Genomic DNA, 144,179 nt, shown 5'->3' with positions numbered 1-144,179 from the left:
TCATCCACACCCTCATATGTAGGCCCAAATATACGTCAGAAGTGTCCGAGAAAACAGATAAAAATTGTCGTATCTACATTCGAAGCCCCGTTTTGCTCGAAAGGGCGATAGTATGAGGTGTATACATGTGCACACAATAAAGTTGGAAAAATCCAGAATAGGAGTTTCCTACCACTTTGCACACAAGAAGAAATGTAATCTATCACATAACACGATTGTAGTTCTGTCATTTATGACTATTCGTTTGAATAGATAAACACTTTATTGTTATCAAAGTTACAAAATCACAAAATAGTCGAAGTATCGTTAACTTCTGCATTGGGACAAAACATGTAAACTTAAACGTAAAGCACCGTGGTTCATTGGCCTTTAAATTAACAAACGCTAATTTAAAAAGCACTATACATTAACGTTCTGAATGTCGAATAAAAGAAATTTCATGGCAGAATGTTTGTATAATAAAAATTAATTTCTTTCGATAATTTACAAGGTCTTTCCATTACTTTTTTATTACATTTAAATGTGTTCGAGTTGAATCAGTTATATGTGACACATGGAGCATATAATTATGATCACAAGGATATAGTGACCAACTTAAGCATGTGGCAAGAATCGCCTATAATCAGCACATGTTATTTTATTGGCTTTACAGTCTATTGACATAAATCTCGTATATACACGTCAATCACCGGTCAGTATTTCCGACAACAATTTTAAATTAACAACTGGACATAATTTCAATTAAAGTAAACCCATTGATGTAAAATTAATACAAACTGAACTTTATATAAATAATTAAGCTAAGGCACCATAATTCACTCACAAAACAATGCAAAGAATTTCCCAATATTTTATTATCAGTTAAGGTACATGAAGTGTAAAATCTTCTACGAGTGCATATCAATACATTTACAAATCAATAAACATATGGCAGCAAATTCACCGTAATATAACGTTGATTGAACGACTTCCGCCCAACCGATCTTCCATGGACAGCAGTGGGCGTGGATCCCACGCTATTCCGTGGACCCGTCGGTGGGCGTGGACCAAAGATGTCCTCCCAATGCACACACCATACCGTGGATAAGTGGACCCGTGGGCGGGAGTGGACCAAAATGTCCCCTCAATGCCGACGACCACCGTGGGCGCGTGATTAAAAGACAAAGTCCACGTGTGCTGTAGTGTATGTGCTTGCTTCATAAGAAACAAGATACTTTATTAATGTTCCGATTGCTTTCTTTGCCAATTGTATATTCTACCACAATACTGTATTCCGTTTGAATGATTGAAAAAGAAAATAAAAATAAAAAACAAATGAAATAATTTATCACAAATTCATACTTAACATAATTCACGACTAATTAGAGCATTCGGTGTTTCTAGCGCCGATTTCGAAAAGATATTAAATAAGAAAAAATACAGAAATTATATTTTTTATATCTGCAATTAAGTTTTGCGGGGTCATTCATTCAATCTGTTTCGACATTTTGATACGGTCCCTATATTTTGTAGTGAGTGTAAGTATCGGTGTCGGTGTAAGTGTCTGTGTAAACGACTTTTCGAAAATGTATATTAAGAATCTACTTCCATTGGTCTATACAAAAACAAATGCCAACAATAACAACTTGTTAACTTTAAATGTGTTTTATGAATTTATTTCAATCGTTTATCATCAATTTCTTCGTCTGTTGAAACCTGTCAGATTTTTTCTCAACACCGTGTTGATTTTAAGAAGGAACGTGACACTACTACTAACCGTGTATTGAAATAGACCACGCCTATTTATCCCCTTATGAAATATACATGGTCTCAACGTGGTTGCATTTAACCAATCATATTACTAGAAATGTATAGGTGGTGAGATAAATAACCTTATTCGACCCTGGAACAACCACAAAACAGGTACCAACGATATTTTAAGAATGTACTCACAATTTATCGAATACAGTACTATATGTCAAATGTCAAATAACAAAAATACCGAACTCCAAGGAAATGTAACTCGACGATTCGGAAACAAGTGGACTGTATTACGCTCATTGCGAAAACATCAGATGCCAGGGTTCCAAGATGAATAATACTAAAACTTTGAATGAGTTGAGATCAAAATAATTGGCTGCCAATGCCAAGCATTGCTTTATTTTATCTTGATTCTTCATTGTGACTGGAAACGTATCACCGCCACATCAAGAATGTAATCGGACAGTGGATAAATACGATTAAGTCCCCGTTTTGACCCGAAATCAATCGGAAGCGAGCGATTACTAAAACTATTCTGCATGTAGTCCGCAATACTTAAAAGCATTGGTTTTGCAATGAGACATTATTAATGACATTTCTACGAAAGAGTGTAACAACAGTTCATTGTCGCAGCTTTACACTTAAACGGATTGTTAAAACAATGTTTCTCTGAACTAATGTATAATTAATGCATTGATCATAATACGGTATGGGTTTTGCTGATTTTGAGGCTTTACAGTGCCGTATATTTGTTGGTTTATCTTAGTGGTCAAGCAATACTGTTTTTTTTTAGGCGCACTTGGTATTTAAAGTGAAGAGCTTTGCGAGAGTATGGACAATTTTAAAGGAGATATGGTATATGAAATGTCGAAAAGTACTTGCCTTTTCTAAATTAAAACATGAATGTAACTTTTCTTCGGTTTTGATGTGGCCAATCCGCCCACATTGAACAAATGATTTAAAGACTAGTTCATTCGTGTGGCAATATATTTTGATGAAAATAGGACGAATGACTACTTAGGAAAAGTATGACTTCAAACAAATGTTATTTTAAATGTCAAATCCTTCTTCAAATTGTACCATTATATCAATAATGGATTCCTGTATATTTGATTTGAAAACAAAACACAATGTAAACATGAGTGCATGAAAACCCTACATATCACATACATGTAGTTAACGAAAATACGCTAAATATTTTTTATGCAGATGTAAAACAAACGGAGGTATCAGCGTACCTGCGTGCGCTAATGAGCCTTTCCCAAGAGCTCCTCGAGCGACCCGGGTTTACAATCCTTTATCTAGGGGTTCCCGTGCTCCCTATTGAGTTCCACTTCCGGTTGTTGATTATATATTCAAGTACAAATTAATTTAATTAAATTTTCAGGTGAATATAAGAAATATGGACGGAATAAGTTAAGAAACACATGAAGGGGTCCAAAAGAAAATTCTCAATAAAAAATTCACTGTCACTTGGTGGGACAATGTAAATGCTGTTTGTAGTATGTCTAAAAATAAGTAATTTCCCAACCACTTTTGGAGTTATCTGAACCGAATAACATCAATGCTGAGAGTAAAACTAAGTTAGAAATCAACATCGAGACATTTAGAAATAATCATATTTTGCTTCTTATGTTAGCCAAACTAGTATTAAAGTGAGTGATTGGTCTAACGATTTGAATATTAACAATTTGTTATGATGTTTTGGTTAGATACTAGTTTGGTAACTTAAATAGTTTAAATAAGATTTAATATAAATTTTTCCTTTTCGTTTTTCACCATATTCATGATATTAGCAAAATACCTTTTCATACCCGTGAATGATAAGGTTCCACGTAAGAAACCTGTTGAAACCTTTTTTACTGAAGTTTCAAAAGGTATTTATTGTTGCTTTACTGATAAATTAAAAAAATTCGTATAATAATCATTATGATTTAAAAATATCTATTCATATATTTTGTACAGTTCGACAATCTTACAAACGTTAGATGCTTTTTTTATGCCATAGTGAAATTTGAAATTGTTATATTATACATGTATTTCGTTCACACTTGTTTCTTTGTTAATGCCCGTAGATCGTGCTACCAATTAAATGAATTATGAAGAAATACATATCTTAATCATTCTTGGTAAAGCGAAATAATTTCGTAAAATATTAAGCACACTCACTTAAAATCCTAACAAATAAAATAAAATCTCCAAAGTAAAATACGGAAAAGAAAGACTTTCAGTTCACGCATGTTAACATACACACTTGTCTTACCTTGTAAAATTGTTGAAACTGTAACATGTGTAATTGTTACAGTTTTCTTGTCGGTTGATGTTGTTGAATTATCTAGAAAAAATAAAGCCATACATATTGATATAAGAATAAGAAGATGTGGTATGATTGCCAATAAGACAATAGCAAGTAACCACAAGAGTACACATGACGTGCATGTCAGAAATGTTCAGTATGGTGAAAGACTACTTATTCGACAATATGAAAGACTAGTTCGTCAAGATGATTAAAACATCAGAATGTATCGAATGATTCGTTGTTTTGTGATTTATAAATTCTTGAAAGTAAAATATAGTATTTTGTTGCAGTTATTTTTGTTTTTAGTTTAAATGGATGCTATTTTCAAATCATATAATTATATAAATACCGAGAAATTAACCAATAGTTATAACATTTCATTAGCAAAGCTTGATATTTACGACTTCAGTTAGATTAAATGAAAACGATAATATTTTATAATGTATACTATTTCGATACATGAAAAACTCATCAAAAAAGTCAATACAAACACAAACAAATATTATCAGAAAATTGCTCAGTCTGATAGCTGAATTTAAAAAAAAACGATAGCATGTACATGTAGTGATTACTTTGGAAAGGAAGCATGTAGTCAGAGTTTATTCTTTACCGATGTTCAATTAAATACTCACAAGTCGGGGTATAAAATAGACCTTGAAAGGACTTTGCATAAAGAGGATTGAAAAACTCAATATAAAAGGATTTGAGCCCTTGAGTTTGACTCATCGTCAAATGAAAAGAGTTTAAACCAGATCAGATCTTAATGTTCTGTAATTTCACGCTTATAACGAAAAAAAAAAATTTCTATTATCGTGGCAATTTTCAGCAATGAAGAATTCCTAGAAGAACGGTTTCAACAAATGTATGATCTTTTCAGTTGATATAGTGTAATGACATTTGAATAATACAATGTTAAATTTGTTTTTGACCAAGATCGTATGCCTCGCATCTTGTAAAATACCAGACGACGTACAAGGAGACGTATGCTAGAGGCTTACATATCGTCATTAAAGAAGGAATCAATACATGTCATAAGAATGGTCTTTTTTAATATCTTTCCAAGTTGAAATAACGTCTTGTCGATCTTTTTTATTGTATATAATCCACGTCTTCAGTTAAGATTGATATTCTGTTTTGTGTTTTAAAACAAAATATATGCACTTCTTGTATGTACACCTTGGATGATTATGTATGTATGCGTATGGACCTGTTTGCACAGTAAACACATACATGTAGTCTTTAGTTTATACATGTTGTAAATGACAACTGCGTTATTCAAGTTTAAACACTGAAATAAAAATAATGATAAAAATATTTAATCTAACAGCAGTAATTAATTAGAACAATGTTTCAAATTTTATTATCTGCACACAAACATAAAATAGTAATATTTGTGTCAAGCTATAGTTTGTTTATTCATAGAATACATTACCATCATATTCTGGCTGTGTGGATGATTTTGAAAATAATGTTGTATGTTCATCTACAATAAAGTTGCTTAAGATGTGAAAAAGAAAATTAAAAGGGACACAGGTTGTGATAACAAAATATATTAAATTGAGATGTAGTATGAATGTCATGAACGTGAACAATTTAATGCAACCATACGTCCACTCACAATGATCAAAAGTCTTACCGCATAGTAAGTAATAAAGGACCAGCTTCTGTAATAACCTACATCGGGTTCACTCAATAGAGAAAGTCGTGGCAGTCAAATACATTTAAGAAAATAAGACTAGTTTAGATATTTAATGTACCTTGCTTAGATATTATTTATACAATTGACATACTCAGATACTTTATCTATATAATATACCCAGAACTTGTTCATGTCATAGACAAAAGTTCTTCAGTCCAAATGTGCATGAACATTTATTTTCTTTTTTTAATATTCATATTACATTAACATGTTCTCGTCCTGAATATGCATATTAATTTCCGCTGGACGTTAAGCAGGCATCCATCATCATCATCACCATTTTTTTCTACCTCAAAATATTTGTGAGATCGTCACCCATACTATGGTAGCAATGGTATTAAAAAAGAAAATTATCATTGCTGCTATCTTCGAATCAGAAATAAGAGAGAGGGTTAACAAAAACTTGAAAATAAATAGTCTGAAATTTGTAGAAAATCAAAATCTCTGATAAGATACATGCATACAACACAAAAACCAGAGACAAGTACACGTTGTATAGTACTGATGAAAATTTTAAAACCCCCTTTGCAAAAACAATGACTACAGGTCATCCATTTATGTATACCAATGTAGAAGATACTCATCTTATTAGTTTAGCATGCATAACAGGAGTCACTTACCATGTTCTGTCAACGCAACCGGTCTTACTTCTATTTGATTTCATGAGAATCCCTCAGGGATTTTCTTTACATTTATTTGTATCTTTTGTATTTGTATTAAATTTGAACATTTATGAACAACTGTTGACTGTAATTTAACACAAACAATACAAGTATTACAAAATGAATTCAAGTTATTAACCTGTGTTGTACGGTTGTATAGGATGAGTATAAAACAATTAAATGTGGTTGTCTTTGTCGTCTTTCCTTGTATATTTATATAGAATATATGACCTGAGCTCAGCTTCCTCTGATTGAATGAGTATATTTATATTTATACATGTACGCCGTATATGATTTTTCTTTACCAGGTTGGAAACGCGTCCCATATGACCAAAACAGCGGGTTTTGTACATCTACTTATTTTAGACGTGGATGACCTCAGAACATTGTGGTCGTCATTCAGATACAAAGCGATGACAGCGATTATTTTGTTAAACAGTATTATACAAAAGGGACAGGTATTAGTTTTTTGTCTTACACATATCATATTATGGATTTTTTATTTACTATTTGATTAAAACTATACCCCTTCTACAAGGAAATAAGCGCTATAAAAGGCACCAGCATGACAGAATGTGATACAAGTCAAACGAGATAACCAACTGCCTGATATATGTCAAAATATAAACTAAAAAAAATATGACAGACAGTAAACAAGGAAAATCAATGACTCGGGCCGGTCACATAATTATTGTAATGATTTTGCACAAGTTTATAAGCGCTAAATCCTCCTTTTTGTCACCACAAAATTAGAACGAACTGTGAAAATCAATCGAAGATGGCTTCACTCCATGGTCTACTTTGATTGGGGTTGGAACCAAAATTCCAAATATTTTCCTAGTTCATCTACAAACGATTTATAAAACACGTCAGTACTGAGCTGATGGTACCTGAGGGAACTAACTGTCTACTACGGTTGTGTCGAACTAGTTTTAGTAATTTAAAATAACACTTTATAACTTTAGTGCGTCCGCGACTCTCGATTTACCTTCCTCCTTGACCCTGAATTTCAGATATTTATAAGATCAAGATGTATAAATACGTAAAACGTAAGTAGCTTTATGTACAAGACCAAAAACGATATAAAAAGTATAACCAAATAACTGTAAGGTCAATTTTGCCTGATTAGGACCCTCAGTTTCTTTATAATTTCCTAATCTTTTAAATGACAAAAAATCATTTACGGTAATATTTTCCTAGGGAGTTTTGTACAAGGAACTTTCACTTTTGATGGTTGTTAATGTGTATTAAGTAGCTTGACCACCCAATTCTTTGGTAACGATTTTTACCTGCTGAAAGTAAAGAAAAAGGTTCGCATTTGTCTATATTACCATTCAGAAGGTGTGCGATTTTGTGTCCACATAAAGGCCCCATCGGTACTGTCAACATCTAGTAGTCAATGCTTCCGTAGTTGTACAAATGAATTGATAACTTCGATTGTAATCATACTTAAAATTGGAAAAATTAGATTCTCGAATATTAGTTTCTGAAGACAATGTCGACTGTTTTATCTTGTCTGTTTTGGTTTCAAATAAACGTTCTTTTTTTTTACCTCAAAAATGGTTGGTGTCACATGATTTATCAAGTTGACATTATGATCTCAACCTTAGTATCCATGAAAAACGTTTTTAATAACAAAAAATAAATTAGGAAATGGTTCAGCTTTTGTCTGTGTTATCAACAATCGCAATAGAAATAAAAGTGTACCATTCATCTATTTCTATGCACATTTTGCAACCTTAGATTTCAACGTCAAGTGCCAATGATCGAGTTGAATAAGTAGAATGAAGTACACTAGTAGGACTATAACTCCATTATGAAATTAATCGGACCTTGTTTAAACAAATTTCAGTAAAGTGTTTTTTTAAATCTTTCTCCAAGAAATTTCAAACGACCTTATAAAAATGAAAATAAAAATAACAAGGAATCTTAAAATCTAATATCCGGCTGCATCCGGAAATTATAGAACATTTCTTAAAAATGAAAGATGGTCTGAAATGAAAATTTAACAATATGGAAAAACAAAATGACAAAACAAAAAGGAGAATCATATTTGATTATATATTGGTAACATTTTCTGAAATATTTCTTGACGAAACTGTTCCAAAATTTGAAAAAGTAGAAACAGAATTTCTCAAGGTATTTCAAAATATCTATGCACAACTTCAAAGGCTGTTCAATCTTTCTGTGAAGTTTCAGGGATAAGTGTTGAAAACTGTAAGAGGAGTTGATTGTACATACACAAGATATCGTTTTTGTTCATTATATTAAAAAGATTAAGTTCACAAGCAAGAAAATGTGGCAAAATCAACCAATTCAATAAAAGCAGGTAAACTAAACAACTTCTAAATATGTACAACTTTTCTGTGAACTTGCAAGGATCTGAGTTGAAAACCGTCGAGAAAGTTGATAACAAAAAACGTACTGGCATGTATAAAATTTCCTGAAAAAATGTCTGGGCAATTGAAAAAGTTTTAAAAACAATATCATAAAGCAGGTACATCACGTCTATACGTAAAACGTCATTCCGTGAAGTTTCAAAGATCTGTTTTTTAAACTGTAGGAAAAATTACTAACCAAACTTGGTATTCAATTTTACACGCAAACAAAAAAGATTGATTTTCCCATACTATAAACCGCTTTTGCTTTTGTTGTAACCCGATAAGGTAGAAAATTAGTTGGAAATGGATTGTCTTATCAGATTTGTATGAAGCCTAAAACTATAATATCAAGACAAAACGACACAAAGCGCCGACCTAATAGTGCTATGTTTACAATAAATGTAAATGCAGTACTAACCGTTTGCTACATGTTCCAAAAAACATCCCGTGATTCTGTTACATCTGCAAAAAACACTTTATTATCTGAATCTGTTTTAAACACTAATATAACGTTGATTGTAATATTAAAATCAATTTGATAATTCTATATACATATCAATGTACAGAGCTGCCTATTTGTGTAAGTTGGAAATTCAGAAAAGCAATTACTATTTAAGGGCAAATAACAGAAATAAATGATTCCTGATGTTAATTTGTACATTCTTTTTTAACAAAAAAAAAATAATTCAAGACGTAATGTACTGTATTGAAATTCTAATTAATTGCAGGAAACGCTGATATGTAACCTGTCGATGCACTGGTCTTGCTTGTCTCACGTGTTTTCTGATGTTTGCATATTTAAAATGATTTTCAAACAGGATTAACAGATGGTTTATTCATTAACATACTCAATCTTGTTACATCACAATTTGGAACATTATAAAAAGTATGCATACATGAATGAAACGTTTGAAGCATAACTTACGTAATGTACATTTCTCAAACTAGAAACTGGATTTGATATATACTGAAAAAACATGTTTGTAGTTATTTCAGAGTAAGCTAATCGTAGATATCCGGATTTGAATTGGGAACGCCAGACGCGAGATTTGGCTACAAAAGACTCACCAGTGGCGCCTTTTTACTTTGACCAGAAACTTTTATAATGGTCGAACATCTTTTACATACATACATACGGTTTTTCTAGTCACACTCAGATAGAGTATAACATTAGGAACTAATGTCGAGATTCATTTTAAAACTGTCGGGAATGAGGTACAACAATGTCAGGTTATCTTAAGATTATGAATTAATTATCTCTCTTTATTTTATAGGCATATGGTGAGCTATAATAGGTATGTTTTAGAATATCATATATCATGTTTGTATTAATTCAGATACTGAAGTCGAAGATTACATCGACCACCGAAAGCTATATATTAATGTAGTCTAGGTGGTCGAGTGGTCTAGAGCGCTGGACACGGTGCAGGCGGTGTTGCTACGATAACACAGAAGGGAGGGTTCAAATCCCGCTGAGGGAAGAACAAAAAATTGCTAACGCAAATTTGAAGATTTAACATTGTTGGGCTCAATTTGAGACGAATTATATATATATTATGGTGTTACCCTGTATAACCACGTGTTATCCGATGGAGAATGTCTGTCACAAAGTTTTCACATGTTTAGACGTGTATAATAAAATTAAAATTTGATTTTGCGGCATGGAAATTAACATTATCATCCTTTACGACAGAAAAAATAGCTGATCTGAAAGTAACACCATCTACTTGCCACTATACATCATGTACTGTGTTACAACCCTAGATAAATCCGACGAGGAAAGGCACTTCATCAACCACCAAAAGCTATATTTTTATGTAGCCTTTGTGGTCGAGTGGTCTAGGGCCTAGACATGGTACAGGCTGTATTGCCACGATGTCACAGAAGGAAGGGTTTGAATTCCGCTGAGGCAAGAACAAAAATTTCCTAACGCAAAATTGAAGATCGAACATTGTTGGGCTAAATTTGAGACGAAATATATACCATCATAACTCACCAGAAAACGTTTAGTATTTGAACTTGAATATAACACTTTGTTGAGTTTTTATAAAAGGTTTAGAACAGAAAAGTAGAGAGAATTAAATGAAAGGTGAAAAAATAAAATAAAAAAAATAAATCGAGCAAATAGAGAAAAAAAAATTGCTTTGTCTGAAAAAAAAAATCTCCTGTCTGTAATTTGTTTTTACCGCTAATCCATCAAATTATCATGGTAAATTTGCCAAGCTTGGTTTAACTTGTCAATATATGAAATAAAAGAAGATACTAGTTTTAACATATGTTATTGTTCAAAATGACAAACGGATCAGACACAAGTTTTACAACTTATCTAAAAAACTTCTCCAAGGAGATACTAATCTATAATATCCCTTATTATTATATTTGGATGTCTTAGTTAACATAGAAATTATACTATTATATTTCATTATGTCAACATTTATCAGAAAAACCTCCAGAAACTAATACAAATTTGGAAAAATAACCATTCTCCCCAACAATATCATTTATATGTAGAATATCTTTACTATGCCAGTCTTTGAAAAAAAAAACTTTTGTTTCAATTTGAAAAAGATTATTCGTCCAAATTGGACAGAAAAGAAAAAAAAAATTCCCAGTTGTTTTAAATTCATTTCCTATTAATTACCATTTACCATGAACCCAATACATGAACAATTTTCCAAAATTGTGTTTTATACTTTGCTGTAGTTGCTTTGTATAGGTATCACCATAACTAAAAAATCTATCTATAACAACATATGACAGAAATATATTTCGCCATTTACAATTTTTAAAAAAAATTCTTCTGATCCAAGTTCATTTCTATGCATTTATGATAGCCTTTTCCTTTCATAAAAAATTACTATTTTCATGTTATATTTTCTTGAATACATACTGGTTGTCATAATTGCTGCTTATATGAGCCTGTTTTTGAAAGTCTTCTTGTTTCATTGAGTTCTCTTCTTATTGTATATTTGAAGACTGTATAGCTTGTATCTAATTTTTGAGGTCTTTTTTTTCTATAGCTAAACCATCCAATTTTTCCTGCATTTCATATTTACATTCTTCAACCTTTTTCTTCAATTCATTATAATGTTATTGTGTACAGGTGAATAACACCTACTGAACAAAGATTGACAGATTCAAATTGACTACAGTCGAAATGTCTGAAATGTACTGAATTCACCGTAGTGGACAAATCTGACAATTGATTGACGGGCTGAACATGACTGAACACACTTAAGAGCTTCAGTACCCTTTTCAGCTCTAAACAAGCTAACTAGCGGATATAAAGTAATTTATGTAGACAAACATTTGTTATTTGTGCAAGATACAAATCAAGATATTTAACTAAAACTGAGGAATCGAATGATCTCAAAATGAAACAGAACAACATGCGTCGACCGGGTAAGCGTCTATTGTGATCCAAATTCAATTTGACTGTCAGAAACTGAAATAGGGCACAATGGGTAATTTATCAGATCAGACGACTTTTCTGATATCTAAAGATATAAGACCGCGGAAACATATCGCTAGTAAGTTTAGAAATAGACACATGGCATCAGTCAGCAATTTCGTGATGGTAACCGTACAACTTATACAGTATTGATTCTAGCGGTGACTCCTTACAACTTTGTTTGAACAGTTTTTATGTTAGGAAAAATTCCTGCAATGAAGTTCTTAAAGTTGGAATAAGCCCGCACGAGCGGAACGTGCCAATTGAGATATGTAAACGCCATACGATGAAGCAAAGAGTATGGTTCTGCTGAGAAACATGACTAGACATTAAAAACGTTAAAATTATCTCGTTATGTTCCATATTCTAGAATGAAGTCGACCTTCTTTGCCAATATTAAGGAAAGGATCAGTGTATATATTTTGTTTTGCAGGGTGGTACTCTACACAGTAGCTTATTAATTAAAATAGGAATTTGTATCAACCCATTTGTATAGACAAAGCCCTGTTTATTGAGACGATATAGTTGATCTTTCAATCGAGCATGGGGAATAATAGTGTAAAGTATAGCTAATAAAAAGATTTTATATTGCTGAAAAATTGTTAAGATTGTGATTGAAATTGTGCAGTAGATCAACAATTATTTTCAAACCTTTTTCTACTTTCTACATGAATGCTCTTCCAGATATGTTTTTTATTTCGGGGGATTTTTTGGGATGTTTCCTTGTTTAGATTTTTTGCCATTCATGATGATCCTTGAATGCCCCTGTATACCTCCCTTAGTTTTATTTTGATTAATCACACTGGCTTTAAGTATTTGTGACGAGACAACATTTGTTTGCACTATTTTCTATTTTCTAGTGTCAGTATATTATGATATAATACAAACTTCTTAGCATTCATGTATTCCCTTCCATCTCGAATGTTCACTTATCGTTTATCATTAAAGTACTACCTTCTCGTTTCATATCAATATAATTGTAGCCACTAGTGTTGGTTTTCGGTTTACATACCTTTCATTTTTCTCACAGTTGCAAGAATACGCACATTTTGGACCATAAAATTCTTCCTCACAAGGAATGCATTTCTCTAGGTCCCGATCGCCTGGTCTAACAAAACCAATGTTGCATTCTACAATATTTCAGTTGAAATTGTATACATGTATACTGAAAGTTTATAACGTTTTCAAATAAGATGTTTATTCAATATTTTTAAAGAGATGTTGACTGGTGGTATCGCTGTTAGTCCAAACAGCACCTTCAAATCGTTGCTTAATTAAACTATTTATTGACAAAAATTAAGTATACAAATCCATTAGGCATAATTACCATAAGATGATTATGACCATTATGTTGAAGTTTGTATTGCATAGCTCCGCAGGTATAATGAATTATGTTAAACCCCAGATACTTTAAATTATGACGGCATCACTACAGAGTATAAACATTTCTTTATTTAATTGAGAAAAAACAACAAGTATCGGTATTGTAATTCAGAACTTTTTTACTTCACGATGAATTGTTTTATATTGAATGTGAGCAGCCATTACTTTCTGTGGTTTGTAAACATCTGTTGATCTTACTAAAAAGTGCAAATAGATCTTTTTTCAATGAAAATCATGCACCAGTATTTGAAAGCAGTACCTCAAATTGTTGCAAACAACAGGTATCAGCGCTGGAAATTCTGCTGGATTTTATTTAGTGTGCTTATTTGTCTCTTCTATTTAAAGATCACGTACCGTCGTATACATAGGACTATAATATCAGTATCTAGTTACTACTTTTTTGTCGGCATTTATCAGATGTGTCAAAGTTACTCCTTTTGTCGAACATCATGCAATATGTTTATGATATTTTAAGTGCATAAAAAATAATTGAACGTGTTCCAAAAATATGAGCGATAAAAATCTATATTTGCTTTTAGCTTCTATCAGCATAAAGTAAACGTATTCGATCATCAATCGATAAGAAAATCGGTACCCAATTTACCTCGGGAAAGATTGATTTATTGCAATATAAATCTAAAATTGCTAGAATTTTTCTTATTATTTTCACCGAATTTTCGAAATAATGCTACAGCTGGGGGTTTTCCATGTTTATCTACATATGTCAAAAAGCTTTCTATATTCTTTTACGTACAGAATGTACATAAATAAATATATGTATATATTTGCCTTCGGGTTTATATGATCCGTTCATCCTATTTCGACTCTTCAAAATTCAAGAGTCAATCCAAAATTGAGGTAAATTACATGGCCTTCCAAATACCGTTTCGATTCCTAACATCACTGAAGAGACATTAATTGTCGAAATCCGGATATGGTGTACAAAAACCTTTGCACCTTTTGTTTGCGGTATACCATCTTTTCCGCAAGTTTATTGTTTTCTGTTTAGTATTAAATTTATAATTAAGATCCATTTATTACATCGGTGATCCGTTTATTTGGCAATCGCGAAGGCAGTCAGCAGGGTTTAAGAACATCCGTTGTTCGACCTGCTAGTCAAATGCGTTTTGTTAAAATATACTTTTTCACTTTTTTAGTCTTTTGAAAAAATGTTGTTTGTGCTGTATTTAGACCCCTCTACAAAGAAATTTGTTTTGCATGCACACGTATAAAAATTGCTGTTTTTATCCAACGCAATCATATGTTTGAACGTTGTTTTCAATTTAGGCTTGTATATAGAACATTTGTTGGTCGACCTGTTAGTCAAATGCGTTTTGTGAAAATATACTTTTTCACTTTTTTTGGTCTTTTGGAAAATGTTGTTTGTGCTGTATTTAGACCCCTCTACCAAGAAATTTGTTTTGCATGCACACGTATAAAATTGGGCTTTTTATCCAACGCAAGCATAGGTTTAAACGTTGTTTTTAATTTAGCCTTGTATTTTTTTTTTCGTTTGGGCTTGTATTATATATGCCTTCGGGTTTATATGATCCGTTCATCCTATTTTGACTCCTCAAAATTCAAGAGTCTATCCTAAATTCAGGTAAATTGTATGGCTTTCCAAATACCGTTTCGATTCGTAACATCACTGAAGAGACATTAATTGTCGAAATCCGGATATGGTGTAAAAAACCTTTGCACCTTTTGTTTGCGATTTACCATCTTTTCCGCAAGTTTATTGTTTTCTGTTTAGTATTAAATCTATGTTTAAGATCCATTTATTACATCAGTCATCCGTTTATTTGGCAATCGCCAATGGCAGTCAGCAGGGTTAAAGGACATTTGTTGTTCGACCTGTTAGTCAAATGCGTTTTGTTAAAATATTCTTTTTCACTTTTTTAGTCTTTTGGAAAATGTTGTTTGTGCTGTATTTGGACCCCTCTAACAAGAAATTTGTTTTGCATGCACAAGTATAAAAATTGCGGTTTTTATCCAACGCAATCATAGGTTTGAACGTTGTTTTCAATTTAGACTTGTTTATATTTTTTCGTTTGGTCTTGTATTATACTTGCCTTCGGGTTTATATGATCCGTTCATCCTATTTTGACTCCTCAAAATTCAAGAGTCAATCCTAAATTAAGGTAAATTATATAGCTTTCCAAATACCGTTTCGATTCCTAACATCACTGAAGAGACATTAATTGTCGAAATCCGGATATGGTGTACAAAAACCTTTGCACCTTTTGTTTGCGGTATACCATCTTTTTCGCAAGTTTTTTGTTTTCTGTTTAGTATTAAATTTATAATTAAGATCCATTCATTACATCGGTGATCCGTTTATTTAGGCAATCGCCAATGACAGTCAGCAGGGTTTAAGAAGATTTGTTGTTCGACTTGTTAGTCAAATGCGTTTTGTTAAAATATACTTTTTCACTTTTTTTGGTCTTTTGGAAAATGTTGTTTGTACTGTATTTAGGCCCCTCTAACAAGACATTTGTTTTGCATGCACACGTATAAAAATTGCGGTTTTTATCCAACGCAATCATAGGTTTGAACGTTGATTTCAATTAAGACTTGTATATATATTTATAATTTTAAAAGATCCATTTTGTAACATCTTGTGATCCGTTTATTTGGCAATCGCCAATGGCAGTCAGCAGGGTTTAAGAACATCTGTTGTTCGACCTGTTAGTCAAATGCAATTTGTTAAAATATACTTTTTCACTTTTTTGGTCTTTCTTTGCATGCAAAACAAATTTCTTGGTATAGGGGTCTAAATACAGCACAAAAAAAAATAATAAAAAGTATATTTTAACAAAACGCATTTGACTAACAGGTCGAACAACAGATGTTCTTAAACCCTGCCGACTGCCATGGCGATTGCCAAATAAACGGATCACCAGATGTAACAAAATGGATCTTTATTATTTATTTAGTAACAAACAGAAAACAATAAACTTGCGGAAAAAATGGTATACCGCAAACATAAGGTGCAAACATTGGTACACCATATCCTGATTTCGACAATTAATGTCTCTTCAGTGATGTTAGGAATCGAAACGATATTTGGAAGGCCATATAATTTACCTCAATTTAAGACTGACTCTTGAATTATGAAGAGGCGAAATAGGGTGAACGGATTATATAAACCCGAAGGCAAATATAATACAAGACCAAACGAAAAATATAAACAAGTCTAAATTGAAAACTACATTCAAACTTATGATTGCGTTGTATAAAAACCGCAATTTTTATACTTGTGCATTGCAAAACAATTTTCTTGGTAGAGGGGTCTAAATGAAGGACAAACAACATTTTCCAAAAGTGAAAAAGTATATTTTAACAAAACTCATTTGACTAGCGGATCGAACAGCAGATGTTATTAAACCCTGCTGACTACCATAGCGATTGCCAAAAAAACAGATCACCATATCTAACAAAATGGATCTTAATTATTATTTTAATACCAAACAGAAAACAATAAACTTGCGGAAAAGATGGTATACCACAAACATCAGGTGCAAAAATTGGTACACCATATCCGGATTTCTATAATTAATGTCTCCTCAGTGATGTTAGGAATCGAAACAGTATTTGGAAGGCCATATAATTTACCTTATTTTAGGATTGACTCTTGAATTTTGAAGAGTCGATATATGATGAACGGATTATATAATCCCGAAGGCAAATATAATACAAGCCCAATCGATAAAATATAAACAAGTCTAAAGTGAAAACAACGTTCAAACCTATGATTGCGTTGGATAAAAACCGCAATTTTTATACGTGTGCATGCAAACCAAATTTCTTGGTAGAAGGGTCTAAATACAGCACAAACAACAATTTCCAAAAGATAAAAAAAAAGTGAAAAAGTATATTTTAACAAAACGCATTTGACTAGCAGGTCGAACAACAGATCTTATGAAGCGGGGGGTAAGTGTATGAGAATACATTTTTTCAACTAAATCTGTTTGTTCTAATTTGATTCACAGAATAAAACGAAAAGTAATTTTAACAAGTGAGTCCAACGACTTGTTAAAACACACAAATCTTTACACATTCATTTGTTTTCATACCTACACATGTATTGGCTATCAGTTCGTAATTATCACAGCACGCTGTCTCGTTGTAGAACACATCAGCCCCATTGACCTTAAAACTGGAAAATATGTTTAGTTAAAAATAGATTTTCAATTAAAAATTATATTAGATGAAATATTAATATAACATGCGCTTGAAATGAAGTTATGTTTTCTTTTTATATAGAATATACCGAAATGGGTCCCTGAAAGTGAGGTGTGGTCACATGACTTGCAGATGAACGAATACGTGTATGTGTGATTTAGAGTGGTGCGGAAGGCACATGCTTGAAATGGATAATTCATCAGTTTCTTCTGCGCAGAACAGTATTTGGTTCTATCAACCTGCGGCATATTTCAAGTCTACTAGCGATAGATTAACCATTCTTGACTGTTTTAAATTATCAAGTTATCAAATTTATGATTTTTTAAGATCATAACATTGTTTTACACAAAATGCAATTAATATATGTGTACAGTTCCTGGAATTTTGTTGAAATTTGTTAGAGATGTCAACAGTTCTCCTTTTTCTTGACGTTTAGATAATAGTCTACAAATTAATTACAATGGCACTGGATCGTCACGAAGAACGATACAGTACACAATAAAAACATATACATATATGCGCCAAAAAAGTGTACAAAACAACTTCAATATTAAAAAAGGGAACAGTTAATACAAGTATTAATAAATATTTCGGATTACAGATATCCGTTATCAGTATGATGTTAAATGCCTTTTATCAATCTGGTCTGAATTTACTAAATCCATCTTGAACGTTATACAAATTAAAACCGAAACACGATGGTATAATACTAAAATTTCACGAAAATTCAATAACTACAATATAGGCTGCGTATTTATGTATCCCACATGAACCTAACACATCCAGCTGCGGTGGTAAGTACTTTGGTATTTGAACTACACCTCCCCATTTATCCCATTTAATGCCAACATTTTTCAACTTCTTATTCAAAATCTTTCCCGATTGATAGTCGCCTCCCTAAACTAGGCAGTGTTGCGGTCGATGATGGTAGCAGTCAGTCGATTGAGATCTGCCGTAGTGTGGTCAGAGAATCTCGAATGTCGACTGAGATCAAGGTGTGCATACATTCATGGCCACTCTGATGTTCATATATTCGTGAAATAGCAGTTTTGACACATTTACATATTGTTTACCACATTTACAATGTAGAAGATACACGGTATTTGTTGTCTCTTGCAAGTAAACATTGCAAAATATGGTGTATTTCGTACCAGTGGAGTGACTGTTAAACGTATGGGTATTCAGTATTTGCTTACAAGTCAGACATCGTTTGTTCTCAAAAACCCTGCAAGAGCCCGCAAGTCTTAAGTCTTAAGGCCTTTGGACTTACGGAAAGCCAGTATGGGTGGTTCGAAAAAGATCTTGGATAGTTTGGGATGTTTTTCTATTTCTTACCAATAGGGGATAACAATTTCTCAAATAAGATGTCGACTTCTATCTCTTGATATCGTAATAGTTCATCTAAGTCGATTTTGTAGGTGACCACGAAGCTCTTGTATTCGCTTTTTCATAGTATCAAGCGAGAGGTTGATAAAGAGAAGTATTGAAAATTAGTTTTTTCTAATTTGCTCTTTATTATATTGGCATACGACGGGACCATCTTTGTTCCCGTTGCTGTTTTATTAACCTGAAGATAGTGTTCACTATGGAATGTGTAGTTATTGCATTATAATACCAAAGTTAAAAGCTAGACTAAACATTTAATTGGTGGGAATAAGGTGCTGCGAGAGGTCCAGACTTCCCTAAAGGCTTACATAATATCTTTATGAGGAATGTTAGAATATTGAAAATTAAAATCAAGCGAGACAAGGATCGTTTAGATGGGAGAGGTTTCAAGGATTATATCTTCTTAAGATAGTGTGTTGCATCTTGTTTGTATGATGGTATATTTTCTACATGTGGTCTTAAATAAGCGTCAATAAATTCTGATATTTTCTCTGTACAAAATAATTCAATCTATTGACTAATAGACAACAGTTAGTACTACATTCAAAATCACAATAAAAAGCAAATACTCATCGCTAACGTTTTTGTACCTCTTGGCAATCCTCGGCATAGTTGGAAAATATGTTTTTCTATTATAGCTTTATCGATTGTGTACGTTTAGATTACAAAATCATGACTCTATTCGGGTCTTAAAGTAGGATAATATAACGAAGAACATTCACATCAAACAAATCTGTTTTGAATTATTCAAACACCGATGAATAGATATACAATGAGAACAATAAGAAGTAGCTGTACCGGTCCTCTAATCCATAATTAATTTAAAGTCGGTAATAGCTATTTCTTGAAATGGACTTTTGTATTTTTGCATATATCTATTGATTTTATGACAACAAAACAAATCCACCAAACAAAATATACAAATGTAAGATTAAGACACTCAAGTGTCTCGATTTATAACCGAAGGACTGCTCATATGAGGTAGCTATTAAAGCTAAAGACAAGGATGTGGGGTTGTCATCGTATATTCCCGTTCTTACCTTTTCGTCAGTGGACAAACTGAATCTTCTGTAAAGGATAAATTCACAAAAAGAGTGGTGTATATCCAAAACAAAACACAAAGCTGCAAACCAGTTTCCATTTGTTTATTATCTTTTTTTAGAACTGAGCTTTTAAGCAGGAAATATTAATTTAAATGAATGACAAAATGTACATCAATTGTTAGATTTCCTGTTACTTGACATGTATGTTTAAATTTAAATGATATACGCTGTGTATCTTTATCGTTTAGCCTGTAATTCCTACTTTCACATGACCGAATATGTAACTTTTAATTGTATACATTAACACTAAATAAAAAATAATGTGTTATAACAAACAATGACCTGAACAACAATTAGACTATTCTCAATTATGTCACAGTCTCGTCTTTTGCAGAGTTTTAATTCATTATGTTTTTTTTTCAGTCATAAGTGAAAACTATAAAGATATAATATCACGTTAACAAGGTAGAGGATACCAATAGAATACCCTTTTTTAATTACATTAATAGTACATTTAACTGACTAATAGATCAGCTGAAGTTAAAATTGCATTCATATATGAAGGGTTTTTTATTCAAAATAATTGTGCAATAACATTGGATGATTATTTTAACTGTGACAACATGTGATGATTTAACACTTCTGACTATATGATTAGACTAAGTATAATTGTTTTTCTCTCTCATTAAATCAAATTATATATATTGACCAATTGTATTATTGATTATTATTATAATGACAATTCTTATAAAAATCCTACTTCTGATTATCTGGACTGTCGATTAAAATTTTAACAACACTTGATAACTAAGCATGATAATTTTGGTGAGAGTTTTTTTTGCATTTTTTATTCGGCGTCTAGAAAACAAAAATCGGACTAAAGCCAAAATATCACAATTAACGGAACCTGCTAAGAAATGTATTTGAGAAATTAAATGATAATTCTATTTTGTAAATGATTTGTGATAACCAATATACCCTATATTGTAAAGAAAGGACAATTACAAAGTGGTGTAAAAAGTAAAATAACAAAAATACCGAACTCCAAGGAAAATTCAAAACGGAAAGTCCCATATAAAATGGCAAAATTAAAAGCTCCAACACATCAAACGAATGGAAAACAACTGTCATATTCCTGACTTGGTACAGGCATTTCCTTTGTAGAAAATGGTGGATAAAACCTGGTTTTATAGACAGCTAAACCTCTCACTTGTATGAGAGTCGCATAAAATTTCATTATATTGACAACAATGGAATCCATAATTATTTTGAAATTATGGTTCCAATTGATGTGTTGGGGTTCTCTGAACTTAGAACCATGAGATATCACCTTTCGGGGATGTTTATGTTGAATTATGTTTGGATCCCCAGTAATAACATGGCCAGAGGGGCTGTAAATATAAGGCGAGTGGGCGCAGTAAGCTAATTATATACAGGTATAACTGCTGATTGTCGTATGTGCGGTAACAAAAGGAATCATCTACGTTGGCAAGACACAATATATTTGTATTTCTATAGTTAGATGCAATCGATCGTTCTCTCTTATTATAGTACAGAGTAAAACCGTTTGTCTCATTAAATTTTATTACATTACAAAAGGCCAATCATATGAAACAGAAACGAAAAAATAACCTAGGTTAAGCCAATTAGTCGAAGTGATTTAACATGATGTATCCTGATATTAGACGTTTTACCTTTGATCTGATCTCGAGCCTATGAAGGTCAAACATGATTTGTGTCTCCTAGAATATAGACAACAGTATTGTTTTAAAACAAAAAAAAAAATCCTCTTTTCGTTTCATTCCATTTTTTACACACTTAAGAAATTTTCTCTGAAACTGTTTAAACAGAAATTCGCTCAATGCTAAAGTATGAAGGCTGTTGATTTCAAATACTGTTATTTAATTATAGATTAGAAAAAGACCCATTGCAAGCTTAATGCAGAAAAAAAACCAATTGCAATTGCATGATTATAATGGATTGGTGTGTAGTGTCATTTCGCAACTATGCAAGGTATATCAATACAAAAGTCTGTCAATGTGATTTGAATAAGAACTTTGCAATGTACTTAACTGTACCTTAGGCTGGATTTATTTACACAATTTGAGAGCTATATTCATCTACGGTAACTTAAACGTCTACCGACAATAATAATAAGTGCCACTCATTTATCTTTGTTTTGTAATATGCATGTCCTAGCCTAATAATTGAATACTTTTCAGACCTCAGAATGATTGGTTGACATAAAAAGGAACCAATTTGAATTTAATATTCCAAAAATGAGTTATCGGCATCTTTAAAACAAGTATAAGGTGTCAATATTTCGCCTTTTTCTGAAATGTTATGTACTAAAAGTAAAACTTGTTCTCTTGCTACATCTAGATGAATAGTTTTCACAAATTGAGAGCTCTATCAGTCTTAGGTTACTAATACTAAGTCTTGTTTGTGCTGAAAATAATAAAAATTTTCAATATTTCTTCTTTTTAATAATATGCATGTACTGGCCTGATTATTGAGTACTATTTATACTTTATAATGAATTGTTTGACATGAAAGGGACAACATTTAAGTTTAAAATTGCTAAATTTGTTGTCGTTATCTATATAATGTGCCTATAATTTCCATTTTTCTAGAATATCGTGTACGTACTGCAGCATTAATTTCGTTTATTTTTGTGGTACCTGAAGACAAATAGTTTTACACAAATCGAGAGCTACGGTCACTAAAACTTATTGCTACAGCAATAACAAGTGTGAACATTTCTTCCTTTTATAATATACATGTACTAGTCTGGTAATTGAATGATTTTATTATTTTACTGTTTTACAGGTTTTTGTTTTTGTAATGGAATAATTATTTTTATATTGACTGTTTGCAGTGACTGAAATTATGATATGGAAAATCAACGATAAAAACATGGCAAAAATCATGAAAATCGCATAGAAAACACATTCATTGAAGTGTGGTCGCTTTGAAATTTATCAATTTAAACTCGCAGTTTCTAGTTTAAAATACAGTTTACCTACATATGATCCATTTCAAATGCTGTATGTGCATTTATTTAATTATTTCGACTGCAATTCTATTTTTTTTTTCGTTTTTTTTTTATTAAAAAGCAATTGTTATGGTCTGCAAGTATAACAGATGTATTAGTACTGAGCCGAAGATTTTGAAACGAGGGTATTGTCTAAAAGAAAATTCCAAGACTACATTGTTTTATATGTCGTCTGTCTTATTTTCAAGTCTTGAAACATTATCTAGTTAAATCTTCTATTATGAATAGTGTTTACCATAGATAAAGTTTTGGCCGTATTTAATTATCACATAATTTCGGAGAAAAAAAATATTTTGAAGCGATGCTTTGATTATTAAACATTTGCAATATATAAATAATTCATGAAAAATAAAGAAAATCAAACGTTTGAATGTTAGGAAAACTGAATTGCTATAATTAAGATCCACAATTCACAATAATCGAATTGAAATTACTTTTAAAATCTTATAGTTTAATATGCAAACTATAAATTTAATTAAAAGTAATTTTAAAAATAAAATGAGAATTATTTCAAATTTTCACAAAGAGTTGAATCGTTTACCTTTAACTGAGCGTACATGTAATGGTTAAAAATATGTAGCAAAAGCCCGTTAACTACTGGCTAAACGAACACACAGTAAACCCGATTGGTCTCCATCCAACTGTATATACGTCAAAGATATTCTTTTACCTGTTTTTTTTCGTTTTTAAAGAACTCACCAAGTGCTTTGTTCAACATTTTTATCTCTGTGTATCATTTCAATAAAACAGTTGCACGCCTATTTCCTGTATTCAGTATACAACTACGCAACACGGTCATTGATTGAAAGAAAAGTTATTTTAAATACTCTAAATATAGAAAATAGTTTCAGATAATGTCATTTAAAATTCTATACATTGCGAACCTTTACATTGTTCTACATTCTTTCGTGATTGCATACAGTGAACACGGTTAGGAAGATATATTTAGAAATAAGGTAAACCTTAATGTTTTATAATCATTTTAGATTAAACATCGTACAGATCTTTTTACAAGTTAAATGTGTTTTCGAAACATTTATATCTATAGTCTTAATTTCTGTTCTAAAACCGTATGATTGACAATGTTACGTTATAATTCTTATTTAGTTTCCTTCATAAAATTTACATTTTAAAGTCCGCTTTTAATAAGTTATAGCAATACAAAGGAACAATTGTAACTTCTTAAACACAATTATTGTAAACTATTGTGTATACATCAGATATATAACATTGATTCAAAGATTAAGCTGATCTTACAAAGTATTAACAATCCACTAGTGTTGTTAAAATAAAGGTTATGATCTATATATATATATATAAATATGCATTTCTTGCTGAGATGTTCCGGTCTTTCTGACTTTAAACAGGAAAGATTTTTAGAATATATTCAACTAGTTATTGCAATTACATTTATGTTCGATAGACGTAGGCAACATGACAGAAGTAATCATGAAGATGATCTCTCCAGGCAATATAGCTTATCGTACATTTTTTATTTGAGTTTTGTAACTACTGTTGGTTCATTGGGATACCAACTATCGTGGATTTTGTTGGTAAACGTGAACTACAAGTATAATGTTAAACAACGGATCATTTTCTAAAAGCATGGATTTAGACTTTGGCAAAACCCCGCAATCAAATATCCACATACACACAATTGTTTTTTATTTCAATTATTAAAACTGATACCAACGAAATTTAACAATTCCTTATATCCTTAATATAGAACAATCCTTTCTTCATGATAATCATAGACAATTTGGAAGATCAGATTGTGTGTCAGTTTAATGTACACATTTTGTGGAATATTCTGGGTTTTTTGTCTGTACAGTTTACATTGTAAGTGGCACGTACTTCTCTATATTTCATCACCGTCAAATTATGATATTTTTATTTAACTTGAAACTTTGGTTTAGTGAATATGAGAGTTAGTACAAAGAAATAATGGACACTCGATATAGCTGAATTTAATATTTATAATCAATATAACTTCTATGGGAAGAAAACAATGAACAATTTTATGTCTGATGCAATGTATGAATAGAAGAAGAACAATTTATAAACTAGGAAGTATATTTGAATATACAAAATAATTGTATGCAGGGGACATATACAGAAATACCTTTTAAATCTCATATTTGTTTTTCAATTACAACACTGCATGCAGAATTGGAGAGTATACCTACTTGTATTATTTGAATCCTGCATATGGCGGAATGAAATATCTACATAATATTTGTTTAAATACAAATCAAACAAGTCAAATTAACCCACATTAGTAGTAGCGTTTTATAAGCAAATGTAGGCGTACCTATATTATAAATTTCCGTATATTTCCTTTTAATAAAAAAAAATCCAACTTTCACTACAGCCCAGTGGACAATTGTATTCGAAAAAACAAGCTGGAGTTATGCCGGAAGTAATAATTAGATTCATTAACTATATAAGATTGATACCAGTTATTATTTTGGGTTGTTTGTGTTATTTTGTATTTTAATATTCAATAAACATTTCTGTTCCAATGAACTTTTATTTTTCATATATGGTGTGGTTGCATGTGTGTTTATTTATGTGTGTGTATGTGTGTGTATGACAGTGTGCATTTAGGTTTGTGTGAAGAGGCAGTATTCGACTGTATGGCTTAATCATTGCATGTAAGGTTAATGCAAATATATGTGGAATGTGGAGTGTAATGAAAAAGAAATCAAATCAATGGAAAACATTTATGTCAATATACAGTGATCGCAATTAGACAATACAATGGTTCATGTCTGTCATATTTGTTTTTCGTGAATTGTTTTGTTATAAATTAGGCCGTTAGTTTTCGCAATTGAATAGTTTCATATTTTTCATGTCGGAGCCTTTTATGGCCGACTATCCCGTATGGGTTTTTCTCATTGTTTTAGGCCGTACGGTTGCCTATAATTACTTACATCCACTTCATTTAACTTTGGTGGATAGTTGTCTCATTGACAATCATACCACATCCACTTATTTTTATATTAAGTGTATTCACCTTTTTTCTAGCTACTATAATTATGAACGGAGGTCTTCGAAAGTTGTGGAAAATTTCCTGAGGGGACATGAGGTCAGCCATTAACCAAAATATTAAAAGAAAATAAGTTATGACAAGAAATGACGATGTTCCTGACTTAATGACACCTATTTGATTGAGATAGTTTTAACATCGTCTGTGCATTTAACCGTCTCTAAAATAAGATGTAAGGAAAAACATATTACGACCATGACTCACACAACAAATATGTTGATATGAAATCATATTGTCCTTCACTCTTACATCGACAGGTTTATCTCAGGTTTATTTCCTGTTTATCTCATTAACATGCACTTTATGCTAGTATCTTTGTGATAGTTTACATTCGGGCCTTCACTGGTAAGTATAATGTTCATGTTCATGATTGGAAAGGTTTAACTGCAAATTGTAATGGAAGCTTAAGAATGACGAAATCTATAATGTTTAACATAGTGTATGTTTTTGTTATCAATATCACTTCTAAAGCATACAGCATTGTCTTTCATATTTTATTCGTACTAAATTTATATACTGTTCTACATGTTGACAGGAATATTTGTGTTTTTGTAACCTGAAATTTACTGTTTATAAAATATTGAATTATTCGTAACACTAAGTAAACGTTGTTTTACCCCTCCAGGCAATGATTGCCATATTTTTTTTGCCTAACCGGGTCTGTAACTACACATTGTAACATTTTTACTGCTCATCGGCTTCGTATTTGATTTCTCTATCAAAATCGATTTTGGCGCCATTGATGAGTCCTAAAAGAAACGAAACGCACAGCTGACAAACCAAATTATAAAGTATAATATATATCTTTGATGAGATTTTGTTTATAACAAAGGAAATGACTTTACTTCTTTACTTTTAAACTACCAACAAAGCTACGTGTATGAAAATGGCGAAGATCTTATATAATTGTGTTTATTTAACGAGTATAGTATTCGTGCTAATGACTCAAAAAATGCAATGATTTATCAAACTTTAAACTGGGGATGACATGAAAGTGATCTTGGGACAAAGACATTTGTATTCATGCATGTTATATAGAATATAATGAATAAACTATTTTAATTAATTAAATGTAAGTTTTTCCTTTTTTAACACTTCAATATATAGCATGCACTGAAGCGCCTCCTGCTACATGTACAAAAAATAAATGTACTATGCATGCATCGAGATATACCGAGTCAAAATGTCTAAATCGGTCAAAGGACTGGTCACAATCGCTAAAATTACAGATGAGACGATTAAACTGATATCTAAGGATCTAAGACAGTGACAAAATATGGCGTAAACTTCCGTTTAGATTATGATATGATTGGTCTCCACTCAGTTGTATTTTCGTCTAAGAGACTTCTTTCACATGTTTTTGAAAAGATCTCACCAAGCGTTTTGTTAAATATTTGTGTCAGTGTCTATCCTTTTAATCAAATAATTGCACGCCCATTTCCTATACGCATTATACAACTACGTAAATGGGTCAAAGATAAAAAAAAAACGATTATTTACAATACTTTAGTTATAACATATGATTTGAGATAATGCCATATATTATTCTATGCATTGTGAACCTTTATATTAGCTGTCAAATTCATCTTCACCGATTTGACTCAAATTCTCATATTTGATTTTTTATATACTAAAACGTATATCAAAATTATAAAAAGTCTAAATATAAACAATTTACGATGCATGGACCAAATTGGCTGCTCAAAGCGAATTATTATTTTACTATTTTACTTTTATTAATGAATGAACATATATCATGTATATATCTCGTAGCTAATGCCCCTTTTAATTATATAATATGTTTTGTTAATTATATAATATTCTTTCTTGATTGCCTATGGTGGACACCCCGAGGAAGGAATGTTTAAGAAATATTTCGAAATAAGGTAAACAAGATTGTTTTAAAATTATTTTAGATTTAACATCGTAGAGATCTTTTTCATGTTCAATGCGTTTTTGAAACATTTATATCAATGGTGTGAATTTCTGTTCTAAAACCGTACAAATGACATTGTCATGTAATAATTTATTTCAAGTCATTTCATTAAATTTACATTTTAAACTACAGTTTTCAGAGGTGATAGTAATACAAGGAAACAATGGTAACTTCATGAACCCATTTGTAAACTATTGTGTATACATAAGGTATAACATTGATTCAAAAGTAAGGCTGGTCAATTAAAATATTCACAAAAATCAACTGGTTTTCTTAAGACGAAGGTTATGCTCTCTATATGATATAATATATATGTCTAAATTGAAAACAACGTTCAAAGCTATGATTGCGTTGGATAAAAACCGCAATTTTTATACGTGTGCATGCAAAACAAATTTCTTGGTAGAGGGGTCTAAATACAGCACAAACAACATTTTCCAAAAGACCAAAAATAGTGAAAAAGTATATTTAAACAAAACGCATTTGACTAACAGGTTTAAAGTCCAGTTTTCAGAGGTGATAGCTATACAAGGAAACAATGGTAACTTCATGAACCCCATTGTTAACTATTGTGTATACATAAGGTATAACATTGATTAAAAAATAAGGCTGGTCAATTAAAATATTCACAATAATCAACTGGTTTTATTAAAACGAAGGTTATGATCTCTATATGATATAATATATAAGTCTAAATTGAAAACAACGTTCAAACCTATGATTGTGTGGATAAAAGTCGCAATTTTTATACGTGTGCATGCAAAACAAATTTCTTGGTAGAGGGGTCTAAATACAGCACAAACAACATTTTCCAAAAGACCAAAAATAGTGAAAAAGTATATTCAAACAAAACGCATTTGACTAACTAGTCGAACAACGGATGTTCCTAAACCCTGCTGACTGCCATTGGCGATTGCCAAATAAACGAATCACAAGATGTAACAAAATGGATCTTCATTATTAATTTAACACCAAACAGAAAACAATAAACTTGCGGAAAGATGGTCTACCGCAAACATGAGGTGCAAAAATTTGTACACCATATCCGGATTTCGACAATTAATGTCTCTTTAGTGATGTTAGGAATCGAAACAGTATTTGGAAGGTCATATAATTTACCTCAATTAAGAATAGACTCTTGAATTTTGAAGAGTCAAAATATAATGAACGGATGATATAAACCCGAAGACAAATATAATACAAGCCCAAACGAAAAAAATATAAATAAGTCTAAATTGAAAACAACGTTCAAACCTATGATTGCGTTGGATAAAAACCGCAATTTTTATACGTGTGCAAGCAAAACAAATTTCTTGGTAGAGGGGTCTAAATACAGCACAAACAACATTTTCCAAAAGACCAAAAATAGTGAAAAAGTATATTCAAACAAAACGCATTAGACTAACTGGTCGAACAACGTATGTTCTTAAACCCTGCTGACTGCCATTGGCGATTGCCAAATAAACGAATCACAAGATGTAACAAAATGGATCTTTATTATTCATTTAACACCAAACAGAAAACAATAAACTTGCGGAAAAGATGGTATACCGGAAACATGAGGTGCAAAATTTTGTACACCATATCCGGATTTCGACAATTAATGTCTCTTCAGTGATGTTAGGAATCGAAACAGTATTTGGAAGGTCATATAATTTACCTCAATTTAGGATAGATTCTTGAATTTTGAAGAGTCAAAATATAATGAACGGATCATATAAACCCGAAGACAAATATAATACAAGCCCAAACGAAAAAAAAAATAAATAAGTCTAAATTGAAAACAACGTTCAAACCTATGATTGCTTTGGATAAAAACCGCAATTTTTATACGTGTGCATGCAAAATAAATTTCTTGGTAGAGGGCTGTGAATACAGCACAAACAACATTTTAGAAAAGACTAAAAAAAGTGAAAAAGTATATTTAAACAAAATGCATTTGACTAACAGATCGAACAACGGATGTTTTTAAACCCTGCTGACTGCCATTGGTGATTGCCAAATAAACGAATCACAAGATGTAACAAAATGGATCTTTATTATTAATTTAATACCAAACAGAAAACAGTAAACTTGCGGAAAAGATGGTATACCGCAAACATGAGGTGCAAAAATTAGTACACCATATCCGGATTTCGACAATTAATGTCTCTTCAGTGATTTTAGGAATCGAAACGGTATTTGGAAGGCCATATAATTTACCTCAGTTTAGGATAGACTCTTGAATTTTGGAGAGTCGGAATAGGATGAACGGATCATATAAACCCGAAGACAAATATAATACAAGCCCAAACGAAACAATATAAATAAGTCTTAATTGAAAAAAAACGTTCAAACCTATGATTGCTTTGGATAAAAACCGCAATTTTTATACGTGTGCATGCACAAAAATTTCTTTATAGAGGGGTCTTAATATAGCACAAACAACATTTTCCAAAAGACCAAAAAAAAGTGAAAAAGTATATTTAAACAAAACGCATTTGACTAACAGGTCGAACAACGGATGTTCTTAAACCCTGCTGACTGCCATTGGCGATTGCCAAATAAACGGATCACCAGATGTAACAAAATGGATCTTTATTATTAACTTAATACCAAACAGAAAATAATAAACTTGCGGAAAAGATGGTATACCGCAAACATGAGGTGTAACAATTTGTACACTATATCCGGATTTCGACAATTCATGTCTCTTCAGTGATGTTAAAAATCGTAGCGGTATTTGGAAGGCCATATAATTTACCTCAATTGTATATATATATATAAAGTGCCTAGAAAATCGACCTAACAATGTAAGAGTATATCTGATTCTTTACTTCATCCCCGAGTGGGGCTGGAACCTTTACTTTTCACTTCTCACTTCTACGACAACACCGCCTAGCATTGCGCAAATGCCTTATCCTCTCCTCTAACTATAGCTGATAACAATCAGCTTTCGTTTCGGGAGGTGTTACCTTCTCATAGGTATTAAACAAGGACATCTAACACAATACACGAAGTATATTTAATGTACAGGGATGATCATCTACTCATCTGTTCAGTATAATTACAGGATGCTATTCTATTTTTAGAAGCATACAATCACTATGAATCTATATGGAGATATGTCTGCCTATGTGTAGTGTCAACTGTAAATTATACCTTGTTCATCGGATTTCTTATGATTAACAAATACCAGGCCTTTGAATATTTATAAATTGCCTAGAAAATCAACCTAACAATGTTAAATATATAATTTTTTTTTAAATAACGAAAAAGCACAAAGAATAACATGGTAATACCTGTTGACGCTTTCAGCCATCGTATCGGCTCTTCATACAGTTTATGTATGTTACTATATAGTTTTACTGGTCTTACGAATATGTACAACTAGCCAATAAAAATATATTTATGTTCGATAGATGCTGGCTACATGAAGGAAGCAATCAGAGGTACAATGAAAAGATATTCATTGTAGGCAACATGGCTTATAGTACATGTGTTTATTTGATCTTTGTAACTACTGATGATTCATTGAGATATCATCTTTCGTGGATTTGTTTGGTAAATGTCACCGCTAATATAATGTTAAACAAAGACAATTGTCTGAAAGCATGTTATTGTTGACTCTGGTAAAACCACGCAATCAAATATCCACATACACAGAATTTGTTTCTCAATCATCCAAAATTAGCACCACCAAAGTTTTACAAATCTTTTTAATATAGGACAATCCTGTTTGAATTTGTATTATAGACAATTTGGTAGATCAGGTTGTGCGTCTTTTCAATGTATTCATTTTGTAGAACAATTGTTTATTTTTTATATAGCAAAAAAAAGGCACTTTCTTACAAATATTATGCTACTTATATGATATTTATACTTGACTTGAAATATTGGATTACTAGAAATGATTATTAGTGCAAAGAAATAAAGAAAACGCGAAATAGCTGAATTTATTATTTATAATCAATATAATTCCAAATGGAAGAAAATGAAGAACATTTTTATGTTTGATTCAAAGTATGAATATAATAAGTACAATTTATTAACAAAGAAGTCTTTATGATCATACAAAGTATTTGCATGCAGGGGACATATATAGAATTTAAAATCTCAAATTTCTTTTCAATCGCTTCGCTGCGTGCACTATTAGAGATTTATGTATACTTATATTTTATATCGGTATTATCTAAAGTCCTGTATAAGACGGAATATAAAACCTACATATAATAACTGTTTAAATACAAATCAAATACATTGCATTTTATTTGCAAATTTATAGTACTTTAATTACCTGGTAATTTCAAATCATGGGAAATAAAAATTATATAAATTTATAAACAATTGTCTATTCACATTGGCAATTTTAAATGTAAAAACATCTAAATACATCTTTATTTTATCCAAGAGTGTATCATATATACCCGTGAGATTGTTAGACAAATTAAGTTATTTTGATTTGCACATGATATGATGGTACCTGAAAATGATAGAATTATGAGGAGTCTTTTATCACTATATCCTTATTTTATGGCAAAACATAATGAATATTGAATATCCACTTACACTTATTAACAGCATCCAATAAAAACTAATATACGATGGCTATAATCTCAAAAGTAGTCTACAGTTATACTAAATGAAACGAACAGAAGATCATTCATTCATATCTATACACTTAGAATACTTTGTGTATTGTAAAAGTCGTCCTAGTTCAGTGTCAGCGAGAAGGTTAAACCTCCCGAAATTAAATATCATTGTTTGACAGCTAGTGGAAAATATGATAATGTATTATAGTTATAACCAGTACAAGTGCAAGTCCCTCAAGGGTGGATGTTCAAGTATATCTATGATAACATTGTTCGGTTGATTTTTAGACCAATAAATAACGTATGCTGAAATCAGCATCATGCAGGTATTTACCTTATTTTCACAGTAGGCAATTGCAAGCACAAGGATCATGAATTAATGTAGCATTCATGGCCTACATGCATTTATGACAAATAATTAAGGCAACATAGAATAATGAATGGAATTGCCCTATTGTATAGTTTTACTAGTTGCGATGATTAGATAACCATTGGCATTCTGTACATTTCAAATACATGAATCTAGGTAAATATATCTTGTTTAGTACCGACAATCAGGTGTCAAATCCCGAATATTCAGAATAACATTACTGTTCCAATGAACTTTTATTTTACTAGTATGTGTGTGTGTGTGTGTGTTTGTGTATGTTTGCATATTATACATTTATTTCCCGTGCCGGAGGGAGATATGAAGATTTGTTCACCCAAGAATATTCATATTTCACGAGGGCTCATATATCCCGAGGCAAAGGGAAATGAATGTTTTATTCCACTGCCTATGCTTTGTTTACTATCAATACATTTAATATTATTTTGCATACATTTTCTTTCTTATCCGCATGTTTTTGTAAGTCAAACTAAACACGACATACCCATTGATAAACAATAAGGATCAAAATTCAAGTATAAGTCTTTTTGTTTTATCGTCTCTAATAAATTTGAACATGATAATGATTTTTGCTATCGCTATTTTAAGAAGAATAAGAAGTTCAATATAGGATTAAACGCCTTTTTAAAGGAATTTATTGGTGTATAAACTCAACCAATTCACTCACAAACAAATAAAAGTCCGAAGGACTTTTATGATATGTTTGTGAGTGACTTGGTCCAGTTATAATTCTTTAACATTGGAGATAAAGAATTGATTTTTCCACATTCGTAACCTCTATCACGCGTATATTGTATTTTTGTGTTATTGAATTGGCCTGGTGCATGAATATATGTGTTGGTTAACGCAAAAATATGTACTCCGTGAAATTTGCTATCTGATAAAAAAAAACTACAAAAATAACTTGTTATCATTCAAATGAATAATTTTGTGTTTATTATTTAATTTTACGATTAGCGCGAAGTGAACATAAATATTTTCAACGTCGAGCCGGATTGTGTAATTATCGCAGCCATCTTGTTTACATTGGTTACAAAAAGTAGTTCAGTCAACGTCGTCTATCGAAAAAAAAACAACGTCAAGATCCACTACCGAAAGCCCTCTCGACCAATCATATTAAAGTATTCCCTAATATGCAAACCATATAAGAATTATAACGTTATGTACATTAACCGCGCGTAACGTCGCACGAAGTAATCCCGACATTTCAGAGGGAAATATGATCCTCAGAATGGAATATGAAGATTTGTTCAATGACACGTGGGATAGTCTCAACCAATCAAATATTGATTAAACTATCAATATGTTTAAACAGTGGAATAATAGGTTATACAAATATTTGTAGAATGTAATGAAAAAAAAATTCAATGTAAAAACAGGTATGTCAATATACAGTCCTCGAAATAAGACAATACAAATGTATTCACCTTTTGTGAGATACTTATGAACCGAAGTCTTCCAAAGTTGTGGGTAAAATTCCTGACAGGACATGAGAGTAGACATTAACCAACTTATTAAAAGATAATAAGTTACGACTTGAAATGACGATGTTCCTGACTTGATAACACCCCTTTAATTTAAATAGGTTAAACATCGTATGTGCATTTAACTGTCACTCCTAAATTCGTGATCTTCGCAATAATATCAACGGATTAATATGCAGTAAAAATAAATGTGAGGGAAATATATCATTCTGACGACCATGACACACACAACAAATATTTTGATTTGAAATCAAGTTGTCTATCACTATTAAATCGACAGGGTTATCTCCTGTTTATCTTTTTGAACATATATCATATTCATGCACGTTATGATAGTATCTTTGTGATAATTAACATTTGGTCCTTCACTGGTAAGTATAACATGTATAATGTTTTTTCAAAAGTGATGATTTTCTAAATATTGTGTAACATTTCACAGTGGAATCATACTTTAATTTTGTTTAAACCTGTTTATTTACTTTTGACCTTAATTATTTATCCCTTATAATTTTTATTAACTATGTATTTGCATTCAGGTATCACAGATTAAATTTATTCGTTCATTGTGTGTTAATTTACGTTTTTTGATTGAGTTAAGCCTTCCAATTGATATTTTATAGTGTCTTTCTATGTTGTGATGTTCTACTATTGTTTCAGAAAAGGGAGAAGGTTTGGTACCATTAAAACGTTTAAACCCGCTGCATTTGTTTGCACCTGTCCTAAGTCAGGAATCTGATGTTCAGTAGTTGTCGTTTGTTGATGTGGTTCATAAGTGTTTCTCGTTTCTCGTTTTTTATATAGATTAGACCGTTGGTTTTCTCGTTTGAATGGTTTTACACCAGTAATTTTGGGGGCCCTTTATAGCTTACTGTTCGATGTGAGCCAAGGCTCCGTGTTGAAGACCGTACCGTGACCTATAATGGTTTACTTTTATAAATTTTGACTTGGATGGAGAGCTGTCTCATTGGCACTCATACCACATCTTCCAATATCTAATTAAAGATTGGAAAGGTTTTATTTCAAATTGTAATGGAAATGTACGAAATTTAACATAGTCTATGCTTTTGTTATCAATATAACGTCTAAAGCATTAAGCCTAAGCTTTTCATCATTTATTCGTACTAAATACATATATACTGTCTTGTTGGCAGGTTGGCAGGAATATTTGTATTTCTGTATATTTACTGTTTATAAATATTGAATTATTCGTCACACGTAGGTTGTTTTGCCCCTCAAGGCATTGATTGACATAACTTTTTTTTGCAAAACGGTTCTGTACTTACATATTATATATCTAAATGCTCTTCAGCTTCGTATTTGAGTACGGGTTTGATTCGAACGCCATTGATGTGTCTTAAAAGAAACGAAACCCAAATCTAGCATACCAAATTATAACGTCTAAGATCTTTGATGAGATTTTATTTATAACACAAAAAAATGACTTTCCTTCTTTACTTTGAAATCTACCAACAAAGCTACTTGGATAAACAAGATGAAAATGTTGTATAATTATGTTTATTTTACGAGTATCATATGTGTATTCGTGCTATATATAATGACGTAAGAAATGCATTGACTTATCAAACTTGAATCTGAGGATAACATGATAGTGATTTGGATTGCGACAAAGACATTTGTAGTCATGCATGTGATATCACATATAACAAATAAACTATGATATGATTAATTGTTTTGCATTTGTTCACATTTCAATATATCGAAAGGAGAGTAAAATTCCACGTTCACAAATTAAGGAAATTTTAGAAAATAAGGTTTGATCTCTTTCACGCAACGTTGACCATAGATGAATTTGCATATTCTGTTTGTGTACTTTTGGTCATATAACTCCTTACGTTGCAGTGTATTTACCCATCCCTAGCTTTGGAATTTCTTGGTTTGAGTGTTCCTGACAACACACTGTTTAGTTCATTTGTTGTCATTAACGAGAATTTTGTGAGCTCTATGAAAAGAACCAAAATCGGTCTACTGTCGGTTGTCATGTCTTTAAGGATGTTCGCTCCTCTTGTTTTTGAAATTTTGCCAGATTTTCGGAATCCTCTGGTTTTATCCATGTTTTGCCATTAAAAAATTTTGTCCACTAACCCCTACTTTTCTTTTCATAATTTTATTACATATTGTTTTAAAAGCCATATTTGAAAATCTTACAAAATCATTGTTATTTTTTCTTAGTTTTTAAAAGAGAAAAGCGGACAATGTTAAAAGTATGAAAAATCTAGAGAGAATCATTTCCCGCCAAATTTTCAAAGGCTTATATGTCGAAAACAAGCACACGGACCCATCATTTTTTTTCTTATTTTTTAGTTCCTTAATTCATATTGTTTCAATAAATAACAATCTTTTAAAAAGCTTGTTATTTTGAAACAGAGTAGCGAACTTCCTAAAAATGCAACCTCAAATTCATTGAAAATTATACACACTGATGAAAAGATAAGGTTAAAGAAAGACGCATGCTGCAGAAAATAATAATTATAATACCTACCGACATGTGTTGTAGGTGAAAAAAAAAAAAAAAAAAAAACGATGCTGAGGAAAAGGAAATCGACTGAAAATGTCTATGTTGTGATCTTGAAAATCAATTGATCAACTTTTGATCAATTTCTGCTTTTAGTTTTATCGTGTTATATGCTCTTAAAGGCTAGAAATGTTTCATTGCTTTCGTTTCATACATGAATAGGTGGCGATACATTGTAATTTATATTACAGGTTGCACTTTGTAAATACATCTGTTTGTCAAACCACGCCTCTTTTAGGGATATAGAATATTCAGTAATAGTTATACATCGAGGGATAGGTGTGTCTGGATAAGAAACCCCGTCGGCCGGAGGCCGGAGGGGTTTCTTATCCAGACACACCGTATCCCGAGGTGTATAACTAACTTACACCCCATTCTAAACCCTATATTTGTTAACATTGATTATTAAATGAATAAAAAAAAAACGATAGCATATTTATTGACAATACCAAACCATGATTTATATGAATTTTTTTTATTACATGAAACCCCACTAGTAACCTTCTTTGGTTACCTTCGTTCAAACTTTGACAAGTGAGTATATTTTACAAATGTCAAGTTGTTTTGCATATTCCCGTTAAATCCTGTGCTAATAATGATCAGAGGGTCAAGGTTGACCGTTTCGTGTATTCTTATTACAAACAAACAATACATCATGTTCCTTGTATGCAGTTGTCAATATGGACGGGTATAAGACGGACGACATTTTGTGGCAAGCGTTGGATTTGGTAGAAGAGACTTAAGATAAAGGCAATATTATGACCCAAAGTACTGACCGGTATCAGTGTAATAAAGGTAATCATAACTGTATTTCATATCTTATGGTTTTATACCCCCCCCCCCTCTTCTCGAGAATAAACAAACATTCATATTCGGACATACTAAGGGATAGGTGTGACCCGACTACCAGAACCGCTGAACATACAAAGATACAGATTTAGTATTAAGGAACTCCCTTTTTGGGGGGCAAACAGGGGCTGATCCAGCTGGGGGTTCCCAACTCAACAGAAAAAGGGATCCAACCATTCAAATGCATTGATCTTTTTGGGTCCAAACCGCGGAAACCCACCCCAGATCGGCCAATGGGTAACCGGGGGTGGGGGGGGGGGGCGGATGTGTCCCAGGAGTTAGAATCCTCATTTTTTTAAAGACCAATGCTTTAGAATAGAGACATATGACTGGGATAACAAAAATTACTTCAAGCAAAGGAGTATTTAAAGGATAATTTTTGTATTCAAAATAGATGCTTAATTCTTTTTTTCGCTATTGGAATTTCCTGAAATGTGTTTTTTAATATCTTGAAACAATTTGTAGTGAACACTATTTGTAATTTCTTATGTTCATGCTATTTAAAAAATAATCAATTTCTATTGTTTCGAATAACAATGGACTTTGTTTGCGGGATGTAGAAACAGGGGTTTCCAGAAACCCCGCTCGTCACACCCTGTGGTCAAAATCCTTTGTTATTCGTAACAATAGATCTATTCAATTTACACTTGTTTCAGAAATAGAAACTATGAAGTATAACAATAGAACTGGGGTGTAATAGATAATTAATTGTGTTTACGTACTGAATCCCAGTTACGATCTCTATGTTTCATCTCTTAGAGACATAACTTGGGAATGTTACCAGTAAATATACATATGCATATTGTTTATATTGCAATCTGTGGTAATCCTTCAGTCAAGGTAGGTGTAGTTAAGAAATTTAGTGTTAGTTTAAACTCTTAGAAGTTCGGGCATATACACGTTGAAAATATGCCGCACAGCCCTATATTTTTTACCTTTGAAAAAAAAGTAGTGCATATGATCTTTCCATTCTAGGATATAATTTTTTTCAAAACTTCATAGTAAAAGAGGTACATTTTAAGCCGTAAAAGGAGCTCCTATGGGAAACTTCATTGTCGATATTTACAGAAACATGAGAAATGCAACCTATATTGGGTGAAAAAAAGAGAACATACAGAACTTAACCAAATTCGGTTTATCTCACAGATTTTAATGAAATTAACTCAAATATGAGGTTTATAAATGTTTTATGAAGATTGATAAAATCCTGGGCCTTAACTATGATGACTCAGCATATATTCACAGTTAACAGTTTGCATAGTTTACTTATAGCTCTGAATGCAAAATAAATTTATAATATATGCATATTTGAAAGTTAAATTGTTTAGAAGCGCTTATATTTACTCTTCGCAGTCATTGAAACTCATAGATCCTTCCTGAATATTATTGGTGGGGTGTTTTTGTCCTGTCGATAACCTAAAAGTAAGCCGTAACACCTAAATCTGCTTTTTTGTCACCGTGGCATAAAAAATACAAGTTATAAATGCTAAAATATCTCAACAAAACTTACAATATTGTGTTCTATCCTGAATATGTACTAAATATCCCATATTGCTAGAAACAGCAGAATAATTTAGGAAATTTGAGGCCCCAGGGGCAAAATACAGAGAAAATTTCCTACCCCCTGGGTCATAAAACAAAACATTTAACTTGTAAATGCTATGATTTTATGATTTTAAAGGTCTTTATATAGAAAACAATAACTGTGCTTGGAAATTTTGCAAAATCAGATGTTAGCAGTCATTTCTATAAAATTTTAAGTTATAGATAATGCATATTTTAAGGTTTTTCTTGTCGTATAACACACCTCGACAAGAAAAACCTTAAAATATGCATTATCTGACTTATACACCGTCGAAAATGTTATTGTCTGCAAAGATTTGTAGGATTTGCATCCTATTTTACCGACCACACTAAAGTGGGATATTCTTTTCTGTTGCGTTCAGGTTAAAATTCGCCCTATGGCTCATTTAGAATATGAAAATAAAACTCACTAATTAGTCTATATATAAACTCTAGAAGTCAGTATTCAGTTACAATAAAAATATTAGATGTTTTGTTAGTTATTTATTATATCAACTTAATGAAATAGGGATGCTATGTTTTGGGGTTTTTTTTCTTGATAATTTTATTGCGGAAAAACAGATTTTTTTCAACAATGTTTAACGAACTATTCAGAATAATAGTTTTCTCTCTTTTGTCTGGAAAACTTTTTTTTTCAAGCTGAGATTAAAAACTAAATATTATATTCCACCCACCCTTTTATAGAGTACGTGTCTGTTATTCTACAGAAAATAAGAATATTTGGTCATTTGGTCATTTGATAGAATAAATGGTATATATATAGATGTGAAAGGTTAATAACTGACACGAAGAGAACACGCAATTGTGATACATGTACATGTAACACGAAAAACGAATACCCATACGTCGAAGTATGATTTCCAATACAGTGTGAATCAATAAGATCAGAGGCTTATTTGGGGGGGGGGGGGGGGTATGTAGCTTCATTTATGATAAATGCATATACGTTTTATTAATATTAATCCGTACGTAGACTTGCTAAGGGCACCCCCTTTTCAAATTCCTACACACAAATGTGATAAATCTGGCTTATTTTATGATAAGTTTTGTATTATTAAATTCATCTCACATAATGTCCCTTTATTGTAGCAATAAATTATCAAACTTCACATTATTTGTTTCGAAAGTTAAAATGATCGTCAAGAACGATGTTTGGTATTTCAGTCTAATGAACGGAGAAAAGGATTGTTTATGCCTTAAACCTAAGTAAAAAGTAAAAACACAATTGACTAACAACACACGATAACTTTCAAACGAATTAAATGTTTAAGTAATTTATAGTTTGCATTTTAATCAGGCAAAATAATGACCTTACACAAGTCATTATTTTATGCCTTGAAGCAAATTTCATTGAAACTTGGTATCGTCCGGTTTGATTCTTCAAAAGAATGACCTATGGTTCTGAAAGAAAATAACTCCATATAGGTATATAAGTGAATTTATACATCAGACTGGTATCTGCATACATACAACTATTGCAAATATGGCTTTATTTGAACACTTCTAGTTCATATATTAGCTAAATTATGTCAGATATATAGTTAGAGATGATAGTGTTGTGGCAAGAATTCTAAACTGACCATTTGAGGCAGAAATTGTAAACTTCCATTGATAAATATGGACTGGAGACAGAGGCAGGATTGGATAATTTATATAATCTTTAATGTTGGAATGATTGGCTGCTAAACATTACATTTACAGTATTCTGAAATGCTTTCAATTTGTTATCAGAACAATTTTAAACAGGTTCTGGCATTTCATGTCAGAAAACATGCAAATAGGGTAAGCTGGCAATAATTAAAGTCTTGTTTTCAAATTCTTTAAAAAACTGAAACAGGGGAGGGGGTATAAAATGTGCAGTAAAAGAAAACTTAGAGTATATGTAGTGATTTTTTTAAAGCTATAATTCTGATAAATAAGTATTAATGTGAGAAAAAGTACTAGTGTTTTTAGGGAGTTTTCTATTTGAAAAAATGTTTGTATAGATTGCACTTTGTAAATACAGCTGTTTCTCAAACCACGCCTTTTTTGGAGAGATATAGAATATTCATAGATAATTAATTTTGTTTACGTACTGGTTCCCAGTTATGATCTCTATGTTTCATCTCTTAGAGACATAACTTGGGAATGTTACCAGTAAATATACATATGCATATTGTTGATATTGAAATCTGTGGTAATCCTACTGTCAAGGAAGATGTATTTAAGAAATTTATTGTTAGTTTAAACTCTTAGAAGTTCGGGGCATATAAACGTTGACAATATGACGCACAGCCATATATTTTGACCTTTGAAAAAAATAGTAGTGCATATTATCTTTCCATTCTAGGATACAATTTTTTTGAAAACTTCATAGTAAAAGTGGTAGTTTTAGCCGTAAAAGGAAAACTGCATTGTCGATATTTACAGAAATGCGACCTACAATGTTATGATGATTTATAATATAAATTCTTGTTCATTGTTTGTTTGTGTATTTTGTTGCTTTTTCCTTTGTGGCAAGAATTTTGAAGATAATAATTGAACACAGTTTCGAGGAAATGATAGAATGTTTTTCTTACTTAGAATGAAGGTGAAATATTTTTAATTTTATTTGATATCACATTGCGATGTATGTTTCTTAATAAAAGACATTTGATAATAATCATTACTAGTATGTATGATACATTTTTACAAATAAACTCTTAATTTTGAGCTTTTGTCACATGATTGCCAAAAATGTATTTCTATAAGTTCATTCATAATGACCTGCTATTTCATCATACATGAATTGTATTATGCAATCCGATACATGCATAGGTTTTTTTTTCTGACAGGCATACCCTTAATTTGAATTTCAGGTTTCAGTTACTTTATACTTATGTACATAAAAAACTTAATTGTTAGGCATAACTCAAGCTCAACACTATCTTCTTTTTAATGACATTTTGTAAGCAGAGGATTGAGTCATTTACTGAATAATACTGAACAGCTTTTTGAAATATTTGAAACCATAAAGAAAAATATAAGTCTGATCAATATTGACTTAATTGATTGAACAAATCTCACTCATATTATATAAAAAAAATACAATATACATTAATTGTTAATACCGTAAATAGGAATATTTTGGCAATTATTACAACAAATTAATTGAAACGTTTGACCTTTAAACGTTTTTGATTCGAACGTATCTGATGCATATCATGTAAAAGAGACGCGCAGCTTCCATACACACTTATCAGCCTGCAATCTTTGATTAAGCATTGTAAAGTTCTTTCTTTTTTTGGTTTTAACATTGATTTTATTATTAGTAATTTAAGGCATAGCAAAACATTATTGTTCACAGCTTTTACTACACCCTGCCGATACTTTTATTTTGACAATACATGTAAAAATGATCATGCTTTTCTCAAATTTCATTTGAAGATTCTACAATATATCCGTCGGAGGATTGTTCCTTTATACTCAAGTATGTGAGAATATGATTTGTGTAGCTACATCTGTAACTGTGGGAACCATATATACACAACTCTTGTGATCAAATATTAAACTAGAGAGACTTATAACTGTAATGTAAAATAGCTATTTTTTTAACTTTTTGCATAATTTAAAAAATATTTCAGGTAACTGCATGTATAAATTGTCCTGTTAATTGTGTTTGCTTTTGAAATCCGAAAGAACTATTTACTTAAAGGACCTTTGAAATTGAAAATGTACAACAGATGAAAATTCATTGAACTACAGATTCATTGGCGTATTTAAGGACGAAGATAAAGGAATAAATGTTAATCTCAGAAAGCAGTCGAAATAATGAATTATATGAAAACACATTTTTAGCAGTTATAGTATTCTAAATCTGTACCATTAAATATATTGCAAATTATGAATTTCTAAGGAAAAAAAAACCAATCTTTAAGACGTTTGCACAAAATTAAACACTGCTGAAGTACTGAGTTCGCCAGACAAAAACGTCAAAGTGTTTTAAATATTAAAGTATTCAAAACTGATAAACAATTTGATTGTTGCTTAAATATTAGTGATATGTATGTGCAAAGTATAAATTACATCGTCTTGATAAATATTATGGACATTAACCAAAAATTAGCGGTTCATTATTTGTACCGTTAATGTTATAACTATTACCTGGTATTTATTTCTGATGGGGGACTTTTAGTCCCTGAGGGTACAATAGGTCAGAAGCTAAGTATTTAATTACTTTTATATTGGCATGAATATATGGATATTGTGCGATTGGATTTTGCAGTTTTAAACCTAAAAAAAAACATTTTAAATAAAGGAATACACCGCCCTCGTGAGTAGGTTAGATTCCTTTCCTGGGTTAAGCTCCATGATTTGGTCTTTTATCGTTTATATCAGATTCGTTAAATATTAAAACTTAAAAATAGCGTTAACGTTTGACGTAAATTAAACAGTCTCTAAATCATCGACAATTTCGTAAACATACTTATATTTATTTTTATAATAGATCAAAGGTCAATTTTGACAAATAGTTCAGATCCTTCTAAACCGTATCCTTTAAATTAACTATTTTGATGATAACTTAAAATTGAATTGGGATGTATTTGGCTATTCTGTTTTATTATGATATTTTTGGCGTTTTGTCTCCGCAAGTAATAATTAATTTGTACATCCTTTGGGTTTGAGAGTTCCTGATGAAGTTAATTCAGATAATGTGGTAGGAAATGGTTCAATACGCGTATAATTGAGAACATAAATGTCTTCTGAAAGCCTTCGATAATAAGAAAAACCTTTACCGCATGGTCTGCTATAAAATTCCCCTACATGAGAAAATTTGAAACAACGCAATCGATAAAAACAACGGCCTGACTAATGACAAAACAATATATGAAAAACGAATGTAACAGACAGCAAGCAACAACACCTACTAAATTATAGGCTCCTGACTTGGGACAGGCACATAAATAGTGTTACGAGGTTCAACATGTCCGTGTGTGTTTAACCTTTAAAAACATGTAACAGTGAAATCACAGCACATGTTAAGTATAAACGATAAAAAATACCGACCTGAGAGTAATGAAGTTATAGAAATCAAGTCCAAGGCCAATAACAACTAATACATAAAACATGTCTCCCAGGCTAAGGTATCCACCAGTACACATCCAACGAATCAAGTGTTAAAACTTCATTAACAGTTTTTGAAAAGCATGACCTTGCGCTATGATTTAGTGGTTGGTTTTGTTCCTATTAACAACATAACCGTAAAACTTATCATTTGATGTCTCATTTTTTATTAGTACAGCCAAAATTCAAAACTAAATCTTTGCATGTATGAATGTAAAAGTTTTAAAAAATATATGGTAACGAAATATCTAGCTTAATACTTTACCAGTTTTACATAGATTACGTTCACTGATATTCAAACTATTTTAAGTACAGGCATGAGCTTATTTAACAAAATCGGACGTTAATTTACCGTAAGAAGGAACATCATCATACAAAAAAGTAAAAATTAACAATAGGAAACGAAAAATCGTTACTTTTGGCGTAAACTCTTGTTTTGATTTTCCTTTGTGAATTTGATATATTTCAATCTAGAAAAGACAAATACTGCTATTAAAATGTGGTGATAATGCATTGTTTAAAATTGAGATCACTTGGAGAAATTAATGTAGTCTAATTAGATGGTTCTTCATCATTTAAGGCAAATACATCATCAAGGTTACGGTACGTGTAATTAAAAATATCAATTAAATGTAATTACGACGAACGTTTTCTGAGTTAGGCCATACGCTCTGATTCATAACACATGTAACAAGTATGTTATTTCAGGGGTGCAATTGGTACCCATAGGGATACCTTCAATCTGTTGATCCAAATAAGGTATAATATTGGACACACAGAATTTATAACGGAATATTTTTTATCTAAATCCTCAAATGTTGTATCTTAGTTTCATTACGAAAAAAGGATATATATTTGATCGAGGAGTTTCATAGCTTGGTTGACAAATGAGCCTCTATAATTGTGATGGCTCGTTGCCTCTTCCAGGTTCAATTAAAACATTTAAATATTTTTCAACAACAGCCATTGTTTTGTCATTATCTAAAATGTGTTGTTTCTGGACAGTTATTAAATTAAAAGCACCGTCCCTTTGCTTTAATATGATGTATGTTAATATCGGCAGATTTGTCAACATTGCCTTTCCAAGTAAGTCACCATGTCAATTGTTCTCTTGGTAATATTATTATCTACATCTCTCTTCCAAAAACAGCTTTTGATTAAATTTCAACAGTTCATATTCTGTCATTATGATCGTGTATTATAGTAGGACTATTTACATAAATGTATATTAATGTTCGTAATCTATAGTTCATGTACATGTAATATAAATATAAGAAAATGTGGTTTGGCTGTCAAAGTGACTACTTTCCACAAGAGACACAACAGCTTAGTAGTAGGTTACTATAGGTCACCGTACGGTCTTAAACAAAAAGTAAAACCTATACCGTATAGAAGGCTATAAAAGTGAAAAACAGGTGGGACAGACACAAACAGCGTATGACTTGATGAAAAATGCTTATGGGTGCTTAACCATCCCATAACCTTAACAGTGATGGTACAACACAACATAAGAAAAAATTGTTAAAATCAGTTAAAAACGTTTTGACTCATCAGATCGACAAAACTATACACACCTTGAAAAAAGACTAGAGATGGAAAGAAGTTGATGTCCAAAAGGGACAAGTGCGCTAATGACAGGCATTCGTCTGTAGCGGAATCTAAGTTTTCATGGTCGTTGCATTGACTGTTCAAATGTGCATAGACAAATGTTATTTTCGGAACAAATGTTCTTTTGTACCATTTTATTTTTGCATCAACCTCCGTGCCCCCACTTTTCACCTCCGATGTAGAAGTTTGTAGTAGCATTATATGTTACCTTAACCTTTGGCAATTAATTATAGCATCCAAGTTTCTTTTAACGAACCATCGCTTATCCATTGACACTCGTACTTAAACTGTAGTGAAGACTTTTCCAAATGACAGTTCTTTCTTTATTAGACCCTGTTACGTATACTGACCACCAAATTCTTCTGAAGGATGCACTAACACTACTATACATTAGAAGTATACAGTCAGGTTGATGATTTTAATCGTGTACGAATGAATAAAAAATCGTATAATAGTTTAAAAATCGAAGAAAACTATTTGTTTACTCTCATTATTTTTTATGTATAGGTAAATATCTATATGCATTGGACATCTTCGCCTCTTTTTTGCGTGTAAGCTGTAAAGCCAATGTTTCATTTCTGTTTTGAATTTTTTAGTGTGATGCTTAATTTTTCCACCCTACATGAATGGTGCCTGAACCTAAAAGTAAGAAGTATTCGGTCATAAATGTTGTTTTAATTCCAGCTTACTTATGCAATTTCAATTAGCCTGTCATAATTGGATTGATTGATTGATTGATTGTTGGTTGCTTAACGTCCAGTGGCAGATATTGCATGCATATTCAGGACGAGAACAAATTTACAATAAATACAATAGGTAGGTTCTGTAATAGAGGCGTCAAGGATTAAAGTCGGGGAAATTTAGACTGCCACGGGAAATGAGGGTATATTGGATAGGGACAGAAATTTAGCCTTGCAACAGGTCACCTACGGACCCCTCGAAGAGTTGTTGCAAGGGTTAATTCCTAACGTGCAAAGGGCATGGCAGTCTCTTTACACGAGACATCGGATTTAACGTCCCCATTCTGAACGGACGTGGCTGCAAATTTATACATCTCGCACAGCCAAACGGACGCTCCACTTTGGCAAGGGTTTGCTGCCGGTCGGAGGAAAACCAATGGTAACCATACTTCTATTCCCCAGTCACCCTTGGGGTGTCATAATTGGAATAACGTCATATGTTGTTCTGTACAAATATGTACTACAAATGATTTATTTTGTAGCATGGAGTCATATTTATCACCTTAGGACATGCAAACCAGATGAAGAGAGTTCATTGCCTAAATACATACTCGGCACATTAACCTAATCCTATGGCTTATTAGTAATCACTTAGCAACATCAATGGTCGGACGAGGCAAATTTTGCAATCTGTCTTTTTTTCACCAACAATGCCTTATACTGTATGATATGCATGGATCTTGATTTCGGATGATGAGACTGATAACGACATTGATGTTTGTGTTGGTAAGTATATGACTTATCAATTCTAAATATTTATACATGTTAATTATACACTGAAAGAGTTGTTGTAGAACTAAAATGTAAAATATCTATTTATCTGTATATTGATATATTTGTCAAGCTAACACATACTTTTTTCTATTGACTTTGCTTGTTTCACATTTTTACATCAAACTTGTTGCAATACTGAGCACTCTGAGTACATGCACAATTGATTTCCATTTGCGGTCATATCGCATGTACATAAGCTATATGTAGCTTGCATATCGTGTCTCATGTGACTGTATTATTGAATCGCAAGACAAATATGGGGTCACACTGTGTTTTATAGGAGCGAATTAACAAAAACTTAAACACAAAAAAAAATTAAATAATGTTTCAACTGCTACCGTCAAAATCGTTGTACATGTACATTTCTAAATGCCTCTTTAAAGTACATATTAGTGGTAATTAACTTAATTTACCTAAATTGCACTTCGGTCGCATAAAAAAAATATAAACTGAAATACACGAGTCATGTATTCTTCATATCTCAAAGTCCAACGGCTTCCTTACGTGGTACCCAACACTTTGACTAAAATAGATTTGTCTCGTTTATTTTTTATAAAATTTTCACATTATATTTACTTTGACCTATTGACAAAATAAATAGATATGTCAAGACATTTTAACGACACAATTTGCAGAAATAGTTTCATTTGATATATTGAAGTTTGACAAACACCAACATTGATCATTGAGAAGCTTGATTTTTCTTTAAATATAGTATATAAAACTTTTAGCTGATTTGTTAAAGAGTAAACTTTTTTTCTGATCTGTACCGCTTTAAACAGACAGTGTCAAAGAGAATCATATTAATAAGTTTAATGTGTTTGAGCTTTTGACTTTACCATTTGATAAGGGATTTTCCGATTTGAATTTATCCTTTGAGTTTTGTATTTTTGTTATTTTACTTTTCAATACTGTAAATTCAGAAATTATTGCGATGTTTTTATTATTGCGAAAAATGCGACAGGGTTATAATTGCAATAATTTAAACTCGCATTTTGAAATTTTTTATATGAATTAAACAGGATTTTTTTCAATATCGCAAAAATTAAAATCACATTTTAGTCTAAAATGACAAAATCGCAATAATAAATGCACGCAATAATTTCTGAATTTACAGTAAGTACTTAACGTTTGATTATTGCCACTGTTTTATCATTTTAACACTATCGTCAGAATATGAGAGGCGAGACGAAACAAATGCAAACACTTTTTTTTAATGTTGACCAGTCGGAAATAGTTCTTTACTACACAAGTACAATACATGTCCTTTGTCAGTTTGTAGGGTCAATCAAAACAAAGTTTAGCTAGTGCATATCTATTAAATGATACATCATGGTTTACATAACATGTTCATTTACCATAAATCTTTTCTTTACATCGGTATATTTAATTGATATCATTTTTACGGAATCTATTCCCTCCTGTCCAACCATAGCATACACATTTGTGTATTATTTTGCTTGAACTACGTCTAGGCATTTGTTTTGTTTTAATTCACGTGTCAATCCTATAGGTTACAATCAACCATTAGAAATTATGGGGGCAGCCATTTTATGAAGAAACATGTCATTCAGAATTATGAGTATGGCTTATCCTGATTGGTCGATATGTGCACCCGTTATTTTTTTATTATTAGAGACTTCGTGCACTCTGCATTATACCAAAGGCAAAATAATGTATTTTCTTAGCCCTAATGGAACTGAGAAGTCTTTTCTACGCTACAATGGGACACGCGTTTTAAGTGCCAATTTGATAGGTAAGGGAGATAAGTACCAATTACATAAAAAAAAGCCACGGGAACCTATATTTTTTGGACCAAACAATACTGTCCTAATAATTTGTTTTATTAATTCTAGCAAGGTTTGGTTATTAAAATCAACTCTCTAAAGTCTGTATCTCGAAAAAGGCTACCATTGACGCCTATTTGAAAATTAATTGTTTTTTGCAATTGATTGCGTTACACGTTTAGCTGAAAGGTTGCACCGGAGAACATAATCTCGTGCTCAACACATGTAATTTGATAGGCGGGTTTAAAATTACGTTCAGAAGCTACAAAGGGTGTATTTAAAAGTAACATGCTCATCGTCAGATTGATCGACCATTTCTTAATTAAGCTATACGTATATTGGTTTTACAAGAAATCGTTTTAGAAATACTATCGTTTGTTTCTATAAAATTCAATAAACAATAATATGATATTTGCTCCTATATAATGATTTTTCATAAAAATCAGTGAATGTTTTTCAAGTTTTCAACACACTACTCGGTTAGAATTGAGAGAAGTATAGAAAGGGGGAAATATTTTAGTAAAAAAAAGGAGGAAAGAATAAAAAAACTATTTGAGCACTAATCGTTCCTATCTGACACTGCTGTTTGGTAGGGAACCCGTAGAGAGTGGTAAACGGATTGTACTGCCTTTATCGGTATATTTTATGCAAGGAAGGTTTTTTTTTCAGTTTGCATACATAACACTTTCCGAAATATCCTTGCTTATAATATCTGTACTTACTATTATCCAAACTAACCTCTCCCCTTAGCGTAAAATCTCCGACTCTCGGGGTTTTGGGGTATTTTGAATAAAACTCTAATAACATAAACGGTACCAATTTTTCTGCACCAGATGCACATTTCGACAATCAATGTCTCTTCAGTGATGCTCAAGGTCAAAATATTTGAAAATCCAAAGCTTATTAAAAAGATGAAGAGCTATAAGCCAAAAATGCAAAAACGTATAGCCAAAGCCGGGCAGGGTATCAGAGCTTTGTATGAGGGAGATACATTCCTTAATTTTAAATTGTTTCAAACATTTTGTAACAGGAAATTTCAATAACACTAAATCCGTATTTTCATGCCAGTACCGAAGTTCTGGCTACTGGGCTGGTGATACCCGCGGGGACTATCAGTCCACCAGCAGAGACATCGACCCAGTGGTCTATAAGTAGTCATAACATTTGAGTGTGTTCTTATTATTTAATTAGAAGTACAAAAGTACGCATACACATGTTCATTGTTGTCTCGGACAAGTTCGAAATTCTGTGCCAAATATTTGTTTGAAAGGAGTTATGCCACTTTAAATTTAAAATCTAAATTCTATAGAAATTACCCTGTAAGCGCTTTCAAGTATACAAATTGCCAGGCTTTTTATAAAATATCAAAGGTTCATTCAAACAATGTCTTTGAAAATTCGAACAATAGCGCTGATAAAATATATTACCTGGATATGCATCATTTAAAATCGATATTTTATTGAAAAAAAAAAACATTTTAATGCTTTCTATGTGGCATGACTTCACTTATTGTTGAAGGCCGTATTGATACTTGTGTTTGGTTACATCTACATCTTTTGACGATACACGCACATGTAGTTGTCTCATTGTTAATCATGCCGCATCTTCTTTTTTATATTGTTAACGATCTAATGCTTAAAATTCTGGCAACTTATTTCTGAAAAGTATAAAAGAACATCATATGATAGCACACTGATTATATGTTATCTGTTATCACAAGGTTGTTCTAGGACGGTTGTTAAGATCATATCTCCTAGAAAAATGTGGTGTGTATATATGTTTATGACATACAGTCAGATACAGCCTGACGCGTACCACTGAATCAGTATATCTTCAACGTTATAAAAGTAAGGAGACGTGGTAGGATTGCCAATAAGACAACTATCAACCACAGTTAAAACGAATTCGATGTAAGCAATTATAGGGAACCATATCGCCGTCAACAACGAGACAAATCCATACCGTATAGTCGGCTATAAAAGGCATCTACGTTAAATATATGAAACAATTCAATTGAGAAAACTAACGTTCTAATTTATAACAAAACAATTTACGAGAAAAAAATATGATACGCTTTATCCAACGCCAACCACTGAGCTACAGGCTCCTGACTTGGACAGACACACGAAGAAAATGGCAGTATTAAACATGTTTGAAGGCGCCAACCCTTCCCTAACCTAGACGATGATGCAACGGCACAACACACGAACAAACAATACAAACTAATAAACGAAAATCAAATATGAGAAACAGCAATAAACGACAACCACACAATTACAGGCCCTAACTTGGGACAGGAATACATAGAATACATATAATGTGGCGGGGTTAAACATGCTTGAAGGCGCCAACCCTTTCTTGAACTTTGGACATTGGTGCAACGGCCAAGCACATCACACAAACAAACTTTACAAAACCATAAACGAAAAACAAATATGAGAAACAGCAATAAACGCAATCACTCAATTGCTTGCTACTGATTTGGTACATGTACAGTATTCACCTTTTTAAAAAAAACTTCCAAGATTGTATCTACATGATGTCAATAGTCTTTCCAAAACTTATCAATACATAGTTTGTTTAGAAGGATGTTAATCTTTTTTTACATTTTAAGTTTTTGATTTTCGAATTTAGAAAAGAACAAATCATTCATTTAATGCTTTAAGGAATCAAACTTGGCCAATTTTCTCTCATGTTACTGCATAAAGCTTTGGCTAATGTTTCCATTACTGCTTGTTTAAAACGCAAAAGAGACTCCCAATACATTTGTTAGTGTTGTCTTCTATACTCCAGGTCTACCCCTTACTGTACAAGTGCACTGCCGGTTACCGGCAATGCGGGTTAATACAAACCAAGTTTGAGTAACATTACAACTAAGGTGTGTATGATACAAAATGCTTTCCTGATTACTTTCGCGGTTTGTATATACATCCTGTTCACCTTATTCAAACAGCGATATTTATCTTCCATTTTTTAATCTTTTGTGTCTTTTTATTACAGGAAACCGAAATCATCATCTTTTTTTATTGATTTTTAAAAGATGTCCACAGACAACTGATTAGACTGTATTCCAAATTTATATTTTTCAGGTGTTTCACCTTAGGTTCTCAATTATACAAAATAAATTTCTTGGAAAATAATTACCCGTGATATCATAAAGTTGTGTCTATCGGATAATGAGCTCTTGGTGATTTTTGTAACAGCAATAGATTTACTCTACAGTATAGTATAAGAATTAAAACCTAATCACACAAAACAGCTGAAGATATCTGAAAACTACAAATAAGAAAGATCAATTGTTTTTAGTATTTCAAGAAAACAGGAATAAGAAAAACATTATTTACAAGAACCAACTTACTATTTTGAAACAATCTCCGAGTATTATTTGAAATGCATAAAAAATCAGTTTGGTTGATGATGCCTTTCAACGCAAGATTTTAGAAAACAAGGAATTTTAAAATGTAAAATTTGCGATAGTGCTAACGAAAAAGTGTACGTAGCGGCTACATTTTGATACAAATGATGTTTACAAACCTGTTTGAAATTCTTTTGATCATACAGGAAAAGATTATTGTACATTATTGACTAAACAAACTTAGGTACCTTAAAAAAAATGCGTTTATCTAAAAGCTTTTGAAAAATGTATCTTTTTTACTGTAATTATTTCTTTTGTATTATTCATTTCAGGTTATTTACAAAACTGCACCATTTCGCATTATTTGCCCTCAACCTTCTGAAAGGTATTTGAGAAGTAAAGCTAAATGTACAGATTATCGCAATTACACATGCTTATTTGATGAAAATCAACATTGTTTTAGGGAGAGCTGTTCAGTTAAATTTGACTTTCAAAGACCAGGTAAGTAGATGAAGCTGATAATCTAATATTGAAGCACTGTGTCGTATTTATACTTTATTTCCATAATTTTTGGTATTATGCAGTATATTGTTGCATTTCCGTATTTTTTAAATCTTTATGCTGTTATTTGTTCATGGTTAATCAGCGACAAACATGTATTTTTAGTGAGTTTATTTATTTTTTTTTTTTTGATATGCAAGAATTAAAGAAGAACATTTTAGATTTTGCAACATTTATCTTACGTAAGAATAGTTGTCAAAGGAGAAGGTCCGGTAAGAGCTTGTTTTGGCCTAATATTCGAAGTACATCTAATGAAAGATTTTTGACAATTTTTAAACACGTAAGTGTCTACTGCAGTCGATTCAATTAGTGTATGTAAAAGATTTGGACTGGTTTGGTCATTAAAAACGCTCAATTGGAGGCTTAAATATGAAAAATCTATCAAATACGCCATAAAACGTCACTTTTCAGATGGTTTTCGTCTAAAAAGAAAGTGGGCGCATTCGTGTTCCGTCACAATCTTTATATATGTTATGTGTTATCGTCAAATACAACATATATTTAAATATTAAGACTGAACACAAATGCGGCCACTTCCATTTTAGACAAAACACCGCCTTCAAATAAGCACAAAAGCAAACATCAGTTTAATTGAAGTCTGGAGCTGGCATGTCAGTTAACTGCTAGTAGTCTGTTGTTATTTATGTATTATTGTCATTTTGTTTATTTTCTTTGGTTACATCTTCTGACATCAGACTCGGACTTCTCTTGAACTGAATTTTAATGTGCGTATTTGTTATACATGTTATAAAACTAAGATTTAACAAATGGAAAACTTTTACAATATCGTTACATTAAAAATCAATTCCATATATCTGATTCATTTTTTGTACCGGTCATGGTGAACTGTGAAATGCTTTATTTTAATATTTCATTAATTACATTTTCTTCTAAGTACAACCAAAGTACTCGGGGTATAATATAAAAAATAAACAAGTGATGAATTATCAGCTCTGGTTGCATCATGACCAGTTTCGAACATTACAATATGGTAAAATATAAGATACAACTGCTTATTGACTGCATATACCAAGAAAAGCAACCATCTAGTAGTTAATATAATAATTGGATTCAGACAGTGAAAATACCTGTACCAAACCAGGAATATGACAGTTGTTTCCCATTCGTTTGATGTGTTTGAGCTTTTGACTTTTCCTTTGAGTTTTTGTAATTTCATTTTTAATTCATAGTGTTTTTTTCAGTAAAAACTCACGAGCAAGAAATAGACCCTTTTTCTAAATATTTTCAATAACATACCTAACCAATACAATTGTAAATAAGTATTTTCAAGATTTCACCTGTTTCTTGAACATATTTCAAGATAATTATAAAAATGTCAGTTCAATGAAACCGTATCGACTCTCCTTGAATTTTTTTCTTATAAAATTGGGGACTGACCTTACCTAAATCTTATTTACAAGTTCAGCGTCTTCAGTGAACTGCTGATAATTTAAGTTACTTTTGGATTATCTTTAGTAAAAGGAAGCACCATTACAAGCATTCAATGACCAAAATGTTTTGAAAGAAAACTACAGAAATGAATTACGTCAAATACAAAAGCGAGCAATTTTTCACAATGAACTTGTACCATATATAGTACGTTTCAGACTTTGAAAAGGGGAAAATCAATAGAAACATTTACCTTAAAAATGTACTTAAAATGCGTTCAGAGATTTTAAATATTGCCATAAAGATATACGTAATGCTTGCTTGATTAGATTTATAATGAATTATGATTATAACTATTTTGTGCATTTTTCCTTTGATCTTTTTTGGTGATAATTTTTCATGTCATGCTACTCGATTGAGATGGAAAATTATCGTCAGAAACTAAGGGCGCATGTGACGTTATCAATGTAAACATGAACGACCTCATTGGCCAAATAGCGATAAACAGGTTATCAGTGGTCTTTGAAACTCGAGGATGTTTCTTAGCCACATCTCATCTCTGGGCTGTCGCCTTTCGATAAGATTGTAGCTTAGAAAACCATCAATAATCTATAAATATCAAATAAGACAAGTATTCAAGAAATATGTAGGTTCATATTATTAATTAAATCGATGAACAACAAAATCTGGATAAGTTCTTTTTTTGTTGCAAATGCAAATTTGTCATGGTAATTTAATTTTCTTCAAACAAATTACATATTTTGTCAACAATGTACAACATACGCTGAAGAGCATATATCAGTCAATGTATAATAATGAGAAACAAAAGTCAGATTTATCTCCTCAGCATCACAGGTGGCGCACCAGCTACTGCGGTCCTTATCATCAGTTTCCGGCTTATCAGACATATGATCAATTTGCAATGTTTATCTACATTAAACATGTGTGTTTGTCCATGTATATGATATAAATAAATGAATCTAATTATTCTGTCATTACACTCTTGCTAAACAACTATAAGAAAGTGTGTAGATTACATTAAGCTAAGTTTTAATATAAAGTATGGCCAGTAATTATGGATCTTGGAGCTTACCACAGTTAAAAGTAGAATTGAAGAAAAGAAAAGCAAAACTATTAGGGATGAAGAGAGAACTTATTGAAAGGTAATACATATTTTCATATTCTTATAAGTAAACAATATGTTGAAAAATAGTATGTATTAAGTAAATGTTTTATGAAATAAGTCCATGATTTCAACTTTTTTTACTTTTCATTGGCATGAAAATGTTAAAGCTTTATTTACTGTACAGTGTGGTTATATACATTTATATGCTGAAATAATGGATAAATTCTTTTTCAATACTTTTCAGATTGGAAGCTTATGATAGAAACCAAGATTTTGAGGGACAGGAAGACCTTGGCGAGGTTTTTTTAATGATCTTGCCCGAATTGTCTAAGTATAAAGACATGAAACTGAATTTGTGGACTTCAAAATGGGTGCAGTTGAAACATACTTGGAACAAATGGATAAGTCGTTAGATTGTGTTGCAACCAGTTTATACAAGGAAACATTTCTAAAGTATATTCGTCTAGCAACTGAAAACAGTATTTTTTATGTAAAACGTGAATGCCGTGCCCAGTTGAAAAGTCAGTAACATATAATGTAGACGTATCAATTGATTGTGATGGTAGTATTTTTTAAAGTCAATGTGAATGCGCTGCAGGAATGGGTCCAAATGCTCACTGCAAGCATGTATGTTGTGTATAAATAGCTTTATACTACTTCTCTAGTAATGGTGAAATTGTGACAGAAGAAACTTGCACTCAGCGATTACAAACTTTTCATAAAAGCAAGCGTTTTAAAGGATCCTCTATAAAGGCATGTGACTTATCAGTAAGTGCAGTTAGGGCTAGCAATGTAAACTTTGACCCAAGACCAAGAGATTCCCGGAATACCTCAAATTATCAGGACTATTTCCGAAATATCTGTTTAAATCACAAATATGGTTAAACCTTGCCTATTGTTCAACTTTATCCACCAGCAAACATTTATGGAGTTGTTACAGACCATGAATATTTTTAATTTCACCCAGAGGACAAGTGGTTGTCAGAAAATTGTATTAGTACAATAACTGATGAAGAAATTTCTAAGATAAATCTGTTTCATCAGGTTAAGCAAAAAATCCAAAGTGGAAGGAAGAGAGATGCAAACGATTGCAATCCTCATCTTTTGGAAGAATTTGTAAAGCTACAGAAAGAACAGATTTCGAAAAAATGGCTCGATCAATGACAGAAATTGTAGATTTAAAAACTGCACCCATATTACATGGGCAAAAGTATGTAAAGTCTGCTTTGTAAAAGTATGATCAGGATTTTGGACGTTTTCCAGTAAACTGTGGAATATATGTCAGTAAGTCGCATCCATTCATTGCAGCAACCCCCAATGGGATTATCAACGACACAGTGATGGAAGTTAAATGTCCATTTGTACCAAAGACAAGATGATATCACCTAAAACTATGCCATTTCTTTGATACAATGATGGGAAGCTTATGCTTAATGAATCTCATAATTATTATTATCAAGTGCAAGGACAGATGTTTTGTACAAATCTTTAAAAAAAACTGTCACTTTGTAGTTTTTACATTGCAAGAAGTACAATATATACACATCAAACGAGATGACATTTTTATTCAAAACATGGTTGAAAACTGGAAGATTTTTATAAAACATATTTTCGAAAGGCTATTCTTCAAAAATTCCTTTATAAAGATTATGATAAATATTCATTTGAATGAAAAATGTTAATTGATAATATTGTCTTTAAACTATAACCACATGTTGACAACAATACGTTTGTTATGAATTTAAGATGTTAATGTATGTAGCAAGATTATATGGAGATAATCACTGCAGATTATTTTTTGATAAATAATCTTTGATTATTTTGTTATTTCTAGATCTAAATCATATTAGAAAGTATGTATGATAAATTTGATTTATTGATTTGTTTTTTTATTATAATTAGAGGTGGTTTAAAAAAACAAAAACAAATAGACTTTAGAATGCATTAATATCATGAATATGGACAAGATGTTATCACCAATGAAGCAGTTACCCAATAACACATATGAAAATAAGAAGATGTAGTTTGATTTCCAATGAGACAATTCTCAACATGAAACCAATTGACATAGAAATTAACAACCGTAGGTCACCGTACATCCTTCAACAATGATTCAAACATATACCATATAGTCAGTTATACAAGTTCATAAATAATTTCAATGTATGAACATAGTTACTGTTGTAAATTCAATATATGCTTTAACTATTTAAAAATGTAAATAAGAAAACTATTCATTCAATAAATGGAAAAAAAGATTGACATATATACAGTGTTTATTAATCTCTATATTGAAAATACATCGGTTTTAAACCAAATAAAAAAAATATGTTTTCTCATGCATTGGCTGGAACGATACAGTTCTTAAAATTGCACAACATGAAACAAACAAATTTTATTTCTATATCAAGCTTTGTCTCAGCAATGTTAAGTGGCTCCTTCAGAATTTTGAAAGTCTTAGCTAGCCCTATAATGCGTTCTATGTGCACTCCCTTGCTTGAAAATTTCCGATCCTTCATAACAGATTTACATGTCATTCTATTTTTTTACGAATAAAAGTTGGTATGTTGATTGAAACATCGTATGGGGCAAACAAGTCTTGAACATTGAAACCTTTGTCAGCCATGATTGAATCCCTATGATCAAATTTTGTCATTAAACGGCTACGTTCGCAAATCTGCCTACCGCTTGTGGAACCTCCATAAGAAGGGGATACATATGACACAAGTCCTCCTGGTGTTGCTCCCAGTAATATTTTGTTTGTGTTTCGGTTTTTATGTGTAGAAAAGGTTGACTACTGTGCAATAGGTGATCTAGGTTTTCTAATCGGACACTCAGTTCCATCTATTATTATTCTGGTTGTTGGAAATTGACGTCTAAAGTTGTAAGGACTGAAGAATCTGACTAAATCTCTTTCTGGCCATATATAAATTTCTTTCCACTGATTATACATGAAGTTAATCCATGTAATCCATATGTTAATAACAGCAGTTTCTGAAATATTGAACAACCTGCTTAACTCGAAATTTGTTTTGTGTTGGCGTAATTTAACAAGGATAAGAAAAAAACTGATTCTCTACAGAAAGCTGTTCACTTCTAAAATAAAGATAGTTCAGGTTATTTGCAACGTCTCCTCAAGACGCTAATACGAATGTAAAATCATAATGGGACTGTAATCCAGTATAAAACTTCATACCAGCAGGGTCATCTTCAAACTTTTCAACACACAATGCTGACCATGTTCGTGTTTGTGAATCTGAGTCAATAACTGGATTTTGGGAAGTTTCTGTTTGATTATTTTCAAAATTTGATTCACTGTCCTCAATTTTTGTCTGCAGTGTAATAAATTTCACTTCCAACTTCTCAGGAATCCAACTCTTCATTCCATTCAGTGATATTATTTTCTTCAGAGCTAGTGTCACTATCAGTGTCAAAACCACCACTTTTATTTTCTTCTCTTCTTGTTTTGCGTGTAGCTCTTTGAAGACTTGATGGAGATGCAAAAGTATTTGTCAACGGAAAGACACTTGGAACTGCCTCCTTGTTAAGCCTTTTGACCAGTGTTTCTGTACCTATAATATATTTATAAACATTATCAGTATACTGCTATTTAATTTTTTTTTGCTTTTTTTTTTAAATATTAAACTTTTAAGATCTATAAAGTATTTTGATAGCTCTTTTTTTTTATTTTGATAACGAAAATATTAAGATTTAAATTTTTAGAAAGAATAATGTTATCACTTTTCTTAATATAATAAGTTTAATACTTGCAGTGTATTTTTGTTTATCAGTTACAATTCATGTTTAGTTAATATGATTAAATCATGCAAATAAAAATAACTTTCTTTATCTCAAAATGTCATCAATAATGTAAACAAAATATAATACTTTCCACGGCCTGTTTCCAATATGAAATCTGTTGGTTTGAAGTGGGATCTACAAACAACACTTGTTTTTGATGGTTTCCAATATTTATTCTTGTCAGAATTTCTTCTAATTGCTTTTATCCATTTTTTTTTAATTTTTCATCTTTTAGGAAAACATGACCCCCACGATTAGAACATTGAGAAACAGAACAACATGTTGATGGCAATATTTATCTATCTTTCTCTATGTGTATTTCTTATCAGTAGGAATTTGATAGGACCGTCAGCTGAAGCTGTAAATATCGATAACTTCAGCCATCTCAATAACCGATTAAATTCAAGGAAAGTTCTGTCATGTTTTTATGATCTGCCAACAATGTACATGATTGGAATGTCTTAAAAACTGTAACCTGTAAAATAAAAAAAATTAAATAAAAAAAAAAAAATATTTTCAGAGGAGAATGGGAAGATTATCCGGCCAAAATGTCGTGATGATTTATCAACGACTTACAATATGGTACATTCAATCGGCTTTTCATAACCATTTGAATCTAAAAGAAAGAAACTCGTTCTAGCATTTAGCGCGAAATTAAACGGCATTGTATAAATTGTAGACATTGTCTGTATAAGTTTTACCTGTATATAACTTAAGGTAGCACAATACAAATGCTAAAATTTTATAAAAATTTCATTTTCAGCTGTTTTTGTTACTTCTTAATATTATAAAACCACAGAAGAAAAATAAGTTTCCATATCTTGCACTTTTAATGAGTTTTGATGATAATTAGTTTTATAAACAAATGCACGTGTCTGACTGATACAAATAAGAAAATGTGGGCAGTACTTTGTGGTTAATCAATAGAATCATTTGATAGCTTTATGACCACTGACCAGCTATAAAAATAACAGTCATAGAAAAGAGATTGAATTTGGGGTTTATAGAAAAAAGCAGATAATGAAATCCAGATAAAAAGAAATTTCTATATTGGAGCTTCCAGGAGAAAAAAATGGTTTGGAGCTATAGAGGGAATCAAATATAAATGTACAGATATTTAACAAATATAATTGTACAACAATTAATGTTGCTGATGTTAATGCTGGTGATTATATCAGATTTTCTTGAGGGGAATGTGTAAATATGAAATTTTTATAAAAGAAAACAAAAAATCAAATATTTTATTTTCAAACTACAAAAATAAGAACATTTTACTTTGTTTTAAAACACAATATTTTCATTGTATACAATTATAATTCTAGAAATCCCCCATAAGAATCCCCTAGACTGACCAACTGATGATTTTATGTACACATGCATAACTTACTTTTTGGGAAAATGTTAAAAACAAAATATATTGTTTCATGTACTATTTGAATAAAAAATCCATATTGAAAAAAAGCAAATGCAATGTGTAATTAAACTTCTCAGATCAATAATGGTTGATGTTTATCCAGGTGTGCGGAGTTTTGACCATATAAGTAGCAGCTAACTTACAGCAAGGTCAATAATGATATAACTTCTCCCGCCAGATCTGGTTTTTGATGCATAGGGTGTGCATTTACTTTATATATTTAGAATTGCTAAAATAGAATTCTTTCTTACTGGTCAAAACCTAATTGATTTATGATTAAAGGCCAATCCTGATGTATTCCCCTGTGTGAATCAGATTGAAATTAATGAGGTTCAAATAGGAAAATCCTTATTTATTCAATTGTGACACATACATTTTTGTCATGAAAATGTAGTTTTAAATGAAATTAGCTCCTAGACAGGTGCCCCTATATGCCTGATATTACCACATGATGTTCCTTGACCAGTTATCTTAAAAACCGTGTCTCAGATTTCCAAAAACTTCAATAGAACAAATTTTATACCTTATTAAATTGATTGATTTCTTATGAAAGAAGGTTGCAAACTTAATTGAAAGGTTATGAGAGAATGAGATACAATAGGAAAAATATGGGACATTGTTTTTGAGGTCACACTGTATTGCACAAGAATCTATCAAAAATGTTGGGATTCTATGAATAACGAAGAAGCTAATTTCATTCTAATGTGGACATCAGAATTTAGCAAATAACTACATAATAATCAACTACATAATAATTATGTAACAATGAAATTATCACCATTTAAAAGATTAATCTTTCTTCTGTCTTTTGGTTCCTCATTTATGAATTTTAGAACTGGATGAAAGAAATCACGTCCGTTTAAAGTTGTCTGATTGGGGGTGAACGAATCTTTGTATTGTGCTACCTTAATATAGCAATTTCTAACAATTGTTCTTGCTGAGATTAAACAAATAACACAACAAATCAATTTAATAAATAATTGATATAATCATGTGATAATTGCATTATTTTTGTATGCATGTAAAATATGACAATCGATTCGTTGATTCTATCTATATTTTCATTATATTATATTGGCCACTATACATTTAATGACTACATTTATTTCGAAGCAAAAAAGAAATACATTTCAACCATGTTCTGAGGGTGTAACAAAATACATTCACTATACCACACGGTATCTACTTATGGTGTATTTTAAAACGTAATCTATCATTGTATTTATGACCTTTTCAACTACCTTTAGGTTATAGAGTTACTCTGCGAACGAATCTTCATGGCGGGCCTTGCCCAGATGGTCTATATCAACCTTTCACCTTTTTCACCAACATATCCAGTAATTGTGAGTTGAAGCGGTCGTTTTGCAGCGCACAGGGTCAAATAGTATCAAGTAATGGTACAACAAGAACGGATAGGCAATGCCGGTGTAATTATGCCAACGGATATTCGTATGTGATCAAACCAAAAAATATATGCTCTTGCATTCCATCAGAAGAAGATTGTTCCTGCTATCGCAAAATATGTTTAAAAAACCACATTCTTTCTCCTGGTATGTTTAAAATCATAGCTTTATATAAAAGTACATTTTAAGGTGTTGCTAGATTTTACATGTATAATCAAAACGTGCAAATGCTAATTATTAATAGGAAACTTTTTTCCGGAATTATCTATAGCTAAAATTCGATATAGTAAACTGACTTGGAGCTGATTTTTCAAAAGAAAAAAATATAACAGAGGCATTTTGTTATTTACACACGCTTACTTGTTCAACTATAGAACTTATTTGGTTATTTTTCAGATTATCAATGTATCAACCAATTAAGTTGGTCCGGTAAATTTCTTTGTTCCCAAATTTCAGATTTACGGTAAGACATTATAGTCGTCTATTTAGAAATGAAAGTTAGATAGCGTATAACCTGTAGTTTCTACGGTAGTAAACTTTTTTGCTATATTTGGTGGTCAACAGCAGATCGCAAAAATTAAAATCCGCAAAACGTTATGTCCAAAACAGCATGTGATTTAGATCGATCGGTTTTCTGAAGTTTAAAAAGAAATCACTTACACTGACACTTACACCAGAGGTTTTTTGTCAACTATAGTGTGTTTCATGTTTTATGTGTTAAAATAAATTCAGACTTTTTATATATGTATCTAATCTCTCTTCATATTTATAAAGTTTCTAGCTGTCCAAATTTCTTATTTAATTTTTTTGACATGAATTGCAAATCAGAATTATTAAAATTCGCAGAAAAAAGATACACACTCTTGCAGGCCAAATATCACAAAATGTTTCGATCATACGGTATGACATCATAACAAAAACAAAACAAATCCCGAAAAAAACTTAAAAATATTTTCAGTTGTCATTATTCTTTTATTGTATAGGGTATGATTTTTCGCTCTTTATGCTGGCAATTTTCGGCAATCACATCCCACGTTCGTATTTGAATTTAATAAAAGCAACACTAGTATACCGGTGTTCAAAAGTCATAAATCGATTTAGAGAAAACAAATCCGGGTTACAAACTAAAACCAAGGGAAACCAATCAACTATAAGAGGAAAACAAAGGAACAACAGGAACACTGAAGTGCAACAAAAGCAAAAGCTAACACACATAGAAACGAACTATTTGATAACAACTGCCACATTCCTGACTTTTAAGAAAAAATGGTGGGTTGAACCTTGTTTAATGGCTAGCCAAACCTCCCACTTTATGACAATGTTAAAAAAATATCGCTAAAAGGACAACACTACGTGAAAGAAATACAGCACATACCCAGCAAACACACAACATTTTAAAAACATTTTTTAAATGTCATATGGACGTCTCTCACATAATATTTCAATAAGATATCATTTAAACATAAAAAAAAATGTTTATTTTATTGTTTTTGAAATGTTTTATTTCTAACATTTAAGTAAAATGCTTTTACAACATTAACAAAATATTATTTGCTAATATCTTTTATTCATGTTCTCAAACATTGTTCTAAAATATCCCGTAGATATTTTATAATATAAAAAAATAATATTTTCTTCAATTGGTATTTTATATTTTAACAACATTTAAAGTAAATATTTTCCAAATATCCAAAACACATTCTGCAAAAAAATGTTTTACAGAAAATATAGTTTTGCTATTTGCATAAAATGTTTTATAACGTAAAATTAAAATGTTTTACATAAAACATCTGAAAAATATCAGCTAAATGTTTTCTATAAAATATTCTGACATACACATTACTTAATAGTCTTACTGATATTTTATTCAACATTTTACGGATATAAAATAACATTTTATTTAAACTTTATTCAAAACCCCACAAACAACGTTTTGTGGAATTAGCTCGTTTTTTTCAGGATAAGATATAGTACTACATTTCATCAACATCATGACAAGCAAGATACTATGGTTGAAATCCTTTATTGATATATTGAAGATCCTTGAAGTCAGATTTTATTCCTTCTTATATTAAAATTCAAAAGAGTCAACATTAAATTAAGCAATAATGTATTAATAAACAATTACCTTTCTTAAATGTTTATAAATTTCGTTCGTGTATATTTTAGAAATTAAGAAATGAAAACTGTAACTGTACTAAGTTCAATTTTCGTATCGTTTATATGCCTTACGGAAAACCGACCTTTTCCGGAATCGACTTTTGTTTTATCACCGGAAATGATTTTGAAATTTGAATTTCGAAACGAAGACAGGATATCAACAAAGAGAGCCAAGAAAATTGTTTGTTACGCGATATATACTCACTTGGTAAGAATAATTAATCTGTTAAGATGAAACTTGTGCATTCATTGTGTGTGTTCAATCATAATCGGAACCAAATTACATCTGTTTCTGGAGGTGCGGATCAAGGTTTTGAAAAAAGGGGGCCCTGCCCAAGGTAAGCAAACGTTTGGAGTGATACTTGTAAATAGTCTATACATTTATCTTATAAGTAGCTCCATAAGGGGGTCGGGGCCCCTAAATCCGCCACTGTTCAAACATCTACGTACACCAATTATGAATTTGTTCATTGATATAAAAAAATTATAAGAATATGTGGCTTGTGTATGTGTTTGATTGCCAATACACCTTATAGCTATTTGTCCGCCATTACTGGCCATGGACATAAAAAAAGTTCCCGTAAAAAGTTGACGTCATATTAGAAAATATTTGACACCACAATTGAAAGTAATACACCTTATCGCTATTTGTCCGCCATTACTGGACATCACACAACTGTCACAAGTTGCCTTAAAATTTTGACGTCATCATAAAAAATATCTGATACCACAATGGAAAAGTGATTGTTTTTTGACGTCAAAAGTTCAAGCAGGAGAGATTCTCAGGTCAAGCGGGAATAGCGATAAGGTGTATTATTGTATGACGTATGCTGACGTAAAAAGTTCAAGCAGGACAGATTTCCAAATACTGATAAAGAAATTATAGGTCACTGTACGGCTTTCAAAACTGAGAAAACCAATGCCATATAGTCCACTTTGAAGCCTTGACAAACAAATGTTAAATTTTTCTCAACACAGTTGAAACAAAACAACTAACTGCCTACATTAAATACACATTATGAAAAAGAAATTTGACAGACTTAAACCAACAACAACTATTGCAATAAGCATGACTCAATACCTTGTTTCCGAGGCACACAAACAAGCAAGTTACAATAACACTTATATAAGCACCATGTGAATAAGGAGATTTATCTTCTAGTAAAATCAGTGTATGTATGTATTTGCAAAACAGTAAATTAAATTTCCCTTAACAGCTTAATGAACATTACAAAGACTATGTAAGACTTCAGTACAAGCAAGATAATATAAACTGTTGCTTAAAATTATATTAATTGCTTCATACACAATGTACATACAGTGTATCTTTTATTTTTGAACAGGAGCTAAAAGAAAAGCCACAAAGGACAAGTTAAATATGCAGGTTTACAATTTGGAAGTGGCGCAGGTTCTTTGGAATGTCTACAACCTTTCAGGAGAATTTTTTTTTGAAGTAAGATTTTCAATCAGAATTACTGTTATTCCATATTTAATTCAAATATTTAGCATAAACAATGCATTACATTCAAGATTAAGGGCATACAATACAGAAAAGATATCTGGATATTTGAATAAATTATTTTTTTTGTGACAAAATAGAAACAAGTTGTTTATTTAAATCAATCTTTTAGTCCAACAGTGTGCTTTCATAAACATCATATTTGTTTTCCTTTGAAGTATTTCAAATACATATAAACAACTCATTTAATGACATCTGTGTGTTTCTCGGAAGTTAAGTTATATTATTATCATCATTGCGAAAACAATGCGTTACACTTCGATAAGTTATTATATGACTATAGTATACTTCTAGGACTGTATCATATGCCCTTAGATACAAATGACAAGTTATAAACTATGTCACTCTACAGAGTTTAACACTTAAAAAGGACAATAAGATGGATAATGACATTATGTAGCAGGGCTTTTAAAGGCCCCTACATGATACAATGCATTTAATGAAAACTAAAAAAAAACAAGAAAAACAACAGCCTGATTTATACAAAACAATAAAAGAAAAAAATATGATAGACAACAATCAACGAGTATAATGAAATAAGACTCTTGACTGGACACATATCTAGTCTAAAGATTTTTATGTGTTTTTTTTTTAATAACTAAATGCTATTGCTCTCTCTTAACACCGTCAGCCATTTATCGTCCCCTTCCGACAGACTATCATGGTTATTTGTTTCAAAACTTAAAAGGGGAGGGGATGTATATCCTTCAGGCAACGTGACTCGTTCTATAATAAAGGAATGTGCAAGAAGTTTATATATGAATGTAAGATTTTTTTTTTCAGAAGCATGGCACAGTAGGAAAAAGATATAAGACACTACAAGACATTCCAAGTGATTTTGAATAAGACAATTGATTGACTTTTTCAATGTATTCTTAAATAAATCAAATAGTTGATGTAAAATGGTGTTTTGTTCTCATCTCTTCAGCCAATTATCAATGATTATTGACTTAAGATGTAACCCTATTAGAAGTGTAGCGTTTTAGTTTAGAAAGAGAAGTTGTATTGATAAATCTGAATTTGGGACACAAGTTTTAGTCAATGTAACTTGAACTTAAAAATGTGTATAATGTTTGCATAATGTCCAATGGCATATATGTCATGTATGTTCAGGTTGACATATGCATGATGTGTATAAGATAGGTAATAAAAGTTGAGAGGAGTGAAAAACTAAACATTATACCATTGTGGTTGGAATGTGGGCTTTCTTGCACTGTCTGTCGTCTGTCCACCTATATTTGTCGGATTTTGTCCAACAAATATTTTCATCACTGTTTTTCCCAAAACTGCTGATAAAGATGAGTTAATATTTAATGAGCTGCTTGATAGTGATGAACTGGGATGTGTGAACATTTTTGTATCTGGCACCTGTTTCCTGTTTGCTTATACATTGTATTTCAAAATGTTGAATGTTCTCAAATTTTTCATTACTTTAATTAGTAATGCTGATGAACAGAATGACTTCATATTTGGTAAGTGGCTTGACCATGATGAGTTGTGTCACATTTTGGATGTGTCAAAATTTGTAGATACTTTTTGTTTTTTGAGACTTTGAATTGTGAATTTCATATATGCTTAGCAAAACAACTGATTTATTCTTGTTTGTATATAGAATTAATCACTGTGTATAAATTAATTTAACTAATGATTTGTTATTTAAAAAAGCAGGAAACTCAATCAAAAGTACAGACATTTTTATATTGATATGATCTAGATATCAACCAAAAACATCTTCTTAAAACATTTTGAAAACATTTTTTAGGCACAGTCTCACTTGCAAGAAAACATCCAAAATACATTTTTATAACATAATTTGTTGTTCATGATGTTTTTCAAACGTTCAGAAAATATTTCTTGAAAATATTTTTTAAAAGATTATCAAAATGTTTTATACACCATTGTTTTTCAAATTATCATGATATTTCTTTACAACATTTTAATTATATTATGCAAATATTTTAGAAAATATATTAGAAAACGTTTTAGAGATATATATTCTACCATACATTTAATGTTTTTCTCACGTTTTTTTGTGATATTTTCATGACATTAGACACAACATTTTAAAGATGTTTTTGTGTTTGCTGGGTATACACGTAAGAACATTTATCACAGAGAAACGCACAAACAAATAATATAATAGTCGAAACAACATGCAAACCGCAGAACAACAACGAACATATTCCATCAACGACAGACACCACAGGATATCGAAAACAGTGATGCGCTTACGTAACTAACATGCAATCTAGAACTTCATTAACCTTATTCAAGAGAGCAGGTCGAAGAATGTGAAATTCGAGTGCTGCATGTGAAAAAGTATTTTCCTTACCTTCCGGAACACGTGAGATCAAACCCGGACTTCGATTGAATTCATGTGGCAAATTCATTAGTTTTCTTTGTAGAGTTTTGTGGACTTTCGTTGTTTTTTGAAATTCGTAGTTTTTTTTTGTTTTTTTTTGCTATAGAATTGTCTGTTACTTTTCGACTTAGGAATTGTGAGTGTCTCTATGGTACATTTTATCGGCTACCTATTTTCCAATGATTTATGAAACGTATAAAATTACCAAGGATAATCTATATTTTTATTATTAAAAATGAATAATGCATTCTGGAAGTAAGAGATTTAATATATTGATTATCTGTGTATCTTTCACATGTTTCAGTATTACCCCCTGAGATCAAGACCAAAGCCGATATGTTACAAGCAAATTATGCCGAATTGTTTGCGATAGCAAACTTGACCCTTTTCCATTCATATCCGTTCTTATAGTCTGTTTTGCTACGAACAAAAAGAGCTGTTGGTAAACATAAAAAACAATCCCACACTAAACGAAAAAATAATGCAAAAAACAATTCGAGGTTTAATTACACAATTCTGTCAGGTGTGTATTTTATATTTATGCTCAAAATCGTCCTGGTCTAAGATGTCGATTTAATTCCACAGAGACTATCAACAATCATCAATGCAATCAACCTCAAAGTTTCTTTAGCATGGAAGACTTTAAGATGCGATGAAAGATAATCACTGACGAATTTTATGACTTGAGACAAGCACATGAATCTGGGCGAATTACGATTATCTTGTATTTAAGATCCCATCCTCCCTCTTTAAATTCCGATTGCTGGACAAAGTCGTAAAAAGAATATACAATATAATGAGGAACATTGCGTTTTGCAATTTACAGTATAGGAACAAACAAAAAGAACAAACAGAAATATTAATAAGAAACAATTTTATTTTGAGTCTTTCGTCAAAATTTCGGATGTTCATTTAAAAAAGGCATAACGCAATTTGTTGAAAGACGTAAACATTTCCATATATCTACTAGTAGATTTTTTATTTCATTCTTAAATTTTGATCGAGTATGACGTTCATGTTTTTAATATAATTACAGTGTGCCTAAAGTGACTGTATCGAGTAATGAGATACGTAGGACAGAAGAACGAAGAGGCAAGTATATTTTTGAATTTTCGTACTCCAATCAATGCTTTATACAATCATGTTTTTTATATTACTCATTCAAATCCACTAATGCCTAAATAGGTAACATGTTTATAAGGGATATCTGGAAGTAACAACATTAACAATATTAATTTTACTGTAACAGCTGAACATTTTGACAACTACATCTCTTCAGTGATACTTGTGGCCAAATGATGAAAGTTCCTTAACCTAATTAATACGACAAAAAGCCGATAAAACCAAGCATGAACAAACGTATGGCCAAACCCGGATAGCTATACAAGGTAGATACATTCAAAAATACAAAATGATTTCATAAATTTTGATAAAACAGTATCGATATTTACATGCTAGTTCCGAAGTTTTGGTTACTGAGATGGTAATACTCTATGGGACTAACAGTCCACCAGTAGAGATATCGATCCATTGGAAATAATAACATCAACAGTACCATGGTGCGCATTCGTCTATCTCTTCCGTGATGCTCGAGGTTAAAATTATTTGAAATTCCAAGAACTAGTGCAAACTATGAAAATCTAATTTAACCACAAAAAACCCAAAGGTATAGCCAAACAATGAATCAGAGATTGTATGGATGAGGAAAATACATTCTTGATTTAAATCGATTTCCGAAATTTTATAGATTGAACGTACCAATGCTTTGACCACCTTAAAGAAAGTCACATAGCCTACAATAAGATGATTTAATGGTAAAATCATAGAACAATTTTATCTTCCTAGCAGCAGCGTCCTAAATATTAGTTAATTCAAACGCAAAAAACAATATATTCTTGCCGCTTTCGACAAAGATCTCTGTATTGCTGTTGATGAGAGCAACCGCATAAAACTCCGTATTACTAGTTTGCCATATCTGTTTGCTAACGATAATTGAGCCAGAACATGACGTTTACCCACACACGTTTTAATGGCAAACTGCATAGGCCATGTTGACTGTTGTGAACAATACTGCAATGTACTGGTTAGCCAAACCGGTAAGCTACAGAGATGGGAAAGGCCATTACTATAAAAAATCGGGTATAGAACCAAATACCTGCCTAGTTCCAACACTTGGCGTGAACATGCTACCACTGACTAGACCATTGAGGTGATTTCGTGACATTATAGTGTCAAAGCACACAGCATACTTTTAACCAGTAAGTTAAAACGAAATATTTTTAGATATAAACGCACCCATCAACCCCAATCTTTGATTATCCCGCAATGGTGGTAAGTCGTGCACTTAAGGCCATTTTTTATTTTATTTTTCTGTAGACTTAGCTTTGTTTTTTTATTACTGTGTATTGTCAAGCTTGGTTACTCATAATTGTTTCTCAGTCACTGAATGTACGATGTTGTTCCATACTGCAGCAGCTGACCCGATTTGTTTACATTCAAATTCTAATGGCTTCAAAACCACGTGACACATTGAATCGTTATATCCAATCAAATTGCTCTACTGTCAATTAGGTGATTTTTTTGTACAAGGCAATTATATTATTTGTTTGTATGATATTGCTTTGAAATAGTTTGCAATAAATTGGGGGTTTATTCAATAGCAAAACCTCATGCAATTTGATATCAATGGAATTTTATATGAATATTAACTTATGGTCAGAATATCGATCTCTTTATATTGAACCAATTTTTTCTTTAAGAAAAATATATGTATATTGTTTTTTATTAGCCTACAATGTACTCTATATTCCTGAACAAAAATATGGCATGATTATCGTTTGTTTCCCAAGGATTTTCTTTCAATTTGGATGTTTTTTTTCGCGGGAAAATCGCATAAGACGTAATGTGCTTGCCATTATGAAATTCTTAAAAATACAATTTGCTTGGCCTGTTTGGTCTGCCATTAAGATTGATGACGCTTAATGGAATGTAAACAAAGCAAACGAGGCCGGAAGAGGGGATTTCAGAAGTTCTGAAATGTTTATACGCATTCGGAAGTCGGGTTTGAAACGGCCATTAGAAAATTGGCTTTTTTGTACAATACTTTAAAATAACAATGAAAACATATCTTTAGAAATGTTTGTTTATTTAGAAGAGTAGAAAAAATGTATTCTGCACTAATTTTGTACGCTGGTATTAGCGTAGTGACGTCAATGCGGAGTTTTCCCGTGTGATAAGTACAATAACAAAATCCGAACGAACCAACATTATGACCGATTATAGACTACGGTAGGATACAGATAATTGCAAAGAAGAATTTATTTTATCAATGTACCCCTGATCGTTTATGTAAATCTACATATAATGTCAAAAGGTAATCTCGTGTGATTCAGCATATTCTATTTAATTTACAATAATTAGACACAAGGGTTAGATTAGTTAAACTAAGTAGCTATTATAACATTGATTCAAAATTCAAACGACTTTTATTAGTCATAAATTTTAGTCCGTGTTGAAACCTGTTAAACCGATATTGTCACTGTTATGGTGCAGAGACGAAATAGTAAAACAAGATGGACTATCACGGTGTCAGTCTTTTTCAAATCATTTTTAAAAGTTACATGGACATTATATGATGAAGAGTCACAGTGTTAAATATATTTGGTAATAAATTTGCACTGTAAAAAAGAATAAAAACAGTTTAATAGTTTCCATATTATATGGAATAACCGTCAGTTTGCAAGCTTTTATAAACAAATCATACGTTTGCCATCTATGAGAACAACCAATGACAATCAAGGTATTAATCTCATAAATCGACGAAGGAAAGAAATTAAGGTAACAAACAAATCAAAGGGAGTCAAGACCGGGTGCGTTTACAAGGTAAGCGGCTTCTGCTAAGCATGCATCACCCGCCTTTAAAATCCGCACTTAGTCAAAATATCCCAATTAAAAACTTATAAAATCAGCCAAATTATAGATAAAGAGATTATTTTGGTATATAAAGATTTGAGACTGCACAAACTTGTCGCTAGTCAGTTGACCAATTGCAATTCGTGATGTTGACAGTTGAAGTGTAGATTTCGGTCGTCGTTTCTCATAACTCTGTTGAGACAGTTTTTGTGAAAGGAGTACATTCCTGCTTATAAAATGAACACGGACAAGCATGGCGTATCAATTTACATATATGCTTGACGTCGTCCACATGTTCTAAATTGAAAGAGCTAAACAAAATAAATTTGCACATATTAAACGTCATATCATTACCTTTAATGAATAGCTTACATTAAAGAAAACGGTACGGGTTTTGTTCGTTTGCTCTTTTAAATAGTTGGATCGCTCTGATTTTACTCAAAATCTGTTTTGTTCAGCATCACTTTCTATTAGATTTGGCAATAATGAAAAGCGCACATGATTACAAAATGAAATAACCAATTCTGATACAATTAGTCTAAAGAAACCAAACACGGAAAACTATGTACACAGATATAGATGTATAAACGTAATCTTTGATTACGTATTGTCTCTCATTTTTTAAATTCATAACCTTTTTGTCCCCCGCAAACGTTTTCTCTGTCAAAGTTTATCAATATACTTAATAATTTTAAATTCATTATCTTAACATATTCTTGAACACATACTGTTATAATAATTTAGTCTTTCCACTCTTCCGAGGAAAGACCTTTTGATTTGTTTATGCTTATAAGGATTTTCTGTGGAAAGACCTTTTCATATTGTTATGAATATAATTATGAAGTCTTTCTTTTTCCAAAAGTAAAAGACTTTAAGTTCAAGACCATTTGCGAACTCACCCCATGATTCGTAATATATTGTCGGTCCAAAGTAATCTACCAAAGACCAAACAACCTTGCTACGGGATAAAACCCGTAACCGCGTAAGGTAAACAAAAAGCAAATGGTGGAATTTGTTCAGGACCATAACCTAGTTCTTCATTATGTTTGGACCGAAAAGATTTAAAGACTCATTGGTAGGGTCATACCCCTTTGAAAATTAACCAATGTCGGTTTACCACTAAAATATGAAACCTTGTGTCACCAAGGATCTTCACTAATGATCATCATTTAATGTGACCTTGAAAATGTTAATATTGACCTTTGACCTTTATACCTTGTTATGGGATAATATGAGAAACCATTATACGTAACGTCGTACTATGTCTTGAATGGTGGAAAAAGATAAAGAGATAGATTTTTTTTTTTTTTTTTTACGATAACAGATATTTTTATTCAATCATTTCCTGATACATAAATACCTAAGTAGCCCAGGTCGCATACTTAGGGACCACTGTATTTTTAACAGCCTCACTTGACCAGGGAAAAAATCAAATAAGTTTAAACTCCCATAGTTTTACATACATATTTAAATAACCAATACAATTGATTTTACCTGATAAGCATCACTGTAATACATAATTATTATCGTATATCCGGTTCACTGACTACCATGTGTTGATTTAAACTTGAAAACTATATATTTGATTGGGAAAAATGAGAGTTATAATTTGAATTGGAAATAATTGGTGTGATTGAATAAACATTGAAATTATTCTGTAATATACGTATGGATTATAAAAGGATAAAGCACACGTGGTAAGTACTAATGTAGTTATGTAGTTAGAAGCATGATATATGTGGTAATTTACTAATATACATAATATGCACAGACATAGATTCAAATATCGGTTACAGTAAAAATATTAGTTTTCTTTCTGTAAAAATAACATATTGTTCACTAAGTTCTAAGACTTCCTAAGATACTATAACATTATTATATATGTAATCGAACACACCTTTAGTTTAGAACAGTAGAACTAAGTAAATCTTCTTATATTTTTTCGATAAAGAGTTCAACTTTTGCTCTGCATATATACTTTATATCCGAGCGCAGCAAGAGTAGTTTAAATTCGTTTTTATGTGCAATTTCAGCAAAGCCTGTATAGACTGCATATTCAGTTTAATTTTATCAAATTTGCATTTATTACGTATTTTCCAAATAGCCCATTTAAAATAAAGTATTATTGCGTTAACAATTGTATTATTCGAATTATCTGTACAGATCAGATTCCTAATAAAATATCTTGTTCAACAAGTGCCTTGTTATTTATTAAGTTACAAAATTGTAAATTTCTGACAACTGTTTCTATCAATGGTTTATTATTGTTACATTGATAAAATAAATGCTCAAGAGTTTCAATATTATTATTTTCATCACACAAGTGACATTTTCCGTTTGACATATGCATTATTTGCAGTCTGTTTTCAGAGTATATAATCCTGTGTATACATTTCCATTGAAATTCTTTAACTTTTCTATTAATATCCATTTTACTGAGATTAAGTCAAATTTTTTCCCCATTTTGGTTTACACTTAGGGTTCTCAGTATTGTTAATGTTCAACTGAAGATATTTTTATGTCAAATCTTTAATTTTAATGATTTTATTATCTGGATTTAGAAATTCAAACTTTTCAGAAATTTTGATTTTGTGGCTTTTTAAAGTGCGTTGAACTTTGTTTTTTAAAATCTGCATCAATGTTTGTGGTATGGAACTTTTAATTCCCGAGTATTCCGAAACACCATTACGTTTATCTATTAGTTGTTGACATATTTCATTGCACGATTTAAAATCTTTGGTATTTTCGTCCCATATATCACCAATAGTTTTTATTTGACTTTTTGAAAAAGAAGAATAAAATAAAGATTTGCCCTAAAATAAAATACTTGAGTTTCCACATAATCGCTGTTTCTTTACATCCATTTCCTGTGTTACCCCTGTCAACTTTGACCACGATTGTAAAGCGCTTTTGCAATAATGTGGTAGGGTTTTGATATCAAGACATGAAAGGTCAGAACATCTACACAGAAAAAGTTTATCGGCAAATTTCTTATCAAATGTTTTTAACCAAAATTTACCTATTGCATTCCAACTAGATAACGGCTTTAGTAATATCGAATATAACGATTTGATATATTTACTTTCTATCCAACTATCCAAATTTACCATCTCACTGGCCCCTTCTTAACATCTAAACAACAAACCTTACGGTCTGCTTGATTCACTTTACCATCCCAAATAAAATCCCATATTATCTTAATCAAATCTGGTTTGTATTTTTCAGGTATACATCTTATTTCAAACTCATAACCACACACTGAAATATTTATTTTTTTTAAAATAAGGACTAATTCCAGAGTATGTCAATTTTCTACTTTTCCAGACGTGTATACAACTTTGTACATTTTCTAATATTGATTTCCAAATGTTGTCATTATCAATGTTATAACCATGGTGAATACATAGTGTTTTTATGTTATCTGTCATGTCTGTTGTCCAGTTTATCTTTTTAAAAGTAGGCCGTCTGCGTTTTTTTGCGGCAATTTTTATTCCCTTAGTCTTTACGTAATCAATTTTAGAACCCGAGGCCTTTTCATATTTGTCTAATATTTCAAAAGATTTTCTAACAGAAATTTCATTTTTATTAAATAATTGTGTGTCGTCTGCAAATAATGGCAACAGTAGTATATCGGTGTTCAAAAGTCATAAATCGATTGAGAGAAAACAAATCCGGGTTACAAACTAAAACCGAGGGAAACACATCAACTATAAGAGGAAAACAAAGGAACAACAGGACTAATGAAGTGCAACCAAAACAAACGCCAACATACATAGAAACGAACTATTTGATAACAACTGCCATATTCCTGACTTGGAACAGGACGTTTTAAGAAAAAATGGTGGGTTGAACCTGGTTTTATGGCTTGCTAAACCTCCCGCAAACATATTTAATTTGGTTTCTAGTAGCACCCCATTTTCTTCCCCAGGCAATATAATGCCTTGAATGTATTTTTCTGCCCTTATTGCACAGGCCAAGGGCTCCGCCTGTAATATATATAAAAAAGGGGCTATATGAAAAATATTTTGAGACGTAGCCATTTGTTTTAATACAACTTTTGGCACGTTTTAATAGCATTTGAACCCAACTACGAAAATTGCCCCCCAGCATTAAATTACTTCATAACGAAGTCTAGCCATCCCCATTCCATCCTATCAAAGGCTTTTTGTTGGTCTAAAAAGACAATTATACCCTTTTTATCTTCATCATCAATATATTCTATGATATCCTGTATCATTCTATTCGCTTCCGTTATATATCTGCCTTTTACAAACCCTTTTTGGTCGGGGTGATTAAGTTTTGGAAGGACTAGTTTTAATCTTTCTGCTAGTATTTTTGCTATAATTTTGTAATCGCAATTCAGTAGTGAAAGAGGGCGCCAATTTCGTATATTTTATCGTTCCCCGCCCTGTAATAGTAATGTTAAATCTCCCTTATATTGTGAGTCCGACAATATCTTTTTATATTAAATATTTCTTGCAATAACGTACAAAATTCTTCTTGTATGATATTCCAAAACAATAAAAAAAAAATTCAGAAATGATCTCGTCCTCCCCTTGGGATTTATTTGTTTTTATAAGTTTTAAAACTTTTATGATTTCCTCCGCGGTAAAATCACGGTCTAGTAACTTTTTGTCGTCGTCATTTAGTTTGTTATCGATGTGGCTTGTTAAATCTTGAGCACTTTTCAAATGTCATCCCTAAATAAGTTTGAGTAAAATTTAACTTGTTCATTTAGTATTTCGTCTATATTGTATTTATAATGCCCATTTTCTGTTTTTATTCGACTCCATAATTTATTTTTTCCGTTTTGCTTTTCGAGATTGAAAAAGTAGCTTGACGATTGTTCTCCTTCTTCCGCCCAATTAACACGTACCCCTATTTTTGACGCCTCTATATTTGTTCTCATAGTAGTTTTTAATTAGTGATTCTATTTCTGATATCTTATTTTCTACCTCCCCAGGCGTGATACTATTTAATTTGAGTTTTTCTAATTTTTGTTCAAGGTTAATAATATAACTTTTTTTGAGAATTTTTGTTTAAGGTTTTACTTACTTCCATTGTTAACTTTTTAATTTGTGATTTTGTGACATCCCACCACTCTTGAATTTTTTCGAACCTATTTTTTTCATTTTTCAAGGTTTCCCACCAAATTTCAAATGCATTCTTAAATTCTTCACTTTTTATTGTATTTATATTCATTATCCATATACCCGGACCTCTTTGTATTTCATCATTAAGTTGAACGACACAAGATCATGATCGCTAAAAGGACAATATGAGATACAAACATTGTAAACTTTATTTGTAAAACTTTTATCACAAAAGATATAGTCGATTCTAGACTTAGAGTCTCCTCTCTGAAACGTATACCTTTTATCCTTATCTGTTAGATCATATTGTGAAAATAAAAAAAGTAATTCCTTTGTACCAATATCTTCAAGAGAATGAGAAGGATTCCTATCATTTGTTTTGTCAAGTGTACTGTTAAAATCCCCTACCAAGATATTGTAATGATCTACACTATCATCTGTAAAATTACCAAAAAATTTATGAAACGATTCAAAAAGCCGTTTCTTCTCGATGCCACTATTGTTGGCATATATATATTTGATATATGATAAATCGCACTTTCCGTTTTGATTCTGTATTTTATTATTCGACCGTTTTGCGAGTTAGTATTATCCAACATAACTTCGCCGGGACAATTTTTGGTTTGTAAAATAGAGACACAGCGAGAATCACTGATTCCGCAATTCCAAACACTTTTATCGCCGTCATTTATCTTCCATTCAGTTTGCCACTGTATTATATCATTTACTGTGTAATGTGTTTCTTGTAGACAAATTAAATCATATTTTTGTTAGCTAACCAATTAAAAACTAAATTGTGTTTCTTTTTATCACGTAAGCCGTTTACATCCAGAGTTATGATTTTGATCGACATTCTTTAGTAGTTTAAAGTACACGATTTGGTTAACATTTCAACACCGCTATGCCTCGTTGATTTAATTTGAAAGAAACAGTATTAACATTCACGATCAACGCCACCGTTTTATGTTTACTTTCAATTTTACGAGTCATTGACCAATTATAACAATACACTATTAGTGACACATTTCAAATTGTCTATTTAAATATTTAACAATACAAATACATCGATTAAGTTTGAAGTACAATAGATTGAAAAATAATATGTAATAATCATTCAAAAACTCCAATTCAGAAAAATAAAATCATATGTACAAATAACACTTTTGGATTTTTTTGTATAGTTGTACATAAAAAGTAACAAATACGATAGTAATTTTGGTTTGTGAATTATCACTCAGATTCATCTGCAGAACCTTGTTTGCTTTGTTTACTCTCTCATTTTCTCTGCAGACGTTGGTTTCAGCGATATGTCACTAAGTTTGCGCTTGGTGTCACCAGGACGAGGAGTGTGCTGAATTTGTGACAGCTTAGGGTGAAGAAATTCACGTAGTTTGACTCGAATTGTTTTAAACCCTTCAATTGTGATATGAACTCCACTAGTATCAGTTTTTTTCATAAAGCGCCTTAATCACGTTGCATTTTTTGTGAAAATGCATTCTACATCAATATAGGTCAGCACTTCATCTTTGAGACATTATTTTTCAAAAAACTTATTCACATTTGTAGCTGTTTCATTTACTGTGTGAATATGGTTACTGTTCCCTTTTCTCGGAATGATACCACAAAGTCTATTATCCGCATTCGGAAATGCTTGTTTGGCTTTAGCTATAGCTTGTGTTGCAAGAAACATTCACCTGATCACTGTCGTGTTTCTTTTTACTCAAGTCATTAGTACCCAAGCTTATGATGACCTTGCCTACATTTGAACCATTGCTTTTCACACGCTGGTTTTCAACAGTCGTACCCAAACACTGATCTATTTTTTCTAGGGAGGCACCATTGATAGAGGCATTGATTAAATTGTCCTCACATCGACCAACTCTCAAACAATTTAAAGCTCCTAACATTACGTGTGTCTCTTTTGATTTCGTGTAGTATTTACCAGGTGTCTGTAGATGGTTGGTGGCCACTTGTAAGGGATCGATGGACTGGCTTTCATTTTTTGTCGTTTTCCTGTGCTTCGCTACCTTCTAGAATTTCACTGGCATAATTATTTACCATAAGACTTTATCATTGAATGGTGTTTAAAGTCAACGCAGTCATTACGGACATGCCCGTTTTTTTTTTACAGAAGGAACATTTAGCTTCGTTAAGACAGTTTCTTGCAAAATGCCCAATTTCTGAACAGTTATACCAGCGTTACTATGATCTGGTTTATCTTTGCAATCATAGGAAGGGTGACCACTCTGTTTACAATGTATACATTCTGTAAGACCATTGTCGACAAACATTCGGACATCATATCTCACAAATGTTGTTTTGTTTGGTATTGTCGGAATTATTAATTATTTGAATGTATCTTGAACCATTTTCTATATTTTTTCCTCGAATAAATCCCCGCTTTATTGAACCTGGGACGACATTGCCATACTGAAGCATTTGTGTAGCTACATAGCAGTCATTTAGTTTATTTGGAAGGTCTTTGATTGTTTTGTTTGTTATTGTGTTGTCTTCATCAATAAATTTGACGCTTCTACTTTTAATTGTTTTATCACACTGTACTTACCTTTCTTTGGCATCTAGGTCGCTAAACGTAACAACACAACTTTTTTCAGTTAATTGGAGGGATTTAACACTCTCTAATTTTATTTGTTTTTCAAGGTTCTTTATTATTTCATCGTGTGTTATCTCCTTAAAGCCACGAGTATAAAAATGAACCGATAGTGTTCTTTGTATATTGACCATTTTGGAAAACTGGTGAGTTGAATTCAGATGTCGCACACATAAAAATGTCAATAGAATCGCACTATCTCCTGTCTGAAAAAGTCTATAAACAGAGGAAACATATAGCAAAGTCCTCTATACATACGAACATCCAAAAAAATTTAGACTCCAAGACTATATGAAATAGAAAATCGAAAATTTATCGGAGTTAAAAAAAAAAACACTTACTCTGCAAATAAGGGAGACAACATTTAGAAATGTTCTTAAGCGGCATAACTCCCACTGACGGTGTGCGAAAAGACATTATCAGCTTACACTTTGAAACCAAAGGTCCTAGAACCTTAAGGTCTTTCGCAATGACATCGGGTAATTACTTTGATAAATTTCATAAGGTCAAAGGTCAAAGTCAAGTCCTAACTATTAAAATTGTGTTTCTGACCATAATTTATGTCTGTTTTTAAGCTTTTCATTGCAACGTTTGTCTTTTTACGATATGAAATGGAAACCCCTCTCACATGTCTCTATTGTTCACGTACAAATGACATTTAAGTTATTATAAATCTTTGTCCGCCAGACTTTGCCAAACTTTCCATCCGTAACCGTTTACGTAAGACATGTCGTTTTCAGGTTCACACTTTGTATTGTTGTCAGAAATACCTATTTGGAACTCACCCTTTAAGTCGTTAACTTTTTGCGGTTCGTATTTATATGCCCTAAACGTATGAATTGGGTTATGGAATGAACACTGCAACCATCAACGGTAGAAACAAATCGAGGGTAGAATGTGTTCAGGCCCATACCTTGGTTCTTCATTACTTTGGATAGAAAAGATTCAAAGACTCCTTTGTACAGTTATGCACCTATGAAAATTAACCGAAGTCGGTTGGCCACCTAAACTCAGAAGACACCTGAGATCTTCACAACTGATCAGCAATTCATGTGACATTGAACATTTATTGAACTATATAATTGACCTTAACCTTTGATCCTGTACCATATTGGCGGATGATCTCTGAAAACATTATACATACAAAAGTCTTGATTAAGGGAAAATGTTTGGGTCATTAAGGGGAATCTTTATTATATATTGACCACAGAGATTTCAACTTGTTTAAGGGGCATTACTCCTATTGACGGTTTACAAAATGTTATTATTAGATTTAACTATGTCCCCAATAATCCTAGACCCATGGGATTTTTAGCAATGACACCGGGCTCCAATGATCTTGACAAAGGAAATAAGGTCAAAGGTCAAGGTCAAGTCATGATGTGCAAATTTACGATTTTGACCATATTTAAAGGATTTCATGTGTTTTAACACTTTTCACAAATCAACATCGTTTTAAACTCACATTTTACAATATGAAAAGGAAAGACCTCTCAATGGTTCATGGCTCATTAACATTTTAATTTGTATAAGTATCATTAGGTCTTTCAACTTCTGTAGGAAGACCCTTTGGTATTGTTCTGATTATTATCATTATTATAAGGTCATTCCACTTTTACTGTGACCTTTTGATTTTGTACTGTTTTATTTCTCCCTCCACTTTTATATCTTATTAATTTTGATTTCGCAAGCTGTTGTTTAGATATTTGCTATATGATATTGAACAGTTTGTACGCTTTTGCAACTGACACCGTTTAATGGAACACTTTTCACTGTTAGAGTGACCTCCCAAAACACTGTTATACTTGTTATCTCTACTACTTCGCAACTGTAAAAAAAAGCAACACATCAGTTTTTCCAACTTGCTTGTTATATCCTTAGCCCTATAAACAGATACATGTACGTGCGGTCCGCCTGGACTGAGAATTTGAAATCAATGACATAGAATCAGAATTCGTAAATATAAATGCAATCCTACAAATTTCAATACGAATCAGTGTTACAGTAAAACCTGTTGAAATATGTAACATTTACTGAAATCATTCGATAAAATGTGTTGTAACAGATGGGTGCGGTCCTAACCTGTTCAAAAGTTAACTTGGAGCAGACTTGTTGACTGCTTTCGAAGTTAACTTGAGAAATTTTAAGCAGACAAGCAAGTTAACTTCGTCGTTGGTAGACCAGACCTATGGTCTGCATTTTTAGGACTGCTGCAGACCTATTGACAGGTCTGCTTTTAAGTATCAATATTTTGAAACAAAAGGACATGCTGGCACTCTAAATTTATGAGGACAAAATGTTGTAGTCATTGTGTTCTAATATTGCTGTCATTTGTATTATACATGCTATCCTGACATTAAAATATTGCTGATTTACTATGCGGCTATATAGATTTACATAGTAAAGTGCAAATATGGTTAGTTTAGGTTGATGCGGTCAAATAATTTTGCTATACAAAGTAGCCTGAGGTATCAAAACTACTGAAATTTTGTTACGTATCAACATTTTGAACAAAATGAGGACATGCTGGCACTCTAAATTTATGCGGACAGAATTTTGTAGTCAATGTCATTTGTATTATACATTCTATCCTGACATGAAAATATTGCTACATGTATATAGGTTTACATAATAAAGTGCAAACCTGGTTTTCTACGATTTAAAGAATATGATATGTATTGGAATATATATTCAAGGCCCGTTACCATTGTAACCAATGTCGGTTTTTTTTAAATAATAGAAAGGCAAATCACGGATAAATTTCGATAACAAGCAAAGTTTTATACGCACTTTATTTACAAATACATGTATTTTATCGCGTTTATATCACGAAAGTATTAATTTTACTTTATTTTTCTATGTTTATACCAAGAAACAAAGACATTGAAAAATATTTTTAAAAAAATCGATGTAGAGCGGTCCTGGTTACAAGTTAACTTAGTGTTGAGCAGACCAGCCAAAACTTAACTTGAGAACAGGTCTGGTGCGATCGGAGTTGTCAAATCAAAGTTAACTTATGTTAACTTATGGCAGGACTGGTTTCGAAGTTAACTTATGTTAACTTATGGCAGGACTGGTTCGAAGTTAACTTATATCAGTAGCGGATCTGTTTCCAAGCTGACTTTTTCGGCAGACACAAAAACAGTCCTAGGACCCAGTCCGCTTTTCAAGTTAACTAGATTCTGGTCCTAGAACTGGTCAGAGCAGTCCTAAATCCGGTCACAGGTTAACTTTTACCAGTCCAAATGACTGGTTATCAAGTTAACTTGCTATGCAGGTTAGGACTGCACCCATCTGTAAACAAGTTAAATCCACAAAACACAACAAAAGCATGCAAGATCAAACATCAATTCCCTATGAAAATCATAATCTATCAATACACATGAGGTCTGTTCAACGACTTTCCCTAGAAAGACTAATCTTTTTGATTGAGTTAAGCCGTTTCAAATGATATTTTCTAGTGTGGGTTTCTATGTTGTTATGTTACACTACTATTTAAGGTTAGGGTGAAGGTTGGCGCCTGTTAAAACGGTTTAACCCGTTGCATTTGTTTGCAACTTTCCTAAGTCAGGAACCTTTTGGTCAGTGGTTGTCGTTTGTTGATGTGGTTCATAAGTGTTTCTCGTTTCTCGTTTTTATATAGATTAGACCGTTGGTTTTCCTGTTTGAATTGTTTTACACTAGTCATGTTTGGGTTCTTTACAGCTTGCTGTTCGGTGTGAGCCAAGGCTCCGTGTTGAAGGCCGTACTTCGACCTATGGTTGTTTACTTTTTACACATTGTGAATGTTGATTTTTGCCTGTTTTATGATCTTGCAGTCCCACTATCTAAGCCAAAAATGAATAGTTTATCATTGAGGGTTCTGAATAGTTTAATTGATGACGCATCAAACGAAACCCTGTCATTTAATATCACGTTTGATAACATCATATATAAACGAATTCTTTCAAAACATGTATTATAGCAATATGATAAATTTACGTAAATTTTGTATTTACAAAAAGTTAACCAAACAGCTGTAAAATAAGTCACAGTTTTGAAATATAACAAAATGCACAATTACACTCTATCAAAATATTACTTACTGTGATTTCCAAAACAAAATTCAACTTGTCAAAAAACTGAATAGAAATATTGTTTCTCATTTAGCTGTTTAATTTGACATTATACTATACGAGCCATTAAAACTATGAGCAAGTAGTTGAAAAACGAAATAATGCCGAAAACGAAAAGCAGATTACTAATAAAGCTATGCTAATATAAAGCAACAGTAATTAGCTTGTACAATAATAAGCAAATACATTTATTCTTACCTCGTATGAGGTACACAGGTTAAACCCAAATGACCACATCATATACAGAACCCTTTCATAATACCTGAGATAATTGTGAAATCCCTCCAATACATATACGGAATATGAAACATTATTTACAGCAAATAAAGACTGACGAAAACACATACCGTTTGCATATTCTATATTTTTGTAACCGGTCAATCTTGATATCGTGTACAATAAACGTTACATCCCTTCAGTCTGTAACCAAGACATCAATAATGTCATCAAATTCTGTGCAGTTTTCTACGTATCTTGCAGTTTGTCATTGTCTTTATCAAAACTTTCATTTTGTGCATCCATAGTATCGTTTACTGTCACGTTATCTTCTTTAATATCATTGCATTTCTCTTTAATAAACACACATATTTCTGAAAACACCTTACCGCTGTTGCCGTATTTTGACAAATTTTTGGCTGGCATGTTGATATAAAATTTAAAAAAATGATTTACAGTCACTAATAACAGCAATCAATTGTCCACAAAAAGTTGTCGTAGTATCGGCTACATAGAAGCTTAAAAATATAAGCCTTTACACATTATAAGCCTCTATGATTTTAATAGATTTTCCATTTAAAAAAATCGTTCGTGCATTCATTAATCGATTCTGTCCATTTGTTAAAAGAGTGCGTTGACATTCAATGGGAGTTTTTGCCCATCTTATGTTTGAAATGAGATAAAATATCTTTATAAACTGTTGATAACGACAAAACATTTTCACTTAACTGTTAGTTGTGACATGTCGTAACATATAATATTTGGTTAAAAGGGTAGCTTTGACTTTAAAATGGAGTTTTCTCTCCTCTTATGTTTGAAATAAGCTGCATTGTGGTATATCTCATCAACCATGTATAATACAGACTTAGAATCTTTTGATTAAAGAACCTTGCTTTTTTAACTTGAAATTAAGGTCAAGGTCAAAGGTAAATATAATGTTCTAGATTATGAATTTTGCTACAAGTTATTATTTATACATATAGCCATGGGGTGTTTTGCAGTAGGTAGTTAGAAATATGACCCTGAAAAGGTCAACTGGAAGTGACCGTATGTAAACAGAATGTAGCCTTTCCTGTACTGATTTTATTTTAAAGTACCTAGAACCATATATTTTTTTAATCAGTGAGCAGTAACTTATCAGTTCATAACGAAAGTGATATTTTGTTAACCGGAAGTAGCATTTTTATCATCCTAATTTCAAGCAAAAAGACATAAAAACATATAGTTTTTAAATCAGCGTAAAGTTAGCTGATATTTGACAATATTTTAAATTCAAAACGTGTAGATGTCAATAACAGAATGAATTTGCTATAATAGTAACACCTTTTTTGCTCTTTATAAAATATATAAAAGTTTTGAGCAAAGCACTGATACAGATAAAACACTACATTTGTTAAATGTTTGTTTATTCTTCTGCATTTACACATGTTAAAGTTTTGGTGATTTCAATTCAATAAAAGACTCATTAAAAGTTTATTACTTAAAAGGTAACAATATAAAAAAGGAGACGTGATGTGATTGCCATTAAAACAACTATCCACTGTAGTTCAAACATAATATCAGCAATTATAGATCAGCATTCGGTCTTCTACAATGACGAAAACCCTTTCGTATATTTGGCCTTAAAGGGTACAAATAATTTGCAAAAATCAAATATGCAGACATGAACCAATGACAACCACTGAACTGCCAGTTTCTGACTTAAGACTGACACATAGGTAATGTTTGTGAGCTCTTAACCCTCTCCCTGACCTGGGACAGAGACGAAACAGCACAACATAGGACACACTTCAAAAATCAGTTGCAATTGGCATAACTAAAAGAATCGGTACAAAGCATAGTACCAACTAACATAAAACAATACACTCAAAGCAACGATATAAGAGAACTCGTAGTTACTGGAAGCCAATTCATAGCCAATTACAACTAATAAATAAATCATGTTCTCCGAGACTAAATTATCATTTTTCAACAATCCAACGGATTAAGTGTAATGACTGTGTAAATAGTTTGAAAAGTGCATTACCTTGTGCAATGCTAAAATATAAGTAAACAGCATCAACATTATGTACGATCGTGAGTTAACAAAACTGTATATATTTATATATCGAAAAATATATAACGTTATGTTTTAATTTATAAAAAAAAATCAATGTTAGTACCGATAAAAACATTACTTTTGAAATGTTACGACTGTGTTAAAAAAATAACCTTTTGTCGTAATATTTTGTATGGAGTTTCACTTCCGAAATTGAAATATCCAAATCTAAAAAGAACAGTTGGCCTGGAGCATCACCCACCGAAGAGACATGTATTATCGAAAAAAAATCAGGCACAGAAACATTCGTACCGTTAAATTGTAATGTTATAAATACCTTTGGACAGATACTTCTGCTGATTGACTGTTATTCCTCAAGGAAATTACCTACCGTACTGGCATGACAATATATATATTGTATTATTTAGAATGGTTGCCTCATTAGTTTGAAAATTATTTTAAATTAAGAAATGTATCTCTCTCATGCAAAACTCTTAATCGTTGTCCGTCGTCGGCTCTACATTGGTCTTTTTCTAGTTTATAAGCTCTTCGTTTTTAATAAGTTTTGGAATTTCAAATATTTTGGTCTCGAGCATCCAAGTCTATTCAAATTTAGAAAAGAATAATTGGCATCGATAGTCATTAATGTCGAAATGCACATCTGGTGCGGAACAATTGAATCCGTTTATGTTAATAGGACTGCATGTGTTAAAGAAAGTTTCTTTTTGTAAATTTCAACAGTAAACTTAGAAAATTCTTGATTATGTTTCGTTACTTTTTAAAAGAATATTTGCCAATATATTTGGTTTTATCACTTTTGAAACTGTGTTAGATTGTTAGGAAATGTGTGACAGTGTGTCTGTGGAACATGTGGAGACATGTCTGCACATAGGTGTCGAATTTTAGTGTAATCAACAAAGGTCGAGGCAAATGGATGTTAGTAGTAAAGGACAGGAAGTTTATCTATTCAAAAGTGCTAAGAAAAGAATCTCAATATGAAGTACCACATCTTCTTTTATTCGTACGTTTTATGCACACGAAATGCTCGTTTGGCGTACCAATATATTGCCTGTTATCTGCATTGAGCTGTTTTCATATAGTTTATTTGTCAATTGTTTTTATTATTACTGTATATTTTTTTAGCTCATCGTTCCAAAGGAAATGTGAGCTTTTGCCATCACTTGGCGTCCGTCGTCGTCCGTCAGGTGTAAACTATTTCAAACATCTTCTCCTCTGAGACTAAAAAAACAATTCCAACCAAACTTTAGCTGAATGATTCTTAGGGTATCTCAAATAAAGTTTGTGTTTTATTTTCAGTTTCGTGAAAAAAACATGGCAGCCATGGCTAACAATAGAACATAGGGGTAAAATGCAGTTTAAGGCTTATATCTCAAAAACTAAATAAAGCATTTAGAGCAAATCTGACATGGGGTAAAAAAGGTCGTTAAGTCAAGTTCTATTAACCCTGACATTTTCAGATGAATCTAACAACCCATTGTTGGGTTGCTGCCACCAAATTGGTAATTGTAAGGAAATTTTGCAGTTTTTGATCTTGAATATTATTATAGATAAAGTTAAACTGTTTACATCAAATATGTTCAGCAAAGTAAGATCTTCTCATAAGTTTTATATGACCAAAATTGTCAATTGACCCCTTAAGGAGTTATTGCCCTTTAAGGACAATTTTACACATTTTTTTTATCATGTTTTCTAACCTTAAAAAATCTTCTCCTCTGAAACTAATGAACCAAATTAAATCTAGAATTAAGTTTATGTTCTATTTTCTGTTTTCTCAGAAAACATGGCCTCCATGGCTAAAAATAGAAATAGGGTAAAATGCTGTTTTTGACTTGCATCTCAAAAATTATAGCATTTAGAGCAAATCAGACATTAAGTTAAAGTATTCTTTAGGTCAAGGTCTACCTGCCCTGAAATTGTCAGCCAAATCGGGTATCTGATTTTTTTATTATTGCCCCTGAATTGATGATTTTAAGGACATTTTGCCGTTTTCGGTTATTATCTTGAATATCATTACAGATAAAGATAAACTGTAAACAGTAAAAATGTTGAGCAAAGTAAGATCTACAAATAAGTTAATATGACCAAAACTGTCAATTGACCCCTTAAGGAGTTATTGCCCTTTAAAGACAATTTTTCACAATTTTGTCATCTAGTTTGCTTACTTTAAAAAATATTCTCCTTTGAAACTGTTGAATCAATTTTAGCCAAACTTGGGCTGAATGAGTTTCAGAGTATCTAGTATATTTTATTTTCTTGTACGTCAAGAAACATAGCCACTATGGCTAAAATGGAACAAAGGGTTAAAATGCATTTTTTTTTTTTTTTTTAAAGAAAATATGACAGATACAAAGAACATTTAAATGGCATTTTTAAGCCACTCATTAATATATCTTATGTATATTGAAAGGCAAAAATAATCATTGATGAAAGATTTAAGCAAAAAATTACAGGTGAGCGATTCATGCTCTTGAGAGCCTCTTGTTTAATTTCAAACGTATCACTATACCTATATATTTATATGCAGCAGGTACATTGATAATGCACTGTGTTAAACATTTTTGTTTTATGCACGTAATCATTGTTTTCTTCTATTTTAGATGTTTTAGAAATAAAACGAACAACTGTCCTACTAGTGATCATAAGTATTACAATTATCATGCTTTTGACATCGTCAATTACTTTCACGCTGATACATGGAAACAATACAGGTACATAATGTTTTCTCTTTCAGCTAGAATATTGAGGGGGGAGACAAAGTAAAATAGAATGAAAAAAAAGCAGATCGAACAAAAGTTGAATATATCCTTTTTATTGTAAAAATAATCTGATTATTGCCTTTTTTGTGGTGTAATCGTATATGGTGATCACATGCCCATGTTTTTTAATCGAAATATATCAACTGCTGAAGTAATCAAGAAGAATTCTGTTTCAAAAGAGAGGCGACAAAATACCAGAGGGACATTCAAACTCATAAGTAAAAAATAAACTGACAACGCCATGGCTTAAAAGAAAAAGACCAACAGACAAACAAGAATACACAAAACACAACACAGAAAACTTAAGACTGAGCAACACGAAACTCACCAAAAACTGGGGGTTATCTCAAGTGCTCTGAAAGGGTATGCAGATCCTGCTCAACATGTGGCACCCGTCGTGTTGCTCATGTTAGTACAAACCCGGTAATAAGTCTAAATCGGTAGGTCAAATTTGTGAAAAGGGGACGGGATTGTAGTTACGACAGTATGAACATATCTGCTATCATCTGTGAAACGGATATTCCATAAAGGTCAACTAACTCGTGATGGCGACCGTACAAACACGTCCTCCAAATGTAACAAATATGTTGTCAATCAAGAAATCAAGCATCTTGAAAACATGCGTTTCAGAGATATTTTTGCTTGGATCAGAGTGATTTTTTTACAAAAAAAAGATTGATCCCTCTTTAAGAAAAGATATGTGTATCTACGTTGACCATTCTTTTTCATGAAACAAAACAGGACCAACTCTTTCAATTTTTCTTTCAGTTTGAAATGGGGAATACTTGTGTAAAGTGTAGAAAAGTGAAATGTTTTAATAATATTGCAAGATGAAAGAGTCCTAGATTGTACGTACTCTTCGGAATTTTTTAGTATCCTCATTTGATTCACGCCACTTCTAAAATAGGTATTTTCACAATATTTTTGAAGCCCGGCTCTGATTGCTGATGTTGATGTCGATTATTTAGAAAGAATTTTTGTCAACAACAGGAACATTAAAAATAAGTTAATACAAATATAAAAAAATGAATAACAGATATTCTTCATCAGGTTAAGGTAAAATATAGTCTTATTAATATATTCTGACTTTTATAAACAATCTTGGACATAGTACAGTTTAAAACCAAATTAAAAAATGATAACGCTTGTACAGATCGAGGCTGCAATCAAAATTAATACATCCAGCTGCTGTCATTAGATGTACATATTTTTTTATATTTTTTGTTTTTATCTGAAATCTATCCGGAGTGATTCTATCCTTACACCAAGTAGTTTGTGTGTCAATAATGGTAATTTTCAATTGATGAGAAATATTGGCATCTTTATATTTAAATGTAATTACCTTTTTTTTTAAATTTTGGTGTTGTACACTTTTGGTCCGATTTATTTATTGTCTACAGTATTATTTTTTCATAATGATCTGTCGAGAGTGGAAAAATATCGTATTGCACGAGATTTGTTGACAAAATTTGCTGCTCTAATGATTTCTAGACAATATGCATACAAACTTAATCCTTCTTCAGAGGAAAGCAATAAAATTAGACGTCATCATTGAATTTTGACCAATGAAGAACTGAGATCAAACGATCCACGCATTTTTTTTAATAAAGATAATCAACTGATCAAAAGAGGATGAATTGGCTACGAATTAATGAAATATATAAACATATAAACATGTGACAACTTAAGGACATAAATCCCTCATCGGATAACTCATGGTTATACAGGGCTAGCACCTTAATTTATATATCCTTTGTCTCAAATTTAGCCCAACAATGTTAGATCTGCAACTTTGCATGTTCAAATGTTTGCTTGGTTCTTCCCTCAGCGAGATCCAAACCACCTACTCCTGAGACATCGTGGCAACACCTACTGCACTGTTGCAAACGCCCTAGACCATTCGACCAACAAAAATAAACGTTCGTAAATCAGTTAATAACATTCATACTTATGCAGGTCACATTGCAAAATAATTTATATTTATTTTTGATGGCCTTACTGTGGAATGTTGATGAGGGATGCATTGTAGGTAACATTTGCATTATTTGTCAACATACGAATAGATTTCTCGAGGAATACTTGACTTAGACACTTCTGCAAACACAAACAGGTTCCGCAGAATTTGGAGTTGCTTGAAAGCTATCAAAAGAGGGGAGGGCTCAGGAAAAATCAGGGGCACTTTTTTCTACTGGTTTCAAATGACACCGAAGCTAATTTGTACAGATTGTTGGTCAGTAAAAATACAGGTCCTTTGATTTATTATTCTTTTTGTTGTTGTATTCTAGCAGTTTGGATAATGTTCGCTCTTTTTTTAATAGTCGTGTGTTAATAGCCCTGTCTCTTCAAGCGGGTTTCGAGGTGACTCAGTCGTGTTTTAGTTGTTTCAGTGTTGGAAAATATTGTCTTGGCGATGAGTTCCTGACTGTCTAAATACCATGAGTGAATTTGATACATTGATGAGTGTTATTGGTAGAAGTGATAAATGCATCTAAATCCTCGTAATTTTTATTTTATTTATTTATTTCATATCTTCAGCATCTAAACCGGGACGAAGATTTAAGAATTTGTTTTCCTAATTTGCCCATAAATATGTAAGAATACGATGGAGACATTTTGGTACCAATAGCAGTAGCAGTATTTTGTAGATAATGATCTCCATCAAATGTGAATTTGTTGTTCTTGAGTAACAAATAGGATTTATTTGAACATTCTATTTAAGTGTTTTATTGTAAATAAATACCTCTCAACGTTGCAGCGTAGGTTTGAACGTTCCTGGTGACTAGTAAATCCATAAAATTGCTTCGGACGCACGAAACTGTAATCATTTTATTTTGAACACATAATTTTGGAAACTCGCGTGCCCTTTTCACCTAATTTTCTCTTTATTGGCTTAGTGTAAGTAATATTTTATTTTGAAAATAATAACGTAAACATTACAATATGACAGTTTTATTAGGTTTGGAAAACAAGTGAATTTTCAATTTTACAAATTCCTCTCCCATGATAACTTTATTGGCTTGATAAGTGTTCTGCTTGTTAATATATATTCGCTTATAGTATTGCCACATCCTGAAGATTTTTCATTGTTTGAAGACTGCATACAATTTAAAGAACGTATTCTTTAAATATGGATTCTTGTTTTCTATATACTACATGTACTATGTATTTTCCTTTGCTGACTGTTTTAATGAGATCTTTCATGTTTAAAAGTTTGTTTTTTGTCTAAAGTAAGGGTTTGAGTAACACGGTTTTTTACTAAATTTAAAAATTTCTGTAAAAATTGCTTTGATGAGTTTGAACAAATTGTTGGCTTCTTTGTCTGCCGATACGAACACTAAACGCTTTACGAGTACTTGAGTATTGTTTTAATCCGTGCGACGGCCAAACTACTTACAGTTTTGATTTCTAAATCATTTTCGAAACGTTATATGCAAACATCAACAATATTGAGAAATTTATTTAAATATAGGAATCAAGTAACTTGTTGTAAGATTTCTCCTGTTTATATTATTTTTACAATATAACGAGAGAGCAACTTTAATGACCTGACGAAACTCTTTGCAATTTATTTTCGACGGTGAACGGTATTTTGGTCTTTTTAATGATAATTGAAAACCTCTCGGTCTTGATCTCTATTTCCATGGCCATATACTACTATATGAATTCGATGTTTCAGAGTCTCATGTTGAAGGAGCATTTTTATCTATATTGACGTCTGACGTAACTCGCGTATACTTAAAATTAAACTTCTACTGTCCTTTTATACGTGTTAGAAATTACAGGTGGTTCTATGTATAAAATGGGAGGTATGAAGTTTTGTATGGTAAGGTCATTTAAAATACTGGACAAACTGATAAAATCAATGCAACTGTTAATGCATTCGATTTTTAGAAAATGCCTTTTATGATATCTAGGTTTGTCAATCCGAGAGAACAGTCTATGGCAAAAATGCTGTAATGAAACGTGTACACTCATATTTTGGACTGAAAAAAAAAACGACATTGTATTACGCTCGGAATAGATATTATATAATTTACAAATTAATATTTGACCCAGTTTGTATAATAATTGATTTCTACTTTTGTTTTTGAATATAGACAAAACGATTATTTGAAAAGTGTAAAATTATTTTGCTGTTTATTTCGTTGTTTTATGTTCTGTTCATTGCGATTGTCATGCCACCTATGATAACCCTGTCTGTTATAAAAAAAAAAGTCATAATATCAATAGAGGATGCTTTAGATTTGTTTGCTTGTCCCACGATATTTTCATATCGGCCAGGGGATAAGCAGTCTCCAGTCATTTAATCAAAGACAGATCGCAAATTGTACGGTAATCTACAAATTGTTTATGTGATTGTCCTTGTTGTTTTTGGCGGTTTGAAGTGGTTGGAATTTATAAATTGAATATTGTGTTTGAGTTTTTTAAATGGTACATAACATCTTGATGTTTTAGGTCTGCGAAAGAGGTAAATATGTTTTTGCATTCATGTGAAAAATGCATGTCCTACATTTTGAATACCGCATTTCAGTTATGTCATTTTCCAAAATATATTAGGCTTTGAGTTTTTTTAAGTGATGCCATAGGACATATATAGAATAAAATGCCTTTCGTTCACTGATTTCCAAACAGTATTACCTCAAGATTATCTGGAGCAGGTTTGTTATTTTCTGGCATGGCAAGGGGATATGTGTGGATATCATCATGCATTTTTGTTCTAGGCGGAGACGCATTGCCTCCTTTAACACAATTTGGGAAAGTGCTAAATTATGAAGGTCAATTTAGATTAGTGACAATTGAACTGATGTTAGTAGCGCAGTTTTTACGCACTTCGATATTCAAAGAGGGGAGAGTATTTTGAATATAGTCCATTCCGTAGTTTCATAATCATTTTTTTATAAAACAATTGAATAAGTAAAAGAGGCCGAAAGTTAAACATTGAATTAGATTATAAAAACAGAATTTAAGACAATGGATAGTGCAGTCCAATAATTCTTATAACAACTGTAAATACAAAATGTAACTGCCCGACGTTAAAGACATGAGTAAGATATAACAGACATTAATAAACAATAAGGGCAAATTAAAGAAATCATAAGAATACTTAGTAAAATCATGATAAGGGGATACATGATGAACTTATAGATGTAAGGGCATAGGACAAATGTAGCAATACACGCTTACGGTAGAAAGCTGTCTCATCAGAAAATAAACCCATAACAGTAAAATGTAAGTGCATTTACCACATGTACGGGGACAAGTTCTTATCTAGACTTGTTCCTGTACTTTAAAAAATTAATGGTTAAACTCAGTCACGTTCCGTTTACATTCTAGTTAATTGATCAATTTAAACACTTTCCCTTACTTTGGCAATGTATTTGCTTTAAGAATAGACTCATTTAAGGATTTAGGAATTTTTGTCATATGTTCGGACTCCTTGGGTTTGTCCTACTATACAGGGTAAAATATTTTGCCCCATATCACCCTCATGTCTTTTCATAGAAGTCTTCAATATGTCTTTGAAGGTCGTTATCAAAATTAAAGCAGATTTTAAATTTCATTTCCTACGATTTGAGACCAAAAAAAAATACAATGCTTAATATTAGGTGACATTCCGAGTCAGCCTTTTCTCGCCATTTAAAAAGAATCAAACATTTCGAAAAGGAAGTCAACAACCTATCAATATTTTTAGTTTATTTGTTCCTTAACTAATCTATTCCAATTGTTTGTATCAAATTGCAGTTCCAGATATTTTTAATTTCACCTGACGACACCCTTAAATAACAAGGACATTTTTAATCATACTGTGGCAATTTACCATAGGGAATGTAATTAAAATAAATATAATCCATTGTTAAAAGAAATAACTGTCTTTCTCTTGATGATGGTTTTTAAGTTGCACACGGGGTCTCTTTATACACATTTCCGACAAAAAAAAAAAGACGACTTGTTGAACAATATTTTTAATTTTCTATTTCATTAACTTATTGTTCGTTTTGCCCTACCTCATGAATTTATACATTTCAAAACCTGTTTGCTTTGTCCGTGGTTGTAATAATAATGACGTCTTGGATCTCAATGAAAGTTATACATGAAAGATGAGTAAATATAGGATTCGTAACCACAAATAGTATGAAACCTTAACTAAATTATTTTATAAATTCTAAGATTTGGTTAACTTTGAACACAATAATACGGTCTTAGATTGCTTTAAACCAACCATTTTTTCGAGAGTGAGTGAAAATTCTACGAATACAAATCGTTTGAATATTTCAAACTATATTCCTCTTGCATAAAAAATATAAATAAATCAAAAAGTTGGAAAATCATGATAATAAATCGTCGAGAAGTCGGCTGAAAAATGGAAAAGTATTCGCGATAATAAGTTGTGTAACATAAGTGTCTGTTACGGTTCTAACATTGATTATGTTATTGATAGATCAAAACATAACTAGAGCTGTATATAAAGATTTGAACACGTATGGCCCTATATTCTAACGAAACTTATACGTGGCATTGTACATGTTGTACAAAGTAAGGCTTTTCACAGACTGTTTAAAAGGAATTTACACGTAATCAGTTTGACATGTTTGATATAATCTGATTATTTTTTCATTCAACAAATCATGATTAATTCATTAGTTGTAATTGGCTCTGAAATAGCCTGCAGTAACTGCATCTACTCTTAGATCGGTTATGACTCTTGCCTATAAAGTTTTTATTTTACGATAAAGCAGGCTGTTGGTGTTTTGTTTGAATTGTTATACACTCTATAAGCATTGAATAGCTCACTATACATGCTATACGATATGGGATTTGCTCATTTATGCAGCCATACATTGCTTACACTCAGGTCATTTGGTCTCTTGTACAAAAATTGTGGCTTTAATACCATTTTAATACAATATTCTTACGTCACGTGCACTTCCTACTAGTTGTTTATCTGATTTTCCTCTTGATTTTATCAAAGTCAATTATAGGCATATTAATCAAACTAATTTATGAACATTTTTATAGGGTATCAAGTGCGAAAATGTGATTATCAAGATGATAAACAATGTGTCAACAATATTGAAACAGAACAGTTGGAGGCGCCTTCACCAAAAGGTAAGTAAATTGTTATAAATAAACATAATATTACATCAGAAATATCAAGTGCAATAGTTTTCAGTATTTATACATTTCGTTAAAAGAAGTGTTTTTTTTTCAAATATATTTATATTAGTAAATCGACTGAAAACTCCTTCCTGGGGTAACTCATGATGATTACATTATCACGTACCTCGGGTTAATGTAGTATTATTCAATAAACAACATATTTGAATATGTCGTGAAATTATAAGGCCATGCATGTTAAACTTTCACCTTAAAACCGATCGTTACATCTTTAAAATTTATTGTTTTCTTGTCTAAAGTCTAGCCTTTCTGAATTTGAAAGAAAGCATTGTTTGTAATAAGAGAAATTTGTATTGATTGTACAATCGCTTTGCCAAATGTATAGCACCCCTAGAATGTAAATGAAATCATTTGTTCTTTATTTGCACTGTAATTATGATCCAGATAAATAAAAAAAAATGAATAGAAATTTAAATGTAATATTTTTAGCGATTAAGCTACTATCAAGTTTACATAGTGAAAGACAAATATAGATTGTATATATCAGAGGCATTTTTCCCTTGAACGTCCAAACAAATTATCGTAGTTCAACCTAATTTAAATGTATAGAGTAATCTCGATATTGAATCCCGACGTTTGGAGAATTATGTAAAAAGAAAGTCCCGAATGACATGAGAAATACCAAGAACAGTATGTTTCACCATATGCACATTGTATTAAAATAGGTGTTACTGTTTGTTTGTTTTTTTTGTTTTTTTTTGTTGTTTTTTGTTGTTTTTTTTTTTATATAATTATATTAAACATAATTGAACTTGATAAAAACTCCAACCTGATTAACTGATGATAATTATAGAATAACTAATCCAGGAATATATTCAGTGAAGGACAGCACAATACATTAATTCACGAATGTGCGTAGTTAATTTTCAGTGTTGTGCGGTCAGGAGATGAATATTTTTCAATATTGCAATTCTCCAATTAGTTATTCTTTGTATTACGTTGTCCTTTGACTTTTAAATGGAGATAAAGTAAAATAAAAGAAGAAATGAATTATATCTTTTTCTATGCATTCTCAATTGTATTGATGCAGCGTCATCGATAAAAGTCATGGCAACACCTATAGTTGTATGATTTTAGATGAGTGAAATCATTAGATTTATATCATGCAATAATTGCAGTTGAATTGACTTCGGGTTTCACAATACTATTATATTAATCAATGCACTACACATATGAATAGTTCGTGTGAACTTTAACACCAACTAATTTTTGTTCTGCATAAATAATTGATTAATTTTAACAACAGTCTTTTTTAAGACTATGTATACTTGTAGAAGTATGTTATCACTATGTACAAACTAGATGGTCATTTATTCAAGTTATTACCATTTAAATATATTGCAAGTGCTGTGTCACTAGTGTCTTATTAAAGGATATGCCTGTCTATTTGCTCGTCAATAAAGCACAAATTTTATAGATGGACTGTACATCAAGAGAACTACATTTATTATGTTAAAAATAATGAAAATTCCTGTTGCACTGTGATAAGTAGACGTGTTACTAACTTAAATGTGTATACTCGACGCTGAGGATGACAAATTAGGCTTTAAATGTTGGGACTTTGTCAGCACATAGATTATCAGTTAAAACTGGTAAAAGCTAATTTGTGTGATGTTCAACAGATATTCAACACACTTTTTGATTCATAAGTGGTGTAAGGAATCAAACACTGTAGATACATCTATTCTCGCTCGCCTGGCCGCAGGCCAGACTTTCATCAAATCATATAGCAAAGTATTTTGGTATGTATTGTGTGTAAGACATCTGAAAGTTCTCATCTTGAGTAAATACCTCTTTGAGTGAAACAGTCGGTCACTATTGATTTTGAAAACTCAAAAAAAAAAAAATATGAAGGACATACAGTTTTAATATATTTAATATATAAGGATTGGCAAGAGGTTAATTTTTCTCATTCATAACTTTTTTCTCGGCTTCTCTTCTCTCCTTTCTTCTAGATTTGATTCCTTTCTGTCACCCCCTTGACTTCTACAGTACTTGCAACTTTAGGCGTTACTGTTTGACGTAGAGGTGGGACGACAGTCTATGTGCCGTCTATTTCAGCTTCCGTTTGGCAATTTTAAATATTGTAAAAGATCGATTTGTACGTGTTTTAAAATCAAATGTACTCTACTGCATTCATGGAAAATATAGCAAGTTTTCACAGAGGAATATTTATTGATGATCGAAAATCAGTTTTACATAAAAAAAATTAAGGTATTCTTTACTTCGCTTTTGGTAAATTGTATCTTTGAAGATTATTTTCCGTAATGGCGGGAATTTTATTCGATGTCTATAAAAATACAAGGCACAAGTTTTTGTTAATATTTCGTTAGTGCGCCAGTAGAAATCATTGCAATTTTTAACAGTTAAAGAATATTGTTTATACAGCCTAACACGTAAAAGGTCTACTTAAGTCTCCATTCTTTGCTGCATAGTACGACGCTAAAAAACGACGATTTTCAAATAAAATGTCCAAATATATTTGTCAAAAACGTAAGTGAATACGTAACCCTTAGGCATAAAAACTACTTTTTTGTGTATTTTGATTATATTCAAGATAGAATGAAAATGTTTTACCCGAAAAAACCATGTAATAAAATAGCTTTTTAAAATTGTGTGTAATTTGTGTATTGGCCAGCTTCGTCTTCTAATTGTGTATTTTCGTTTTTTATTTTAGTACAGATAAATGAAGTTCGAATGAGTACAATATTTATAATTTTTGTAATGAATAAATAAAACCTTAAAATCAATCAAATGAATGCCCTTAATGTCCATATCGTATGAAATGAGCCCTTGGGGATAAGCAGTGTTATACGTAATTAATTATGACAAGTATGTTTATATTCCCGACAAATAATGACAATTACCAAATTCGTTTATTATTTGAACAAATAATGACAATTACCAAATTCGTTTATTATTTGAACAAATAATGACAATTACCAAATTCGTTTATTATTTGAACATGAATGTATATTGTATTACCAATACAAGTGTATATATAACTGATCATATTTATAATCTCAGTCAACAAATTTCGAATGTCCAGGTGCACCATGTAGAACGCCATATGCGGGGTGTCGGCTATGTTTGACACGGGGTGGCGGTTTTGAAGCGGAGAAAAACGATCAAGGTAACTTGCATCTGAAGCCTCAAAATCTACAACACAGAAAACTACGGAGAGGTGTTTGAGAAAACAGAGCACTGAAGAAGTCTGCTTCTGCTTGCTGGAAATAGATTATGGTTCGGTTCCTTCCGTGCAATACATTATGTGGTACTAACAATTTTAAAAAAAGAAATTTTGATACTTGAACTTACCTTGATCGGTTTTTCTTCTCTTCAAAACCTCCACCCCGTGTCAAACATAGCCGACACCCCGGATGTGGCGTTCTACACGGTGAGGTTATGTTCACGCCACGAACTGCTTATAATAAATGACACGTTACCAATGAGACCGATTGATTATATAAGACAAATCTGCGTGCCGTGTGCAGAGTGTCGTCCCTCCTCTGTGTTTGACGGGAACTTGACTGATCGGTGAATGATCGGTGACGGATGTTTGACTGATCGATGAATGATCGGTGATCGATGAGCCATATAATCCGTCAGATACGTAAAATAAGCTATGTGAGAGTAACAGTGACAACGGTCTGCGATCGATCAGTAAATTAATTGTATGCACGGATTGGACGGATACGTATATAATTAAAATTCTTATGTAAAACGAACTCCACAGTATTTACATGCGATAAACGTGGACCTCTACGAAGACACCTTTACTCGTTAATTTGTAATCAACTTGTTCGCAATTATACATAAAAAATTATAAATAAATTACTTTTCACGCATTATATATGCATTTTTTCATTATTAGTTCTCTTATTTTATTGCAAAATAAATTAAATAATTGCAGAATAATGTCATGTTCAGAATGTTTCTGTATCACTAAAAAGAAATAAGTTATAATTTGAAATAAGTACCCTATTTAGCATTTTGATGTCACTAGATGATGAAAATAAAAATAATATAACCGTAAAGATACTGAAAGCTTTGTTTGTGTTGATTAATAGTGCAATTATTTCTTTATTTTAATAGAAATCATGAACCACCATTGGAATTTATTAGTTTTTGTACTTCAGGATCAGTCGTATTTTACAAATAATGATAAATATCATAATAAAGCTACTAAAATTGTGTTTGTATTGTTTGAATATGTCAATATTTCTTCTTTTTATCTAAAATAATGCAATGTTTTTTACCAAATTATGAACTGTCATTTGATTTTAGTACTTTTTGTACATCAGAATTGGTTGTTTTTCATAAAATATACTGAATTTCAGGGAAAAATGCTAAAATTTTGTTCGCATCGCTTTGATAATTTATGCAAATATTTCTTCTTTTATATTAGAAATAATGCAACGTCATTTGTACTCAGTCATTATGAATTGCTTTAGATAATTAATTTTGTATAAGATAATGGAAATTATGAACTGCCATTGGAACTTAAAACTTTTTGTACATGAGGATTGGTTGTTTTTCATAAAGTATGCTGAATTTCAGGGAAAAAAATGCTAAATATTTTTTCTTTTTATCAAATATAATGCAATGTTATTTGCCAAATTATGATACGCCATTTGATTTGAGTACTTTTTGTACATCAAGATTGGTTGTTTTTCACAAAATATGCTGAATTTCAGGGAAAAAATGCTAAAAAAAATTTCGCATCGCTTTAAAATGCAAATATTTCTTTTTTTATATCAAAATTAATGCAACGTCATTTCTACTCAGTCATTATCAATACCTTTAGATAATTAATTTTGTATAAGATGTGAATAATATAAGGATAAAGATACTTAAACTTTGTTTGTGCTGAATACATGTAATACTGCATTTATTTCTTTCTTTTAATGGAAATTATGAACTGCTATTGGGATAAAAAATTTGTGTAACAGGATTGGGCATTTTTCATAAAATATGCTGAATTTCAAGGAAAAGATACTAAAATTTTGTTCACATTGCTTACAAATGCCAGTATTTCTTTTTTTATATCAGAAATAATGCAACGTCATTCGCAATCAGTCTTTATAAATGCCTTTAATCAATTTTGTATAAGATGTGAATAATATAATGATAAAGATACTGAAACTTTTGTTTGTGTTGATTAAGAACTCATTTATTTCTTTATTTAAATGGAAATCATGAACCGTCATTGCAATTTAGTACTTATAGCTCATCAGGATAGGTTGTTTGTTTACCAATAATGATACATATCAGAGAAAAGATAGTTTAATTTGTTCGAATTGTTTAAATATGCCAATATTTCTTCTTTTTATCCAAAATAATGCAATGTTATTTGTCAAATTATGAACCGCCATTTGATGTTAGTATTTTTTGTACATCAGAATTGGTTGTATTTCATAAAATATGCTGAATATCAGGAAAAAAATGCTTAAATTTGTTTGCATAGCTTAAAAATGTAAATATTTCTTTCTTTTGTAACAGAAATAAGGCAACATCATTTCCATCAGTCAATATAAATGCCTTTAGATAGGTTATTGTGTATAAGATGTGAAAGATACTTAGGGTTTTGTTTGTGTTGAATAAGAATGTATTTATTTTTTTATTTTATGAAAATCATGAACCGCCATTGGAATTTAGTACACTTTGTACATCAGGATTGTTTTTGGGTTTTTTTTACAAAAAATGATATATATCAGAGAAAAGATAGCAAAATTGTGTTCGCATTGTTTAGATTATAATTCTTCTTTTTATCCAAAATGATGCAATGTTAATGTTTCTTATGATGATTATCAGAGAAAAGATGTTAAAATTTTCTTTGCATTATTTCAAAAGGCCAAAATTTCTTCTTTTTATTATCAATAATGCACTCATGTTAACAATCAGTAATTTCAAAAGTTATTTTTTATAAAATATGAAGAAAATAAGTATGAAGGTATTTAATCTTTTGTTTGTGTTGAATAAAAATTCAATCATTTCTATATTTTAATAGAAATTATGAACTGCCATTGGATTTTAGTATTTTTGTACATCAGGATGGGTTGTTTTTCATAAAATTGAATGAATATCAGAGAACGATACTAGAATGCTGTTCACATTCTTTAAAATTACCCAATATTTCTTCTTTATCAAAAACAATTAAATGATGATAAAAAAATGTTAAAAGACACTGTTAAATCACCACAAGCAGCCATTATAAGTGCAAATTACAATGAACAATATTCAAGAAAAAATAATATCAAGGTTATGAATTTTCAAAGATGTGAAAAACAAGACTTACGATCAGATTTCATTGAGAAAGTAAGGAGAGATTTGAATGTGCAGTTACAAGAGCGAGATGTAGAAGCTATCCATCGCCTGCCCTCAGAACAACCGTGGCCAAACCCTGTGATTGTTAGCATTTTTAATGGTGATGTCAAAAGGAGCATAATAAGAGTGAGAAAAGACTTAAAGGACCATGTACGATTCTCTGATGATGTCACAAGGAGAAATATGAAACAGATAACCCAACTTAGGGACATGGAATGCTTTGAATTAGTGTGGTACCATAATTGTGTGGTTTTTGGAAGAACTGAAGATGGAATGCAACTCAAATTTAGACTCTTTGATGACGTTCGAAGAAGACTGCAGGAAAGAAAATAAACACTTGATTTTCTAAATTGAACTTAAGTGATAGTTTTTGTCTATACATATGTTAACATAGAAATTTGAAAACAAATTATATTAATATATTCAATCATTGTGAATACTATTAAATAAATGTTTAAAAACATTAGGATAGCAAAATTATGTTTAAAAATATTAATTCCGCAACACTGAAAAGTTTGACATAAAAAGTATAGAATGGTACTTTTGTTTTGCCATATTGAATCATTTTGAATATGATTTTAATCTTTTTTCATTACAATTTCTTCAATTTTACTGTCGTTAATTTCTGCGAATTATCCTGTTTGATATTTATATGTCCTGTTACTGTCTGCAATGTTGTGTTGTTTTTGAAAAAAATAATTATGTTCTATATTGATACAAAGCTATTACTAATATGGGTTCTTTAAAAATTATGTCTGTTATAATTGTCAGGGACTGATCATGAGAGACAAAGAAAAAAGAAACGATGTCTTTAATATGCTGAAGTTAAAAGCATATACTATTTACTGTATCCAGGATACACATTTTACAAGTGATTTAGAAAATAGCTTTAGATCTATGTGGGGATATGAAAGTTATTTTCTTCTATAAGTTCAAATTCTAGAGGAGTTGCTATATCATGCAACAATAATTTTGAGTTTAAAAGTGTTAAAAGAAAAAAAAAAGATATAAATGGTAACTATTTAATTTTAGAAGTTTTTGTAGAAAATCAAAAGAAATATTTCAGTGTGCTTATATGGACCAAATATGGATAGTCCTGAATGTTTTGATAATATCATGAGCATTGTTGATGATTTTGAAAAGGAAAGTTACATAATTTTTGGTGATTTCAATCTTGTACAGAACCCTTATATAGATTATTGTAACTACAAACATACTAATAACCCTAAGGTTAGAGAAAGTATTTTAGAATACATCGAAGAAAGAAGTTTAATAGATCCATTTAGGGAGCTTTATCCCAATGTACAAAGGTATACTTGGAGAAAAGGAACTCCATTTTAACAGGCTAGATTAGACTTCTTTCTTCTTACAGATTATATGTTAAATAGTCTCAAAAACTGCGAAGTACATCCAAGCTATCGTTCAGATCATGCTATGGTATTACTTAAACTGGAATTTAATCCTTTTATTAGAGGAAAAGGTTGATGGAAGTTCAACAACTCCTTACGGTATGATATGGAATATATAAATACAGTAAAACAACAGATTAGTGAAATCAAAGCGCAATATTGTGCACTTGTTTATAGTTTCGATAATATTGATGAGATTGATAATGAAGATATTCAATTGAAAATTAATCCCCAACTTTTTCTTGAAACTTTATTGATGGAAATCAGGGAAAAAGGTATTTCTTATTCCAGTTAATAAAAGAGGGAATCTGAAAAAAGGGAAACAACTTTACGAAATTAAATTATACAGTTAGAGGATAATGTTGACGAACTTTCAATAACTTAACTTGAGAGCAAAAAAATGAACTTACGTATTAAGAAGTTAAATTGTAAAATAGTAAGATCACGTGTTCAATGAATAGAAGAAGGAGTCAAACCAACCAACTATTTTTGTGGACTGGAGTCAAAACATTTTATGAGTAAAATTATATCAAAAATTTAAAGAGATAATCGGGTAATACTTACTAATCAGAACAATATTTTAAAAGAAGTAAAGCTTGTCTATGAAAATTTATATAAGAAGAGAGATAACTCAATTTCAGTAGCTCATCTGAAAGAAGATCTCAAAAATGTAAATGTTCCAATACTTTCAAGTGATGAGAAGTAGAGCTTGGAGGGTAGAATTACAGTCAAAGAGGCCGGACAAGCATTAAAAAATATAAAAATAATAAAACTCCTGGCTCTGAAGGCTGTCAACTGAATTTTTCAATTTTTTTCGCAAGGATCTCCAGTTTTTTGTGGTTGAATCTTTAAATTATGATTCAGAACAAGGGTGTATTGTCAGTAACATAAGAGTAAGGAATTATTACTTGTCTTCCAAAAGGAAATAAACCTCGTCATTTTTTGAAAAATTGGCGTCCTATTTCACTTTTAAACACTGCCTATAAAATTGGGTCAGCAGTAATTGCAAACAGATTTAAAAGTGTCCTTGTCAAACGTATTAATCTAGATCAGACCGGTTTTATTAGTGGCAGGTACATAGAAAATATAAGGCTTTTATATGATATCATGCAATACACAGAAGATCATGAAATACCTGGGCTCTTGTTGTTTATTGATTTCGAAAAAGCTTTTGCTTTGGATTTTATACTAAATGTTTTAAAGTTCTTTAATTTTGGGATATCAATTGTCAACTGGATAAAAGCGTTTTATAATAATATCAAGTCTGCAGTTATACAGGGGGAAATCTTTCTGATTCTTTAACATAGGTTGGGGCTGCCGACAAGGTGATGCGCTTTCACCTTATCTCTTCATCTTACATGCTGAAATTCTTGCACTCAAGATAAGAGGAAATAAGGAAATTTGTGGTATTAAAGTTACTCAAGTTGAGCATAAGTTGTCAGAGTTTGCTGATGACACTTCATTGATTTTAGATGGTAGTGAAAAATCTTTATATGAATACTTATCTAAATTAGACTGGTTTGTAAAAATATCTGGTTTAAATATAAATTTTGCAAAAACACAAGTTATTTGGATTGGAAGTAAAAAGTATAGCAAGGACATTTTATCTCTCTGTAAACCTTTCGTGGAGAGAGACAACTTTTAAATTATTTGTGGATTTAGATACTTATTGTCAAAACTGACATAATATATTAGTTTATCTTACAACACAATTTATTATGTACTAAATTCTTACAGGATATTTTTTTACCTCTTCCTTTTTCATAAAATACTTCACCCTTCTCATGTGGTACATACACATTTTACTCAAATTATCTTTCTTTCCGTAATTATATTCTCTTTTCATATATATATATATATATATATATTTAAAAATGAATATTTAACAATGTTTATTGTAATAAATGAATAGATATTCAAAAGTATAGCTAATATGACTGTATGTATTTTGATGTGTTGTATTTGTTGTAACTCTTGAAAATAATAAAAACTGAAAAAAAGAAAAAAAGTTCAATATTATTTGTATTATTGATTTCAATGTCCTATAGATAAGTTTTTGTGTATAAAATTTTAAAAATACAAGGATGAGAATCCTTACATTTTTGTTTGTGTTGAATAAGAATCGAATAACTTCTTTATTTTAATAATGAACCGCCGTTTGATTTTTGTATATCAGGGTCAGTTGTTTTTCATAAAATATACTGAGTTTAAGGGAAAAAATACCAAAATATTGTTCGCATTGCTTAGAAATGCAAATTTTTCTTCTTTTATATCAGAAATAATGCAACGTCATTTGCAATCAGCCATTATACATTCCTTTACATAAGTAATTTTGTATAAGATGTGAATAATATAAGGATAAATATACTTAAGCATTTGTTTGTGTTAATTAAGAATGCAATTAATTCTTTATTATAATGGAAATCATTAACCGCCATTGGAATTTAGTACTTTTTGTTCATCAAGATATGTTGTTTTTCTTAAAATATGAATATCAGATAAAAGATGCTAACATTTTGTTTGCATTTTTTAAAAATGCCAATACTTCTTCTTTTTATAAAATAAAATGCACTGTTGTTAACAATCAGTTATTTTAAATTCCTCAGGCTAAACATTTTTTTTTTTATTAAACGTGAATAAAATAAGGATAAACATGATAGCGATACTAAATCTTTTGTTTGTGTTGAATAAGAATTTAATCATTTCTTTTTTTAATAGATATCATGAATTGCCATTGGATTTTAGTATTTTTGTACATCAGGATGGGTTGTTTTTCATAAAATTGAATGAATATCAGAGAACGATACTAGAATGTTGTTCACATTCTTTAAATTTTAGTACTTTTTGTACATCATGATGGGTTGTTTTTCATAAAACTAAATGAATATCAGAGAAATTATACTAAAATGTTGTGCGCATTGTTTAAAACTATCAATATTTCTTCTTTTTATAAAAAATGATGCAATTTTATTGGTAATCATTTTCTTCAAAGCCCATAAGTCTTTTTTTTGATAAAATTTTAGTATTGTAAGGATGAAAATACTAAAACTTTTGTTTGTGTTGAATAAGAATGTAACAATTTCTTTATTTTAATAGAAATTATGAACTGCCATTGTAGTACTAATTGTTAATCAGAATTGGTTGTTTTTCATAAAATTAAATAAAATTAAAAAAAATATCAGAGAAAATATACTTAAAAGTTGTTTGCATTCTTCATAATTACCAATTTTTATTCTTTTTATTAAAAATGTCTCCAGGTAAGTTTTTTGATAATTTTTAAACTTTTGTTTGTGTTGAATAAGAATGAAATATTTTTTTAGCTCACCTGGCCCAAACGGGCCAAGAGAGCTTTTCTCATCACTTGGTGTCCGTCGTCCGTCGTCGTCGTCATCCGTTAACTTTTACAAAAATCTTCTCCTCTGAAACTACTGGGCTAAATTAAACCACACTTGGCCTAAATCATCCTTCGGGTATCTAGTTTAAAAAATCTATCCGATGACCCGCCCATCAACCAAGATGGCCGCCATGGTTAAAAATAGAACATGGGGTGAATGCAGTTTTTGGCTTATATCTCTGAAACCAAAGCATTTAGAGCAAATCTGACACGGAATAAAAATGTTTATCAGGTCAAGATCTATCTGCCCTGAAATTTTCAGACGAATCAGACAACCCGTTGTTGGGTTACTGCCCCTGAATTGGTAATTTTAAGGAAATTTTGCGGTTTTTGGTTATTATCTTGAATATTAGAATAGATCGAGATAAACTGTAAACAGCAAAATTGTTCAGCAAACTAAGATCTACCCCATAAGGAGTCATTGCCCTTTAAAGTCAATTTTTCACAATGTTTTGTAAATTTTTGTAATCTTTTACAAAAATCTTCTTCTCTGAAACTACTGGGCCAAATTAAACCAAACTTGGCCTAAATCATTCTTAGGGTATTTAATTTAAAAAAATGTATCCGAAGAACTCGTCCATCAACCAAGATAGCCACCATGGCTAAAAATAGAACATGGGGGTAAAATGCAATTATTCTTATATATCTGAAACTAAAGCATTTAGAGCAAATCTGAAACGAGGTAAAAATGTTTGTCAGGTCAAGATCTATCTGTCCAGAAATTTTCACACGTATCAGAAAACCTGTTGTTGGGTCGATGCCCCTGAATTGGTAATTTAAGGAAATTTTGCAGTTTTTGATTAGTATCTTGAATATTATAATAGATAAAGATAAACTGTAAACAGCAAAAATGTCCAACAAAGTAAGGTCTACAAATAAGTCAACATGATCAAAATTGTCAATTGACCCCTTCAGGAGTTATTGCCCTTTAAAGTCAATTTTTCACAATTTTCGTAAATGTTTAATATTTTACAAAAATCTTTTCCTTTGAAACTACTGGGCCAAGTTCATTATAGATAGAGATAACTGTAAACAACAAGAATGTTCAGTAAAGTAAGATCTACAAACAAGTCGCCTTCACCAAAATTGTAAATTTACCTCTTAAGGGGTTATTGCCGTTTAAAGTCAATTTTTCACATTTTTTTTTAAATCTTTGTTATTTTTTACAGAAAATCTTCTCTTCTTAATCTACTGGGCCAAATTGAATTAATAGCATATACTTATAGTGGGTAAATGCCCTTCTCTTTAGCATATACTTATTGTGGGTGAATGCGCTTTTCTTTCAGCATACTTATATTGGGAGAATGCCCCCCAGACCTGGCGAATTAGCCGGGGTTAGAGGAACCCCTGCCCAAATGTTTTTTAAAGGGTGCTCCAAAAAAAAATTTTAAGGCATTTTCAACTTAATACTGGCCTTGGTGGATTCAATAAAGCTTCAGTTTTAGACTTTTAACAGTATTTTTCTTTTCGTCATGTTACAGACCTGGGTATACACCAAAGCCATTTTTTTTTCTTTTGACAGTATTTTATTACTGTATGTGTGCTATTAACCTACCTTCATTATATGTTCTTTTAGCATAATTAATTGGGGCCCATCTCCCAAGACCCATCAGGGTAATCCAGATAAGGGGGACCCATATCATTTTTTTTTAGTTTGACTGTGTTACCTTTAGATATGTTCATTTTATATTGACTTTAGGGATTACAAATCTTGAAAAATAGAATAAATTCAATGTATAAAATATTTTCATATTTTAAATTTTTTTATATAAACATGTCTGATAAAATTAGATATATTATAGGCCTTGAATAAGAAATATTTGAACCATGCTTTTAAATTTATTAGTATGAAGACTATATTATAAAAGTCCAATTTTTTATGGTATTTATTGGACTTTGTTGTGATATATTTTTTGCGGTATTAAGATAAAGCGGAACTCTTCAATGAAAAGGCATATATACTGCTTTTGAATTTTTACCAGAGTAAGAACAAATGAAATACTATTTTGGGAACAAAAACAATTGTTCAGCATTTCAAGGACGTAAAATTTATCAAATGAAATGTTTCAGATTGGAATAAAATAAGCAAAGAATGTGTATAACATTATCTGAGGAAATATATTGTTACCAGTATAAATCTTTAAAAAATAATAACGTTACCCTATTAATTTGTAATGTATAGTTTGAAAATATCAAATATTATATAATAGGAAAAATATCTCCTTGCAAACAGAAAAAGGAATTGGACTTTTGCATGTTCTCAGTAAGTGAGTCAGGACAAAAAAGAAACTAGTCTCTGAAATAACATTGATAATGATGTTTAAAAAAAACAACAAATGAATAATCCCATCTCAAAAGGGATTACCATGATCAGAGACATATATGCCATGATTGAGATTAACCTCTGAATAAATATAATTGTGTATATTTTAATGAAAAGTTATAACAAGTATTGTTTGTTTATATGTTGCTTAGTTTGCATCAAGACAAGTGTCATATATTTCATTCAAAAAATTCACTCATACTGCTTTTGTATTATCCTACAAAATTGTCCCAACTAGATCTTTTTTGTCTATTGACCTAGGACTTTGATATTTGATATGTGGATGTATGATTATGAAGCTGTTTGTTGAGTATCATGATGATCTTCATTTGACCTTTGAAATGAAGGTCAACAATGTATTTTTGGCAATAACACTAGACCGAGCCTTAATTCTTTTGTCTTGACCTAGGCCTTAGATGTTTGGCATGTGGTTGTATCTTAATGAGACTTTGTGTCCCATATCATGATGACCTTGCACTTTGACCTCAAGGTATAACTTTTAAGTCATATGACCTAAGCCTTAAATATTTGATATGTTGATGTATCATCATAAGGCGATGTGTCACAAACCATAATGACCTTTATGTGACCTTGACACATGACAAGACCATGCATTTTATACGACCGCAAAAAATTTGCGTTCGTATATTGCTATCACGTCGTCCGTCGTCGTCCGGAGACATTTGGTTTCGGGACAAAAGCTTTAGTATAAGTGAATGGATCTCTTTTGAATTCAAACACAAGGTGCAATATCACAAAAGGAAGGTTGGGATTGATTTTGGGGTTATGGTCCCAACTGTTTAGGAATAAGGGTCAAAAAGGGGGAAAAAAGCATATTTTTAGTTTCCAGACAATAAATTGTGTATAAGTGTATGGATTCCTCTGAAATTGTACCACAAGGTTCTATATCACAACGGGGAAGTTGGAATTGACTATTGGGGTTATGGCCCAAACCGTTCAGGAATTAGGGGCAAAAAAAGGAGGAAAACAAGGTTTTTCTTGTTAATTGACAAATTCTTAAATATTAGCCTATGGATCTCTATGAAATTGAACCACACGGTTCCATACAACAAAGGGAAGGTTGGGTTTGACTTTGGGGGTTATGGCTCAAACTGTTCAGGAATAAGGGGTAAAAAAAAGGGGGGAAAAAGGTTTTTCTGGTTTCTGGACAAATACTTAAGTATTAGTCTATGGATCTCTATCAATTGTACCTCAAGGTTTCATAACACACACAGAATGATGGGGTCGATTTTGGGGGTTATGGCTTTAATGATTAAGAAACAAGAGGCCAAATAGGGTCCAAAAACAAGACTTTTCTAATACTGGCTAAGCTGGTTCTAACATAAATTATTTCTGATCTATATATAAAGAAACAACAAATACTGATATGGCAGGAGATACACACGAAAGAGGGTGTGTAAATTTTTATATATAGTCTGTAAACAGATTTACCAAGTATTGCGCAATAGCAAAATATTGAGCAACAGCTAGAAATCTTCAACTGAAAATAAATACAAATTTTTAACCAATTTCAATGAGGATTTATTTAAAGTCTTGAATTGTTGGGGGTTCTTACCATGTATCACTATATTGGATATTTGGGCCCCATTTTCAAATAGGTCTACTTTGGGGTCAAAAGGATCCAAAATTATACTGTTTGATTTCATCAGAAACTGAATTCTTGTGGTTCTATGATATGCTGAATCTAACTGTGCATTCCAATTTTTAATTTTGGGCCCTGTTTTCAAATAAGTCCATATTAAGGTCCAAAGGGTCCAAAATTAAACTTTGTTTGATTTCATAAAAAACTGAATTCATGGGTTTTTTTATATGCTGAATCTAACCATGGAATTAGATTTTGGATATTGGACAATTAAGTAAATTAAATGTCCCATTTCAGATTTTTAAGTTCTCTGACCACAATTATTCTGTGTCAGAAATCTATAATGTGTCAAATATTTAATTACTATCCAAATTCAGAGCTGTATCAAGCTTGAATATTGTGTCCATACTTGCCCCTACTGTTCAGAGTTCGACCTTTGCGGTCGTATCCAGCTGCGATCTGCGAAGTACATTTTTTCTTTTGACCGAGGCCTTGTATTACCTCTAGGCATGTGGATATATCATCATAAGATTGTGTGTTATGTATTATGTGACCTTGGACCTTTGACCCCAAAACTGCTCCAAAAGTCAAAATATTTTAATAATTTTTACATTCTTTGTGCCTTGAACACAACTATTATTCTATGACATACGCTTTTCATATTTTAAGCATGATTGCAACATCTAAAGAATATGACCTTTGACCTTCAAATTTTTATGAAGAGGAGAAATGTGTTTTAGTCAACTAAAACATTTCCAACTAGTTCTTAATTTTTTTATATTAATCAGATTTTTGGTTTTTGTTTTATTTTATTTTTTCAGTGGTCATATTTCATATCGCTGTAGCTTGCTATGCAGTGTGGGCCAAAGCTCAGTGTTGAAAGCCTTTTTGATAACCTGCATTTGGTCTAGGGTGGAAAGTTGTCTCATTGGCAATCATACCATTTCTTATTTTATAAAGACCTTTGACGTCAAGGTTAAAATACATGTTCTTAATTTTTTGCATTTTATATCCAGAACACATTTGTTTGCATTTCACATATGCTTTTGATATTTGGCGAACATATTGGACTTTGCTATTGTTCTATATGGGAGTACCCATATTGTATCTGCAACTCTTCCTAAACCACTTATTTTTATTCAATGAACTTAAACAAATTCTTAATAATATTATGCCATTGTATACCTATTTGGTTTTTGGCCTAACTCATTATCAGTGTTTCTTTTTTTCAAAACACACAATTTGTCATTGCCTTACAATGAAAAGGGGGAGGGGTGTACCCATTTTGTATTCGTAGCTGAACCACTGATTATGATTTAATGAAACTTTCTCAGAATCTTTATCAAATAAATAACATTCATTTACACACTAGACTGTTCCCAGCATTATTTATTTATGTAATTATAGATATATGAAGATGCCAAGGAGAAAAAATGGAGAGCAACAGAGGCTTAACGTGGTGAGAACTATGCAAAAAAACGGAAAAGGACAAACTTGATTGGGGATACTGGCCCCTCAAACAGTAACAAACTTGACCTGGACATGGGTGATACTGACATCCTTAACAACAGTAACTCAAATATTATGGGGGATACTGACCTCCACTCAAATATAAACTACAGTAACTCAAATGATATGGGGGATACTGACCTCCACCCAAATGCAAACAACAGTAACAAATATAATGCTCAGAGAGCTCATATTCACTTCAAAACAAATTTGCTGAAAAACCAAACTGAACAATCTCATATTAATTATGCAAAGAAACATTCTCGTACTAATATTCAAACTAATCTAGTGCAGAGCCAAAATGAACAAACAAAAAATAATCCAGAACAAGCAGTGTCAAAAGATTTCATCTCTTTAAATGCAAAATTCTCAAATTTGGAACATTTGACCAGTATGACCTTAACTTTCTAGATATAAGCAGAGGTAAACAATGTACTTGCAATTGTTTAGTTTTCTTATTACTAACTCCTATAAATTTTGATCCAAACACACTGAACCTTGAATACATTTTGAATACCGGAGATGAAATTTACAGAAAGCATGTTCAAAAATTGAAATTGCAGGGTTTATTTCAAAATATGCTTTTAAATTTTGAAGAAATTCCTGACATGATAGAAATTCCTGAAGGTAATTTTAAAATTGATAAACAAAATATTCTATTTGGTATAGCTTTACAGTACAAGCAGCTGACTGGATGTCTTACCTTACAAGAAGCAATTCAAAATTGTATAAAACAGTCCAACACATTTCTCATTATGATTGGAGCTATATGTTCAGCAGTTTATTGTTATAATCATGTATACTATTTTTTTGACACTCTGAATCTGTGCTCAATAATACATTTGAAATCTCAGGAAGAAGTATTTTAATTGGATTTACAGACTTGCATGACTTTGTCAGTTACTTGTATGCATTTTACACAAGTTTACAAATTGATTTAGATTCACAATATGAAATTTTACCTGTATGCATCAGTTCTAAGGATACAGTGGTAGTTCTGAACAAGGAGATCAAAAACATTTTGTAGATCAAGTAGTCAGGTACATCAAACAAAAAGAACTTGCTAATATAAAATCTTTTGGTCAGGACCTTTCTGTTAGAAATGAAAAAGATGATAATGAACTTCTGTTGAAGAGTCAAGTTTTTCTGAAGGTACCAAAATTGGAATATATGAAAAACTACATGCAAAATAAAAGAAAGAATCAAACATTCAGGGAAAAAGAAAGGCAAAAAGAATTGATTAGTAAAAGAAATTCAAGAAAGGAGGAAGAATTCAAAAAAAGAGAACTTATTGCTAAAAGAGAGACTAGAAAGAATGAAGACTTCAAAAAAGGAGAACTTATTGCTAAAAGAGAAACCAGAAAGAATGAAGATTTTAAAAAAAGAGAACTTATTGCTAAAAGAAATGTTAGAAAGGATGAAGATTACAAAAAATCTGAGGCAGAATTCAAGAAGTATAAAAGAGATAATATTGATTTCAGACAGAAAGAGAGACAACAAGAGCTTGCTTCTAAAAGAGAGACTATAAAAAATGAAGACTTCAAAAAAAGAGAACTTATTGCTAAACATGCTAAAACAGAGACTAAAACGAATGATGTTTTTAAAAGAAATGAAGCAAAGAGGGGAAAAAATCAAGACAAGATAAAGAGTTCACAAAACAAGAATCCAAACGAGATTTCCACAGAAAGTCATTATATAGGTCAAATCCAGAAAATTATGAGAATGAGCGTTAGGCAAAACAGAAATCTAGACATTTTTTTTAAGGAAAAGACAGAAAGTATAATCAGTTGGTCAAAAGTAGTAAAAGAAAAAACACTGATTTCACTGACCATCAAAAAGAATTAAAAAAAAAAAAAAGAACTCAAGGTATAACCCTTGATGCTTGCATAAGAAATTTTGAAACCAACATTAATGGAGGTCCTACATATATATGTACTTCATGTCATCAAACTTGGTTCTGTGCTTCTGTAGTAAATGCTAAATCTGTAAAAATGCATACTCCTGCTAACATGTCTCATTGCTTTACCAATTTTAAATCTGTACAACACATAGAATGGATATGCCACACTTGTCTCAATGCAATTAAAAAACAAAAAATTCCTCGATTTTCAATAGCAAATAAAATGGGATTTCCTCAAAAACCAAAAGAATTAAATGTGTATCAGTTAGAAGAGAGACTGTTATCATTAAGATATTTTTTTATTCAGATTCGACAGTTATCAGTTAAAGGCAATGTTGTAAATGTGCCTGTTGAAGTTCAACATACAATAAATTCACTTCCACATACATTAGAGAAATCGGGTACAATAACAGTTAAACTGAAGAAGAAACTGGTATTCAAAAAGTGTGATTTTAGTGAAAATGTCAGATCATTTGCTGTTATTTGTGCATTACATTATTTGATGAGAACAAGTGACTTGTACAAGTCTTCTGAAATAGAAATAAATGAGGATTGGATTACAGAAGTAGCAAAAATAAATGAGGAAGAAACACAAAATGAAAAAAAAATAGTACAAAACAAGAGGATAATCAGAATAAAAATGATACAGATGATGACTCCGATCATTTCAGTGAAGTAGATGAAAATGAAACACATGCTGGTAATACAGATATATTGTCCCAGACGACAATCCACCATGTGATATAGGTTTAACTTTTGCTCCTGGTGAAGGTCAACGACCAATTAGACTCTACAGTGATCCTGATGCAGAGTACTTATCTTTTCCAACTATATTTTGTGGTCAAAGAAGGCCAGATAACAAAGAGAGATTCGTTTCGGATCTAAGGTCCATGGATAGGAGAGTAGCTTAGTCTGTACCAAACATATTTTTCAAGTTAAAGAAAATTCAGTTAAAAACATAAGTGATAAGGTCAATTTTGCTCTAAGAAGGTGTCAAGCAGATGGAAAAAAAATGGACAGCAAAAGATGTACTGAATCCTAGCACTGTAAATGATATTGTAAAATTGGATGAAGGTTGTTATATCTTTATAAGTTTAAGAAACTCTCCAGTATACCTTGAAAAGAGGAAGAAAGATTTGTTTGCAATGATCAGACAGTTGGGTCTTCCAACATGGTTTGGCTCTCTTTCATTTGCAGACACTAACTGGAAAGATTTATTACGAATTCTAGGCAAATTGAATGATGGCTAAGAGTATACTAACATTGAATTGGATGAAATGGATTTGAATCAGAAATCTAAACTTGTTCAGAAAAACCTTGTGACATGCTCTAGATATTATGATTATCGTGTCCAATAGTTTATCAACTTGGTGTTGAAAAGTGATCACAATCTAATTGGGAAATTTACAGATTCTTTTTGGGGGTTGAATTTCAACAAAAAGGCTCACCACACATTCATATCTTGATCTGGATTGAAAATGCACCGGAATATGGGTGTGATTCAAATGAAGATGTAGTAAAATTTATTGATGAATATGTCTCCTGTTCATTCTTGGAAAAAGACAATAGTTTAGTCAAATTGCAAGTCCATACTCATTCAAAAACCTACAGAAAAAAGGATCATCCAATCTGTCGTTTTGGTTTTCCCCTTCCAACTATGAAAGACACAGTTAAATTAGAGCCATTGAAAGAAAATGATGAAATTGAAAAGTACAAGGCTATATATAAAGAGATACAAAATGAAATTAATTCACTTCACATTACTGAAGATATAAACCAGATGACATATAAGATGTTTTCGGATGATGTGTTACAAATGAATGATGAAGAGTATATAAAAGCCATTAGAAGCAACTTGAGTGGTCCAAAAGTTATTCTCAAACGAAAACCATCTGAAGTCCGTGTTAATGGTTACATAAAAACTGTGTTGGTAGCTTGGCAAGCAAATCATGATTTACAGTTTGTTATAGATGCATTTGCCTGTGCAGTGTCTTATACATAAGTAAGTCACAAAAAGGTATGAGTGCATTACTAGACCAGGCAGCAAAAGAAGCACTACAGGAAAATCTAGACTTGAAGCATCAAGTAAGACACATTGGGAATTACTTTTCAAATTCTGTTGAAACACGCGCACAAGAAGCAACAAACTTAACACTACGATGCCTTTAACAAAAGCTACACGACAAGTTGTTTTCATTAATACATCTCCACGACACAAAAGAACCTTTCTCCTGAAGCAATCATCAGCCCTAGAAAAACTAGGCCCAGAATCTACTGAAATTGAATCAGATAATGAAATTAAGCGATACTCGCCTAGACCAAAACAACTTGAGAACTGGTGTCTAGCAGACTATGTATCTCAGCTTGAATTACAGTATCCTAAAACATCCGAGTCCTCATACCATGAAAATGAAACAGAACATCAAGAAAATGAATCTGAAAAAGAAAATGAAAATGAAGAAGCAATACAGGAAAACAGTAACAAAATCAACATAACCTTGAAAAATGGTATAAGAATATATCAAAGAAAAACACCCAAGGTAATAAGTTATGTTAAATACAATTACAAGACTGACTCTGAAAACTTCTACAGAGAACGCTTAATGTTATTTTATCCATGGAAAAATGAAGTCTTAGATTTGCAATGTGGGCATGAAACATATGAGACAATGTACTTAACTGTTTCAAGACTGTTAGAAAAGAAAGTTAAGCAATATGAAGGAAAAGTAATAAATCTAGAGAAAGCTATAGAAGAGACAGAACATGATTGTAATGAGAATGATCAAATAGCACCTACCAACCGGCAAGTAGAAATGGAAGATGCTGAAATAGGCCCAACAGAATTTGAACAGTATGTTCATTTCAATTCAGATAGACCAACAGAGCATAGACTGTATGATATGTCCCGTGAAGTTGGAATAGAAGGAAGAATAGTAGAATTGACAAATCATGCTAACAGAATAAGTGAGAGCGGTTATTTTGCATTGATTAGATCCCTGAATAGGAAACAGTGGGAATTTTTCCAACATGTTGACACATGAGTTAAAACAAAACATGAACCATTTTATACATTTCTGACTGGTGGAGCAGGATGTGGGAAATCTGTTGTTGTCAAAGCATTTTTTCAAGCTTTACACAGACACTTATGTTCTACTGAAGGTGAGGACCCTGACGATATTAGTATTCTTCTTTGTGCTCCTACTGGAAGGCAGCTATCAATATAAATGGTCTGACCATTCACAATGCTTTCCAGATACAACCAAATAAAGGACTTGACCAGTCACTGTCGTGTGATGTCCTCAATACACTCCGAATGAAATACAGAAATTTGTCTCTGATTTTGATTGATGAAATTGCAATGGTTGGTAACAAAATGTTCTCTTTGCTTGAGACGAGGTTGAAAAAAAATCAAGGGTAGCAACTGTTCATTTGGTGGCGTTAGTATCATAGCTATTGGTGACTTTTTCGAACTCCAACCTGTATTTGACAGTTGGATTTTCAATGCTTAGCAAAGGATTAACAGCATTAGCACCTAATTACTGGAAAGTATTATTTCTTTTTCATGAACGTACTGAAATAGTGAGACAAAACGATGATTTAGAATTTGCTCAATTATTAAATAGGTTGAGACAAAATCAGCTGACTGAAAATGATTTTGCAGTTTTAAATACCAGAACTGTTTCAGTCAATGATCCAACATACAGAACTTTTTCTTTACCAGAAAAACAGTCTGATACAGCCAATCATGCAAAAGAAGTAGTATTAGCAATTGAGATGAAATATGATCTTACAGCTAATATTGAAATCACTGATGGTCTCACAAATGGTTCAACTTATGGACTTAAATTGATTGACTGCAAAACTAAATCTTTAAGACCAAGTATCATATGGCTTAAGTTTGAGGATACCAGAATTAGCGCTAACAATAGAAGAAAATATTCACACTTGTATGGAAAAGATGTTGATAAAACATGGACTCCAATGTTTGACATTAAAAGATCATTTACGTTTAAATATAAGACCTTTAAAAGAATTCAGTTTCCTCTTCGTCCAGCAGCCGGAAAAACAATTCATAAATCGCAAGGAGATACATTACACGAAGTTGTTGTTTGTCTGAAATCAAAACGTTAAGGGAAAATACCACATATTCACTATGTTGCAGTAAGCAGAGTAACATCTTTAACTGGATAACAGATATTAAATCTCAATCAAGAAGCAATAGCTGTAGCAGTGTGTTTTCGACAAGAATTACACAGGCTAAGGACAGATGCAACTCTACAGTTGTTCCTTAGGCCATTGTATAACTTATCAAGTAACTATTTTAAAGTAGTTTTCAACAACTCAAGGTCATTGCATGCTTATTGTAATGATCTAAAATCAGATTCTAACATCTTGGATGCTGATGTTATTGGTATTGCTGAATCGAGACTTATTTCAACAGATGAAAATGATGATTTTTATGTACCTGGTTTTGAACCACCAGTTCGCTTAGACTAAAAGCAAAAAAATTTAATACAAGACCACCTCATGGATTGGTTTTATATTATCGAACTGATTGTATTCTTCACAATACATTCACTTACTCAACTCCAACTTTAGAGTTTGTAATAGCAGACATATTATCATCTAGCAAAGGTATTTTTCATGTTGTCTTTGTTTACAAAGCACCAAACTGCAAATTGCAACAACTGAATATATTTTCCTTGCAGACCTTCTTCCTGATGTGTATTTAAGACATCCAAAAATTATCATAATAGAGGTTTCTCAACATCTTACGAACGGACGAAACTCTACGAACGTATTGTTAAGGAGCAGTAATTTTGTAATACTAAAATCCACGATACATTTTTACCAATATTGCAGTGTGATTAAAGAGAACAGTTAACAAATTCATAGTCTTTTTGCAACCTTGCATTTTATTTTTGTGGTTAAACATCAGTGTACTAATTCATTTCCTGTTGTTGAATGTTACGTATTCTTAAGTTGAGTTTCGTTTGTTTACATATCGTATATGCGTTCGATTTATCTCCCTTACCAATTTAAAATAAGTATTGTTTTGTAATGTTGTTGTTACAAACAATCGGCGCGTCTGGTTTGCATTTGATTGATTGGTTGTTGGCAAGTATTCCATGCATTTCTCGACGAGATTAGCGCTTGATAAAGGATTGAAAAGTGATTCAGATGACACAAGTTTAGTATTGATCATTTATTATATCCAAACATACTTTTAATTATATATACAATGTATTTTTATGGAACGAATAAAAGAGGAGTGTTTGGGTAAATGCTGTCTTCTAGAATAAAGCATCCAACAGGAAAGTCTTATAGTGGGTCAGGTCCAATTGGTCCGACTTCCTGTTATGCATGAGCGTCATTTTCGTGTTCGAGAGTATCTTAAATAAATATGTCGTTTACAACGCTATTTATTTATTCAAAAGAAAATTATTTATGGGGAACAAGTTACAGAAATATAAAGGTGCACTCGATCTTGTTGAAAGTATGAGTGCTACAGCACCATCAAAACTGATAGTTACATATCTTTAAAGGCACATTTAAAAACAAATTCTATTCCCAAAGTAAAAAGACAAATGAGAAAAATATAAACAGAAGAAAATATAAACAGCAAACCATAAAAACTCCACGAAAACAAGAAAACAAAATTAATTATATATATACTAAAATGTGTACGATAATAAAACATACACAACAAGAATAAGAACGGCCATGAAAACAAAACAAACAAAAAAAAACTAAATAAATTACAGAACATCTTTTTAAAGTTTTTAATAACTTTTTTTTTTTTTTTTTTTCAAATATTTATTTCAATGTTTCCGTTAAGTTAGCTTCTTAAGTTTACCAGTTTAGCTAGGATATAAATCAGTAATAATCATTTAACATGTTTAAGGTGAAGACGTGATCATTTGGATTTTAGAGTTCGGGCAACGAAATGACCCCGGATCCCAGGATGTTTTTTCTTCAAATTAAAAACTAAGGCGTTCACGCCTAGATTTTTGTTAACTCCTGTTTGCGAAAGACCTTCTACTATTGATTTGATCCTTGATAAGATTCATATAGATTCCTATCCCCTTCCATTCCAAAGTTCTATATTTACCCTTTTTCACATATATGTACTAAAAAATTCGAAATGATGTTGTCATGTTTATCAAAGATTGCTCTCCTTGGTCTAAATATTTTATATTCTTCGCCAAAGTTTATTGATCAATTAGATTTTCAACTGTGTTGATTGAACCGTAAATTGTATATCATGTATTATATATATCAAGTCAATATATTTAATATGTCTACGACTCAAAATGGTCTTTAAAAATCCAGCATGTATATATTGTTTATATAAAAGACATTTCAAAGGGAAGAAGAGCATAGCCGATAATCCAATATTTAAGGAATGACTGTAATATTTTTTCTGTCCATGAAGAAATAAGATAAAACATGTGGTGCACACTGAATAACCCGCGTAGCGAGTTATTTTAAAGTGTGCACCACATTGTGTATGTTACTTCGTATAGACAGAAAAAAACATGTTACAGTCATTCTTTATAATTTAATTCTAAATTCCATTTCAAGCCGGAGAAATCATGAAAAAACGTTGATGACGTCACGGTCACATGACAAAATTATGTCTATATGAGCTGATAGATAAAACACTGTCAGCCAATCAGAAGACGCGTTACATTCAAAATTAAATTATTTTCAAATAAATTAATGCTCCCTCTTTTCTCGTTTCGGCAAGTTACGTCAAGTTAGGGCAAATTTCGTTCGTTCGTAAGATGTTGAGAAACCTCTAATGGGAGACTTTAGTTTTGATTTAAACACTGGAAACACTTCTTTTTTAAAGTTCATGAGAGATACATTTTGCTGTTCACAAATTGTGTCTAAAGCTACTACATCTCATGGCACATTGTTGGACTTAATTTTCCTAAATTTTGATAGTAAGGTAAATTTTGAAACAGATGTTCTTGATTCCTTTTCGACAGATCATAAAGTAATATATGTGGCCTTTGAAACACAATGATTCAGTGTAATGATTATTTTATATACCGAAACCAGCTTTGTTTGAAAAGATGAAAATTAAACCCGCTGAAAAAATATGGCACATTTAAGGTTGCTGAAAATGCAACCTCAAATGTGCATGGAGTGGTTTTAAAGGAAAAATGGGTTTCCACTCCAACAGATTTGCCTTTTCATAAGTAGCGAATAGAAATGAGTTCTTTAAAATAGTGGGCCTTAAGACTCCTGATCTCCAGTATTACCTGTATAGGAGAACGCTTCTTTACAAAGATTTCTTCTTTATAGGTACACTGGATTAAGGGTAGCAGAGGTAAAGAAATTTGAAAGTCTGTTACTTTGACTTCCATAAAGTAGTAAGATCCTTGCTGATTGGTCAACCATTATGATATGGAAGAGGAGTACGAATCCATTCATTTCAAGTTAGTAATGATTGGATACATTAAATGTTAATACCTCTACTACCTGAATGACCATTGTATCAGTGGAGAGTGCCGTGCACTTTGCATGTGAACACTCCTGATATTTACTACAATTATTGTTATTATATATATATATATATATATGCTTGAAATATTTGTTTTTGAACACAATAAAAAAACATCTCTTTAATATAGATGTAAAATAAAGGAGTTTTGAAGACCACAAGTTCCATGTTTCATTTCTCTTCCTACAAAATTATTAATTTTAACTTGCTGTTTGATGATTTATGATTAGAAATGATTATAATTTGTTAAAATCCTTGCTCTCACTTCTATCAATTGTATAATACACACTAATTATGTGCATATATTCAATGTAATTTTTTATATAGATTACTTGATACTTATTTCAATTCTTTTGTTCACTGTATATATATATCCGTTTATTTGGCAATCGCCATGGCAGTTGGCAGGGTTTAAGAACATCCGTTGTTCGACCTGCTAGTCAAATGCGTTTTGTTGAAATATACTTTTTCACTTTTTTGTCTTTTGGAAAATGTTGTGTGTGCTGTATGTAGACCCCTCTACAAGAAATTTGTTTTGAATGCACACGTATAAAAATTGCGGTTGTTATCCAACGCCATTATAGGTTTGAACGTTGTTTTCAATTTAGACTTGTATATATTTCTAATCATAAATCATCAAACAGCAAGTTAAAATTAATAATTTTGTTGGAAGAGAAATGAGACATGGAACTTGTGGTCTTCAAAACTCCTTTATTTTACATCTATATTAAAGAGATGTATTATATATAAATATATAAAATGACTGAATAATAGCCAACGATAAATCTTACGGGGCGATGGATCATATAATTATGATACAATACACTACAACATATAATATACATTGTATAACCAGTCTAAAAGGGTACAACATCACTAAAAAATAGCAATAAAATGAACAAATGTAACTATAAATATTTCGGATAACAGATATCTTTCATCAGTATGATCATGATGTAAAATGAATCTTATTAACCTATTCTGATTATAAAACTATAGCAATCTTGAATTCTATACAAAAAGACAGTTTTACCAGAACAGAGACGCTAGTACAATTCTAAAATTTCCAAACACGGCGCAACGACATACCTAAAATAAAAATAGTAATAATTTGCGATATGAGCTTCCACAACTTTAAAATTCCAGAGGTGACGACAGTTAAGATGTTTGGAAATACATTCCCAATAAACAGCAATGACCGATCTAAGCTTGTATAATATTTCAAATTGTACAACGGTAGAGTAATTAAAACAGAGGCTGAGATCAGCCAAGCCTTGGATGTGTTCAATAATCAGACCGATTAACAATTTTTACAGGAGCTATGCCCCTTTGAAATAGATTTTCTATAGTGCTCACTATACAACATGGGTTTTGTTCATTGTTGAAGCTGTACGATGACCTTTATTTCCTTACATCCAGGTCATATTGTCTCTGGTTGATGAGAAATCAACATTGTATTCTATGAGGGTGCTACCTTTACGTGCACTACATATTCGTTATGTATTAGATGTTCCTTAACATGTTATCAAAGTCTGCTATTTAAGTCGATACTAATCAAACTTATTTATGAATATATACTATAAAATAACCGTTCGATACTGACCCATCCTTACATCCAAAACAGTAACGACAGACTCTAATTTGGATATAAAAAATGCAAATTGCTTGTATGTAGTATGTGACTGTGTGAATTTGTTTCATGCTTTATTTTCAAAATATTGCCTAAAATCTAATTAGACCATATATGTTTGTACTTGTAGTATTCAGGTTAAAACTAATATCAAATGGTGCTAATAAATTATCTTCACAAATACAACTTTAAAGTAGGGATCTTAATGATACAATGTGTATCGATGAATGTTGAACAAGAGCTTCCATGACAGAATATCACATCTACAACGGCTGCTGTTTGTATGATTGAATAATATCAATATGCATACAGTGGAAATTTGCCTGGTATTAGCTAATACGACAACTTCAATTATAGTGTTTCCAGGACAAATATGTTGGTATCAAGAGGTTGATCAATGTGTCAACGACGTTGGCACTGTACAGTTGCAGGCGAAATCAACAAGAGGTAAGTACATTGTTATAAATAAACATAATACTAACAAAATCGTTCGATCTAGAGCATGTCATTCAAACGTAATAACTTAAGTAAAAGATTTCAATCAAATCATATAATTCAAATTAGTCGATAACATCAGAAATATCAAGAACAGTAGTTTTCAACATATATGGCCCAAGAATACAGTTATTTCGTAGTGCATTTTTTGTAGGCAAAAACACACATTCAATAAAACGTGCCTGTTCTATTCAAAAAGATTTTTACAGTGTAGTGTACTACCCATGGGACAAATTATGTCAACATTATAGAAAAGGCTAACAGCTATAACTCAAAATATGGACAATTTGAATTTCATTGGGTCTATAGTTCAGTTTGACAGCTTAACACATACTAATTTTAGACCTTTTTAAACTGGACAAAATCATTACTTCACCTAAAAATTCATGCCCCATTTTTTTCACATGTAATTGCATCCCCCTTCTTAATATTCATGCATAAAATATAACGAAATACTTTTGAAAGGTGTATGAAAAAAATTGCAAGTTATGCACAGTCCACACTAGGGACTATGTAGACAAAGAAAATCAAATGACAATAACTGTGTCCCCGGACCATAAACATCTCATTAAAAGTGTTTCTTTTCTTTAATTATTAATATTTTAGTGAAAAAAGGGCGACAGATACAGAAGTTACATTCGGACTCAGTCGAAAATAAACTGGCAACACCATGGCTAGAAAAAAAAAACAACCCAACAGACAAACAACAGTACATGAACACAACATAGAAAAGCAAAGACTAATCTGAAATTGAACGAAAGCATTGATTGTTATGTCAGAAACTTGCATAGATTGTACAATCGCTTTGCCAAATTCATAAAATCCTAGCATGTATATTACATTATTTGTTCTTTGTGTTCTATTTTATAAACAACCAGCTGAAACCAATTGTCTTAGATAATGAAAATGTCTTCTGCACCACTACCAAAAGGAACTTCTGAAACCTTTGTTATCCTCCAAAGTCTGTATACAAATAAAGTCTGCATGTTGTACAAAACATGCACGATGTACAGTTTTGTACAACATCACGTTTTGTAGTCTACGTGGAAATAGATCAGCAGATATCATTGTGATATGATAAATGGCACGATTGAGTACATTGACATTACTTTAAGTAACTGACAGAGTACTTAATTGTTTGACAAAACATTATATTCAAGAAGTAATTCAAGGAATTATGTCCTTCAAAATAGGAATAAAATGGAAAATTCCATTATAATCTCTTAGGCCTATATTTCTAAGGTTGTTTTATGAAATATATTTTGAAAATGTATACCTGCAATGTCTACAACAAGTTCGAGAATCAGCTTCGACCATCTTTTTGAAGGAACTAAGTCCCTATGAAATGTAGATTATATGAAATGTTGCATTGTTACCACTCTCACGTATACTTTTGTATATTATTTATATTAAAGATTTAGATCAGCAAGGCATTGGGCGAATTTTATAATCAGGCCGATTAAAAATATTTTAACAGAAGTTAAACCCCTCATAAATAGATATTATAAAAGTTGCATTAGTCAAAAGGTTGGCACCGTTGAGTTGTAATCTTTGAGTGCTTTCATAATCTGTCAACACCAACCTTCTATTTCCCGAAACTTTCCTTTACGAGTAGGGCGATGCGTAACACAACAAGGTGTGTGTTTTTTTTTTTTTTTTTTAAATTTCAGATTTGGTATATATCAAATGCTATTGGTTGGGGACATTGGAACACTGTTCCTCTATCTTTGTTTCAATTGTTGTTGTAAATATATCTTAAAACCGTTTCAATTACATGAATTACTGCAATTTAAGAAAAATGACTGAATCGATGAAATTCCATGGGGGGAGGGTTTTCGTTCAAGAACTTGTTTGAAATGTTATACGTTTTGATTTTCTATCAAAATGTATAATACTTTTTTTCCAAAATCATAAGCTATGTGATATTTTGTAGAAGAAAGCTCGATTGACCCGCATAGCACAGTTTCGTTAAAATATGTTAAAGAAAACATGACCGAGGTCCAGATAATAACCAGAGCACAAATGGCAATTGGAAAGAGAGAAAAAAAGAATGAAACATTAGAAAAGATTGGTTAGTTTTATTTTAACACTATACGGACTTAATTAACAGGTTTGTGTCTATGACAAAATAACTGCTTTAACAGAGTTAATGAGAAAAACGACTGAAACTGACATAACGTATGTGCACGGTCTAATTCAGTTAGTATAAATATTACAGTCAAATTAGATGGTCTTTTCTTTGACCAGGTCTGATTCCGAACAACCAACATCTTACTATTACAAATTAATAATTGACTTCAAGATTTAAAGAGTTTAAAAAAGTCATTCATTATCATTTAGAAAAATATTCAGCAATCAATCGTTAAACATGGACATGTGTAATTCAGATTTATTATTATGATCTGCAGGTGAAATATACAATTATGAAGTAAACCACACGAACCATGAAGATTTGTGGTTCAGCATGGTTGTTCTTCTTCTCTTTTTTCCGTTTTTCTCATAATATTGTTCGTGACAGTCTTTTGAAATAAATGGTCTTCTTGTCCCTTATTGTTTTTTTCTGTTCATCAACAGACTGCGTTCACGTACAACATTTACAAAGAATAAAACTACGTATGTTCCCTTAATATACATTTTTGAATGGCATTTAAATTATCGCATACTCGTCTCAATTATTGAAGTTGAATAAACATATGTTTATTAAGAATTACATTTTTTTTTAATTACACTTGCACACATTTTATTCAAGTACTTCCGCCGATGGGTGATACGTCATTGAATTTCATTGGAGGCATGCCTTTACAAGTACAACTACAACTTATCAATTCTCAGCTATGTAACGAATATTATAAAATTCATCATATATTGCACAAAACGTAACGACAGAAGACAAACCATGGTCTTAAAAAGACTTCACTAAAAGACAGAACAAAACAAATCCTACCAAAACATTGTTCAAATTTGGCCGAATCTTGTATTCCCTGTGGAAAAAATATTTCATTGTTTCAAATGATTTTAACATTTTATGCACAGTTAATTTACAGAAGATAGAAGTTGCACGATTTGTCATGTTGAACATACCTCAACTCGTTTTTTTAATAATAGGTAAAAAATGAGTAGGTTTCTTACAGATCCTAAAAGTGATCGAATTAACTAATCACTTCGATGAGGTGGTTCTTACGAAAATGTGACGGAACGTGTGTTTTCATTCAAATGGATCATTTAAAGATTCTTTCAAACATTAATTAGTGTCTGTTATATTCGAAAAGCACCCATACTGTCTCGTTGCTGAGAATGAAAGTTACGAATAAGAACAAACAAATACATTGGGTTGCACCCAATCTTGCATTGGCGACTGTTTTAGTCTTGGTTCCATTCGATAACTCTGCATTGTACTGGTTTACGATTTTGAATTTTTGATTTACACCAATTTGATCATTTAAGCTAAAAAAATAAGAATTAAAATACATCAGAAAATAATGTATATCTATTTTATAACAAGGCCAGATTTTATAAATGATATCAAGGAAACTGAACTAAAACAAAAATCATGTAAATGTTCCTCTGTAATCTCATACACGAGGTAAATTTGTTTTTCTCAGTTTAGTAATTTTTCAATGACACTTGCTTGTTATACTTAATTGTTATGCAAAATGGTTGTACAAATCAGGTGTCGGATAATTACCTGTGTTTCAATAGTTGAAAGTTTAAGATAACCATTTTTATAATGACTTCTAAATTTAATTCAAAGCATTTTTTTGGGAAAATACTTTTGATTCAAAATATTAATGTTTTTCATTTTAACGTTTTTCAAGGACCTACTGTCAAAGTACATAATGCAGGTGATATTTAAAGTATAATATTAACGACTGTTTCTTATTCTATATTAAACAAATTTAAGTAAACAATCAATACAAACCTGTTTTGATAGATACACAACTGACTCTTTGGTGCAGTTTTAAGTTGTCACAATCTGAGTTTCAGTTGGATCAAGATTAAAAACTCGTTTGCATTTCCTTTAAGGACTTTGTTCATATCGTGAAGTTTTATATGCAAGACGATTCGTATTGAAACAGACACAATTTCACATGTGTGGTTAAACTTTTGCTGTACGAAATCTGACTCATTTTACCGCAATTTTGCATACCCCGAAACGCCCTTTTCGGTGTGGCTTCCCGAAGGAAAACATCATTAGTTATGGTCCTCTATTCTTCAACTCCGCAAAAATGGTTATGCACAATCACAAAGATTTTTTGATTACAGATTACATTTTAATACATTTTGAATATTAACCCAGTTCTGGATTTATTCAGAATTGTCAATTGATAAGTGCATATAATGGGACAAGACCTGCTATAATAAAATCACATTAGAAACAGGTTTCATCTATTCGCTGAGAGTTCTCACTGTTCCTAAAATAAACTCATATAGACTGTCAATGTTATAGCAAATAATTTTGAATAAAATTAAAAAAAAACAAAAACAATGAGAGTCCCTTACCTACTAGGAATATTTGCATTATACTACCTTGAAATTTGTGCTCTTATTGTTGCTGATATCACCAATTATATCAATTTGATCATATTTTCAAATTGACAAATTTCCTGTGATCAATATTCACGAATCATATTGTGATCATTATATAAGGATTGGTTTAAACTGTGAAAATATAACTTTTCAGGATCTAATACTCAATCAATGGAGAGAACAGAATGGGAAATTAGAACAAAATCATTTGTAGAAACGCCTGTCATTAGAGAGATCAAAGCAAATGTGGCTACCATAAATACCGTTGTGTTGTGGGGACCACCAGGGTGTGGTAAAACAGCTTCGATTCATTACATTGCCTTGTACTTACAAAATCATGAAGGATATAAACCTATACACTGCCTTAAGCCTTCTGACATATTTAACCAAAAATATCAAACGGGGAAACGTACGTTTGTGATTGACGACATCTGCGGTAGATTTGTATTTTCCCATGTACGATTTCTTACATGGGAACGACGTATGAAACATATAGAAGAACTTCTTCAAGATGATAGTGTAAAACTATTAATGACATGCTCCTCTGCAGTGTTCATTACTAATATTGTACAACATTGCACGTTATTTACTGATAACGCATTTGAATTAACTATACCTACCATATTGACTAACAATCTTTATACGGTTGCAAAAGACGTCCCAATAAATTCAAAACATGTACTACCTTCTATCATCAAACAAAATGTATTTGATAAAGTTTCATTACCCATGATACAATGTGAAGTATCTTTACCTTTGCGTGGTACATTTGACTGTTTTATTAATTCATCAGAAGATGTTGATAGTAAGGTAGAACAACTCCGCAAATCAAATATTTCGGCATTTTATAGTTTGTTTATATGTATACTCAAAACAGGAAGTATTGATGAAGCTGTTTTGACTAGTGATGACAACTCTTTGTTCACTGAACTTAGTATCAATGTTTGTTATACATTAGATATTGATATTTCACGAAGGCAATTTTTGGACAATTTATACTTTTTAATGGATGACTTTATTTTTAAAGATAATGGTTTATTTTTAATTAAACACACTGCTCTTTATGAAGTTCTAGCTGTATATTTTGGAGACAAATTACAGAAAGTGTTTATAAGTTATGCCGATTCGGAAATTATAACACAACACTGCAGCCTCAAAGCATTTAAGAATATTGCAGGTTATGCAAGATTTAGTATACAGGTAGATGAAGAAAATGAAGATCTCTATTTTCAACGAATAACAGAACAATTATTGAGCAGAAATATCTTCGAAGTATTTTCAGTCCGTCAAATGAGTATAGTTTTATATCGAAAAAAGTTGGCAGATTTTTTGAAAAAGCAAGGCCCAGTTGTTGTTAAACAAATCTCTCACTCAAAATGCAAAATTAAAAATGAAACTTGTTCGTCAATGGCAATGCGTAACGGATATGTTAATCTTGTCAAGTTATTTTTAGATTGCAACGAAGATTTAAATCCTGAGAATAACGAATATCTCGAAGTCGCATGCAAAACAGGAAACCTGAACTTTGTGAAGTTACTACTTAGCAAGCAAATCAACATCAATAAACCTATATCAGACGGCTGCACACCCTTACATATTGCATGTAAATATGGAATTCTCAGATTAATGTTTTACCTTGTAAAAAATAAAGCTGAAGTAAATTGTACAGACATGCATGGTAATACGCCACTGATTGAAGCATGCGAAAATGAAAACAAAGCAATAATTTCCTTTCTCTTGGAAAATGGAGCAGATATTAACAAGGCAAATTCGGAAGGGCAGTTTCCTCTGATAATAGCTATAAGGAAAGGAAGAATGCGAATAGTCGATGTACTTATTTCATATCGTGGTGGCGGAAATATTGCTGACGTGAATTGTACAGATATGCACGGTAATACGCCATTGATTGAAGCGTGCGAAAAAGGAAACGAAGCAATGGTTTCCTTACTCTTGAAAAATAGAGCTGAAATTAACAAGTCAAATTCTGAAGGACAATTTCCTTTGATGATAGCTGCAAGGAAAGGAAGAAAACGAATACTCGATTTACTAATTTTAAAAGGAGCTGATGTAACAAAAGTTGATGTGTTAGGGTATACATGTTTGATGCATTCAATTCAGTTGGAAACGCAAAAGATTCAAACAGTTTTGGCTCTTTTAAATGCAGGTGTAGATGTTAGTTGCTCATCTGCAGACGGGAAAACAGCATTACTTATTGCTATACAGGAGCAGCGAAAAGATATTGTTAAAATTCTAACTAATGACGAAGCCGACGCAAAGACTTTGGGACATAAACACTTCTTTAGGAGAAGCACGATTGAAAATATTGTTACTAAATCTGACAATCATGGCATGACTCCTTTGATACACGCATGCGAATTAAGAAATGATAAATTTGATGTTGTAGAACATCTTTTGTCGAAAGGAGCAATCGTTAATTTTTGTGATGATAATGATATGACACCACTTATTGTAGCCTTACAAAATGATGATAACAAACTTGTTAAATGTTTGATCAACAACGGAGCACTAGTCAACTTACCCGGAAATAAAAGGACGACACCCTTACATGAAATGTGTAAATCCGGTCAGTATAATAATGTTTTGCTACTTATATCAGAAGGAAGTGAAGTTGATATCGTGGATAGACAACAGATGACACCGCTCATGCTTGCAAGTAAATGCGGCTATTTAAAAATAGCCCAAGTTCTTATTAAGAGAAATGCTACAAAAGACGCTGTAGACCATAATGGGACGACTGCCTTAATGTTCGCCTGCATGGGTGGATTTATTGATGTAATTCGTTTCCTAGTAGAAATGAGAGCCGATGTTAATAAAGCAGATAAAAATAACTGGACAGCTCTTTTAGCATATGCAAACTCTATTAATGATAACGCTGAAATTGTCAATGTTCTTATTGAGGGAGGAGCTGATTTAAACTCTTCGACGAAAGATAAAGTGTCAAGTCTTATGATGGCTTGTTTTCATGGGCATCAAGAAATCGTGAAATGTTTGCTACAACATAATGTAGACGTGAATCATAAAGATATTTATGGAAAGACTCCAATAGTTTCGGCATGTTTGAGTGGAAATGTTGATATAGTGCGGGTTTTATTAGAAAACGGAGCTGACACTGGAGTTATTGATAAAAATGGCGATACTCTTGAATCCCTTGCAAGAAAAAACAACTTAACTGAAATGGTTGATTTTTTTGGTAAATCATGCCGACGTGTATAAACTACTTGAATTTAGATTGAATTGATACTATAGCTAATACCCTGGTTACAGGCAAAAAATAAAAATACCCTTGAATCCTTCGATAGGGAAAAAATCTAACAATATTAACTTTTTGTCAGTATGATTAGGGATTTGGTTTTAACACGAAATATACCTTTTTGGTCTGTATATATAATGTCAGAACTAATATATGTTTGGCTTTCCATACTTTTTTTCCAATAGCGTACTTGATGAAGGTGATTCTAGAAACACGTACTCATCAACCAGATTCATCACCGTATATCATGGTTTGTTACATTAACTACCGACAAGATGTTTCTAATCCATTATTCTTGTACATTCACACTAAATGGTGAACTACAGTACGGATTTCTCATTAAAGTGTATGTCATGTATATAGAATATTCATGGTATGTTATCACTCAACTTTTCTGTTTAAATTGTAGATTATCATCATAGACTTTCTTGTTAACATTAACAATTTATTTTTATATAATGAATTACACACATGGAGGATATTGCTGTATATATAATTGTAGTGTAAAATAGTTGTTTTATCCTGTAATCAGTCAACTATTGTACAAATAACATGTACACAAATGAATTTTATATTTATTTGTACCTTTACAGATACAATATCATGTTACCCCTCTTCCATGTTGAGCAAACGGTTATGTGAATATTTCTTTGTGGACAACAGTTCATTTTGGGTTCTCCTCGCAGTCCGCGTTTATTAAACTATGTCGATTTCCTTGAAAAATCAGAGACAACTAATTGGATTTAAACAACTAAACCTTGAAGTGCCGGTGTGAATTACAAGATAAATGTCCATTATCGGAAATATAGAATTCATTTGTACTCGCTACGAAACAGGAGAAAAACTTGGCTCTCACGCTTTTCGTCCTGTTTCTAAAACCCAAACAAATAAATTATACATTTTCCAATAACTTACATATATTATAAGCAAACATTCAGGTATAAGCTGATTGTTGTGGTAGTACTCTCCAATGTGTTTGTCACTTAATGCCTTGTATCCATTATTTGCATTTTTCTCGATTAACTATTGCACACATGCATGACATGTATTTGTAGCGGAATACTCAGTAAAGTTGAGCATAATTATGACTAAAAGAGATCTACAAATTTACCATAGTCTTAGTAACACATTATATTTTAAGCTTTATAGATCACGAAAGGCTTGTTTTTCTGTTTCCAATTGACATATGTCATACGTGTAGTCAAGATACAAAAAAAAACTTTTTTGTGAATTGTGAACACCATTTGATCATTTATTGTTCTCTGTGTACTCAATTGGACTTTCAGTTGGAAAAAATAGTTGTTTTTTTTTCAGAGATTCGTTCTTGATTTCCTTGCAACATAGTTGTATGTTTTGTTCATTCAAAACAAATTGTTCATTCAATATCCGTATTGACATTGCAATCGAATTCAAATATTTTAAGCAAATGATTTGATTTGTTTATTTTTTTCAAAACGTTACAGGACACCAAATAGGTTTTAGAAATCAACAATCACATAAGAACATCAACTTTACAAATAATTTACAGCAGGAATACAACCAAACAAAAAAACGTGAAGAATTGCAAGTGTTTGAGATGAGCAACAGATATTGCTCCAGCAATGGCTAATTCTATAAAGCCCTCTCTTAGTCATATCTAGCAAACACATTCAATAGATATTTATCAATACCCTTTTAATGGGAAACTATGATCTTATCGTATAAAAATGTGCAAATTGCTTGTTAGAATGTCTTGCATTTTTCACAACGCTTTACAATTCAATAACATAAAATGAATGTGAAAGTATAATAAGAACAACAAATTGGTTTGAAACAATTTGATGATTTTGAAATACAATATTGAGCAATGTTTTCATATATTGTAGCACAAACAACTTTTACATTTGATCGTTAATTTGACATTTCCATAAAGTTAACAAAGATACTGTGAACATTATCTTTTAATATGCGACAGATAAGACAAAAACATGTTACATTCGAACAGAAACAAATTCAACTACTAGTATTACATCTTTATCGAGACATGATTCATGTATTTATCACTCTTAAATGTAAGCGATAAGTATATGCTTTGAATTCATCATTATTTGTTGGACACTAATTTTCGGTGAACCATGTATTCAAATTTTCAACGAAGTAAACATTTTTTAAAGGCTAATATGTAAACTTTGTCAATAGCTAGAAAACAAATATTGCCAAAAATGCGCTTTTCCTCCATCCACGAAAATTGGTAACTACAATAATAATTGAATACACAGTATCTTAAAAAATAGGCGATCTTATCTGTCTTGATTTAAAAAATACTTTTTCATGTCATGATAAAACATGTAGTTATTGATATGGTCGAATTACAAAGAATAAAAAAAAAGCTTTATATTTGGTGTGTCCGAAATATGTTTCTGGATTAAGGCTAATCTGGATCACTCAAATTAATTCTAAGACTGTATAAGTACTAGAATTTGTGAAGAAAATTAAGATCAAAAGGGATTTAAAAGATATCCTAATCCATCTAAAGACAAATTTGCCTGTGGGATTTGGAACCTTGTTTCCTGAATATTTTGTAGATTTAGTCTACTGAGCATGCTGAGCCGATGATACCATTGATACCGAGTAGTCAACTCGCAGGTGCTTTGAACCAATGCTGTAAAAAACACACATACATTTGTTGTGTCTTCCAGATTTATATTCATCAAAAACGTACAAGTAAAGAAAGAGTTACATTAGAAGAACCATGCATTAAGCCGGATGGTGTCACACAGTTTTCAGACCTCAATGTATTTTTCTGTTTCTGTCGATTGTTTTGTATGTCGTCCTTACTCCCATTTGAAATGATTGAAAAAACTCTTTATTTTAAATTTCTCTGACGAAATTTATTTCCTAATATCCCAATTTTATTCCGTTGCAGTTTACCAGCTTGTTCCATATACCATACACTCTCGAAATGTCTTTGATAATCACCTTTCACACAAGTTATTCTTTTTAACAGCTATTTCGTCATGAAAAAAGGAAAACAACACTTTATAAATCTCATTCATGCTCTTCTGGATTTATCTTCATCAGGAAAAGTATATCAAAAGAATCAGACTATGCAAATCATGTCGCAATTGTAGTACATTTGTTCTTTCGATAACGTAGGTTTTCTGGCGATGGTTTGGAAATGCTAGATGTATAAAGAGTCATCTTTGTGCGGTCAAAAAGAGAACGGACATTAACTTCGATGTGTACATATTGATATTGCCAAATTCTGTGTACATTGGAAGAAGTTTAAGGTTTACAAAGGTGGGCTGTTGCAATTCAAAATTCGGCTCAATCCAACGCATTCCACTGGTGCATGTTATTACAATTCCCACCCTCCACGATCTACCAATTGTTACAGAACCTGGTTATTGAATTAATTGTAAATTTGTTTTTGGCATGAAAATGCTAAATTTATTTTACTTCGAACGTTAAGCAATCAAAAATCAATCAATCTACGTCATTGTTATAGTATTACTTAAAACAAGTTCTACATCCCTTCCCTAACTACGACTTGCTGGTGAACTCGTGCATCATGTATTAGATACACTGCCTACACAAAACACACGTCAAATATTGTTCATCGCGGATTCTATTAAGTGATTTTCTACTTATCTAGTTCTCTTACTCAAACGAAAGAGCGTTTTATTAATTTTAGTTATAAGGCAAATGAACATAGTTAAATTATTTTACAGTGTAAAACAAAACCTTTGCATGTTTTAATTAAATTGCGTATGTTTGATGGTCTTTTCAATTTGGTTAACATTCATAATATTTCGACACTCTACACCACCCTTCCTTACAATCTTCTCAACCATAAGTTTTCTTATGTAATTAAATGGTTCTTTGAAAATCTGGTTGCAGATTTTGTGCTGCAAATAATTTAAAGCCTTCTTCTGTAATGAAAAAAAAGTATCATGAATTTATATAATAATATCATTTAGTTGTTTGTAAGAAATTAGTCTGTCAGACATCAGTATTTATCTATATATTTCTTGCATATTTGCATTTCGGTTTCAAATGTTTTGTTATTGAGTGCAAAACTACATAAACTACCAAAAATAGGCCAGTTTTGATATATTGTCTTAAAAATCTAGATGTGTAAGGAGCAACTTTACAATAAAAATATATTATGCTACAAGATGTAATTTACACATATGATAATGTGTGTAAAATATCTTTTTGCTGAGGCTGTTGTTCACATAGAATTGTCATTTAAGCTTATCCAGTATGTCAATGTTAACCTGTTTATGATATGAAAGTGACATCACAAGTGACATTTCTGCGCTAAAGTGTCTGTATTATATTAACCTGTTCATTTATTAATATAATAACATTGTCTTGTAAGGCTTGATTAATTAAAACAAATTTGCAATTTCAGGGCCATATAATTGCTCTTATTATACCTCCTCCTTTTCTCCTAGACATCATTTATGTATGTGTGGGCAAAAACGTTTATCGTTGGTATTCCTTTGGGCACCAATTGAATATCAACTCATCATAAACACTAGGCTTAAGATTTTGTATGCCAGACGCGCGTTTCGTCTACAACAGACTCATCAGTGACGCTCGAATAAAAAAGTTCAAAAGACCAAATAAGGTACGAAGCTGAAGAGAATTGAGAACCCAAAATTCTGAAAGGATTGCCAAATAGGGCTGGGTAATCTATTCCTAGTATAGACAATCCTTAGTATTTCGAAAATTCAAAGTTTTGTAAACAGTTCATAAACAATTATGACTATATCAATGATAATCCATGCCAACACAGAACAGACTTGTTCCTGTATTGTTATGAATAACAGCGTATGTCTAAACTCAGTAGAGATCCTCAGTACAGATCCGTCTAAATACCATTTAATTGATATATTTAATAAGAATTATTGTTACTTTGATTAGATGTTTGCTGTAGATAATGAAGAATTTTCTGATCATATTGCGGAGATATACTTAGAGGAATTTACTTTAGATAAATATGATATTAACAACAACAATAGTCCCTTTCTACATCATATATTTCAGTTTTACACGAGAATATTTCGTCCCTTATTGATAATTTCCTTTTTTGGACGAGCCCTTCTTATGGTGTGAATATTTCGCTTTGATCGTGTCTGTAGTGGCTTTTTAGATTTCAAAGAACGTAATGTATGTAAAACTGGTATACTATTAGGTCAGTTACTAAACATTACTGAATTTTTATTAAATTCTTTAATAAATACAAAGATAAGGTTTTGAATTTTGGCTGTACCTGTTTAACGGTAATGTTGTTTCTACAACCCCATAAGTTAATTTAGATACTATTCATCTAAACTCATTTATCCTTTGAATCAACTAATTCTATAAGATATATCAATTTAACACCGTAGTAAGATCTTTAAATGTTGATTGATTGTTGATTGTTGGTTGCTTTACGTCCAGTGGCAAATATTTCATGCATATTCAGGACGAGAACAAATTAACAATAAATACAATAGGTAGGTTCTGTAAGAGGGACGTACGGGTTTAAGGTAGGAAATATTTAAACATCCACGGGAAATGAGGGTATATCGGATAGGGACAGAAATTTAGCCTTGCAACAGGTCACCTACGGACCCCTCAAAGAGTTGTTGCAATGGTACTTAACGTGCAAAGAGCGTGGTACTCTCTTTACACGAGGCATCGGATTTAACGTCCCAATTCTGACCGGACGTGGCTGCAAATTTGTACATCCCGCACTGATCAATTAAAATGTACTGTACTATTATATTGCTAAACATTTATGCAAATTGGTCCTATCTACATTTATGTCGTCCTTACACTTCACCGGTTGAATATGTATGAGAATGTGGAATGTGAATGAGTACATAGTCTGGTAGAACATGAATTATTAATTAGATGTAACTATTGGCTTTGAAGTAGCTTTTAGTAACTGCGAGTACTCGTACATGTGAAAATCAGTGCTATGTGTCTATTATCTCTTTGTTACCATAATCTTTGCATCTTGCCGATCTGATGAGTCATTTCCAACTGATCTTTACATTTTTTTCTCATGTTCTGCTGTTCACCACTGTCCCAAGCTTAAGACTGGAGGACTGAACGCTTACAAACATGTTTAATCCCGCCGCATTCTATATGTTCCTGTCTCAAGTCAGGAGTCTGTAATCAGTAGTTTTCGTTTGTTGGAGTTTGTTTATCGTTGATTTTTTGTACATACATCAAGCTGCTGGTCTTTTCATTTGAATGGTTTTGCATTGTGTCATGTCAGGCCCTTGATAGCTGATTATACAGTATGGGTTTGTCTCATTGTTGCAGCCGTATGTTGACCTACTGCTGCTCAAATCGCTTCATGTGGACTCTGTTGGATAGGTGTATGATTGGTAATAACCCTACATCATCTTATTGTATATTAAACATCTTTACTTTCAAAATCACCATACTTTTTTTACTCATGATCACCCAAGTGAACGCGATTAAAATGGTGTTACAACAGCTCAAATGTTGTGTGCAATCGTCGGTTTTCGGTGTGTGGTTGAATTAATTTGAGATTCGGTGTCAACGGTGTTTTATTTCTATCTAAATATAATTATAACAATGTACTTTTAAATTCACAATTCTTGACATATTGTTAAGCTTGTTTATAAAATATACATACAAACAATGTACTGATCAACTTATACTGTTTTGAATTGTGTTTAATTAGCAATTTTACAATATTTAGTTTCCACAATCTTAACTTTACAGTTTCATTTACAAAACATATGTTTGAACGAAAAGTATTTGAGATATATAAAGGGAAAAGGCAATTATAATACAATCCTTGTGTAACAAGGTTTCTCATTAGCTTTGGTCAAGCATCAAATGTACAATATACCAGTCGGAATCGCTTCACAAAATTCCGGGCGTATGAATCTTGTGCATAATAAAAACAATGAATACAGGTGACGATTTTGACATGTCAGATCTTAATGACCTGGATCTATTGGGACCATTAATACTAAATTTTAACATAGAAACAGATGTACTGGAAGGTTTGAAGTTGAGTGATATGTGATAAATATGATACTAAATAGCATGGAATGTTTCGATGCTGATAGACAATCGACGTCAGTGGAATTTACAGCAAACGACGTCAACACACCAACTTAGCTGGTCATTAGTGTTTAAGAGGATACTTTAACTGATAGAGCTGCTTGTAGGTGTAAACTTTACAATTCCTTAGCAGTTTTAATCTGCACAGCTGATCCCTTTGCCCATTCATGTTTCGCCATTTTGTTTTCGTTCGGTTCACACACAAAGTCACATGTGTAAGGCAAACAAAAACAACAAACAACAAAATGTATGTAACTGCATAGGAATTTCCTTCTTAATTTCGGCCTCCCTGAAATAAACCTATAAATGGCCGTTCGTGTCATTGGCGGTATGAACATACTGTATGAATTTTTCAACACGTTGGTTTTTACTTTCAACGCGTTGGTTTTTACTTTCAATGCGTTGGTTTTTTCTTCCAATGCGTTGGTTTTTACTTCAACGCGTTGGTTTCACTTTCAACGCGTTGGTTTTCACTTTCAACGCGTTGGTTTTCACTTTCAACGCGTTGGTTATTACTTTCAACGCGTTGATTCGTAATTTATACGGTATGAAAAACCAACGCGGTGGTTTTCAATTCCATACCGTAAGTTTTTCATTCCAAACCGTAAGTTTTGCACTTTTGTCAACCAATCAAAATATTTGTTACAGAGTATTTTCTACAAATATCCTGTCGTCATTAGTGTATCCCTCTAACTATTCGGACAGCCTCCGGATTTTTCTTGAGATTGGCGGTAAAGTATAAATATGACGATGATTCCTTGTCTGGGTAAGGTCCGGTAAAAGATTTTTGATAATCAAAATTTACGTCAAACAATATGTCTTTTATTTATATTTATACACGTCCATGTTTAATGTTGATATTATTTTATTGATGTGGTGTTGTACCTTGTATCAAAGGGGCTTGTCTAGTTGGTCAGACGAGTTTCAATTGAATATTTTTATAGAACATGTGTACCTTCCTCGACCATTTTCTGATGTATCATCGTCCATTGTATCTGAAGTGCTAATCCGGCTGCAGTAATTCACCATTTCCTTGAATCGATCTAAAAATCGCTCCCGGTCTCCCCTACTTGTAGCCATGTAGCAAGTCAGTTAGTATCTTCACCAACGGAGAATATATTTTCCCGCCAAAGTTATCAACAATCTGGAGTCCGTCCGAACAGTTAGATTGTACTCTGTTAGAAAGATTTTGATTGGTAGACATAAGTGGAAAACTTACGATATGAAATGAAAAACTTACGGAATGGAATTGAAACCATACGCGTTGGTTTTTCATACCGTATGAATTACGAATCAACGAGTTGAAAGTGAAAACCAACGCCTTGAAAGTGACAACCAACGCGTTGAAAGTAAAACTAAGGCTTTGAAAGTAAAAACAAACGCGTTGAAAGTAAAAACCAACGCGTTGAAAAATTCATACGGTATGTTCATATCGCCAATGACAAGAACGGCCACTCATATAAACCAGTCATGTGTCTATTCGGTATACGCAGGACCAAAATTCACTTGAAAGATAACTTGTTGTACTTCAAAGCTTGGCCTACAATATGTATGAAAAATTAGAAGAGAACTGTACAATATTTTAATCATGGCCTACGAAAGAAATCTTAAGTTTGACAGTCGCAAATTGGGTGTACCTCAATAGCGGAGCAATGTAAACTGATATGTATGCACCATTCAGATCACAGTCACGTCTCAGTCCTTACAGCTGAAAGGACGTGCTGGATCAGCTCCTGATTATCCGTTAGCTTCAACATGTTACGCTGCTCAGATGGTTCAAAGACAAACTAGTTTATGAGGCTCCCTTACAGTAAACCCGCGTCAGCGACACTCTGAAACCCATTGTGGATGGGTGAGTGTCACCTGCTGCCCAGACGTCCGAGGGCTATGTGTATCATAGTTTTAGTGCAATTTGCAGTCATCTACTACTGAATCAATGATTCATCTACCAGCAACACATCGTCGTGGTTAGCGGGCTGCCCAGCTGATCACCCTGGCCCTGAAAGCAGTGGAGTCCAGACTGCAAAGAAACATCAAAAATAGTAAAAAACAAAACCAAAACAGCTCACGTAAACCAATATGGCCGCCTACCAAAATGGCGCCTTCCACCTGTTCCTGACCAAATGCGACAGAAAATATTTAATGCATAACAATCGCCTCCGGGCACGAGCCGACCATGCGAGGGCTTTATAGCCAGTCAAGTCGTTAATAACCCCCATCATCATTATATTTATGACAGAAATTCTACTTCGTTTTTTTTTTACTAAAAAAGTTTTACTAAGCCATGCTTAAAATGCAATACGGTTACGGTTATTTACAATCGAATGTAACTTAACCAAAATTTTCCACTTAAATATTGTTTTGGCTTATAATTGTCTCATAAAAGTTTGCAAGACTTTATTCTCTTCTTTGGTATCCCAAGAAATTGAAGTTGTAAATAGATATAAGAAGATGTGGTATAAGTGTCAATGAGACAACTCTCTATCCAAGTCACAATTTGTAAAAGTAAACCATTATAGGTCAAAGTACGACCTTCAACACGGAGCATTGGCTCACACCGAACAGCAAGCTATAAAGGGCCCCAAAATTGTTGTAAGTACACTCACAGCATCAGATGTATCAACCAAACATTTTTAGACTATACGTTCGCTCCAGAATGATATACTGGTAAAATTGTGACCAAAAACAGTTTTTCGGGTAATACATGTGACATTTTTCTTTACTTTTGAAGACATCACATCTCAAAATATTTCTGAATACAAAATGACAGCTACCTTAGTTACAGACTAGTAGAATGTTGAAGTTACAACTAAAAATAATCAACATGATTTGGACACCAATTGATAGTAATTTCATTAGCAATCATACCACATGGCCTTATTTTTCTATGATTGCTTTTCTGATTTAATAGGATTTAAAGACATTAGACACTGTTTAAGCAATCGATCAGTTCATGATAATCGGTGTTTATCACAGGTTATATCATGAATGCTGCATGAACCGCATATCTGAATCGCTACAAATGTCTGCACATTAAATAAAATTTTTCACGAATTTGTTAATTAAGATTATAAAAAGCAAGAGTCCAAAGATCGACCCTTTGGTAACTGTACCTAAATTATTGTGCATTTTAAGAAAGCTGTATTATAACCTCTCTTGTTAAGTTTTGTTCCTCAAGTAATTGTTATACCATTCATACCGTTAATATAAAAATAAGGAGATGTGGTATGATTGCCAATGAAACAACTTTCCATCAAAGTTCAAATGAAGTGACTGTAAGCAATTATAGACATCAGAACGGCCTTCAACAATGAGAAAAACCCATACCGTATAGTCGGCTGTAAAAAGCCCCGACATGTACATACACAATGATGCCATATCTATACATCCCACAACAACAAAAGACACTAAGTAAAGATCTGAACGTACTCGCAGTAACTGACAGCTAGTTCAAAGCTAATAACAACTAATAAAACATCATGTATCTTAGACTTAAATATCAATAAGTACGCATCCAACATCAAATGGATTTGGTGTAAAAACTTCATTAACAGGCAGAGGAAAACATGACCTTGTACAATGCCAAATTATAGGTATCGACATATTGTAGTACCATGAATGTGCATATGTGTATAATAATAATATTTAGTGTGGTTTTAATTTACTGATAACGAAAACTTGTGTTTGATAAGATTGTGTGGAAGTGTAGTGTAAAGAGTGGAAAAGTCAAAACTCTCAACTGAATAAAAAGGATCACCAAAAGCACGTAATTTATCTAAAACACCCAAAGAATTCTTTACAATCCAAAAATAGTAAATTCCACTATTTTCATATGTTTTATTACAAAAGTTAATGATAAGTTATTTAATAGTAGTAAAGGAATTCGTTAAAAGCATTGACAGATTAGTAGTAGAACACTTACTACAGACCAAGGTGAAACGAGATGTTACGGGTAAAATTTTTTTAGTTTAGGTAACCAATACATAGTGGGGACCTTCAAAAGTTAAGAGGAGGCCTCAAGCTGAGCTGTGGTAGTGACATGGTTATTTCCTATTTGACTCTCTGTGGAGCGTACGGCCTTGAATGTAGTTGAATGTTGTTGAATGTATAATTTAAATCTTTTAAAAAAACTTCCGTGTAGTCATACCACCAACTGCGTAGCCTTTATTTAATGTAATAAACGATTACTAGTATGTCAACCTGTATCAAAAGCTTTAAGACAAATTCATAAACCACAAAGCATTTATGGTTTTTTCTAGAAATTCTAACTTCAAGGATTTTCCTTACTCAGAAGCCAAATTTGAATGCACTTCAACACTTTTTTTTCAAATTTAGTAGAGAGTAGTTATAATTTCTATTGTACAAAGAGTATAAAATGGACACTCATACGTTGTTATGTTAGCTATTTTTTTGTTTTTGTTTTTATATTTTTCTTTGACGAATTGTTTCTTTCTTCTATCCAAGTTTTTATGTTTGTTTGGATTTTTAGTCAATTGTGTTT

At 31.7% G+C, this 144,179-nt stretch overlaps 1 protein-coding gene and 2 long non-coding RNA genes across 4 annotated transcripts; 2 read left to right on the top strand and 1 right to left on the bottom strand.

The window, feature by feature from the left end:
* Positions 1-4,009: 4,009 nt before the first annotated feature.
* On the bottom strand, positions 4,010-17,770 carry LOC127715024 (uncharacterized). The gene is made up of 5 exons (XR_007988077.1): positions 17,692-17,770; positions 13,245-13,362; positions 9,200-9,243; positions 5,472-5,522; positions 4,010-4,075 (listed from the first exon to the last, which is right to left on the bottom strand). It is a non-coding gene; the product is annotated as an uncharacterized LOC127715024 (long non-coding RNA).
* Positions 17,771-24,140: 6,370 nt separating this feature from the next.
* On the top strand, positions 24,141-133,165 carry LOC127715008 (ankyrin repeat domain-containing protein 50-like). 2 transcript variants are annotated; one of them, XM_052221034.1, is made up of 11 exons: positions 24,141-24,240; positions 47,591-47,834; positions 53,357-53,525; positions 62,563-62,865; positions 63,115-63,181; positions 69,796-69,851; positions 89,363-89,473; positions 96,539-96,628; positions 124,663-124,752; positions 126,734-126,871; positions 129,482-133,165. In XM_052221034.1, the coding sequence occupies exons 2-11, from the start codon at positions 47,799-47,801 to the stop codon at positions 132,559-132,561; spliced, it is 4,140 nt and encodes a 1,379-aa protein (XP_052076994.1). In that variant the 5' UTR covers positions 24,141-24,240; positions 47,591-47,798; the 3' UTR covers positions 132,562-133,165. The 2 variants fall into 2 exon arrangements, with proteins under 2 accessions (XP_052076994.1, XP_052076995.1); XM_052221035.1 differs by lacking the exons at positions 24,141-24,240; positions 47,591-47,834; positions 53,357-53,525; ... (3 more) ...; positions 89,363-89,473; positions 96,539-96,628 and adding an exon at positions 122,486-122,610.
* LOC127715018 (uncharacterized) lies at positions 64,249-67,300 on the top strand. The gene is made up of 3 exons (XR_007988067.1): positions 64,249-65,086; positions 66,222-66,331; positions 67,181-67,300. It is a non-coding gene; the product is annotated as an uncharacterized LOC127715018 (long non-coding RNA).
* Positions 133,166-144,179: the final 11,014 nt, after the last annotated feature.

Source organism: Mytilus californianus, unplaced genomic scaffold, assembly GCF_021869535.1.
Source record: "Mytilus californianus isolate M0D057914Y unplaced genomic scaffold, xbMytCali1.0.p SCAF_9, whole genome shotgun sequence".
Lineage (NCBI taxonomy): Eukaryota > Metazoa > Mollusca > Bivalvia > Mytilida > Mytilidae > Mytilus > Mytilus californianus.
Note: the sequence above shows the minus strand (reverse complement) of the source record. Positions and strands in the feature narration are given on the sequence as shown.

Excerpts from the sequence above, each read along its gene's own strand:
- LOC127715008 (XM_052221034.1), top strand. The coding sequence starts at position 47,799 with ATGATGAGACTGATAACGACATTGATGTTTGTGTTG. Across the intron at positions 69,852-89,362 it reads TAGGACAGAAGAACGAAGAG|ATGTTTTAGAAATAAAACGA; the intron begins GCAAGTATATTT and ends CTTCTATTTTAG. Across the intron at positions 89,474-96,538 it reads GATACATGGAAACAATACAG|GGTATCAAGTGCGAAAATGT; the intron begins GTACATAATGTT and ends ACATTTTTATAG.